Consider the following 144,179-nt stretch of genomic DNA (forward strand, 5'->3'; position numbering starts at 1 on the left):
AATGCAACTGTACTTAAACTATATTTAAGGACACTGCAGGTCTCAGGAAAGTGTCTTTCTAGTTTTCTAAGTAAGCATTGCACAATGTGGTAAATTGTGTTTAAAAGTCGATGAATCAGTGTTTTTCAAGACTCTGATGCAAGGCTCATGTTCCTTCTTCAAAGTTGCAAGTGTGCTGAATGGGCATGATGGATTTAGACTCTTTTGGAGAGGAACATGATTGAGTTATTTTCGCTGGAAGCCAAGTAACTGAACTCACACAGCAATTTTTAATACTGCCCAATAAGCATAACTTAATTTTTCCCAGAATTTTTTTTTGGCAAATTGAATTTGTCTTGCAAATGGACCACCTCTTTTCTACAAAATCTTCTGGAAGCAGTTTGACCACGGGCATGGTGTTTTGCCACATAGAAATGTGCTAAACTATTTACAAAGTGTAACAAGCAAACAGCATGTCATATGCAGATGTACTCAAAAGTACATCCACTCACTCCCAAATAAGTGAGCACCATACTGTTACAATCCTAAAACTGATTCCCACAATCGTCTAGGTGTCGTTTCTAGTCCATGGCCAGCCGAGCAAATGCCACTCATTATACATAGCTGATCTTTCAGGTATTGCTTTACTTCATTCATTCATTTATTACATTTCTATACTGCCCAAGAGTCAAAGCTCTTTGGCTAGTTTATACAAAGTTTAAAACCTTTAAGAATACAATATAGTAACTTAATATAAAAAAATGTATACAAAAATTATAAAAACTAATCACATGCTATCAAATGACTGGGAAGGACTTAACCTGGTGCTGAAAAGATTTCTATGTTGGTGCCGGCAGACCTCACTGGGGAGAGTGTTTCATAATTGGGGGTGAGGGCACCGCTGAGAAGGCGGTATCCCATGTTGCCATGTTCTGAACCTTTCTTGGAAGAGACACTTGGAGAAGGACCTGAGATGACAATTGTAGTGTATGGGTAGGTTCATACTGGGAGAGGTGATCCATCGGGTACAGCAGTTTCAAGCTGTGTAAGGCTTTATAGGCCAAAAACAACACCTTGAATTGGGCTCTGAAATGTACAGGAAGCCAGTGCAAGCGGGATGGAATATGCTCAGATCTTCAGGTCCCCACTATCAGTCTGGCCACTGCATTCTACACAATATCCTGCATTTTTTAGTACCGAATATGAGAAGAAAAGGATATGCGGTCACAAATACTAATGACATAAAGCCATATACCAGCCTTGTAAATCACTACAAGAATAAAATGTCATAATGGCAACACCCATATCTTCTGGCATTAGGCCTTGACTTAATTCTAGTGTGTATATTTGAAAATCTTGTAATGTAAATGGCAGGGATTGAAGGTGGTCTGAATGCAAAATCTGTGTGCTGAATAATGGCTGCTTCATGCATGGGCTTCATTCTTCCTGTCATGTACTAGCAGGGTCTGGAACTGGGGGATTCTAGCAGGGGAATATGCAGCCTTATCCTATGCAGTTAGGATGCAATCCTATGGATGTTTACCTAGAAAAGAAGTTCTAAACTTCTAGCATGCCCCAATGAGTATGGTTAGTTGGGGAATGCTGGGAGTTGTAGGGCTTTCCCCCCTGTCTAAACATGGATAAAATTGCGCCCTTAGGCACTCCTAAACCCATTGTAATCAATGGGCGTGCCTAACGGCATAGGATTGCGGCTTTACTCTCCGCAGGCAGCCAAGCGCCTGTTCAAGGCACAGCTACAGAGGTCCCCTGAAAAATTGGCACCCTTACAGACCTTTCCAGTTTCTGTCTCCAAGTTAGCGCCGCTCACATAGGGACACGGTTCATTTATTGCCATGCTTCGAAAGCGTCCAAGGAAAATATGCTGAGTAGAGTGGCCTTATTAATATTCTCAGCCTCCATCCATGTTATTTCCAACTGTGCGACATTTCCAGGACCAAAGTGGCAAGCGTTAGGATCTCTTCAGCTTTCGAGTCCCTCTTCCGCTGCCCGGGTTCCAATCCCGGTGGGTTCTTAAAAGAAAATTATTCAGGCACCACTAATTGCGCTTCCCCTCTTCTCCCTGTTTTCTGCCCACCCAGCATTACGGTGCATTGTGGGAGTTATAGTTCTCCACCCCGTCTCTACGCGTCGCGTTCAAAGGGCAAGGCGACGATAGGAAGACTACAGCCTCCGTGGTGCTTTGCGTGCGTAGTAGGGGTTGCTCCCTCCGGGTGCGGGCGGCGGCTGGGCCGGAGCGTGTCGCGGGGGCGTCACGTCGGCTGGTCGCCCGTGAATAAGAAGGCGAGAAGGTTGGGGGCTGGGCTGCTGTGTTGTGACGCCTGAGGGGACCTCCCAGCCGCCTCTCCCTTCCTCATCTCTCCCCCCGCACCACCCCCACCCCCGCCGCGTCTCCTTCTGTGGCACTTCGGCTCTGCCGTTCTCCGACTGGACAGGCGCGAGTGGGAGGGCGGGGGAAATGGCTGAGACCATCGCGGACACCAGGCGCCTGATCACCAAGCCGCAGAACCTCAACGACGCGTACGGCCCCCCGAGCAACTTCCTCGAGATCGACGTCAGCAACCCGCAGACGGTGGGGGTGGGCAGGGGTCGCTTCACCACCTACGACGTCAGGGTCAAGGTGAGAGATCCCAACGAGGTCGCCTGCTGGGCGGGGTGGAGCTTGTTCCGGCGAGGAAGCCCTGCTGGAGCCTGTGCACCGGTATTCTTTGATGTTGGGGCTGCCTTGCCTATGCAACTTCCTAATGGAAGGGCCTCTTCACTTCTGCTCTCCTCCATCATCACAAGTGCGTGTGCAGTGGCAGAGTCAGGGCGTCTTCTGAGGCTTCAGTTTACCTCCTTGTCTCTATTCTCCTCCTCCTTTTATCCCCACCCCAAGCTTAGGAGGAAATCCTCATGTGAAGGCCCACTGGCTCCCTGTCACACCTTTAGACAAGATGCTGCAGTTCCAGGCGCATAACTGCCCTTTCTCTAGCATTCTGATTCTGCCAGTCTAATTGAGGGTGATGACAGGGTCTTCCTGTGTAGTTGAGGGTGTGTAAATGCTTTAACATGTTCAAAGTGCTTCCTTTCAGCATCTCTTGTCTTGAACCCTTCATGAATGCCATTATCTCAATATTTGTACTATGGTACTGAAACCAAACCCACACACATGGTGAGGTTCTTAAACATAAATTATGTCACTTCCAGATGCTTGTGGTTGGAAGTATGTGTTTCGGTGTTCCTTATCTCTGAAGTTCAGATATGCAGAATGCTTTGGCTCTATGCTGCTCCATGCCGAACCCATGTGCTGAAGCTAGGTTGCATGTATAACTGGCTTCCTGTACCCATTGTGTGGGTGGGTCCACATGATATTTCTCTGCCTTACATCACTACAGGTGATGTAAATTTTGCATAAATGTTGAAGCCATGGAAAAAAACGTGTGTTCCAGTTTTTTCCTCCATTAAAAACAAACAGAAATGGAAAGATATGCAATATTTACTTATCAAACCCAAACTTATGTTAGTGCTTTAACAGCATAAAATGTATCTTGTAACTTGCCCTATTTGGCATATTTATGACATTTACAGAGCAATTTTGTGTGTATGTGGCCACTTTTTTTTTGGGGGGGGAACCCCTCTCCAGGTGACTTACACAAGACTCTGCATGTTTACCCAGAAGTAAGATCCACTCCCACTCCCAGTATAAATGCCTTTGTTTTCTAAAAGCAAAAGTGTAAATATAACAAATATTAGAGAGCTGCACCTTAGTTTTTGCAATCTTATAGTAGGAAAAATAAAAGTTGAAAATGGAAACCACATTTTATAGTAAAGAAAAGAAAGTATATTTAGATGAGTTAGTCTTATACAGTCACAATATTGAGGACTAATAGTGTATTTGGTACTGAGTTAAACTTAATATCGAGAACGTGTAACTCTTCAGTAGTGTGTTAACATATTTTAATGCAATTGATCCTGTTTCTTAAAAAAACTTTGTACTACACATTTTGAGTGAATAAAACTTTTCACACATTTCTCAAGAAAATATTTCATAACAGTTCTTTTTCACTTTTTCACCAAATTTCCAGTTTTTCTTTGGGAAAAACGTCCTTGGAAAAAATGGGAAAACCTTTCCCTTTTTCTCCCCTGGGCCTTCACATCTATATCCTGTACAGTAAGCATGGGCAGAAAGTAGATTTCCATATGTTTTGGATTTCAACTTCCAGAAGCTCCTCTTGGCATGGCCAATGTAAGGAGTGCTTGGAGTTTAAGTCCAAAAGATCTGAAGATCTGCTTTATGCCCATCCCTGCACTATAACACCAGTTTTATTGTAGAAAGACTCAATCTGGACAAGTCTTTGAACATAATGCTTGATGTCAAGAAATGAGTATAAATTTCCTTTCTGGGTGACCAAAGGAACCTGCGCTGTTAGGACTAGCAGTGACTGGTCAAATCCTCCTCGAAAGATTACAACTAGAGGAGAATAGTGGTGTGTCTGCTGTTTGCCTACTTGAAGGAAGCCTAAAGTGGTGTTACTCATTAAGGTTATGTATTGTCTGAATGACTCCTCTCCAGTGATGATTAGCTTTCCTTGTTGTTTGGTAGTGTTTCCTGCATTCTGTTGTGGAATACCTCACACTCATCATGTTGATTGTGGGACCATGATATTGAAGAGATAATCTCAAGGCTGATTCAGCTAATAAAAGTAAGTTAGTGTAAACTCACTCTTGGGGATGGGGGAAAGGTTGTTAGGCCTCTTTTAGATTGGGGGCCACCACTGCTTCACACTGGCTGCTCCTTCAGTGATTAGTTGTGCACTTTGGAACAGCTCAACAGGAAAGGTTAAGGATTTATTCTCTTTTTCCAACCCTCTCAATTTTCAGGTTATAGATTAGGAGTGACAAGCAGGGGTAGAATAAGAAATACTTTGATATTTCATCTTCTTGGTTTGCACAATTTTTGAACTTAACAGAAATAATACTTTGACTAAGAGTGTTTCCTCGACTTTTGCTTATAGTCTTGTTCTTGCCTTTATAATATTTTATTTTAAAAAAAACAACAACTACAAATGTCTTGGTGCAGGCCTGGTGTGAAACAAAAGATCTCTTTTTCCTGGCATTTACTCCTGATCTATTCCACACATACATTTCTAGGAAAGCTGGGAATGATCATGTGAGCTAGATTATTGGCCAATATGTTTATAGATTGCCTAGTTTCAGAAAAGTCTAGGATGATCTCTGGCCTATCTTATCTGCTTGTGTACATAAATGGGCCAGGATGGAGAATGTATGTGTTTCAGGCATGTGTTTTGGATAATTCAGAATGTGGAGCTGTAGCACATGTGCTGGTTTCAAAAGGTCCTGGGTTTAGTCCCTGGCATCTCTAATTAAGAGGACCTTGGGTAATTGGGTCTAAGCTGATAAAAGGTGCTCTGTGCCACTGAGTCAAGCTGTGCTTCAAGTGACAGTTCTGGATCCAAGAGCACCTGCGAACTATGAACCTGATCATTTAAGGGGAGTGCAGCCCCCTCCAGAACAGGTTGAACATTACTTAGCTAGGCAGAAGAAATCACCCACTAACAATACCTTCCTCTAGTCTGAATTGAATCTCAGTTTACTGGCCCTCATCCAGTCCATTCAGCATGCCCACTGAGTTTGATGAAAGAGAGCTGGATGTCATCTGCATATTGGTTACATCTCAGTCCATATCTCTCCATAACCTTCCCCAGCAGTTTCATGTAGATGTTAAACAGCATAGGGGATAAAATAAAGCCATGTGGCACCCTTTGCATAACTGCCTTGTAGGAGCGGAACCACTGCATTGCAGTACCTCCAATGCCCAGCCCAGATAGCTTATCCAGAAAGATACCATGGCCAATGGTGTAGAAAACTGCTGAGAGGCCCAAGAGAATGAACAGCTTCGCACTCTCCCCATCCGTCTCCTGCCACAGGGCGACCAAAGGAGTTTCCATTTCAAAACCAGGCAAGAAACCCGATTGAAATGGATCTAGATAAGCCATTTTATTCAAGTATGCCTGCAGTTGGCCAGCAACCACCTGCTCAAGCACCTTGCCCAGGAAGGGGATATTGCAGTTGGCCAGCAACCACCTGCTCAAGCACCTTGCCCAGGAAGGGGATATTGCAGTTGGCCAGCAACCACCTGCTCAAGCACCTTGCCCAGGAAGGGGATATTGCAGTTGGCCAGCAACCACCTGCTCAAGCACCTTGCCCAGGAAGGGGATATTAGCAATCGGCCTATAGTGTTAACATCTTCTGGGTCCAAGTTCCTTTCTTCAGGAATGGGCTAATAACTTCCTCCTTTAAAGTGGTCAGCATCACTCTTTCTCTCAAAGAGGAGTCAATAACCTCCTGTCCCCAGCTGGACATTTCTTCACTGTTAGATGTAATAAGCCATGATGGGCAAGGGTCAAACCCAGAAGCGGATGACTGGACTTAGCCAAGCAACTTCTCCTCATCCTTGAGCCTCAACAACTGAACCTCAATCAAGAAAACTGAACCAGATCATGTTCTGGTCACTTTTACTAATCAATCAAAGTGTGCCTGCTGTGTATGTCAAGGCATAACCCAGGCAGAAAGGCCAGTTGCTAATATCCCCTTCCAGTGCAAGGTGCTTGAGTGGGTAGTTGCTGGACATCTTGCATTGCCTTCAGAAAATGCTTCACTGTGAAGGTTGGAGGCACTGTGGTCTGCTGGTACTGCCTACATAGGGTACAAACTAAGCACTCCAAGAACAAATTGTGCCTAGAAACCCAGTACCTATCCCAGAGCACCTGCACAGTATGTCCCTCTGGATACTGCCCCATCACAAGGCTTGTCTCTGTTGTGGACGAGCTGCAGCTTTTAAGCAGAGCACTCCTCAAGGGCCGCTCCAGTAGGTTGCAGTAATATAGTGAAAACTCGGAAGGCGTGAATGGCAGTTGCAAAATCAAAATCGAAGACACTGCGACCTCTTCACCAGATGGGAACAGTAAAACGTACTCCTTGCTATTAACTTTCTTGTATTTCTGTAACCAAATTTTATGAATGAACATGCACTGGATGGTCTCCTAGATGATCTGTGGAGCTGAACCAGTATTTTAGCTGATGCTCATTCTGAGGATGTACTACCAAGTAAACCCAGATACAGTAACGGGGCATGAAACCGCAAGACTGTGATTCATGGGGAGCCATCAGATGCTGGCAGAACTTTGCTTTGACTTGCAAATAGATTGGTTTTGCCTGGACTTCATTTCATCAGCTTCTTTGCGACTAGACTGGCAATGATTATTGAGCATTATTAGACTTTTCTTATTGCCTTTATGTTCAGTTTTTTTCAGAGATGTGAGCCAGATGTATAGAAGGTTAGTCCATTTTCTGAACAGTCCTGTAGGGTAGGGTTGGGCCACTTGTGGTCCTCCAGATGTTTTGGCCAACAACTGCCATCAGTTCTAGGCAACATAGTCTATGGTGTGGGATGATGGGAGTTGTAGCCAAAACATTTGGAGAGCTACAAATTGCCCATTTCTGCTATAGTGCTTAGGTTAAGTAGAGTGCCACAACCATGAAAATATGCAAGTTTTATCACTTTCAGTTAATACGTATAGATTTGTTGTGATCTTATGCTGCATAACCTCCAAAGTGCTTTCCATAGGGGACAGGGAGGAAGTACTGGAAATGAGTATACAGAAAAGCACTAGTAAATATACCACGCCTTATCTATGTAGTTTACTTTCCCTCATTGGGACTCTTGTGAAGAGAACAATTCAGAAATATTCAGTTCTATTAAGAATGAACAATTTACTACTTGCTCTAATACTGAAAACAGTAAGACAATCTCAGAACGAGCATTGACTGAAATACTGCTTCAGACCCACAGAGCATCCTGCAGACCAACCAGGGCATGTTCAGTCATAAAATTTTGTTTTTAACTGCCAGTATAAAAAACAATCCTCAGATACCAGCTGCCAAGGACAACAATGGGAAAGGACTATTGTCTTTATGCGGTGCCTATGAGCTTCTTAGAGTCAGCTGGTTGGCCACGAGATGGATTTTTGGCCTGGTCAAGCAGTTTTAGCTGCCTTCTGAACGAACTGGGTTATTAATAAGGAACATGCTTGCTTATGAATTAGATCAGTACTCATGCCCCTCTGGAGGTATCTGTCCCTTACTTATTGGACAGCAGAATCAACAGTGGGGTAAGTCTTCAATGTCACCTGTGTTGTGCAGACAATGAGCTGGTTCATGTGTAATGACAACCCAGAATATGGGTTGAGTATGGTTTTTTGTTGAATTGTGGATTGTTCTGTGCAAGCCCTGCACTATGGCTTAATTGTGGGTTGTTAACCACAAAAAAAAACAACAGTTTTCACAACCCAACAACAAACCACGAGTTCTCTTCCTGGGTTGTTCATGGTTAACTGCCCATAGTTTGCAAGTAATGACAACTCAGGATTCAGCAACAACCCATATTCAACCCATACTCTGGTTTGTCATTACATGCAAGCCACACCAGTGTTGCAGGTCATAAGGTGCTTTTAAAATCTGTGATCTAAGATAACAGATGGCATCAACTTAAATCTGAGTCATGAGTACTTTTTTTTGTGGGTGGGGGCATTTACTTAGCAATTTTCTGGCTTATGCTGACATTTGAACACAGAGTAACAGGAAATAGTATTTCTGAAGCTGGATGACTAATTTTGCTGCTTTAAACTTTGCTTTGATAGACAAAATTTGTGGTTCCTAAACTTTACTTTTTTACAGGCTGTTGAATTTTCACCTTTGTTATCTTAAAAGCAAGAGTCAAAGTGTGCTCTAAGCTACTCCAGTAAACCAAGCCTAGGTAACCTTGAGTTTAGTTAGTCATCATGTTAAGTCAATAGTTTAAAAGATGGATCTTAGAATGTAAGCCTATGCGGCAGGGTTTTGCTATTTTATTGTTTTACTCTGTACAGCACCATGTACACTGATGGTGCTATATAAATAATAATAATAATAATAATAATAATAATAATAATGATAATAATAATAATAATCTGCCCTCTCATTAATCAGTAATTTGCCAGTTTAAGAAAAGCAGAATATGTATGCTTGGGTATGCCTGAAATTGTTGAAAACAGTTGACAGTTGATGTCTATGGTTCCTGATTTTCCACCATATAAATTGAACATATGGCTGGAACCTATTTTCAAAGCAGGTAAAGCCTGCATCCCTCCCCACTGTTGCAGCTATAAACCATTTAGACTGTTCAACTACAGTCTTAGCTACACTAAGATGCTTTAACATTCTTATAGATATAGAAAATGCAGTTGTCCAATTACAGTACGGAACTGTTTACCCAATGGAGTGACTGTCCAGTTGCCACTTCTGTTTGTATTAACTAATAGATCACAGTTCAGGCTAAAATAAGCCAAGGTATCAACAGAAGGTATAAACCCAGTTTTTTGGGGGGGGTCGAGGCAGATATTGTCTCCAAAGAGCTGGAACTAAAGGTTCCTATTCCCAATAAGATAGAAAACTCTTCTCCACTAAGCACAATATAACTGATTTGGAAGGAGTGGCGGGGGGAATCAAACGGAATTGTGTTGGCATACTTATGTCTCTATACCTGGAAACTGGCATAGTTGGTTAAAATGTCAGTTGGGACAGATATTTCTTTTGTAAAATATCTGATGAAAGTGCTGACCGAAACCAAGCAATAATTGAGACGAGTGGCTAAACAGTTGGCCTGGAATAGCTAAGCATCTGTAATATCAAATGCAGCTCTGAAACCTACAAAGAAAACAAAAATCCAACCGTTTCCTGTTCTATCATTTATCAACTGTACATGGGCAAAGATAAAGCAATTGAATATGGAGTTTCCAGATCCAGGCCTTGCCTGTGTGTCTACAAAATAAACAGCATAATTTTTCAGTTAACTAGATATTTACTGTGTATAATCTGTACAGCACCATGTACATTGATGGTGCTATATAAATAAATAATAATAATTAATAATAATATTTGTGTATATGATTGGTTAGCTAGCTGTCTGTAGTTTGTTTGTAGGCTGGCCTTTTTAATATATATATATTAGGGTAGCATGTTTGGATTCCATCCTATAGGAATAACTCTATTGGTGTTATATATATATAATTACATGCTACGTAATGTTTATGTAAAAGGAAAATACTCTGGTGAATTTATGTACCTTTGTTTTCAGAGTTCTGTAAAAGGGTGAGCATTTCTTTTAGGTAGATTGAGAGGTTTGAGGATCAGAGAGCACTAGCAAGAGGAAGAACCTTCTTCTTGCTAATTAAGAGATCCTGGCATCTCCTTCCTAGTCTGGAAGAAAGATAAACCAGACTGCCCAATGGGAGGAGAAACCTGCTTTGGGTCCTCATTCCTGGATGTCTTTGGCAATCTGGCTGTTGGCTGCAAATGGGTACCGACTTTTTTGCATCCCAGTGGAAACTATTGGGGGAAATATCTTGTGTGTGAATGAGGTTCTTTGTAGATGGATGGAAGTGAGGAGGATATGCCCTGTTCAAGTCCACTAGAGAGTTGTCACTGTATTTTGAAGGTGTGGGTGTCTTCCATCTTGGTTAGAAGTCCTGTCTGTTTGTAGGTTTTGTGACTTATTGTTCTGATGAAGGTTCTTTTTTAATGAAGGTAACAATTTTCTGATTCTGGAAATACTTAGAATAGACCCATTGAAATGAATGGTACTTAAGTTAGCCATGACTAACTTAATTCTCATTCATTTCATATTGGTTATTGCTCACTGTTGTAAGATGAGTAACTGCTCTAGTTAAATTGATCAGGTACATCCTAGATTTACTTGGACTGATAACTCTAGCTGAATTTCAGCACTTGCTGCTTTGTATTGCTGTGAGTGCTGTAGTAGTAGCATGCCTGCTAGATCACTCTCGCCTGCTTCTGAGCCACAAAAGGGATGGGATTTTTCTTGCTTTTTTATGCCACTTATGCATTTACGACAGGGAGCTCTTTAAGTGTCTCAGCATCCCAAGGCTAAAACTAATTTATCAACCACACTTGATTTTGAGAGTGCAGAAGGCTTTGTGGCAATGTATCGACTGCATGAATCTGCAGGTAACTTGAGTACATTGCTTTCACAAAAGACAAGGACAGATGCATTTCTTTTGCTTAAGTCAAAGTTACTATTGAGACTTCTAATGGAAACTCCTTTTTCCTAGCAAGCTTCAGATTAGATACTTAAAAGCTATTCTATATTACATTTACCACTTAACCTATATTAACTTTTAATACAAAGCAAATGGATGTAATCTTTCATGTTCAAATGTTTAAAAAAGTAATTGGTACCTTAAGTACTCTGGCCAAGAAAAGCTTCGTTGATAAGTTGTCTTAATGCTCAAACTAAACACGCATCTTATTCTTACCCTTTTGGCTTTCCATTATTAAGGAATCCAGGCACTGTGATGAAATGGAAGGTGAGCAAGGCATCAAACTCCACTTTAACCACACTTTAAAATGTCTTATTTATCTCAAATGGACAAGAGCTGTAAATGAAGATAAGCAGTGGGTGGGGCAGGCTTTTCAATTAAAGTGACACTTTGTATGCTGCCGTGGAGTTGTGTTGTAGTGCAACAGCTAATGTGTGCTTTCTTGTGGGGTTCGTCTCTTAAAATGCTGATGGCTTTCGATACTTGCTTGCATTAAAGCTATTTTTTTTAAAAAAAAATACTCCCCGGACTTCTATGAAGTTCAGTCCCAGTTCTTTGAATGGCTTGGGACAACTGATAGAAAATTGGATGCAAAGGCTTGCGTAAGTTTTTTTGAGTTAAATGCTGATTGTCTTATTAGTGGAGTGGTGAAATGTTAATGACTGCTGGTGGTAGGTATGGACTTTCATAATTGGGGGCAGGCTTTCATTTATTTTGTTACACTTGTATCTATCCTTCCTGTGAGGAACTCAAGGTGGCTTACATGTGAGGTTGAAATGGTGGAGAAACAACAACCCTGTGAGTTAGACTAGGCTGAGAGATAGTACCCCAGTCAGTTTCATGGCTAGAGTGGGAATTTGAATCATATTTCTCCAGGTCCATGGCTGTCACTGAAGCTCTCCTTGGACTACTGACTTCTTTTCTCTTTCACCATACCTAAAGACGAGATTTTTCTTGTCTCTTAAAAGCCATACTTCTGCTCAGAAGTGCATAGGATTGCAGTCCAGCACTGAAGTTTGTAAAAAGGATCAGATCTTGCGATATAAGTGTATGTTTAGCTTATAGTACGGTCACACTACTCCAGCTTCTTAATGATTCCACATTGGGTTAATGAGAGTGTTGGGGAGGTAATGATCTATTCAAATAATTGTGGTTCTGCTAAATCTGTTCCTTTGAATGAATAATCTTTTGTTTAATAAGTAAAAACTGAAGTCAGATATTTTTCATTGGCAGTCCTGAGTTAGAGGAAATGAACATGTAATCTGTTAAATGCTGAGCTCTGGCTATTGGGCAGTATAGAAATACAATAAATAAATCTGTAACGCAGCTGGCAACAACTTGCTGGCTTTCAAATCATGAAGCATACAATTGGTCAGTTTGAATCTAGTGAGCCGACATTAGGTCACTTGGTGCAATTCTATGTAAGTTTACACATAAAAAAAGGTTTATAACTTCAAGCATGCCTCAGCTAGCCATGCTGACTAGGGCATGCTGGGAGTTGCAGGGCTTTTTTCTGTCTAAACTTGCATAGAATTGTGCTCTTTTCACCTCGGTCATCAAGTAAAGTGACACCAGCCACCTTCAACCGGATGTCCTCCACTTGTGTTGGGACTACAACTCCCATCAGCCCAACTGACCTGGCTGTGGTAGTTGGGGAGGATAGGGGTTGTAGCCCCACACATCTGGAAGGAACCAGTTTGGGGAAGGCTGAGCAACACCAGTGTAAGGTAACCAAAATGCCATGGCTTAGCTATGATGATGTACTTTCACTGCTGTTGAAATTAGTGCTGTGCGGATCCCTGCTCCCTATTTCAAGAAATTCTTTCCTTCCTGCAAAAGAAGCGTTGCTTTTTCTGCCCCTTTCACAGGATGGGTGCAAATTTCAACAACATTTCTACTAGGAAGTGGGTTTTGTTTTATCTTTTTAATTTTACACAGGGGTTTCTTTCTATTAACTGCTAAAACACTGCTTGCTCACAGTGTCATGGGGCTTTCAACTTGCTGTTGTTCCTGGAATGCCCATTACATCCACATATGGTCTTGTTCCAGCTGAGCTTTTCCATATGGTTTAAGGACTTGTACATTATATCTCCCTCTTCCCCTTTTGGAGGGTTAACCTAGGGGTAGGCAGAAGATAGATGTAGATCTCAGATTTGTAGTAGATTGGCAAGGATTTCTGACTCCCAGTTGTTCAATAGTAACAACAAAATGACTGTTCCCCACCTTAAATGATACTGCTGAAATGAAGAAAACTTGAGCAGGGGGGAAGTAACCATGAGTGGATTTTTGTGTGGATGAACTATGACTTCACTTCAGTTCTGGTACTCAGAACTAATTCCTGGACTTGGAAATCTTTAATCCTAAGTGTATGTCTTTTGCACCAAGCTCCAGTTGGTGGGTCTCAAGGTTCTGGTCAAAAAACAAAAAACAAAGTAAATCTCACATGCCTGAAGTCTGCCCACCCCTAGGATAACTTTCAGTAGCTCCCTGTCAGTCTAGTAGATAAGATAACTTGAAACTGCTCTGACCTTTACAACATTATAGCAGAGGCTTAATATTCTCCTCTAATTGAATGTTATTGGTTAAGTTTCAATTACTGCCAACCAAGGGCATGGACAGGAAATGTGTTCTATTCATTCTACAACATATACAACCATGACCATATTGAAGAGCAAGGGAAACAGCTGCCTGTTTGCTGTGTATGAAATTGATGCATGGGAGAGGTTGATGATCCAGGTAGATCTAATTCAAAGTTCTGAATCTTCTCAAAGGATTAGCTACTCCCATAGATATCTCTTTGTTTGATGGGATCCAGTAATGAATCTCGATGGCGGAAACAGCCTGTTTAAGAGCCTGTGTAGTCCTTGGCAGTAATTAGACCATTATGTTGCTGCCCACACTTTGTGTGGGTTCGCACACCACTTTAAGCTATGGTGGTGTATAAGCTACTGACAGTAGCTTATTTTGAAAATAAGCTACTGTGGTCCCTCACACAATTGGGCAATTAAGCTATGCAGCATGGTTTATTCTCTCCTGGCCCTCCTCCCTCTATAGTCCTCCTGCTCAGGCAGGATGGTATCTCAGCTTCCTTTGCAGTAGATGCCATATCCTGCTGGCTCTTGCACTGAAGCTGGGTCACATTCCTCTCTCTGCTTGGTCGGCTTCATGCTTGGTGGCATATTTTTGTGTCCTCTGTCTCTGCCTTATTGCCACCAATCTCACCCTGACTTCGCTATTTCATGGAAAAGTGCTCCCTTCCCATCCCATTCCTATTTCATAGCCCCAATGTCCAAGCTTTTTCCCTCATTGCCAGCAGCCAACAAACAACACAGAATAAAAGGAAGGTTTATTGGCATACGAAGCAGCTTATTTGGCTTGCTTAAAACTGGGCTTTCTTAATACTGCTTTGAATCTACTAGGACACTTTGCACCCAAAAGGAGATGGTGGCTCTAAACCCTTGAAAGTTTGCAGACTGGAACCAAATTTCATACATAGGTGCCCCTTGTGGTGATGCACCTGATGCGTAGTGTAAACCCTGAGCTGCTATGCCTCTACACCCAAAAGGGGATGGCAACTCTAAACCCTTGAAAGTTTTCTGGACTGGGTCAAAATTTCAGGCATGCGTTACCATTGTGGGGAGGCACCCAGGATAGGACTAAAACCCAGCACAGCTGTGGCTCTCCATCAGAAACGTGTGGGCTTGTCACTTTGGAAGTTTGCTGAGAGAGGGTTGAGGGCAGAGATAGGGAGACAGCACAAGTCTGTGGCTAGGCAGATCTTGGAAACAGAGAACGCCCGAAAAGAGCAGAATGGCAGTAGTGGTTTTGCATGCTTTTGTCTGGCAACTCTATAGGTGATTTGCTTAACCATGCTAGAGCTCCAGGTGACACGATAAGCCACGATGGCTTAAATAAACTTCACTGCAGACAGGCTTACCGGGGTGGCTTATTTTGACTAAATAAACCACCATGGTTGGGGAAAAACAGCATGCAGATGACACAATAAGCCATCATGGTTAATTCAGAAAAATAAACCATAATGGCTTAATGTGTCATTTGAATTCAGTCACCATGGAATTCACTCTTGAGATTCGCCAGATCTGAGAATTGGCCCGCTTATATGGACTGAGATGTTAACCTCTCCAGTGTGATGCAGTTTGGTCTGCAGTTAAAATAAGGCTGCTGATTTAATTGGCATCTTTTCTTGGATGTTCCAGTGTGTGCAGTTCCTAATATCCTATCCTTTGAATGGCTTTTCAACCTGCAATGAATAATACATTAAATAGATTTTTTTCCAGATTATTTACTTCACCCACAACAGCAGGTAATCCATATGTGGCAGTTTTGAACATCCAGGGAAAGGTTACACTGATGAATATTGGCCTCTTTCTATTTCTGAGTCAGTACCTAGGGCATAGAGATCAGGGGTGCGGAATCTCTTTCGCCTGGAGGGCCCAATTCCATGTTGGAGAAGCTTTCCGTGGCCTCATTCCCGTGGTGGGTGGGGCCAAATGCAAAAGGGGCAGAAGTGCCAGCATAACTTAGCCTAAAACTTTTACTGCCAGGAAATAAGCCTTAGAAAAGTCATTTCAGCCTTTTAGAATGGGTGGGGGACTGCACAAAAGTTGGCAAACCACCAAGTGATTGATGTTTGGGGGAAAGGTGGAAACAGGAGAAGGGGGCATGGCCATCAGGAGGGATCCCAGGCCGGCAGGATTTGGCCTCCAGCCCTGAGGTTCCGTAGCCCTGATGCTTGGGATGAGCATTGAGCAGAATAAGAAAACAGGTGATCAGTCACACATCAGTCTAGCAGCTGGTAGCTCCCTTAAAAGCATGTTGCTGACTGCTGAGAGTACCTGAACTTTGTTCACACTCCATGACTTTTCATTAACAGAATAGCTCCTTGATGTCTAATGGCTCTTTCTAGACAGTGTCTCACTGGGCTTTTGTGTGTGCTTTATGAAAGTCCTAGCATGATGCTTAGTGATAAATGTGAGAGGGAAGAAATCTCTTTAGTAGACAATTGCAAAGGCATGAATTTGACCTTCATAAACTTGCTGAAATCTTTCTAGGTCTGCTTATACTCATTCTGTTGTAATCCTGCACCATGCTGAATAGTCTTGTCCTTGCAGACTTGATACTGAATGCTTCCATCAAATTCTGCCCTTCGTTGCAACACTTGCAAGCCTGTTCTATCTTTTTCAAAAACATTGCAGGTCCTTGTGGGTGTGTACTGAATTGTGCTACGCTATATCTCCAGAGCAAATTTGCAGGGTGCGTAGAGGGCAGGATGGGGTGGGGTGAGGGGAGAAACCCTTCTGCCAGCTGTTTCTGTTCTGCTGGTGAAAGGCACTGATGGAGCCAAAATGAAGACAGGTTCAACATGTGCAAATTTAACAACTGTTTCCTAGTTGTGGAAGTCTTAGGAAAAATCATGCGAGTCGACTTGAAGTCCTCTAGTAGAAAGAGCATTGTATAGGTTGTGCTAGGGATATTGCTCAAGTTGTTCATCACTCTGTGTGCTACACCAGATGTAGCACACAAGATATAGCAGCACTAATTCTGGAGAAGTAATCTTGAATTTTTATAACTATATACCAACGCTTGCTGTGTTCTGATGTGACATCTTTCTGCATAAAACTCTTTTAAGTTGCGGAAGATGACTGAACAGGCATAGTGAAGACTTCTGTTGTGCAGAACTGAAAACTCTTGAGGATGGGTGCTCTAATGATTCTACCATTTCTAGGTGAAGGAAAATACTACAGTTGACTGATGTAACTTGCTCCCTTACAGCTTGGACTGATGAATATTTACTCAAAACTTCTGAGTTCATTGGGGAATTTATTTATTTATTTATTTATTTAAGTATTTTTATGCCGCCATTCAGCCAAAAAAGGCTCTCATGGCGGCTTACAAAAGTATTTCTTGACAGTCCCTGCCCACAGGCTTACAATCTAAAAGAATTTCTTCTAAGTATGCATAGGACTGCAGTCTTGGTCAGAGCAAACTATACTCTATCTCAGGGATGCACAACCTTTTTGTATCCTCAGTAAGGGGCTATACGCACACCAGTGATCTTGATACAGATTGTTCTGTTCTTGCTGCTAGCAGCAGTGTGGAAAGAGCTATTTTTATGAGCATCGTGGGGGCAGGGAGTCAACACCTTTCTCACCTACCCACCCCAGGCATCCTGATACAGAAAGCCCTCCACTCACCTCCCCAGAGATCCCACTAAAGATTACTCATTCCTTGTAGAAATGAGCAGTCTGTTGTTGCCAACAATACATTTAGTGGGAAATGGGAGGGGGGATTGGCAGGGAGGTCAGGGCATATCCCCAGGGGGCACAGCTAAGGCCTTGGTGTCCTGGAGGTTGTGTACCCTGTTAGGGATGTAAAATTTCCGGAAATTTTGAAGCCATGTAAAAAAAACCATTTCCCCCCCTGTTGTTTTTTTTTTAAAAAAAAAAAAAATTCAGAAAAATTGAAATAATACAATATTAGCACTTTTTACAGATTGAAAGTCACTTTGTTACTTTAGGAACATAAAATGTAATTATGTCCAAGTTGGTTTGGCATAAAATTATTACATTTGGTATATTGAAAGTAGTGTATTCAAACAATTATTACAAATTTAATTTTCTTTTTAAACTTTTTTTTTGCTAACAAATGGAGCTACAAGCTCCTGAACTGTTAGGAACACCTGAACTGTAAGGAACCTCTTTGGTTCTGCCAGTTTATGAGGAGCAGGCAAAAAACAATTTTAAAAAACAACAACTGAAGAAACCACCAACATTAGTAACAAAGAAAATTATTTATGTCTCCGCTAGTCCTCCAGTGTCAAGACATAAAGCCCCCATTCCCATAAAAAGAACTGAGAAAAATGGGGTGGGGGGGACCAAGATTCAATGAATATGCATGAAATTTAATCAGACTCAATTTCTGACCTATAACTATCAGTATTAGTTTCCGTCTCTGCTTCCATGGCAGTGCCCCCTAGAGGCAGAAATGCATCTTCCTCTTGCATTTGAGAGTTGTAGTCTCAGTTTGCAACCTAGGACTTGCTTCTCCCTGGTGCACAGACATCGTAATAATCTGATACTGTACAGTTTTTAGAAATCATTTGGAGAAGTAAATATCTGAACACCTTGTCTTAAACATTTTATTCATCATGCTAAAATAAAACATCCCATAATCCGTTTTTTCTTCATTTTTTTCAATTTTTCGGAAGAAAAACAAAAAAGGCTTCGGAAAAAACAGGAAAAAAAGTTTCCCCCCGAATTTTTATGGTTTTCCGGGCCTTCACATCTCTAACCATGCTGTAGCAAAAAACACACAAAACCCTCCCTAAAATAGCCTTCCCCATCCTGGCACCCTCTTGATGTGTTGGACTACAAATTCCATCTTTCCCAGCCACTGACTTTGCTGGCTGGAGTTGATGGGAGCTATAGTCCAACACATCCTGAGGACACTAGGCTGGGGAAGGCTGCCTCAGAAGCACCTTTTTCTGAATATAAATTTTATGAGAGGTATTATTTCTGTTAGCCTCTCCTCAAGAGCATAAAGTCCAAAATTTAACACAGCACATGTATTTGGTAGAAGTAAAAATTGTGAGCTGGAATTTAGTGTTTCCCAGATGGTGGGAGTCTCTACTGTTAATGAGGCAAATGCTCAGAGAGACTAAAATTTTAAGGGGCTGTACTAGATTAGGAAGAGAACATTTTGCCTTAAGGCACATTTGAAGGTGACAAGGACAATTGCTGGGGGAAAAGTAGACATGGGAGTGATTAGCTGTGACCCATTGTGGTGGGATGGGCCAGGAAGTGCTGGGTTCAAATCTCTACTGTGCCATGGAGCATAGTAAGTAATGTTGCTATCTCTTAGACTAGTGTCCCTCACAGGATTGTTGGGGGTACAAAGGGAGAAGCACTGTTTACAGTACCGAGCTTCTTGGGGGAAGGGTGAGATTGGTGATAAACCCTCCTCTAGCTGCAGATTATCTCAGTTTTCCTCAGCAGTGTTTAATCTTCTCTCCCCGCTGAAGCCAGGCTCTGGGACCAGACCAGCTGATGGAGGCAGGAGGGTTAGGTGGAGGTATTCACCTCGCCCTTCCCCTCCAGTTAACTGACAAATGTCCCCTGACCTATAAAACCTATAAAAGAACTGCTTGTTGCTCTACATTTTAATGACTTTCCCACTTGCGCGCATCTTGTGACTTATGGGCAGTGCAGACACCAGCTCAGATTTGGGAGGAATTTATGAATGCACCCTTGTTTAAAATGGAATGCAAGAACTATCGTTGCTTCTTGAGAACAGGGTAGTTTAAATGACTCAACATGTCTAGATTTCCTCCCTCTTTATTCTTTACCACTCACCGTGTACTAAAACAAAGCTCTGTTTTGAGGCTGGTTTGACATGTCTAAAACACTCTTGCTTCTAAGCAGTTGAGGTCATGGTTGACTATTTCCCAGCATATATAAGGGCAGCTCATTTATTTATTTATTTATTTATTTATTTATTTATTTATTGCCTTTCTATACTCCCCAATAGCCAAAGCTCCCTGGGTGGTTCACAAAACAAAACTCTATAAAATGGAATAACATTTTTATTTCGTTTATTACATTTTTATACTGCCCCATAGCTGAAGCTCTCTGGGCAGTTTACAAAACATAAAAACCATTAAAAACACATTATACAAAACATAAAAACACATTATAAAAATATAATGTATAATAAAACATATATAAACACACTAGATAGTTTAAAACAGAATAAAACTAGAGTAAACAAATGCATGGACCACACAGAGCAAATAGGATTTCCCTATTATTTGGAGATTCCCTTTGTAGGAAAAGTCTGATGGCCCTAACGCAATCAAACAAATGCTTTCGCTGTGCTCTCAAATTCAAAACGGAGGGTGTTTTCAGAGCTTGATCTCTTTTCAAACTATTCTCATCAGTTTCAGCAGGTTGTCAGAAAGTTCATATTGCATCCAATTGAACTTTTCCAGTAGGAGGCAGTAGAAGAGCATTCCGTACACTTTGCCTGATTGCATAACTGTAAAGAGATGCTTGGCATTGGGTACCTCTTAGTAGCACACCATTCTGTTGGCAATTGAGGTGTATCAAGGCTACCATAACCTACTTGAAGAAACGGCATCAAAATTGGTGCTATGGTAACAGGCTGGCTTTGTCTAGAGAGACTTACTTCAGGAAATCTTTACTTGCAGGTGTGCTATAGATCTAAATAGAAATTGGTGGCCAAAATGAGAACAATTTTCCTTTAAAATATCTCAAGACTATTATAGAAATGGGGTAAGATGAGAAGTGTGTGCATAATGAAAGGTGGCATATCAAATTCCTTTTCTTTGGTAGCGCAACCGAAGTGCTATACAGATCTCTGTAATTCCCTTGACTGTGTCAATTCTTCCTCTGTGCTTCAGTAATCAGTAGTCTTAAATGACAGCATATTGATTGTGCTGGCTTGGTGATGTTTAGGGCTTCTTGGCAAAACATTGAGTTTGGGATGTTAAAGTGACTCCAAAAGCTAGTTATTCCAATGATGGACTTATGAACACCCTGTCCAGAGGCATCCAATATTAAAAGACAAGAGCTATAAGGAAGGAGAGGCAGATAATGAGAGGTCTAAGGCTTGAAAGAGATGTGTTGTGAGACTTTCAACGGTAGTTGTGCACAACTCCGTCTGCCTTCCATGAAATCAGTTTTAAAGGTTTAACTTTGGGACAGTGTGTGAGATGTTGCTTTACTAATGACAAACAAAATATGTGTATATCCCAGCCTTATATAACAACTTGCATAGTAGCCATAGGCGACCAGGAATTCCATGCAGGCAAGCGAGAAGTCTGGTAGAGAGACGGATTGCTCTATACTTTGCTTTTTTTTTTTGTATTAGCCATGGAGAAAGGGAAGCCCCCTTTTTCTGCAACCAGCATGGAAATACAGAGCTGGCAGAGGGTGGGGCATGGGTGGAGCACTCTATCCCTTCTCTACACTTGCTAGAAGACTTTTTCTTATTTTAACTAGCCTCCCAAGATGCTAGTAGCCTGTGTTCACATGTGGGCCACAAAGGATTACACTTCCTCTCTTCTGCAGCCTGCATGGAAACACAGGCTACTAACCTCATAGTAGGCTAGTCAATTTTTAAAATAGGATAATAAATTTTTGTGGGCTCCTTGCTGTGTGGTGGGAGAGAAACAGTCAAATATCTAGCAAGCCATTTAGCTCTTTAAACTGAATATCTCTATCTATAATGTGGAAAGTATGTGTGTGTCACATATGTTCCAAAATGTTTACCCACTTCCACATGAATCAGAAAAAATCTAAAAACATTAATTTTGGGGTTTTAAGTATTTTTAAATAATTTAATAAAAACCTAGGTTTACACCTACAACTCCCAGCATGCCTTGGGCGAGAGGCCAGATTTACTGGCCTTTGGCGGCCGTTGTGATTTCTAAGGTCAGTCAGCCTCAAGCAGTCAACCCAATTCTACATAAAAGGAAACAACCCACATAAATGGGCTGCATCCATTTGTGGTGCTTCCTCCCATATGTGGTTTTAAATTCATAACTAGATACAACAGCGTGTCTTTGAGAGGCTTAACTCTGGACATGCTCAAAGGCACCCTGTCCTGATATTGCACAGCCTTCACCCTTAAGAGGGAGGGAAGAAGGGGAGGCACTCTGCGCATGCCCAGAAACAGACCTGACAAAGGGGGGAAGTGCCCAGCCCTGTCCTGGCCCTTCAGTACAGGCTCCTGGTGGAGCAAGTGGTGGGTGAGAAGCGCAGGCGAGGCAGTCCTGGCAGGATTGGCCAGAGCTGGGCTCATCCACTGACAGCTGCTTACTTCCCCTCCTTGGTGACGCTACTCCTGGATGCTTTGTCAAGGAGAAGCGTCAGCCACGAGAGGAGGAAAGTGCCTCTCACAGGACATGGGCACTTGACAGCTGCCAAAGGCATGCAGGGAAGTGTAGCAGTTCTCCTTCTGACTGACTTTCCAACTGCCACTAACCTCACCCACCATTCCATTCTAGCCTCAGCTGTCAGTCATTCCTCCATTCTGTTTCAATAGTAAAGTTAGGCTTTTACATAAAAATCATAAACTTTATTCAGTAATTCTTACATCTGTCTTGGAATGTTGTGTTTTAGTTAAAACAGAAAAAAAGCAGCATAAAAAATCTTATCAAGTTAAAAGGCCTTGGAATTTATTTATTTATTTTAAAAATCACTTGGCACTTAAAAGCCATTAATGCAGTCACTAGGCAAACCCGCCTGGGAAAAAGAAATCCATAAGCAGAGTGCCACAACTAAGATGGCCTGCTCTCCATTTTTTCCTCACTACACCTCAGATGGTGTTCAAAGATTAACATGTTATTTAGGGACCTGGGCTTATGCCTACAACTCCCAGCATGCCTTGGGTGGAGCTTCCAAGAGTTTTCTTTTGCCACAAAACTATGACTCATGGTCATGACCTGTACAAATTGCTATTATTCCTTCAGGACATTCCATAAATAAAATTTCTTCAGCAGGAGATATTGAATATATGGTAAATTATACCAATAAAGTATTCTGTGTTCTGGTTGCTTTCCTTTTTTTCATTGTAATAGCTTCAGAGCACATGTGTACAATAGTTCTCTGCATCCACTGAGATCCGCTTCCTTACTATATGTTATTCAGATATCCGGGCAATGCTGGGTATATTTTGAAAACATATTCTTAGGTTTGCATCTTTTTTAGCTGGTAGAAAGGGTGTTGTGTCTCCTGATTGTTTTTGAAGATTAGACAGCTGCTCCAACCAAGGTATGATGGGAGGTGTAGGCATTTCAGGTTAAACAAGAAATGTGGTTTATCACGAAGCTCTAATTTAAAATACAGTTCTTATTAACACAGTTTTCCATTTATTCTAACAAAACAATTTACTAACTCAGCCAAACCAAAACAACAACAACAACCAACCTAAGATAAATAAGTTGCAGGGAAATTTATTATTTATCAAATAAATGTTATAAACATTATTCACGGACCCGAGCAATGCCGGGCATAAAGTTTTTGAAAAAGAAAACGGATCACATGGGGTAGACAACCTGGTGCCCTCCAGATATTTTGGACTACAGCTTCCATCAGCCCCAGCTCAGGTGGCCAGTGGAAAGGCATTATCAGAGTTGTAGTCCCAAACAGGTTGGACATTTTTGCTCTCTCTACATGATGAGCAGTTTTACCAGCTATATCCGTTTCTGTTAGCAGCACTGTGACATGACATGCAAGGAAATGATGATAGTTCAGTAGTTGGGCTGCTCCCTTTTTGGAGGTACTTGGGAAGTTTGGCTGGCTGGGTGTGTATATTCTTGTAATAGGTTGTTCTGGCCTCCTTCAAACTGGATCCGTATTGCTGAGAGTTGGAGCTCTTTCTCACTGTCTTTTTGAAAGACATTCTGCTTTGGTTTTCTGGTTGTTTAGAGGCATGCCCATTTTGTGTAACAGCCAAAAGACTGGACATTGTTGCACTCTACTTTCTATCACCTTGTCTAGTCCTCAATGCTAATATGGCAACAGTGAGATTTATTTATTTATTTATTTATTTATTTATTTATTTATTTATTTATTACATTTTTATACCACCCAATAGCCGAAGCTCTCTGGGCGGTTCACAAAAAGATGGTTTAGTAGTTAGCATGTCAGACTAGAAATGGGGAGACCTGAGTTCAGATCCTTTGCTCAGCTGTGAAGCTCACTGGATGACCTTGGGCCAGTCAATATCACTCAGCCTAACCTACCTCACAGGGTTGTGGCAAGGCTAAAGAGGGGCAGACCGTGTGCACAGATGTGGTAGGATACAAATGTGGTTGGTATGTTAAAAGGTTCTTTTAAAAAACACAACGGAATTGTAATTAAATAGGAGAAAGGGGCAACGCCAGTACTACAGCATTGGCCCTACATATTATAAGGGTCAAAAAGCATTTAACGCTTAGTCAATTGGATAAAGTATTTCTATGCTCCCTTTCAGCACTTGGATCCTTCACAGGTGAAAAACAGCTTTGCAGAAAAGTATAAGAAGTGATGTGTTTCCTGTTCTTGAAGTAGCTAGTTGTGTGCCACATGGTAGCCTTAGTAGCTGATCTGCTCTTTGGTCCCAGAGCAACGAATCAGCTTCAAGGTTAAAAGAGTGCCATTCATGTCAGTCGTCCATATCACATTGGTGTAGATCAGCCATTCCCCATCCTGGTGCCCTCCAGATGTTTTGGACTTCAGCCCCAGCTAGTATAGCCAGTGGTAAGGAATGCTTGGAATTGTCGTCCAAAACATCTAGAGGTCTGGGAAAATGTGATGCAGACCATCCATCTTGTCTTGAGAATGCCTGTTAGAATCCTGAGTATGCACAGACTGCTAGAGGTACACTTAAACTATTGGAAGGCAAACCCTTAGAGCTATAACAGAAGACCTAACCAGCACAGAGAATCTCACACTTTTGCGAATCTCTTTGTCAAGCCTGAGGTAGCTTGTAGCCCTTATTCAGTCGTTCTTAATCTATAGATGGTAAACACACAAGGACGGGAAGCATCCCTGCTCCCCCTCTGTCTTGCTTTCATTGCTCTCCTCAGGTGGAAGGGAACTTTGGGAAGAGAAGAGCCATGGAAAACCAGTGTTCTGCATTGCATGGAGAGTGCCCGTGGATACCAGGGGCTCTCTTCTTCACAGATTTACCCTTCATGTGTAAGAGGGAGTGGGGTTTGTGTGCTCCCCCTCCTTATGTGTTTACTATCCACAGATTAGGAATGCCTGAATCCAGTTTATATCTCACCAGGAATCTAAAAGAGTGGAACAGCCAAATGTGTTGGAGTATAATTGTGATTGTCAAAAGTTCAAAGGTGGGAAAAAATGGGAAGGGTACAAGTACTTGTTCAGTTCATTTAACACTGTACTTCTGAGCCTTATATGTTGCTTGGAGATTAACTTTTATAGGCTTCCGTACCAAGAAATAAGAATTTCTGAGGCACTCCTTTCAGCGCTTGGTCTTAACTTACTGAATAAAAGAGCAGTTAACAAGAAGGATTAAGTAACTTGAGAGAGTGGAATGTTAAAGGTAAAATCTCACCTGCAGAAAACACTAAAACTGTACGGGCTTTACACACTTACAATGACTTAATTTGGAAGGCTGAACTTTGCTAAGAAGCCAAAAGGTGAAATTAGAGAGCAATAATCTACTGTTTTTATTTCTGGGAATCTTTACTCTGAGCTCTGGGGGAACTGTATAGTGGTGTTCCCTAGCTGGGATAAAAAATACTTTCACAAAAGCCAGCACTTTTAAATACAAGCATGACTTCTAGCATAAAGGAATTTGTTAAGAGTCTATTTTTTTCTTTTCAGACATTAATACAATGAACTGTGTTGTGCTTACCTGGGAAAACGCAAGTGCCTTCCTAATTCTGCTTGGGTTAGGTTTCACACTGTATACATGTAGATGCTGCTGTATATGATGGAATACTGCAGACTTTACTACTAAAATGTGGGTTCTCAAGCTTTTCGATGGTAATCCTTCCCATCACCCACATATTTGATCAAGGGTTTGGGGAGGAGGAAAGAAGATCTTGGATTATTTTTAATAAGCCCCCATGGGCATACTCTGGATAGCAGATTCACACTGTCAGTATTACTATCAGTAGCAGTTGTAATGGATGAATCCTTAAACGGCTTCTCAAATAAGATTCTTTAAAACACTCAAAAGATACTGTTATTGGGAGCTGGAATTGGCTACAGCTCTCTGTGAACCTGGGTTTGCCAAATGTGTGAAATGCAAGAGAAGCTCAGAGATTCTGTACTTTTGGAACTGGTGCAAACACATCTCTGGCCATAGAATAAAAGGTGTGATGGGCCTGGGTATGTTTTGAGGAGAGGCTAGATGGCTGGCCTGGCTAGTGTGGCTAGAGAGGTTAGTCTGCCCAGAAGGGTTGAGGAAAGGCTAGATTCTGTGTGTATGGTAGTGGATGGGCTGTTGTATGGGAAAAGAGATCAGACACTTGAGCCAGCACATATCCTGACTACTTTGTCAACAACCATCTACATTTTGAAATGCTGCTAAACGCCAGTAAGGGTGCTACCATCTGATCTTTGATCCTAGATGGGCAAGCCAATCTGGTCTCTGAAGGAAATCTGCTTGAATGTGGAGGGTGGAGTTAATCTCTGCTGCCCAGCAGTCCTGCTGGCCAAGCTGTATCCTTTCTTAAACTACTCTTAAAGTGGAACCTGTTTGGCTGGGTCCTTGGCTTCTGCTTCTCCTGTTATGAATATGTATGGACTTCTTCTGCCCAGGTATGTGGATGCGATACTTGGAGATCAAAGCCCAGAGCTTCTTAATGCTTGCCCTTCCTGGCTAGTTATAGCAGTCAGAGTATGATTAACTGGTTGTGTGGTGGAATTGTGAATGCTTCCTTAAGAGGCTCCGATATAAACTGTGTTAAAGGAAGCTGTGGAAGAAACCCTCTTAGAACTTGCTATTTTGGATAACAAGCTGTGACAAATCTGCATTCATTCAAGATGGTGGCAATCCAACTCCAGACTTCCCTGAATAATACTGCTCATATTATTCATTTATTACATTTCTATTCTGCCCAATAGCCAAAGCTGTCTTGGTGGTTCTTGAACCCTTCCAATCTGGATTCTGGCCTAGTTTGGGGACACTCTTCTGTGATTGCTCTGGATGACCTAACTGGGTGGTGGGGTGCCCCTGTTCTTATGGATCCCTCAGTGGCTTTCACAACCATCAGTCATGGTCTCCTGCTGGACTACCTTGCCAGGATTGGCAGGGTGGGGGAACCTCTGAATTATACTTGTTTCAGAAGTACAGTATACAAGCTCCCTGAAAGAAAGCATGGCAGTCTAGACCAGCCTCCCTAATGTGATGCTGTCCAGAAGTTTTGGACTCCAACTCCCATTATCTTTAGCCAGCATGGCTGATGTTTATGGGATGATGGGAGTTGTGGTCCAAAACATCAGGAGTGCACCAGGATGGGGAAGACTGGTCTAGACTATTCCTGGAAAGTGTTCAGTCTTCATGCTGTTACTGTGATGCTGTAATTAGTTGTTACCATGAACAGCTCTATAATATCATTTAGTGTGGGCAGTGCTGCAATGCCACCAGCGGCTTGCTGCTACAGGATAGTGGCACTGTGAAAAGCCTCTATTGCATGATGTAAAGAAGGGTGGAGGTAGATTGGGTATGGGATTTTTAAGAGACTGCAACCAGTACCTGGGAATTTTTGAACAATGGACTGATCTGCCTACATACAGAAGCAATAGAACCATCTACGTATGTTTAAACCTGCAGTGGCAGGACAAATGGACAGCCCCATTTACTGCTAAAGCAGTAAAATCAACTTGAAATCTACCTAGCTGCATAAGGTTGGCACTTGTGGTGTGTTTGTATTAAATGAGTTAGTGTGTCTTGAGTGCAATGTCCGTAAGGAAAGGAGCGGAGTACTGAAGCCCCTGTATACCATTGCTTCCTTATTCGGTCAGATGGAACTGACAGAGGCGGAAACACCTTTCTTTCAGACAAACCTTCCCATCTTCAAATTGAAGGAGTCTTGTGTTAGGAGAAGATATAGTGACTTTGAATGGCTTCGAAGTGAACTAGAAAGAGAGAGTAAGGTAAGACAATGTTTCCTGGGGTGTTTAATGGCTCAGTATTGGGAGGATTGCCAACTTAATTCTAGAATTTATTATAATGGGAGAACATGCTGTACAAACCATTCTGCAGCCTCACAGCTGGATTAAGCTTGATACTCTTATGTGTTTTTTCCATGTTCGATCAGCAATGCCTCTTGAGTGCCATTTTCCTAAGGAAGAGTACAGTCCCAATATAGTCAAATCCATGTGCTTCTAAATATCTTTGACTTTTATACAGTGCCTAGAAAATTTTACGTTCTATATGTATAAGTAGGCACACTAATTTTCAATGTAATGGCGTTCATATATTACATCCTAACTGTCTTTCAGGTTGTTGTACCTCCTTTACCTGGAAAAGCTTTTCTCCGCCAATTGCCTTTTAGAGGAGATGATGGGATATTTGATGATTCTTTTATAGAGGAAAGGAAGCAGGGCCTTGAACAATTCATAAACAAGTAAGTGGGAAATTCTATTTCTTGTGTTGTCCACAAACTTCACTAATGAATTTCCAGAGGGGTAGCCATGTTAGTCTATTGCAGCAAAAACAACAGTCTTATAGCTCCTTCAAAAACTAATACATTTACTATGACATAAGCTTTTGTGGACTAGGCATGTGACATGAAAGCATGTGACATAATTTGTTAGTCTTTAAGGTGCCACAAGACTCTTTCTTTTCAATAACAAAATGCATGATGGTACATGTGAGTTCCTAGCAATGGTGTTAACATGCAACCAGATTGTACATGATGCATGCTGACACCTAACATTGCACTGTAAGCATTTTCAGGACCAGTGGAGCTTGTCCTAATGCAAAGCAAAGCTCAGCTTACATGGTGAAAGACTCCTGAACTACTTTTCAGTCCTGAGCTGTCTAAGCGCCATCAATATCCAAGCTGAACAGTGGACTACAAATGCTTAACATTTGCTGCAATGATTGAAGTATTTGTAGTGACCTGGGTTTTGTTTCTTAATTTATGCAAATTGCTAAAATTACAGCATGTAAAGACAGAATCATACAAATAAGGCTGGGGGGAGGGGGCGTACTTTTCATCAGCTGGAACAATTCGGTTATAATCTGACTACAAGCCTTTCAGGCTGTGTAATGTACTTGCATATTTAATTTTTATGTCAAAGTGGATTGCGGGAATGTCGCGTTTATCTTTACAGTCTGAAGTGCCGCTTTGGTGGCCGCCTCTACAAAATCAGAGTTGCTTATTTGCACACTTTGACCTCAGCATTCAGATTATGCCCTCGAGTCATGGAGGGCAGTGAAGGGCAGGGGAGCTAAGCCTTCCTAAAAGTTTCTGTTGGCCAGCCTTTCCCAAACTGGGGTCCAGATGTTTTGGACTCCAACTCCCATCAGTCCAAGCCAGTATGACAATGGTTCAGGAATGCTGGGAGTTGCAGTCCAAAGCATCTGGGAGGCAGCAGGTTGGGGAAAGGCTGCTACAGGCTTTCCAACCTAGGAAGGTGTGTGGAAATAGAGCAGGTAGTTGTGCTATGCATTTATTATTATTATTATTATTATTATTTATTTATATAGCACCATCGATGTACATGGTGCTGTACAGATAACACAGTAAATAGCAAGACCCTGCCGCATAGGCTTACAATCTAATAAAGTTGTAGTAAACAATAAGAAGGGAAAGAGCCCAAATATGACGCAAAACTGTGCCATGTTACCGAAGGAAGGCTATTCCTGCCCACTGCCCACTTCTCCTTGTGTGGTTGTTAGAGGGAGGATTGCTATTTTTGTGCCCCATCCCATTTAGCTCCATAGATGCAGGATCAGTGACACAAAAAAAAATATTATTCTGAGAGCCCTGCTTGAGTTCATACGAAGAGTGTTTGTGGCAGATGTTTTCCAGAGTAGCCATGTTAGTCTGTTGCAGCAGCCAAAACAATGCAAAGAATCTTGGGGAACCTTAAAGATAAAGAAACATTTTGGCAGAAACTTTTGTGATAGCAGTTTTCAGTTGACTAAAACAAACTTCTTGCAATTGTGCAGAGGCCATTCTGTAGACTGCATCATTTTATTATCTATGATAAAATTTAGATAATAGAAGTAGATCTGAGCTGCTTGTTGTCATTGTGGTATTTCCTCCTGGCAGTCCCCTTTGTTCTGTTGGAATGGTGCCTTAAGGTTATTCAAAATTGCTGTATAATGGCATCAAATGCATGCTTAAGATGTATGATGTCCTAGACTTGCTCTCTAGAGAATTTGGGTTGCAGCAGGACATAGGAAGGGTTGTCTGACTTGGCAGGACAGGGTCTGAAAGTAGTTGTCACTGCCAGACTAGACAGACACACGAGTTTCCATAATTCAGTTGCCATGTATCATCCAGGACCTCTAACGCCTAGATCAACTTTCCTCAACCTGGTGCCTTCCAGATATTTTGGACTATAATTCCCATCAGCCCTGACCATTGGCCATACTGGCTACTGCTTCTGGGAGCTGTAGTACAAAACATATAGAATGTAACATGTTGGGGAAGACTGACCTAGATTCCTGGATGCCTTCTACAACTGTCATTATCTGTTATGATACAATAGGTTTGACGATGAGCCACTGCATACAAGGTGTGCTAAAAATAGCTAACAAACTCCCTGTTATATTCTCCCTTGTGGTGGTGTGGAAGTACTTTAGAACTCTGCCACAAAATCCTTGATCAGGAATGAAATGTTGCTGCACCATCATTTCAGATCAGTCATACTGCCTCTTTAAGGTCTTTGCACTTTCCACATGCTCTGTTAAAGATGCTAATCCTGGCAACAGTTGGCATCTCTCTCTCTGCCATCTCTGGAAGCAAGAAGAAAAGTTCACTCTAGAAGTGAATAGCACCATGAGTGGACAACGGACTTGTTAAACACTACACATAACACTACTAGATACATTTGAACAATATGGAGAAGGAGAATCCTGAATTTTAGCTTTTTAAAAAATATATATATATTGGGTATTTAGAAGGATGTTGTTGGCAAAGTACTCTTTTATGTGGGTTGGGATTGCAGAACAGATTTTAAAATAGGAAGAGATTTAAAACTGCAAGATGATAACCTTTTCAATTTTTAATTTCTAGAGTCGCAGGCCACCCATTGGCACAGAATGAGCGCTGTCTTCATATGTTCTTGCAAGATGAAGTAATAGACAAAAGCTACACGCCATCCAAAATAAGACATGCTTGAACGCTGCACAACACTTTAACTGGCATAAATGTTAGTGCTTTACTTACTTGGTCTAAGAGTTGTAGTTTAAGGTTTTAGCATGCTGCAGACAAAAGGGCACGAGAAGCCTTCGGTATACTAATGGCACTGCTTGGTCTTTGCATTCATTTTATGGCATTAAAGAAGTTTAGGTAAATCTGCTGTCAGACTATTGATTTAAATGGCTTTTAAAAATCTAAATAATTTGAAACTCTTTTCTTCCTTTGCAATGACCTTGTGATGATTACTGACTTGGCCTTACTTGAACTTGCACTGTTCTGGTGTTGCACGTTCACTTTTATTTGATTAAAACACTAGAATGTTTCTGTAAAATAACTAGTATTCAACCTGCAGATTTGGTGATTAACATGGTGCATTGTTTTCAATACCCCCCCCTTGTGTAAAATAAGCACTTCTGTAGTTGTATCCTTAAGCTTGGGGGGAAAACAAAAAACCTTTGTACTGAAGCAATGAGGGAACTATCTTTATATTGTGTAAAAAGAAATCAGATTTGTATACTAAGATCATTTGTCTAAAGTTGTTTTGAAATAAAAAGTAAAATGCACGTAACGTCTTTTACTGCAATGGTGGGATAAACATAATGTTGGATTTCTTTCTAGACAGATATTCTACTGCAATGTATTGCAGGCTGGATGTACCTTCTGCTCACTAACAGAAATGGCTCTGAAAAGATTTGCCTTCATTCAACTTAAAATACTAAAGCTCTTTCCTATATAGGCTATAATCCTATACATTCTTGCTTGTGTGCAAGTCTCCTTAAACTAATGGGTCACCTGAGTAAACATGTATAGGATTGGGCTATTGGTTGGTTCTAGCTGGGATATTGATACTTGTTGACACAAAACCTTTTGGTTTTGGCCTAGGTTTCCTTCCATAAGATTTCTAAAGACATCAACACCAATGGATCTGCAATTATCTTATGAACTTGCTCACCGTAAGATAAAATTGTCTTGCTAGGACTCTGAAAATTCTGTCATGGGACCCGTAGTTCTTGCTATAGCTCCAATGCTCAATCCTAGTACTGTGAGTATATTCTACTTGGTGTGGCCTATCAGGTGCTGAATCTGGACAGTCTTACTTGATCTTTGTCTTTATCTTTATTTTGGAGATGTCAGTGGAGTGGCTCAGCTTGTCTCAACTCCGCCTACTGCTTGTCTATTTCGTCTGCCTCTTGTGTTTTCCTTTCCAAATGTCTCTACACTTAACTTCCATGTTGCAAGAAAACATACAGGTACAATCTAGCGCCAGTGCCAAAGCATGTGGCCCTCTTTTTAAAGCACAGATCCAGTTAGGAGACTTCAGCAAATCTTGAATTGGGATAAATTATCTTGTTGGTTCTATTCTGACATTACCAACTAAATGGTCTGAAAATCCCCTAGACTGGGATTATTTGAGAAAGGCTTGGAATACTCAGCCTAAGGCCTGGTATGGGACTCCCATAGATCTATGTTAGCATAACAGCCCCAACGACTAGCCTGCCAAATCTGATGCTGCTTTTCCTCTTATTTCATAGCATCAATTTCAGCCTACCACTCCTATTTTAAATGTGCTTGGTCAACAACTGCTGTCAACTTCTTTGCCGTCTCTTCAAGGGTAGTTCACAGCACCCCCCCAAACCATAAAATGTAGGTCATGAAAGAGCATAGGAAGCATCCTTACACTCAGTCAGAGCATTGGTCCATCCACCTCTGTATTGGAGACACTGACTTGCAGTGGTTCTCCAGGGTTTCGGACAGGAGTCTTTCCCAGTCCTACCTAGAAATCGAACCTGGGAGCTTCTATATGCAAATCACATGCTCTACTACTGAGCTATGACCCTTGTTCATAAAGAGTTTGGGAAAGTGGCAAATTGAGTTCTCTTCTTTAGCTTAGGCTCCAAAGCCCCTTGCATGTGCTTAATGCAGGGCTGCTAATTTCCCCTTGCTCTAGCACTGTATCAAATACGACTCAAGTGTCCCCTGACTCTCAGGAATAATTTTTAGGAGAGGCCTTAAAATCCTTGTTTTCAAATGCAGAATGCAAGATGTGGCATTCTTGTGAGCAGTTGGTTCTAAAAAGTTGCCTTGCAAGCAGTTGGTTCCAAAAAGTGGATTCTGAAAAATGGCTTACTACAAGTAGAAAGCCCTCATGTCTACAAGTGGGAGAGGATGAAACTGGTAATCTTGGAAATATTAGAAAGTCAACCAGTTTAAGCACTGAGTGGCATAAAATTCTCACTCTGCTGGATTCTGGCAGAACTTCAGAAAGCATAATCTAGAGCCAATTTTTATGCTTCGTTTTTATTAGTTGATTAGCTAATTGCCCACCAGTTTGAGAGGAAAGAATTAGTTCTCATTTGATTCCAAATGAGACATTTCCTTGGTTTGAAAAAACATAGTTGGAAATCACTGTAGTTACAGGATCCTATTTCCAAAAATTAGTACAAATCTTAGTATGCTTTTAAAGAAAACAAATTGTAGTTTAGTAGTAGTAGTCACTTTGATGTTTCTTGCTCAGTGGAATTACACTGCAGCATCAGTGGGGAGCAATATTTAATCAAAGACCATACCATTTTAAACTTAATATATTTTTTATTCTTTGTAAATACAATGAGTACAACCTTAACTTCACAAATCAGTTAATCCACTTTTGTACAAGAGAAGTTTTACTCATTCTATGATACTTCAAGTGCTGATTCTCCTTCCTCAGTGCTATTTCCTAAAACAAATAAAAACTTGAAAAGTACAGTGGTTATCTTTATTTTTTTCCTACATTTTCCATAAGTATAGTCTCATCAAATTAAGCAGCTCATAATATATGTTTTTCTGGGGATAAGAAGGTGTATGAGAGATAAAGGCTTTTATTGGGATCTGGAGTTTTTTGAAAAGCCACTAGACAGTCTCAAAGACTTTAGATTGCATTGATCAACCATCCATTTCCATTAAAGTTGTTTCAAACAGTTCATTGTAAGTTAGGTACCTTCTTGTACATCTCATTGACAAAGAGTTTGGCCACCATTGCCTTTGGTTTCAGCACTATGTCAGTGGGACAGCGATCAGTTCACTGTATCAATCCTCTCCATTTTCTTTTATTTGGTTTTGCTGTTTAGTCTTCGCTTAACATGCATTTTTTTTAAAAAAAACTTGTTTTAAAGCTCTTCTGTCTGAGATGTTAAACTGAACTGAAATGTTGGCAAGACTTAGGCATGAAGTCCACCAATTTATTTTTTAACCAGAGGCCTGGCCTATTGAATCCAAAAGATAATTGCCAGAATATGCTACTTAAAAATTCATTACAAAGGCCACTTTTATTATATGTTACAACTGAAGTAAATTTTTGAGAACCTGCTGTTCAGTGTTGCCTCTCATATAAAAAGGATTTACCAATAAGCTACTTTTTAAAAAAGACATTTGTGAAGGCCACCTCATGACACGTTACAACAGAACAATGTTTGGTTACCCAATTTTTCAAAATATGAAAACAAACAAATGCTAAAGTATCTTATTCTTTACCCTGTCAAATCTTCCAGCTAAATGACAGACTAGCACAGCTTTTGTTAACTATGTATGACAATTGAATTGGCTCCACCAAATTGCTACAGGAGAAGAAGCAGCCAAGTTCAATCCACAGCCATTTTTATGTGGAGCACAGTATTTTTCCAAGGACTTGAGTTGCTCTGTTCAAGGCCGCAGAATTGTATCTCTATTGGGTTTATTTTGTCAATAGATTAGCTGTATCTGGGCTTCCACTTCTTGTAGAGTGTGTGAGCTGAGGCTTTGTTCTCCATGGATTCAAAAGTTCTTCAGAAATTGTCACCCTGATCATTTTTGCCTCCCCCCAGGTCAGTCTATATGTCACTAGATTTGTACATATCTGAAAGCAGTCTTGTAATTGGCACATTCCCAATGGTTTTTTTGAAAAATACTTCTTCTATCGTAGATGGGCTAATTGAACGTAAAGCTGGCAAAAGCAACAAGAGTTTCCCAAAACGGCAAGGTTGTGTGGGGTACCTGGAAAGCAAACATGAAAGTTAATGCTATATATAAAGAAATAGTGCTATTGATCAATAATGCCATTGATCACTTGCCTTGATAACATGTCAGCTAAATAGCATACTTGGGCTATTAAAAATGTGAATCTGAATCTTTAATCTAGACACAGAGGTGAGCAATTTATGGACCTCTAGATGTTTTGGCCTACAACTCCCATCATCCCTCACCATTGCCTATGCTAGCTAGGGATGATGGGAGGTGCAGGGCGAACTATCCGGAGAGCCACAAATTGCTCACCCCGATCTAGACTCATTCTGATGTGCTGCAGGGTTTGACAGACTTCAGGCTTGTAGGAACTTTTTTGTCTTTTTACTAGAACCCCAACAAGAGCCAAGTGCAAAGTAGTAAATCAGGAAGTAGACATTCACTTAGAATTAAGGAACAGATGCCATGGAGCACATGCTCGTTCCAAGTATTTTATTTCAGTTGCAGAACTGAGCCCATAGTCCTTTCACCCCAAAGTGTACTCCTGGTTCCCCCTTATCACCTAACCTGTATTTTTCTTGTGCTGTTGTTAGACTGATGGGATTCAGAAACCCTTGAAAATCTTCTCCAGATCCCCAGTAGATCCCAATCTACTTTCTGCCCATCCCTAGTTGCCTGATTTGCACAATCATTGAGGCTTAAACAAGCTACAGTGGCTTGTTTAAGCTGCTGTGGTGTGTACTGGGTGCTGTTTGCCTAATTACCTGCCTGTTTGTATTGTCTAAAATGGGTGGTGTGGCTTGTTGAAGGGGGAAACAATCCTCAAATAACTCAACAGTAGGCCATGGGTTATTTGGGGGATTGTTTCCCTCTCGAACAAGCCGTGCGGCCTGGGTTCAGATGACACAACAAGTTATGCCCCTTGGGTAATTAGGCAAATGGCGTGTGGCAGCCGCTGTGGTTTAAACAAGCCACCATGCCTTGTTTAAGCTGTGGTGATGGTGTGAACTGGGTCAATGAGTGCTGGACTGGTTCTTCAGACATGAAACAAGACTTATAGATCCCATTGATTTGAACTGGGAGGCCTAAGTGCTTAACTGTTTGATGACATATCCCCCATATGCCCCCCTCATCAATTTAAATCAGCTTCCCACAATGGATGAGCTGGCTGGAGAACCCCTGAAATCTTTCCAAAGCCCAACTAGATTAAAACCCCAAGGTAAAGCAACGGTTCTTTAACCCAGCAGATTAAAAACCAGGCCAAAGGAAAAACAGCATGTTTTAAGAGTGCCAATCACCTTCTGATCTGTATAAATACATAAATAATTTCTGATTAGGTATTCACTTTAAAAACGTTGCCCTTTCTGTTTAACCCTTTCATCTGCATAGACTCCTTCTAAACTTCTTTGGCTGGGATTAATAAATTTATTGCAGGTATAGCAAATTCAGAGCTTGAAAACAAAGGTCTAAATCTAGTGTCCTCACCTAGTATGAATGTAGCTGTTCAGGGTGAGCTGAGCTTCATCTTGAAGAGCTGCAATGGCGGCAGCATTTCTAAAACTTCTGAGTTCAGAACCGCTATGCGGAGGCACTGCAAAGCAGATAGGCCACTCTTCACTTACGCATCAAAACAGTCCAGTCAGCATTTACTACATCACTGTGTTACACTTGGTTACCTAACAACTTCATAGTAGCACCTGTAAGCCTAAAGCATCTGAGTGGTTCAAGGAGGGCCGGCGTCAAGGGTAGGTATGGTTGGTCACCTGCCAGGGGCCCACACTCCAAGCAGGGGCCCACGGTCAAGAGTCCCCTGGATGTGGCCCTGCACTCCAGCATTACAACCTGTTCGTTCACCTGCCTCTTGCTCTGGACTAGGCAACCATGGTAGTGAGAAGGAGGAGCAGTAGATGTCACTGCCTACTTGTTCATCGGCTCTCTGCCTGTCAAGCAAGCAAGTGGCAGCAATGATGAGAACAAGGATGAGGAGCAAGAGCTGCTAAGTGACAACAGCGATGAGAAAGTAGACGCACTGAGGGAGGGGGCCCATTGAGAGTGTCTTGCCCAAGGCAAGGGCCCTCCAAACCTGGAGTTGGCAGTGGGTCCAAATTACCTGCTTATGGTATTCTATGCTTTGGGTTTGTTGCCAGGTCATCCCATCCTGAAAGTGCCCAGTGGATAACCATTTTAAGAAACATCAACTTTAAGGGAACAAATGAAAACTAAACTGCCACATAATTAACCTCGGTATTCAAAGGCCTGCCAAAATAGAAAGATCATGGACTGCTTCCTACAAGATACTCAAACATGGACATTGATGGAAAATACAGGGGTGGGTGTGAATTCCAATATCTGTGTGGCTTCCCCTTTGAAAGGATCCTTTGCATGCTGACAACTTCCAGATAAGTTGTGCTGATAGTAGCATGAAGATTAAAATGGGCAGTCTTGGGCAGTGACAGAGTTCGCAACAGGATATAAAGGAAAAAACGTCTCTTCAGTACGTTGGGTCTAGACGGTGTAGGGTTGTATAAGTCAAATTCTTCATGGTCTCTATGCATTGCACACACGGGCTCTGTGCCTGTGTGGTGCCTCAATTTAGGAAGCTTCTATAGCTGAGGAATTTTTGCGGGAATGCTTTCCCCACCGTTCCAGTGCACGTATCCCTAGTGGATTCCTGCCTATTCCCTCAGTTCCTTGGAACCAACATTGTGGCCTCATAACCAAGAGGGAGGAAAAACACCTTCGGTACCCAACATTGAACTCGACTATGATACTGGAGAGGGGACAATGAGTGACAATTTGAAGAACTACAGTTACAGGTAGAAAAAGCAGTCCATGTCCTTGAATAGGAATGTTGCATAGGCAGTTTACAGGCAGCCTCGAGGATCCTTTGGATCGCTGCCAGGACCAAGGTATTATTATTATTATTATTTATTTATATAGCACCATCAATGTACATGGTGCTGTACAGATAACACAGTAAATAGCAAGACCCTGCCACATAGGCTTACAATCTAATCTAGGTACCATCCATTCTACAGGGTTGTATAACTCAAAACACAACACAACATAACACTGCTTATACTGGGCATGGTATCAATATACTAAATTCTGCAACAAATGGGAACACAGTAATTGCTTTCCTGAAGAAAGCAGCTTGAATCCCATGGAATATTTAAAAAGCCCAATCGCAGGAACAAGGATAGGAACACTTTTCACACTAGGATTTTCTTCCATTTAAGAAGAGGATATCCTCTGCAACAACCGACATAGTATTATAATCAATTCAACGCAATTTGCTATTGGTATCTAGCAAGTCGTCGGTTTTTATATTCCCCTTACCAGCTTTAAAAGTGACGATGCATTTGAGGCAGGCAAATTCTGTAGCATCTAACCGAAGCTGTCTAAATCTAGCCACAACCTCCTGTAACGCCTGTATTTCTGAGATAATTTTATTCAGCTTTTGCGAATCTGTGTTGTCTCCATTCATGCCTAGAACACAAACGTGTGAAATAAATACACAAATAAGTCATATACTATATTTGATTGATTTCTGCAAAAAAAAATCAAAAATCACATGTATCAATAGCTATTCCATAATCACTTTCCAAGATCTGCTTCAACACAAAACTGACTATATTGTAGGAAAGTTAGCATGAAATCTTCTCTTGGATGATAACAAACACAGTAATTTGCATTTAAATGACAATGCAAGCAGTCGTGAATGCAACAAAACAACATTATTTGCATTTAAATATAGATTTATAAATGACAGGTATACTCTATTGTTTGGAAGGGATTTGTTATTCTTTACATGTTGTCCTTTTTTCAATAATGTATTTTTATGGTAATTTCTATAACAAAGTCATTAAATTGTGCAATTCTTACCCGATACAGCCAGTAGAGTGTTAGCATCAACTGGAATGGCCCATTGTGCTATTCCTAGAACAAACAGTTCCCTCCAAGCATCTTCCAAAAGCATCAGCTGTCATACAATAGAGGTACAATATAACATGGTGTATAATTTATAGATTGATAAACAATTCCAATATGTAAATGTCTGTTGTTTCAAAAATGGCTTTAAAATGCCTGTACTGTTTCTCCATCCCATCCTGCTTGGAATATTTTAGTTATCCCTTTCTCATTTTGATCAAGGGCCTGTGAGCATCAATAGATAAGATATTACAGGAACACTATAGTGTGTGTGTGTGTGTGTGTGTGTGTGTGTGTGTGTGTGTGAGAGAGAGAGAGAGAGAGAGAGAGAGAGAGAGAGAGAGAGAGAGAGAGAGAGAACGAGAACGCGCATGTGCATTGAAATACTGTTCTAAAGTCCTGGCTTCATTTGTAGGGTACTGTACAAAAACAACAAAACATAAAAATCTTGCACTCATAAATATGAAACCTGCAGGAAGCTCCACACTTTCTCAAAAGTGAACATCACCTATCCAGGAACTTCCCTGTTGTTGTTGTTGTTGTTGTTGTTATTTATTGCATTTATATCCTGCCTTTTTTCCTCCAAGCAACCCCAAGGTGGCATACATAACGCTCCTCCTCTCCACTTTATCCTCACAACAACAACCTTGTGAGGTAGGTTGGGTGAGAGTGTGTGACTGGCCCAAAGTCACCCAGTGGGTTTCCCTGGCTGAGTGGGAACTAGAACATGAATCTCCTGACTCCCAATCCAACAGTACGACAATGGAATCAGTTACCTAGGGAGGTTGTGGGCTCTCCCACACTAGAGGCATTCAAGAGACAGCTGGACAGCCATCTGTCAGGGATGCTTTAGTGTGGATTCCTGCATTGAGCAGGGGGTTGGACTCGATGGCCTTGTAGGCCCCTTCCAACTCTGCTATTCTATGATTCTATGAACACTTTAGCCACTACACCACATGGCTAAATTAGAGCTAAATGCAGTACAGCAAAAATTGTATTGTTCAAATTGAGTTGATTTCAGTTAAACATTCTCCTTCTGAAAACCCCATAAACCAGCTTTCTTACGGCCCAATGAAATTGCTCAGGTAAGGTAAGCAAACAACTGCCATGCAAGTTGGATCAGGACTTGTATAGAACTTTTTTCTCTTTGGGTTTGTTCTAGTAGTGGCATCCTTCACAAGATGAACAAGTGGATCCAAGTACCTTTTTCTCTCAGCCCATTTGTGGCAAGCCATTGGTGTGGTCTGCTCAGGCAATTCTGGTTCTACACTGGTGCTTTGTCAGCTGTGTCCATCAGCAAGATGAGCCCAGTCTGAAGCACATTGGATATAGGGGTCTGTCAAATCCACTGACCCCTCTCTCTACAGGAGGCAGGGGACTAGAAACAGCACTGATTGTTAACCAGGCCAAAATGGTTTTCCTGACAACCATTTGTATGGCTAATTGCTTCATTTAGCTACCAGGTGGTGGTAATGCTGGATAAGCTGTAAAAAAGAAAAAAGAAAAAAAGAAAAGACTTTCCATTGAAGATGATGGTTGCTCAGTCTTTGGAGGGATGCTAGAGAGGTCACTGATATTATTTAGGAGTGCCTTCCTTTTGAACTGCCACTGTGGTGTTAACGTCCTTCCTATTCTGGCTTTGAGACTCTAGCAACCCAGAGACCTCATACTCAAAACTTGTCAGTCTTCAGATATTGATGAACTTGATCTCCTTCACCAGTACTTCAGGGAATTATGGGGAGAAGCCACTCTGCTTTCCCTTTTCTGTCCCTCTGCCGAACATGGCCAGAACAGGACAGGGTTCTTTGGCTGAGTTCTGATGACACGCTAATCAACTGGGGGGTGGGGGGGATAGGAACAGAATGGGAAACAACCGTTGATTAGCATGTCGTCTGAACTCAGCCTTTGAATTGATTCAGTCAAGAGAGCAGAGCATCAAAGGTGGAGCTGGAAACACCTGTCTCATAGTCTTGCCAGTGACCTCTGACATTGTCAGTTGACATTGTCTGAATGTGGCCTTTGGGTGACTTGGCAGACTGGTTTTTGCGTATGTATTTAGCATCTAATATACTGCCATATTTGTGGTCAGGAAGGAACGGTGTAATCCCTGTTCCTTAAGGCCTTGCAATGCTAGCTGTGAAAAGTGGTAGGGGCATGGAATGGAGAGGGAAGAAAGTGGGGTGTAAATTTATTTAGGAGAAAAGATGGCAGGAGCTGAGCAAGTAGAAGACAGAAGGGCAACAACGGCTGAAGGAGAAGCAGAAACGACCGAGGAGGAAAGAAGAGCAGTTGAGGACAAAGACAAGAGAAGGCAGCAGAGTGAAGCAAAGTCATAGAGGAGAAAGGTAAGGGGATGCAGTGGAGTGGTGAAGATGAGGAGAAATGGAACAGAGAGAGCAGCTCTCAGTCTGTGAGAAAAGGTGATACTTAATAGCAGTCTGAGGCACCGTGAAAGCCACTGTCCTACTGTAATTAATTGTGGTTTAGGCTTAGAAGTATTTGTACTTGGTCTATATTGTTGAACTTGCTATTTAGTTAATGTTGTACTTACTGAACATCTCGTTAGATATATTTATTTGACTCCTAAACAATTGCCAGTCTTCCTTTCTTCATTCTCATACTAAAACCTGGAGATATTACAGTTGTGTATGTCCCACTCTTACTCAGATGATCTAGTAGACACCTGGAAAGGATTCTCCTTCTGCTGCCATTATGGCACATACTGGTAATTCTAAGATTATGGCTGCAGTCCTAAAAACCATTGTTTTGCATGAAGTCCTATTAAACTCAGTGGCACTTACATCTGAGTAAAGGTGCCTGGGATTGGGTTGCAAATAGCACAAGAATGCCAGTATAAAGAGCAGCTTCATCTCTCTTTCTGTCTCTCTCATTATTGACTATGATTGTTGAAACAAGAATTTGCATTTCATAGAAGCAGGAGAACAATAGAAGGAAAATGTCCACAATTCTTCATTTGGGGTAAACTGAAACTTTACAACTCACAGTCTTGGACTCTAAAACCCAGAGAGGATAATGGTGCAGTTAATGAAATCCTCAGGCTTTAAAAGGAGGATTAATTTCCTGGAACAATTCATGAAACTTGCCTTTAATTTTGAACGTTAGCTATGCAGCCTGTTCATTTAAAATGACAGGATAATCTGATTCCTGACATGAATAATAGGCCTATTTTACAGAGATCAGTGATAACTTAATCTGCACTAAACCATTCCAAGTATATTGATGGGACTCTCGTTTCTCTGAAAGTCCCCCCCCCCACACACACACTTCACACTTCTCTAACTTCTGAGACCCATTTGCTCAACTGGAATGTCTTTTTGGAGAAACGAAGTCTTGCCTTACATAGAAGTCATCTGTGCTATTGGCAGTGCAGCAACTGTGGAAGGGGAGATGTGGTGTAGCTGCAGGATTACTTCTAATGTAATCGGGTATCAGAGTTGTACCCTTCACAGTAAGCAGAGCAGAGGTAGAGAGAGTGGGCCTGTTCAGGCAACACACTTGCTTATTCCTACCCGGGCCTGAGGTTCAACACTTATGTTTTAAAGCATGTCAGTTTAAGGGGAGGAGGGATAAAGATAAAAATAATAATTTCACTCAAGTTTCATACAAATCTGAATTAATTTAACTGAAGCATATCAACCTGATCCAGGGAAGTCTGGTCTTTTCTACATCCTGCCGAAATCCATGGCAGAAGGGAGGCATTACTAACTTGACCTCAATAGGACTGAAGTGTGGCTCCACCTCAGTTCAGGTGCAGAATGGACTCAGCGCTAGTTAGCTGGGGAGGGCACAGGGCTGCTGCTGAGGTCTTGACTCAACAGAGATCACACGAGGGTGTGTCTCGTATGAAATGGCACCTTCACATGGAGGTGCTCATGCTGCTCCCATGGCCTGTGCAATTGCAGCAACCCGTTTGGGAGTCGCCACCAGGGTCAGATCTCAGCAGCCATGCATATAGGCCCTCTATAGGGGTCCCAGTTCATACAAAAGATACCTCTATGGAATGTGTGTTGAGTTAGCCTGCTAGTGAGCACGTGGGACCCATTCTGGCTTGCTGCTGAGAAAAATGTGTGGATGCAAATAGGTTGCAAATCAATCTGCTTGATTAATCATATTTATGACTTCATTGCTGATTATAATTTGTTTTAATTACTTTGTTTGTTGCATTTCTATACTGCCCAATAGCCAAAGCTCTGTGGGCGATTCACAAAAATTTAAATCATAAAGTACAACTTTAAAAGCAATGCCTTTGATTACTTGGAACTGGACTTGTTTTCTGAACCGAAAGGTACTGCTGGGGTTGAACCCCTTTGCCTGCTACCTGGAAGGCCTCCCTCCTAAAGTCAGGCATGGAGGGGCCACTTCTGGTTACTCCACAATGACCAATGGGCACTCTTAAGGATTCTTTCACATAGACTAGTACCTTGAGATTTTCACAGAAGATTCTGCTTCAAATGCCAACTATTTCTCTGATTAAATCAGCTGTAAGGGTGGAGGGGCAAAAGGGACACTGAGATCAACAGGTACATTTCTGGGTGATTCACCGTAGATCAGCAAGGGCTTTTGATTCCCACTTTTTAAACTACAGCCTCCCTGGCAAATTAGGCTGCTGAAATGAAGATAGCTTGGGAGGAAAACCAGGAGGGGATTTTTGTGTGAAAAGATAATAAGCTCAGTTCTACTTCTGAAATTGCTAGGCTATGAGCACGTGCTCAGTAGTACCATGTTCCCTTAATTCTGAAAGTCTGCACCGAGTTCTGGTTAGTGGACTTTGGAGTCCAAATAAAAAAAGAAGTTGGTCCCATAAACCTGTGTAACGTGCGCATCCCAGACCTAAGATATGAAGCAGGGCCTTTTCTTCAGTAGCCCCATCATTGTGGCTCTCCTCCCTCTCTCTCTATGGAGGCCTGTCAGGATTTGCCCTTAAAACATTTAGGCTTGGATCCAGCTTCTTTTCTGCCGGTAGAGGTTGAGCAAAGCTGATATGGGGGGGTGGGGGTGGCAGGGAGGTGATCTTTGCAGCTTCCTCCTCCCTTTTCAGCTTACAGTGCCATTTCCCCCACTGATGCAGAGGGTCCCCCCAACCCTCTAAAGCAGGGTTTTTTATGGGGGGGGGGGGCTAGGCACTGCAGAAAGAAGAATGAATCAATCAAGATCACCTCTTCCCCATTCCATTGGTACATATCCTCTGCTGCACTGGGGAAAGGAGCCCTTCCATTCATAGAATGACAACTGTGGATCCAACCTATTAAAAGGATCTTGTGTACGGTCGACTTTGTGGTTTTATTCATGGTACGTTATTGGTATTTTTTAAATTGTTCTGAATATTGTGACCTGCCTATAATTGTTAGAATAAAACCAGTCCAGTTCCCCACTGCAAAGCAGGACTATTTGCCATCAGCTCCATCCAATCATGCCGAGCTACCTTCTGCTCTGCAGAAGTACTTTTGCTGTGCAATCAGCTCCAGATGACTCAAGCAAGCAAACCAAGGAACACACTATGGAAGAAGGCAACTGGACTAAGGGAAAACAAATTTGTGCACAGTCTTTAATATTGCATGACCAAAACCCATTTACAAGGCAAATTGTCCTAGAGCAGAATTCTACACCATCTGCCATGTGGTCTCTGTTGCTGATGCCCTTCTGAATATGCAGTGGTACATTTCAATTGATTTGGCTGATGCACCATGGCTGATCGCATGGGCTGAACCTGTCTTGAATCAGCAGAAGAACAAGGGTATCCCCCCCCCCCCGTTCGACAGAATGCTTACCTGATCTTGTAACGATAGAGTGGAAAAAGCTGGGACGCTCTTAGCCCATTTGATGCTCATGAAGAGAAGCCTTGCTGCAGACTCGCAGACCGATTCCGTAGCCACTTCGTAGAGATACATGGGCGTACCGCTGACTTCGTGGGGATACTAAGAATAAAATGAATTACTTGGCTATTTATTTTGTTTCTTAAAAAGAGAGGTATCATTAAAATGAACTGTGGGGTGGAAAGGAAAATGGGAGATGGCAAGACCAAGGGTGCAATCCTATGCATGCTTAGACAGAAAAAGGTCCTACGACTCCCAACATTCTCTAGCCAGCATCGCTGGGCGGGGGGTGGGGTGGGTGGGATATGCTGGGAGTTGTAGGGCTTTTTCCTGTCTAAACATGCATAGGATTGCACCCTTATGGAATCAGTGCTTACATAACTATCTTAAGGTCTTCCCACAGAGAAAGTTATTATTTATTAATACTAATATTATTTAAATATTTAATGCCAATTAAATAATTGGCATTATTTAAAAGCAAATTTGCATTTTGCTTGGGTGGTAACAAGGCACTAAATAATATAAGTCAAATGGAAGAATTTCATATTTAAGACTAATCCAATGAACTACTGTGCAAATAAACAATTGCTTCTCTTCCCAAAACCTTCTCTGGACAGTTGGGGGGCCCTCTAGGTGAGGTGGTGCTGGTGGCTGCAGAGGGTTGCTTCCCTCCCACCGCAATTTTCTATTGGCGGTTCTGAACTCTGCTCAGGAAACACTCCTGCCAGTGGAAAAGAGGCTGGATCCAGTCACCAGGTTCTCAACAGCTCACTGTGGCTTAATTTACCCATGGGTAAACAAACTATAGGTTATTTCAAATAATAACCCTCAAATAATCCCTGTCACCTGGATTCACACGGTGGGTTGCCGTGTCGTGTGAACACTCTGCATGGATAGTCAACAAGTGGTTTGTGTATTAGCAAGGCTGATATTCAGACTAAATCTACACATGGCACAGAATGAAGCAGTTAGAATGCTGGTGGAGAGTAACTTTTTGTTATTGCTCATCTACTTAATGCTTCCCTTGCAAGAAGAAAACTAGAATACCAAAGAAAGGGATGGGTCAGGAACTTTGTCTCTGATGTGATAGGTGTCTTTTTGCAGGAAGGATGTGTGTTTTAATATGGGAAAGCATTCAAAAATTGTATCTTCTCTCTTGTTCTGCAATATATGTAGACCAGGCTTTAGAAATGAAACAAGGCAGGAATGGATAGTTATGGGTTACTAGAAGGACATTACAACTTTCTAAAAAAAAAAAAAAAAGTCGTACCCATATTTATCACCAAATTCAGTCTATAACTACTATGGGACTTCTGCCATCCTGTGAGATTCACTTTCATAATCCTACTGTCTCAAATCAGACAGAAGAAAATATGGACTTTTGATGTATGTATAATGCTCATTTTCTCTGAGCACCATCCTCTCATTTCTACACACTGCAATAGCCTGTCCTGCACTGGCTCATGAAGCCAAGGGCTATAAAAGGTTTTGGTGGTGGTGTTTTTAAATAAATAAAGAACATTTCATTTCACAGTAGATCTGCTTGTATGGCAAGTCAAACACATTGTCTAATGCTACCAGGGTGGGTGGTTATGGGGAGGGGCATGGAATAGAAGCTATTGAACTCACATGTGCCTGTGCACATGCAGACAATATTTTTAAATGCACAAAAATCCTCACTATAAGGGCAAAATACAGGGATGGAGATTTACCAGGGACAAGTACCAGAAAATAGGGACAGTCCCTGAAAGTAGGAGGATATGCATCTCTTCCTGCTAAGGTTCAGCCGGTCCGGTTACAGCCCTACTTCAGAAAGGTGCATGACTCCAAAAATATGGTAGCATAGGAGCTCATGATGATAGCACCCATAGCCATACCCACACCCACAGGCAACTGGGTTGATCCATTATACAGTATATATATCTGTACCTGCACGAATGAACACACACACACACACACACACACACACACACACACACACACACACACACACACACACACACGATAGGCCTGTTCAGACAACATGCTAAGCCGTGGTTAGGCCACTAATCCTTTTGTAGCAAATGGTTAGTGAGTGTCTTTAAATGATGGTTATGTAGCCACCATGGTTAGGAATGGTTCACACAACATGCTGAGTCTTGGATCACGTAACAAACTAAGCCATCATGTTTAGCTCAAAATGCTTAACCAATGTGGCTTAGTGTTTCATCTGAACAGGATCTCTCTCTCTCGTGTGTGTGTGTGTGTGTATGTGTATGTGTATGTGTATGTGTATGTGTATGTGTATGTGTATATATATATATGCACACACACACCTCCTTCCAAGCAGCAGTACCTAGGCTAATACTAGACTTACTAAGGAATAACCACCACAGAGCATAGTGGTACTTATTTCTGAATAAACATGCATAGGTGAGCACTATTAATCTGCCAAAGATAATTGACCCTACTGTATTATGCAAAGGTCTTATTGCCACAAATAAGGATCTTTTTCTTTAATTTATTCAAGTGAATAATTGCAGCATGGTCCATCTGAGTGAAAAAAAGGTGTGGGTGACAGATCCCATTTCGGAAGGCCCTCATTCTCTGTCGGGATTGCAAAGCCTGGCTGCTCTTTCTGATGTCTGCCAGGAGACTGTGGCCTCCCACTTGAACCAATAGGAAAAAGGAGGCTGACCTTTGGAGTTGGTTGCGCCAAGCCCACCAAGCTTTGCCTTTCAGATGTCGTAGAAACGGCAGCCAGTTCTAGGTTATGAGGTTCCAGCTGCGTAACAGCAGTGAAGAAAGCTGGGGCAGGTAGAGCTGCAGAGGGGAAGTGTGGTGTGGCTCCATTATCTTCCTTGTGTCCTCTGAAATACAGAGCTACTTGTTTTCTTATTGTAGATGTCCTCGGTCCCCTTTCATGTTGAACAGCTGGGAATAAAAACCCTGTGTTAGCGTGCTACATGGAGCCTGAAGGAAATACCCTTCTGAAGTACAGAAGCATTTCATTGGATTAATTAGCTGTGCAATAATACATCTCTAATCATATCTATATAAAAACAAGCTAAAATGGCTGTTGTCTATCATTTACAAGCACCAACACGTTACCATTTGTTGACCTACTGTGATGTCAGGAAATGTCCAATTCTTCAGAGTGAAGGCATCATCGATAGACTTTTTAATACATGGTGCAAGTGAAACATTAATTTATTTGGGGCAAGGTGAGAATCTCACATATGAACAGGGAAGTGTCTGTGCAGATGGGGGAGCGGGAGGGACAGGCAGGGGAACTTTAAAGATTGAGAGATGTGGGTGGGAAGTCAAGGGACCAGTAAGGACAACAAATATGTTTTGGGTTAGAGTGAGAGCTGAATTCCACATGTTAATGTGAACAGGCCAAATCACAAGCTTCAATCTCCAATGATATATAACTGTATATGTCTGGGGACTGATCAGTGGGGCGGGATGCAGGAAGAGATCAACAACACTTCCTGCTTGGAAGATTTGATAATTGGCTAATTAAGGAGTGTCACCAGCCTTCAAGAAAATATGTTATTTAAATACAGTAAATAAATGAAATCATAAGATGGGACAGATTTTCAGCTGGTTATTATTTGAATAGATTTTGTTTATTATATGAGAATCAGGCAATCCCTTATTTCTGTACCCCCAGTTCAAATTAGTTGCCTGGCATATGGAAGAATAAAACATACTGTCTCTAATGTGAAAGTCCTTGTGTAATATGGTGTTGGTTGTGACCTCTAACAAGTGAGAAAAGCAGTGTTCAGTTACTAGGATCACTTTTTGCGGATGACACTAATGCATCAATAATGGGGAACACATTGGATGATGCTCCTCTGCAAGCATATGTGCATCATGTACAGGGCTTAAATATGCACTTTCATGCACACTGTTTGTTGCCACTTGACTTCTTGGGTCACCACTTTGTTACCATTACGTGAGTGGTAATTGGTTTCTTGGGAGAGGATAGCAGTCTCCCAGCTATGGGAAATGTAGTTAGCTGGATCTGATTCTGCAGCTTGCAATATATACTTTGCATAACCTTGGGCCCCATGAGCTGTGGCCCAGTCAAAATAGACCAAAGGTCAGCTCCCTTAGAGATCATGACTTGGCCAACCTGGAATGGATAGAAGTCGTGTATGTAGGCACAAGCAAGTGAATGCTGAAACATGGTGCAATGAGCTACTTCCACCACTAGGTGACTGCTGCTTCTGGACTCTTTCTGATCTGCCTTTTCCCTTCCATTTCTGCGACTCAGTCTCCTCTACAGAAAGATTGTTGGATGCCTGTTCACCAGAGCCTAGCAAAAATTGCAAACAGCCCAAAGGCAAACAACAAACTTCATGGGGTGGGGGACAAAATGAGAGAGAGAGAGAGAGAGACAGACAGACAGACAGACAGACAGAGAGATGGGGATCAAGCTGACTGAAGCAATGAGGAAGAACAACACAAGAAAAGACAGGAAGTACAGAGGGAGGAAAAGGAGAAAAATGCTGGGTTGTTTTAAATATAGGTACTAATTATATCCAGTCAAAGGGGGCAGCAGTAATTGGTTCGTTTGGACTTACCCTGGAGGGAGAGACAATGGTAAGAGTGGTGAGAGACAGTGAGGTGTGATGGTTAAGAGTTTTAGTCTGGGACAGAGCAGACTTGGGCCGTTTCTACACCTGCCTTTTTTCCTGGGATCATCCCAGGATCATCCCTGTGCATCCAAATGACACACAGGGGATCCTGGGAGCAGGCAGGGACGATCCCTCCATTTTCCTGGGATAACTCTTAGGTGTAGAAAGGGCCTTGGATTCAAGTCCCTACTCAGCCATGAAGTTCACTGGTGACTTCGGGCCAGTTGCTGACTCTCAGCCTAAACTACCTCACAGGAGGATAAAATGAGGAGGAGGATCTTGTATCAGCCCTGGGCTCCTTGGAGGGTAAGCCAGGATACAAATGTAACAAACAAACAAATAATATAGGCTCGCCTTTCTTGAAAGCAAGCCGTGATCCTGTCCCTGCGAATTTGCACCCTGTGTCCCTCCATGTATATGTTGGCTTCTCTATGTGCAGTGGCACCCCACAGAAATATATGCAGAAGGCAGATCTTTGGATTCCCCTCCCCCCCGCCGCCCACTTGCCCCTTGGGAAGTATCAGTATCCAGTGCTAGCCTGTGCTTGTACGCACACACACACACACCACATCCAGTGTGTGGCAATTGCTTGCTCGATAGGGCAGCTGTATTTACAGAATCAGCTGGTGTTTTGAAAGCCTGCTGAGAGCCACAAAGAAATCAAACTGTTTTTACGGATGCAGATGGATAAGTTGAATTTCTGCCCTGATGACTGTTTAGGATTTGGGGGACCTGTCAGAGTTGACATCTGAGGGCTTTTGTTTAGTGGGTGAAACTGATCTCTGGTAGATAGTATTGAGTTAATGGCAATGGTCAAATCAGGGAGCTCCTTTTCTCCATCTCCTGATACATCTTCCTACCTTGAAGCTCTTCAGTGGTCCTTGTACAGTCTTATGCATGCCTACACAGAAGGAAATCCCACCTAGTTCAATGTACACTGACTTCATTCCCACTGTACACTGGATTTCAGCCTGAATATGCCAGCAGAGAATGCCATTTTCCTAGGGTTGGATATAACTTGGTCATGACTAATTTAAATCCCATTGATTTCAATGGGTCTACTCCAACCCATTATCAATACTCCTGGCCCAAGTGTGAATTATTGTGGAAAGCTACTTGTAAAGCTGGAAGTCTGAAATATATTTAGATTAAGAAGTTTACCTTTGTAAAGTGAAAGTACTGATGCCTTGAAAGGGCTGTGGGAAGAGATGTAGGGGAAGCTCTAATTCAGTGGTTCCCAAAGTGGGCGGTACCACCCCCTTGGGGGTGGTGGGATTGCATAGGGAGGTGCTAAGAGGCAAAGGGGCAGCAGGGGGGCACTTGAGGTGGTCTTTTCCGAGAAGCGCCTCTCCAGAAGGTCTTAAAACCCAGGGACATTTTTATGGGAGAAGGTAGTTTGGTCCCAAACCATATGGGGGAAGAATCCACACATGTATTAATACCGTTTAAGAAGAGTCCTTTTAAAGGTGAATTGAAATGTTTCAAAAGCACCAAAATGCTAATGAAGAGACATTCCTTGCTTGGTGTGCCCTGCCACGCTGGCTGCAAAACAGGCGTTCGCTCTCTTTTCCCTCTCTCGGCAAGCCTGTGGTGGGTGCTTCCCATTTAAAGGGTCTGCGCGCAGGGGGCACTGGGCTTGCGTTTGTGGAACCAAGGGGGTGGTTACCAGAAAAAGTTTGGGAACCACTGCTCTAATTGTTGATAGGAATCCTAAGGGTAGAGCCATTTTCTGAGCAAGGTGGTACGTGTTTGCTGACCATTTGTCTCCTGGGGCTGGAGGGAAAGGGAGGAAGGATGCACAAGTTGAAGGATGCACAAGTACCGTCTTTATTCATGTTGACTTCCAAGCATTTCTTCAGCCGACATGCCCTGCATTGGTTCCTATGTGTCTTGTCCACTGGGCAGCCACCCTATAAAACAGAGAGATATTCTTGTCATGAAATGGGGGATAAAACCATCTTTCTCTCACCAAGGACATTCTGGAACAGGAGGGTGCCTGATTCCCTTCTCCCCTCTGGAGTAATTCCCAGTTTCAGTTTATACTGAACCTATTCTGGATCTCTCCCAGCAAAAAGAGAAAGATCCCCTCCACTTCTACCAACATTGATCAAGGAAGAGAACAAGGAACCACACCCAGCAGGTTGTTCTAGAGTTGTCTTCCCCAACCTGGGGCCTTCCAGATGCTTTGGACCATGACTCTCAGCATTCCTGACTGGCCATTCCGTTTGGGGCTGATGGAAGTTGAAGTTCTAAGGCATCTAAAGGTCACCAGGTTGGAGGAAGCTGTTCTTGATAAACTCTAAATCATCTTCAGCACCCTAGACAGTTACTTACTCCACAGAGGCAGAAAGGCAGGCAGGGTTTGGATACCCGGAGAGAGCGTGAATGGAGAGTCCTTCTGCGGCAGCCTTAGGGCCAGTGGAGGCTGGTGGCTCCTATGTCAATGGGGCAGTAAATCTGCTCTGGGTTTCAGTAAAACCTATCAGAACTCTAAAGGAGCTACCCAGAGTGCTGAACCCTATTCCCAAAATGGGTCTAGTACCTTCGCCCCACAAACATAGGAGCCACCAGTCTCCACTCCTTACAACACCCCTTCTGCCTATATGGCCTGCACTAGAAAGTTCTCCTCTTGTCCCACCCTGTCCTTGGTCTCTTCCAGGTTTCATGAATCGTGTGAATCAGCTTGCTCACGCAGAGCCATTATTATTATTATTATTATTATTATTATTATTATTATTATTATTTTGGGTCTGCAAAAGGCCGTTGATGTCGTCATGGTCTCAATGACCTGCCACCTGTCCATATTTAGCTACTCAGCGGGCAGGAGCCGACCAAGACCAAGGAGGAACAAAACAAGATGAACCCAGTCCCTATCGCATCTGCAGGAGCCACGCCTTTCTACGCTAGACGGAGATTCCCATTTGTCAGTAGGGCTAGACGGTGCAGTACAAAGGAAGAGGTCGCCCGCAGGAGATCTAGGTCTGACTCCCAAGTCGCTCTGGTTTAAACCCGGATGTGGTGAACCAGGGGGCTTGTGTTAATCCTCCTGGGTGGGTGGGGGTTTAAGATTAAGTTTAAAAGCAGAAATAGACAAAATCATTTGCAAGGACTTGGAAAATTGACCGCAGCTTTTCGCAAGCAGGTGCCCGCCGGATGTCTTGGGTTACAACTCCCAGGGCCCCCCGTTGGCCATGCTGGCTGGGGATGATGGAAGTTGTAGTTCAGCACCTCTGGAGAAGGCTGGGTTACGGGATGGTAAATTTAACCTAGCTCAAACACTTGGGTTCTCCGCTCCCAACATGCTATCCTCAGAACGGCTCTGTGAGGTAGGATAGCCTGAGAGAGCGAGAGCGACTGGCTCAAGGGAGCCCCATTAGTTTCATGGCCGATTTAAACCTGGGCCTCCCCAATGCTTTAACAAATGCTACACCATGAAAAGGACTGGGTGGCGCATAATAATAATAATAATAATAATAATAATAATAATAATAATAATAATAATAATAATAATAATAATAATAAAATATTTCTTACACACCTCTCCGTTTTGATCGAGGTGGGAACAACAATAAACAATAAAAATCATAAAACTGAATTAAAACATAATATACATCGTTAAAAACATCCTAAAAACATTTTTACAACATCTTAAAATTCCACTGGATAGGCCTGCTCCCTTGTACATGTGCGTTTCTGCCCTTCCCAGTTGAAACGTGAGCGATCGTGTTTCATCTATAGCGCAATCCTTTGCATGTTTATTCAGAAGTAAGTCCATTGACCTCAGTGAGACTTACTCAAGGTAAGTGTGTACAGAATTGCTTTAATATCTGTCTCAAACTGTTTTCTTTCTGTAACAGCGAAGAGTTGCTGGCATGGTTTTAAATTAATTTTAATTTAATTTTATGCTGCAACATCCCAGTTATCTCAAATCTGCATAGGAAACCTAAAAAACAAACGAACACCCATTAGCACTATCCTAATTTTATTTACTTGGTGGCAACTCATATTCATTTCAGCCAGGGTTGAAAGTCCAATGCAGACTTATATGGGAGTAACCCCCCATTGAAATCAGCTCTTCTGGGCAAACATGTTTAGTATTATTACACTTAATATCTGACCAGTAAATAAGGCCCTATGGCTGCAATCCCATGCCCACTTACCTAGTGTGGAAACTCAAAGAGGCTTACTTCTGAGTAGATTGAGCTGTAATGTATTAAGTTGCTTTTTGCTCCGTAAAGTCAGCACATAGGCCTCTGAGACGAGGGAGAAGGCATCTACTTCAGACAACGTCATTTCCCGAAAAACAGGACCGCTGGAACCTCTCTTTCTAGAAATTCCTCTGGAGTGGGGCGGGAAGTGTGGGCCTCCAGATGTGGTTGGATAGTAACTTCCATCATCCGGCTGAGACTGATGGGGGTTGCATTCCAACAACATCTCTGGAGGGCCCCATACTCTCCAGCCCTACCTTAGAGCTCTGGGCACAGGCTAAGTGGTCTAAATTGACTAAAAGGATTTAACAGACTGAGGCTGCAAACCTTCGGCAAGGATAAGCTCCACTGAACTCAGTGGGACTTACTTCAATGAAGACATTTTATTTTATTAAATTTATAACCCGCCTTCCCACTAAATTTATTTATTTATTTATTTATTTATTACATTTCTATACCGCCCAATAGCCAGAGCTCTCTGGGCGGTTCACAAACAGGATTGCATTGTAACTGTGTTTAAGATTTGGTTTAGAATATATAATTGGTTGATTTTGCAATCTGGGGGTTTAATCCTGAGGAATCTGAACCATAGTTGGGGCAAGTTCCAGCCAAATTAGACGCTGCTAAATCCCATTTCAGTGAGAGAAATGGAGGCTGCAATCCTATACTCCTTTATCCTGGAATACAGCCTATTGATTTTGAGTAGACATGTATAGGATTGTTCTGCTAGGTGCGTGCTTAACACTCCTGCATACATCAGTGGTACTTAATTTTGACTGGACTGTCTTGCTGGATTTCGTAGCCTTGAATTCTTTTCATAAATTCATCAAAGTGCCATCAAGACCAGAAAGGTGAAGCTGTCTGGCTTCTTCTTTCAGTGTTAAACTGCAAGATTGATGCTGTTAATATATTAGTCCAGGGACATTAATCCATTCCCAGTGCAAGGTTATTTAATCAAAACCGTCCGTCTTCCTTAAGGCTATTAAGTGCAAACAATTTAGTGCCTCTCCCGGTTTACTCAAGCAGTACCATTAAGGCAATTCCTCCAAAACACCCATCAAAAGAAAGCAAGTCTATGCATATTTCACTCAGGAGTAAGTCCCAATGAGTTAAATTGGATTTTCTTCCGGTATGTCTAGGATTGTAGCCTAAATGCCCGCCTCCAAAATATCACTTACCCCCGAGATGCTTTATTTCAATCGCTTAATCATTGGACTACTTGGCTCAAAATAAGGCGGTGAAACCTGCACCTATGCATGTTACTCAGAAGTAAGTCCCATTGAGTTCAATGACACTTTCCCCCTGTTGTCCCACTGAGTTTAATGGGTTTTCCTGCCAGGGTTCCTGAGCCTGCAATAGATGTAGGCCAAGCAGAAATTCAGAGGCAGAAGCCTTCGCATCACCCCATCCCATGCTGAGGAAAAGCTTTACCAGCTTAACAGCGCAATGCTATACGTGTCTATGCAGAAGTAAGCCCCACTGAGTTCCATCGGATTTACACCCAACATATAGGATCGCAGCATAAATTTCTGCTTGACCCACATCTGTTAAAGGCACGGGAGACCTATAAAGAGTGTTTGTGTGAGAGAAAAGGAATCGCCAGCCTTATTTTGAACCAGGCCTGTAGCCGGGGGTGGGGGTGCCCCCCTAAATTTTCTCTGCTTTTTAATTTTATTTTTTATAAACAAGTAAAAAAAAAAACAGTTTACAAGTTTGTCTTTAAAAAACCTGCAAGCCAGACGAACTGCCCCCAGGTTTTTGGCGCCCCCCCCCCCCGCGGACTTTAAGGCTAGCTAGGGGCCTGCTTTGAACTTCCACTCAAAGCAATACGACCTGCAGCCCAAACCTATGCATGTTTACTCGGAAGTAAATCTTACTATGCTCAAACAGCCGAGGGAGACAAAGAGGAAAGAAAACGTGTTTTATGGTGCAAGCACATGCAAGTCTACTTGAAGTATATTGACCTTAATGGGATTTACTCAGCAGCGAAGTGTTTCTAGCAGCCTTCCAACCTGGTGCTCTCCTGAAGTTTTGGACTACAACTCCCATCAGCCCTAGCCAATAGGACCTACTATGTGGGGCTGGTGGGAGTTGAAGTCTAAAACATCTGGAGGGCGCCCCAAGTTGGGAAGGGCTCCTTACGGTGGAAAACCTATGCCAGTTTACTCGGAAGTAATGCCCAGTTTCCCCCCAATACCCTGGAATTTTATAGGAACGCTGCATTAATCGGTTTGCAGTCTCTGATTTCCCCCACCCGACCCCACCCCACCCCCATTGATTCAAATGATCGCTAGCCTCGGAGCAATGAAAAACAACAACACCGATTTACAGTGTAATCCTATGCTTTTCTACTCACAAGTAAGTCCCATTGAGTTCATTGGGGCTCAGACCCAGGTCAGTGAATATAGATTGGCAGCCTTAAAGTAACTTCTCTTGCCGTACGTTTTGGGTTGTTTGGAGCCCCCTGACCTGCCCCCAGTTCTAATCCTTCCATTGAATTCGTAAGAATCCTTCTCCTTTGTACAAGGGCTATTTAACTTTCCTGGGGAGGAAAAGAGGAATAGTTCAAAATCGGGAGGGATCTTTCTTTTCGGTGTGTGTATTGGGAGGGGGGAGGTAGAGATTAAAACAACAACGACACTGCAGTAATGTTTTAAATGTGCATTTAGATTGGGGGGGGGGGGGCTGTATGATTTTTTTGTAAAGAAAAGGGTGTAAGTATAAATTTGGTTCAGAGTGAGATTGCCAATCCCAATCCCAATCCATCCCTAAACATGAAGGAAATCCCATTGATGTCCATAGGTCTTTCAATGATTGGAGGACTATGCAGCAGTATGGGGGAGGAGGGAATTAAATACGGCTTAAGGGGAGAGAAAAGGTGCTCAGGACTGATCTGCACTAACTTACTCCTAAGGTAGCAGAGTGTCCTATTCCACTTCAGATTGCAGGCCAGGATGGTGTATGTCCCCCTCCTTGTAATATTCCACTGTTTTGTTTTTAAATCCCTGCCAGTAAAAGTCAGGGAGAAAGGCTCTAGCCCCCCCCCCCCCACTCGCTGCTATAGCAGGCTTCTACTTTGCAGGGTGTGTGTGTTACGGGAGAGTTCCAGAAATGTGATCCCTCACCTGCAGTCTGAAGTGGTACCCAGGGGAGTTGCGAGGATCTAAAAGATTATGTGCAAGACCCTGTAGGGCCACTCTGAGAATAAAATATTAGATTGTAAGCCTATGCGGCAGGGTCTTGCGATTTACTGTTTTACTCTGTACAGCACCATGTACATTGATGGTGCTATATAAATAATAATAATAATAATAATAATAATAATAATAATAATAATAATAATTAGGTATGCCAACATTTTGCAGAAGGTTTGAAGACTGAAGAACCTTAAGATGGTGATTTATGTGATTACTAGAATTTATGTAAATTTTACAAAAGGCAAACCAAGTAATTTTCAATCCAAATCAGCACAAAAACAAACAAACAAAAATCAATTAATTTTCACCCCACCCCTTGATCATCCCAAATCAATAGTTTTTCTTCAGTTAGTTTACCCCAATTCAGTTCCCCCAGATGTTTCTCTAAATCAAATTACCCTTTGACTATTTCCCCCCATTCATCAAAATCCCCCCTCCACCATTACCTCTAAATTTAAGCTGGAGAAAAGTAATGACATACTTTGGATGGGGGTCAGAGACATTAAATAACCCTGCAAAGCTTTGTTTAAAAGGGGGGGATGTGTATGTGAAAAATCTACTGTGGGCAACGGGATGGGGTGGGGCAGAATGTTAAAAGGAATTTAGCTCTAGGGGTAGCTACCAGGAAGGGTGACTACATGGCAAGGAAAAGAGGGCTCCTATACTTTAAACAGACAGGTACAAGAGGGAATTGCTGCAGATGCTTCTCAACATGATGGGTGGTGAGAAAAGCTGCATCTTCCAGAATTCCCTCCTGCACACCACTATTAAAAAGAACAGGAGCCCTGTAACTGTCTTTGCAGGCTGGCTGGGATAACGAAACAGTATGTGTACACAAAATGAAAAGGGAAAGGCAGAAGTTATAGGATAATGGTGTAAGGGGTATGCCTGGAGAAAAAGCATGAAAAGAGGATTATATACGTGTTTTCCCCCAGAAGCCAGATGTGTGTGGGAATCTAGCAAGCAGGGAATGAAGGTGACAGTTCTCCTCCTCCATCCTGCTCGCACCCCACAGGTAATTGGTGTAGAGGTATGCTGCTTTCGGAAATGGAGGTTCTATTATCATAAGAGATAAAAATGAAGGAGAGAGGACTAATGTACAGGTTTTTGAGCAGGCCTGAGAAATTGGTCATGGAGATACAAAGGGGGGGAGGGAGGAGGACTTATTGGTACTACAGGAAGTTAGGGACCCTGGAAAGGAATTGAGAGAGAGAAATGACTGGTGTGGGAGCCAAGGATGATCTTCTGTTACCTTTCACCACCCCAGCATTGTACCCTGCCTGAGAAGCCATGGTAGCAACCACCCCCTTCTCCATTGGCAGCTGGTTGGCTCAACTCTGCTACCTATTGAAGGAGAAGTTAGAACCTGCAGGCATCACTGAGATCCTCCACCCAGGACTGCATGGCCTAGATCAAGAGTGGGAAACCTGAGGCCTGCAGGGAGAGCAAATTGGGCTCTAAATTGGATCCACCTCAGGTTCCCCAGATGACCATGCCCCCTTCCCCAGGCACAGTCCCTTGTCCTTCAACAACCAATTGTTTGGTGGTTCCCCAGCTTTTGTGCTGCTTCCTCGCCCCCTTCTAAAGCTTAGTTACTGGCTTTAAGACCTTTAAGCTAAAATATGCTGGCATTTGTTGTACATTTGGCTGTGTCCCTTTGTCTTTGGCAACACCCAGCATTGGAATGTGGTCCCGAGAGCATCTCCAAAATTGAACCTGGCCCTCCAGCTTAAAGAGGTCACTCACCCATGGCCAAGATATGAGCAAAAGAGAACAGGAGGGCACAAGGCCTGTGGGTGCAGAAAAAGAACAGCAATCCTCCAGGAACTGCACCTGCTCCTTGTAGGGCTGGGATGACACAGACACGCAGTGCACACAAGAGCACCAAAGCAGGGGGGCTGTTGTATGTGCTGTATGCTTTTACTTGAGTAGCTTGCCTGGCCTCACCATGCCTCCCCACCTCTGGGAAAGAAACCGGAGGGGGATGATAACATCCATACATGCGGAGGCTGGGTGAGATTCAAGGCACTTGGAAAAAAAGTGTTGGGCATAAGCCCCCTTTGCCCATGGCTACAACATCCATGAGAAGTATAATCCATTACTGCAATCTACCACATCATTCCTTCATTTATTCCTTCATTCGGAAGGCCTTCCCTCCATCAATATCTTTTCTAAATGGAAAATGGTTTCCTTCCTTGTTGACATCCGGACTTTCCAAGTCTCCTTGAAAATAACTCCCATGTTGCAATTTCTTGCCAGTTATCCACCCACGGACATTTAAGGGGTAACTACTTCCATCGAAATCACTGGGACTCCCATCTTCATGCTATCTGACTACAAACAAATATGGAGCCCACTGAGTGCCACAAGTCATTAGTAAGTCCATCACAACCCTCAGGTTCCTGGCACTTCAATGTGATACTAAACTGATGAGCGGGATCCAGCAAAAGTTAAATACTTTTAAATTCCATTGATTTCAATGGGAGAGTGGCACATGGACTGAAACCTCTCCAATTGGTCTTGATGAATTAATGAATGCAGGGCTTTTGCTCAGAAGTAAGGCCAGTAGTAGTTTACTCCCTAATGTGTTCCAGATTACAATCGTGCAGCTCAGTCTTTGCCACATTTATTCAAGAGTGCAGCTGACATCCTGTGCATGCTTATTTAGGAGGAAGCCCCATTGGACTAAGTCAGACTTACTTCTGAATCAAGATGCATAGAACTGGGCTGCAAGTCCCACTGATTGCAATGGGGCTTACTTCTAAGTAACTGTGCCTAGGATTGCAGCCTTAAAGAGGCCAGGGTTGGCTGGACCAGATGAGAAGGCTTCAGAGGAATCTGGCCTGACTCCTTTTCCTCCATGCAATGAAAATCCCTCCTGACCTCCACAGTTTATCTTGGATGAATCATGAGGTCCTTCTGAGTATCCTGATTCTGCCTGCCTGTTTTGAAATCTTTGAGTTTTGAAACCAAGAAGCCGACTTCACTGTAAACATATTACGGTGAAGTATGTATCCTAGCATACTGAATAATGTGCGCAACACTGTGCCTGTAGTTGTGAACCCATCCGATGGCTCACATGCACAGCGTCCAGACAACCATTCCAAAGGATAAATAAGAGACGAGGTGTAAAAGTGTCATGAACTTGCCCTAGGATTTAGAAATAGTTTGGCCCAAAGAGGAGGGGGAATTGAATAGGATGATCCAAGACAGTGCTGTTGCAACTGGTACCTGGTTTCCAGATTTGCAGACGTAAGTCCTATTCCTTCTGATGCTTCGTTTGAAAAACCCTGAGCATCCATCACAGGCGTAAACCCCGTAGTGCTTGCCGGAGCTGCGGTCACCACACACTTTACACGGGATGTCTAAAATCCGGCCTGAAAGTCAAAATGGGAGAGAGAAGAGGGTAAGCAATCTGGACTCTAGAAAGTGATGGGCACCAGAACCGGGCTGCTGCTGCTAACAGAATCCTAGAGTCAGAAAAGTCCATGCTCTTGCTGGATCGGGGCTACCCACTTCTGCTACATATTCCAGGACATACTATCCAGCAAGAAGCTCATTGCAGGGGCTGTTGGCTTTGATCAAGCCAAGACAGCCCAGATGTTGAAGGTGTAACAGCAGATGTTCCTGCTGCAGGAGGAGAACAGAAGTGACTATTTCTGTGGGGTTGCTGTCCGACCCAGTACATGCTTGTTCAGAAGTAATTGCTAGTGATTTCGCTGGGACCGGTTCCCAAGTAAGTGTGTGAAGGACTTCAAACTGACTAGGAAGTGGTCCCATTTAACTCAGAGGATGTATTTCTGAATAAACATGCATTGATTTAGCATATTGGTTACATTTATATTCCAGCTTTATTTCCAGGAGTTCAAGGGAGTATACTGTTCATGGATCACCCCCTTCCCCATTATCCTCTCAGCAACCCTGTGATGTAGGCTATGTGGAATGATAATAACTGGCCCAAAGTCTCTCACTCACTTCTGAGTAAGCTTGCTTAGGTGTGCAACTTCAAGCTTTCAGCCCGAGTTGGAAGTAATTTCAACCAACTTTAGTGGGATATAACTTCAATTAAGGCTAATAAGTTAAATATGTTTACAGTGCAATCTTCTGTAAGAAGTAACACCTGTTGTATTCAATAGGATCACTTCCAGGTAAGTGTGTATAGGATTGCAACCTTAAACTGCAATTCTGAACACAGCAGGGGTTTACTTAAGGAGCGAACATGTAAAGGACTGAGCTGCTAGTAGGGTAAGCCCAATTGAATGTTGTGCTTTACTTCTGAGCAATCACAAAACCATAGAATGTGAAAGTGAAGGATCTTGGAGGTCTTCCAGGCCCAGACCCCTGCTCAGTGCAGGAACTACAATGCAAGATGCAACTAACAGCATCCCTGGCAGATGGCATCCAGCCTCTGCTGAAATATCTCCAGGCTCCATCAGGCAGAGTGAGGCAGCAGATTTGGGCCATGTTCAGAAGACACCTTAAACCACCATGGTTAAGGCTTTTCTCTTAACAAAACAACCTTAACCACCGTGGTTTAAAGTGTCTTCTGAACAGGGCCTTTGAGTGTCCTGAAAGGACAGCAAATAATTAGTTATTTCGGTTATTATTGTATCTTTCCTACCAGTGAATGGATGAGGCGCTTGTCACATTTTCTGCCCCAGGTGCCAAAACAAAATGGTCAGCCTTGGGTGCTGTGCATCTTAACCTGGTGGGGTGCTATTTGCTGCTCCACCTCAGGTATCTAAATTTCTTGGGCTATTTTCCAACAGCTCTTACAGTTAGGAAGTTTCTCCTGATGGAGATCTAAAATTTGCTACCCTGCCATCTCCATGTAGTGCTTCACAGGTGTTAAAGCAATGCTTTGGTGACCCTTTCAAATCGAAGGAGGGTCTTGCTTTTAGCTTCTATGGGTTGATGGGCTTAATCTTCTGTGTGGGACCCCACACACACACAAATCCCAAGTGAAAGTCCCCCCCCCCACACACACACACCCCTGACTGCTGGAGAGGTTGATGGATGCCAACCTAAGCAGCTCTTCGCCTAGCCAAATTAAAAGGAAATAGGAGCATCCCAAAGCCTGGATGATCCTGTTAGTGGTAGGCCTGTGGCCAGCCTAAAAGTTCGAAGTAGGAGCTGGTAGTTCTTCTGGTCTGCAGGCCTTTTGAAGATAAAACTGTAAACGGTCGTTTACGTGTTTGTTAAAAAAAAAGGGGGGGAGCAGCAGAGAGAATGGCAGGGGAGGCAAGCTCCCGCCTTAGCCCGCCCCCGGCTACAGGGCTGCTTAGCAGTCAGCCTGCAGGGCTTGCAAGCCAGTTTCCTCAGCAGTTCCGTTGTTGCCACGGGAGTTTGCCGGCCAATCAAGGACTTTCGGATTGAGGCATTATTTGGAAGGAAATCCCGTTGAAAGAAACGTGTTTTCGGAATCTGGCAATAAGTTGTATTTCCCCACAACTGTAGAAATTGACTTCTTCTTTTGAAAGCTGCTCTTAAGACAGACATTCAAATACCGCCGAGATTTCCCTGTTCTGTTTCTCCCCGCTATTCTCTCTCTCCCGCTCGCTCTCTCCCTCTTCCCTTCCCACAAACTAATGCTAAAACTTGCTTTGACTTGAATGTGCCCCCCTCCAGATGTTTTGGACTTCGACTCCCATCAGCTCCAGCCAGCATGGCTAATGCTCAGGAATTCTGGGAGGTGTAGTCCAAAACATCCGGAGGGTGCCCGGTTGGGGAAATCTGCTTTAAAGGTTCTGATTTCCTTAGGTCTGGTAAGACTGACCCTAAGCAATCGAGAATTAGCCTGGGTGCTTTAGCTTTCTTCTTGGACACCGCCCTGTGCATTCAGTGAGGGCTGGTGGCTCCGATTTCGGCGGGGCTGTGATTCCATTCTGGGTTTCAGTCAGAACCAGCCAGAACTCTAAATGAGCTATCCAAGGTGCTGAACCCATTTGGGGGATAGGGTTCGGCACCTTGCACAGCTCCTTTAGAGTTCTGGTTGGTTCTGACTAAAACCCCGAATGGGATCACAGCCCCACCCAAATCGGAGCCACCAGCCTCCGCTACTATACGTATTTACTCGGAAGCAAGCCACTTTGATTTCATTGGCACTTACTTCTAAGTAAATGTGTTTAGGGACCCGGGCAGCAGCCTCTCATCCGTATCCTAAGTAACTGAGGCGTTTGCAAAACCTACGGATTTCGACGGGATTTGAGTCCCATCGAAATCGCAGTCCTGTGCTAGCACAATGACTTGGAAATGCTTACTGTCGAAATCGTTTTGAGTAAATAGGTACAAGGCACGGATAGAAGCTGGTGTGAGCCACAACTCCTGTACTCCTGGGCAGGCTTATTTGGGAAGGAGCCCAACTGAACACAGCGGGGCTTACTTTCGCGTTGACATCCTTGGGAATGGACAGCACTTAACCCAAACCGGCTCTGGGCCAAGTGAGTGGAGGACGGAGGCGTTAAGGCGATTAGGACCGGAGCTTACAGCCCGATCGGATGCATGCTTGCTCCATAGAGAGTGCGCATGGGACTGCAGCTTAATAGAGCCCGATCCTGTGCGTTTGTACCCAGAGGTATGGCCCACTGTGTTCAGTGTGGTTTACTCTCAGGAGCCTTTCGTTACAGAGACTTTTAACCAACGGTAGTCTAGCTTAAGTCCCATTCATTTATATGGGTCTATTCTAAGTAGGACTAACATTGGATACAACCCAGAACAACTATACCCGTGTTTGCTCGGAAGTTAAGTCCCAGCGTGGTCAGGGGTACTTACTCCCGGGTAAGTGTGTGTACGGCTGCAGCCTTGAAGCTGTGCGCCCAATCCGAATGACTAGGAAGTAAATTTCATTGTAATCAAAAGGGCTTGAAGCTGACGGTGTTAGATGCTCCCTACATCTTATTTATTTATTTACACTGAGAAATTCAAGAAGAGGAACGCTCCGAAAAGAAAACTCCTCCCCAATAGACCTTTGGCCCAGGACAAAGAGAAGGCTTGGAGGAGCGTGTGTGTGTGGACCCTCATGGGGTTTTGGGGGGTGGGATTGAATTCCGATCAGATTCTTCCGCTCTCTGGAGAAAGGAGGGAAGCAGAGAGAGGTGGGGTGGAGAAGATGCTTTCAGACCTGGTTTCTTCGAGGGGAGGGGGGAATGGCCTCTAAAACAATGCCTCCCCTGCAGACAATAGGGCCATTAGATAAAGTGTTAACTTAATGATCCCCCCCCCCCTCGAAAACTCGTTCGCCTTCCAATCAGCGCAAGCTGCCGGCAGCCGGCTCCTCTGCTAAATGAAACTCGACAGCTGCTGCAGGCAGCCCCGACGGGAGGACTGAGGATTAGGTCCGGGCGCTGGGGAGGGAGCGGGGAAGGAAATCAGGAACAACAGGCCCAGCTAAGGGACAACGTCGGGGGGCTCTGCACCCCACCCGCGGGCCGAGAAGGAAAGTTGGCCTGGGCTGTGTGTGTGTCTGTCGGGGGGTGGCTGGAAGGTAGGCGATCTCCCGGAAAGCGAGTCGGCCGAGCCAGGCTTGGCTTCTCGAGCTCTGTAATTACACGCCCTCTTTGCCACCTGCCTATTGGGTCACCAGTGACCCGTCAAAAAGAGTAGCATGGGAATTCGGATTGCACACAATGGCCCCAGGGGAGAGCACTCGACTCCCCCCGAGACACACACACACACACACACACACACACCCCCAGGCCCCGCCCGCCCGCTTCTCGCCGGCCGCCGCTCCCGGCCCTCCAGCAGCCACCGCGAGACTTTCCGCACTCGACGGGGGAAAAGGGCCAGGAACGTGGAGATGCCGCGGTGCCGTCCCCTGGGGCTGGATGTCATCGGGCGAAAGGCACAGCTCCCCGCACGCACTCCCTAGCCTCGCCTTTTCGGCCTGGGCTACTTGAGAGCCACCCTCTCTTCCTCCACCCCACCACCCATAAGGAAAGCCACCCCACCCACCCCTACCTTCGCTTTTCAACTTCCTGCCCCAAACTGACCCCACCCCCCACCCCCCACCCCGCGCTATGATTCTCACTGGAAATCGAAGCGAGTCCCCTGCCGCCCCTGCGCAGCCAAGGCTGCTGCGGCCCCCTGCGTGCCTCCTCGGGAGTCGGGGTCCTGGAGGACTTCCGAATTCGAAAGGGGGAGTCGAGGATTGAATTTCACGGCTCAACACTTCTCTAGAGCCGAGGAGGTCCGTTTCAAAGCTCCATCCCCGAACGGATCCAACTCCACGCCGAGATTCTGGCTGAAGCCGTTTAAGGCTCCGGTTCGGGGGTTGAACTAGTCTAACCGGGCCTACTGGAGAGTTCGGTCCCATTGAAAACTCCAGGGTTGACTCCTGAGTAAGCGTAGGGTTGAGCTGCAAATATATTTACTGGGAAGGAAATAAATGAGCTTCTTTCCAGGTATTTGTAAAGATGCCTCTCCCCCCACCCCTAAAATCGTTACACTTAGTTATCAGTGGGTCGCGAGAGCAAATGAATTAATGTACCTGTTGTTTTAAAAGTCATTTAGAAAAAAACCCCAAGGGGCAAACCCTGTGAGCCATAAACATGTTTTAAAATTTGAAAGAGCTCTTCCATGATTACCTGATATATAATCTCTCGAGCCCAACCGGGATAAGAACAGATAAAATATATAAACATATTTTTTAAAACACGTGTAACTTTGGTCCACAAGCCATTTAACTTCGGAGAAGCTTCATTTACTTTAAGAGGCTTATAGTGCAATCCTGTACATGTCTACTCCGAAGTAAGACTCATAGTTTTCAATGGAGCTTGATCCGAGTTAAGTATGTATGTGTAGGATTGCAGACTTTATCCAGGAACAAGTGCAAGCGCACAGGTAGCCGGATCCTCATCAGTTATTTCCTCTGAAGTAAGTCCCACTAAGTTCCCAAGTGCTTGCACATAAATATATTTAGGATTCTGGTTGTAAAACTATGGATGTTTACTTTGGAGCCAGTCCCGTTGATCTCCTGCGTCCAAGTAAACATGCATAGTAGGAATATTGGAAATGACAAAATATTCTAGCAGTAAATAATATAACATCACGAAATGACACATTTGTGACACTTCATCAGTTATTAGTGCACAGTAGAGCGTCAAATCCAATGCAGTTTAGCTTTAACTTCGATGGCACCCCACATATTAAGTCATGATACACATTACTCCTTGTATTACTTTTGTTAAAGTAATTGAATCTTTTGCACTTGTTTCATTAATGCTCGCTGGGAGTCTCTCAGACACCTCCGGAACTGCTTATACTATATAGAACCTGATCGACTGGATCCCACTCACACCTGTTGATCTGCTCTACCTGATCCCCAACAGGCCTATATTTCATTCCGCTCCATTTTAAAATATACAACACAATCCTATACATGTCTGCTCAAAACTAAATCCTGTCGAGTCCCTCACTCCCAGGCAAATGGGAATAAGATCGCAGCCACAATACTATAGCGAATGCCTGTTGAATATGCCTGCTTATTTACCCCGACGTAGACGCCCACCCACGAATTGTTGTACATATTGACATTATATTCAACTCCGCAGACTTTCCTTCTCAGCCTTCTCTACAAGCGTAAATATTAGGCATCGAAAAACACAATTTAATAACCCACTTCCAGCCGAAGTTGAGCGCTTTCAAAACCCATCGATGCCAAGGGGTGAACCGAGAGCTCGATTAACGCCCCCTGAAATGGGTCTCAACTTCCGCAGGATTCATTGCTCTTGTAGAGCGAGGTCCCTTCCCGCGGCCCCGCCCTCAGGCAGTCGCCTTCTGCTCCAAACTTTGGCCCATTTCCCTGGCTTTCGCCCCCTCCCCTTTCCTGCAAGTCGTGCTGGCATTTGGGGGGGGGGAGGGCCCAGTCTCCCAGCCCATTAGGGCCGCCCCAGCAGCCGGGGCTGTTGCACTGAGAAACATTCCGGGGCCGGCCGAGGGATGCCAGCCAGCCAGCCAGCCCAGGCGAGCGAAGGACCCCGTTAACTTGACACGAGGTCACCAGCGCGCTGATTAACCCCTGTTTAAAGGCCCCAGAAGTCTTAGGCGAAAGGCCCGCGGGGCTCGGGCGGCGCTGGGAAACCGTTTGCCGCATCCCTCGACGGGGCGTCCCGGGGGGCTCCTCCCCCCCTTTTTTTTTGTGCGCGCCTCGTAATTGCTTAAAGATATCTGGCAGCTTCGATTACTGTAATTACCATCAGAGGCTGTTGAAAGAAGTGAGGCTGCTTTGCGAGGGCTCCTCGGCGGGGTCTTATTACCACCCAAGCAGAGCCATCACATCTGACATCACTCCAGCCTGGCGGAAGGGAACGCCGAGGCAGCCCCGGGGCCCAGCAGAGAGAGGAGCCGCCTGCCAGCGCCCGGCTCCTGGAGCCAGACTTTCCCAAGCGCCCGGCCCGCGGCTCCCTTTCTCCCCTCGACAAATCACCCCGCTAGTCCTCAAGACGCGGCAGCGACCCAGCTAGCAGGCTGGAAGTCAAGGAATCCGCGACAGGGCCTTCAAAGTCAAGGGGGTGGGATTCAGAGGGCCCCCCGCCCCGCGCCAGGGGCGAGGAAGGGGGGATGTTTAGGAAGTCAGACAGATCTTCCATCTCAGGCTTGGTCGATGCTTCCCTGCGCGAATGCCTGCTCTTAGTTAGAACCCCAAATGGGACACGATCCGGCCACCGTTTGGCACTTGATTTGGCAACCCTAAGCATGTCTACTCAGAAGTAAGGCCCACTGAATTTAAATTGGGCTTGCTCCCAGGCAAGTGGGGAGAGGATCGGAGCCTGGAAGTCGCCTTGATATCAACGAGAGACGGCGGAAGCGTGTTTATTCTGAAGAAAGTTGCCTCCAATTTCAGGGCAAGTGATTTCCTAGTTCTGTAGCCTAATATTGCAGCCTTGAGCACGTGCTTCCATTGAAATCAACGGGGCTTTAATAATAATAATAATAATAATAATAATAATAATATAATAATATAATAATAATAATAATAATAATAATAATATTTTTTGGAGGGGGTCTGGGAAATTTATTTCAGCTATTTGAGTTCCAAGAACGGCCGCTTAGACACAGTACTCAAATGGCTAAAACCGAGGCCTTAATGGCCGAGAGCAAACGCAGTCAGCAGCCATTAAAGTCAACGGGGGGCTGGGGGCTTTCATGTTGATTGATGGGATGTAAGAAAGTCCGCAATAACTAACCCCCGTGCGGAAGGTTTCGAAGGAGAAATTGCCAGGCGCGTATAATTGACCGAGATCCTTTCCCGAGCCTGGCTGCTGAAAGCCAGATCAACCGCAAGTTAAGATCCACGTTACCCCCACGTAGACGGGGCTTAGATTACGAAACTGTCCGGATTTCTTCCCAGCCAGGCGAATCTCCCATTTTTCCTGGCCTGGGAAGTCTCGCTCCTTCCGAGAGCACGCGTCTCTTTGGAACACCCGGGCTGCTGCAGCCTCGGTTCCGGAGAACACGCGGAAGTGAGCCTCCTTAGGGCTGACTCGCCAGTAACACCTCGATCACACCATATGCATGGACGGTACTTCCACGCCGGCAAATCCATCGGAGTCTTTCGGATCAGGGTTGAAGGCTCCCTTTAGGGCACAAGCGTCCCTGGCCGTTCAGATCTCACTGGGTTGCATCCAACGTTCGTCTAACCTTCCTTTCAATGGGTCTACTCTAAACAGGACCAACAGCACATACTAACCACGCAGAAGCAACCTGTTGTAAAAACGGCTTCCCTCCAGATCACTGCTCAGTGGACGCCAAATACAGTGTGGATTTCTCCTTAGGGCCAAGATCTCAGAACCGACCCGTGGTGGCAATTCGCTTTGGGAAGACCCCTCGATTCTGGGTACTAGCGGAGCTGCGAGGCCAGGCACAGCTAGAGGAAGGCTGGAACCCCATGCCCAGCACCCTGAGGACAAGCGAGCCCCATGGGGCATAGCGGAACCTACTTTGGCACAATCACCCAAATATTCTGTCTTCATTAGCTGGCCCACAAAAGAGGTTGGCCAGATAGCGAGAGTTTTCTGGGTTTCTTTCCTTTCCCTGAGAATCCATAAACTCGTTCGGCTCAAATTTCCCCAACGCCATTTTATATCGATTTTTATTTTCCCCCTCTCCCCCAAGAACTGTGATAAAACAGAGTGGAAATATTCGCCAAATCTTCCACCAACCCAAAAGGTTTTGCTATCAGATCCATCTTGTTAAGCTCCTAACGCCCGACTCATTCAAACTATTTTTCTTTAGTTTAAAGCAAGCTTTTTTTGGGTGGGGGCTTTAGTTAAGTTTAAACCAGGTTTACTGTGTGTGTGTGTGTGTGTGTGTGTAAAATTACTTGTCATCCACTCTACTACACAAGCAAAGAATGTCGATTTCAGATTTATTTATTTATCTTGCCTTTGGGGAGAAAGGTTCGAATGCGGGACAATATCAAGCGATGCCAGGAGAACAGCGCACGAAATAAAGTTAATGAGTAACTACAGCAAAACACGCACACAGGAGAAGACGGCGAAAAAGCAGCAGCGGAGTGTGGGAGAGAGATAAAGCGAGAGGAACCGCGAGTTCGCATATAGCTGTTTTTCAGCAGACCAATCTATTCTACACGCACGTGTTTTTCGGCTCCTTTTTATTTTCTTTCCCCACAAGCCATTTTTGTAATTATGGCACCGTGATCTCGCTCTAAAATGGCCTAAGCCATCACTTGTCATACACCAAATTGGATTGTGCATGTTACTGACCCCATCACTCATATTAGGACAAACTCAGAAAGTCCCTTCTTGGATTTCTAGCGTTTGAAGCCAGCTCCTAGCCAGAGCAGTCAATCAGACTTTAAAAAAAATAGAGAAAAAAAAAACACCCAGTTATGAGGTGTACCCGGATTTAGGATTAAGGGAAATGTGACTTTTAAGTTGTTTCTGCTTCCCTCTTTTGCAGGATTATGCGGTAAAGCTGGAGATGGTGTGCAAAGTATTCCCGTTAAATCCTCTTTCAACAGAGCCCTCCCCCCATTTCCCTTGCGAGTCTGTAGCATTCAATTATCTGGAAGTTTCAGGGTTTTTAAAAGTGTTAATGGCAGAAGAAAAAAGTTGTATAGGTCGTTAAATATAATCTTTCGGCTTTGCATTTGCCCAAACATTCCCTGCTCCGAGGCAAAGAGATCTGTGTCCCACAAACGCCTGACTGAAATCAAGAAACGTATACACAAAACTTTTCCTTTCCTCCCGCCCCTTCACGTAGAGAAAGTGACTCCGAAGTTCGGTCCAGGCCCGCGCGCGCTGCACCAGAGCCACCATCTGGGAAAGATCCCGGTTTGGAAAGCCCCCCCTTCTCCCGACCCCCAAATCCCAAAACCAAGCGCCTTGATCCTCCACAGGGTTACTTGGAAGTAAGCCCGGTGGATTTACTCCGAAGTAAGCATGGGTCGGAGCCGGAGTCGTCCAGTCGGCTCGGAACGGGTCTCAGGTCAGTGACCCGCCTGTGAAATTGACGAGCCTCGGCCCAAAGCTCCCGCCTCGGGCGACACCATTCTCGCGCGGGCCGCCACCGCCAAGCATTACCCACTTGTTGATCCGGCCGGCTTGCTCATTCTGGAGTCCCTCGGGACCGCGGCGGCGGCGGCGGCGGCGGCTGTTTCTTCCGGAGGAGGCGGCGGCGATCTCCCGCTGCTTTGAGACCGGGAGTCGCCCTCGGCTTGTTTGGAGTCGTTTCCGTCCGCTGCTCCGGCTGCACTTCGGATGGCGTGACAGGTGCCTCAGAATCGCGCCCGCCCGGCGAAGCGACGCATCCTCCTCCCCCTCCCTCCCTCCCTCCCTCCCTCCTCTTCCCCAAGAATCGCTTCGGCACTTTCTTAGAGAGGGCGATTCTGAAAGGAGGAACTTCTGCTGGCTGCCTTGGTCGTTCGGTTCTTCTCGCAAGGGGTGGGGGGGTGGAGAGAGAGAGAGAGAGGGGTGCTGGGGTGGGGGGTGGGGGGGCAAGCAAGCAGAAAGAAAAGCACCAAGGACCAGTTCTTTCCCGGGGGCGAAGAAGTTGATTTTCCCTCGTTTGAGGAAAGGACGGTGGTGGTCTCGGTGGCGGCGGGGTGGGTGGGGGTGCGATAAGATGTGGCGGTGGGGAATCTACAGCACCACGATCAGAGCAGCAGCAGCAGCAGCAGGATTGGTGAGCTCGGTTGAGCAGCTCCGAGCTCCTAGGCGGAGATCAGAGGCTGAAAAATAATAAAAAGGAGGAGAAGGAGGGACAGGGGCTTAGAGGAGGCAGGGTCTGGTTCTCAGAAAGTGAATGGCACCAACCAAACAAAAAACAAAACAAAACAAAAAAACCGTGAAAGGTTTCCAGAAGTTCATCACACTGGCTGACTTTGTGCTTTGAGCCTCCAGGCTGAAGCGCCTATAATATCCCCCGGGAGCTCTGACAGGCAGCCAGCGGGGAGGGGAAGGGACGCTCCTCGCGGCTGCCCCCTCCCCCTCCCCCTCCGCCACAGCAATCCGCTTCTTGGCGATCTCTGTGACGTCAGCTCGGGGCTGGAAAGGGGCGTGTGTGGGAAACGCTCGTGACGGGAGCGGACCTCCAGGCGGCTTCTGCCCGGGACTCGGGAGGGCGGGCTTGGGAGCCTTTGCCTTCCTGAACAGGAGCGAAAGCCACTTTGCGAAGGCATTTTGTGCGTGTGGTGCTGATCGCCTTAGCGCGCTCGGGGGCGTTTGCTCTGGTTAATGGCGAGTTTTCATGGCTCTCCCTCGGGACTTCTTCTTCTTCTTCTTCTTCTTCTTCTTCTTCTTCTTCTTCTTCTTCTTCTTCTTCTTCTTCTTCTTCTTCTTCCTCTTCCTCTTCCTCTTCTTCTTCTTCCTCTTCCTCTTCCTCTTCCTCTTCCTCTTCCTCTTCTTCTTCTTCTTCTCGAGAAACGGTCGCTCCGGGCCATGCGGGGCGTGTTTCCAAGTTGGCGCTGGCCAAGGTGAACAGAGAGGCGCCCTTTGGCGAGGCTCCGTCATCCCGGCCCAGGTTGCTGGAGCGAGGGAGGGGGCTTCTTCTTCCTCCCCCCCCCTCCGGCTCCCACATCGCTCCCGATCCGACTGGGAGACTGCCCTCATTGCGCGAAGTAGGACGCTCTGCTGCCGCAACATGTTCGGGATCCGGCTAAAGCCTGGGTGCTCAGGGGGATGGGCGGCTGTTCCTACGGGCAAGGGTTGGTAACCACGGGAGTGGGCGGTGCTGTAGTCCCCAGCAGTGCACATTTCATGTCGCCCAGGACGTGTGGCTCAAGGCCATGCCAGCCACGGTTCTCTTGACACCTGCAGTGCTGTTAGGCTATTAGGTATGTGGGTGATGATGATGATGATGATAATGATAATGATAATACCAGTCGACCTGTTAGGGCTGTTGTGAGGATTATTGTGACAGGAACACTTCAACAGGCGGTTCTCATTATGATTGCTATTGGATCATTAACCAGCGTCCAAAATGCTGCAGCGCAGTTGTGCTACACAGAACCAGCGGAGGAGCCATCGGCCTCCTCTGTGAAGAGTTCAAAGCAACACAAAAAATGTGTGTGTGTGTGTGTGTGTGTGTGTGAAAGAGAAAGAGAGACTTGGATATAATTTATGCATACATATTTGAATCCCCATACTGATTATGGGGACAAACACGATTATGTGGACATCTTATTATGTGGGCATTTCTAGCAACCCCAACTCTGATTTTGTTTGCCTAGATTGCTAGGGACATTATATCTGGTATGGCCTTCTCCAACCTCATGCCCTCCAGAAGTGTTTTGGGCTACAACTCCCATCATCCCTAACTATTGGCCATTCTAGCTGGACATGATGGGAGTCGTTATGCATCACATTTGGAGGGCGCCAGGTTGGAGAAGGCAGAACTAGTCCACATATCCCACTGCCCCCTTGGAGGAAATCTCAAGGTTACATCCATACTACAGCCAAGGCCTCCCTCTATCTTACAGGTTCTGGTAGTTTGACACAGTCAGACTGCAGCAAATAATGCTCCCCCCTCCCAGAAAAGTCTATTCTCTTCAAGTGATAGACTCAACGAAGAGTGAGCTAAGCTTATCAGGCCCTGTCCACCCCCCATCCCCAAAGTCCATGTCTCCTGATACTTCATCTCTAGTTGGAGCAATTTTGGACATCCAGAGGAAACAACCTCAACGAGCAACAGCCAACAGATCTCCGGAATCCAGCGGGCCACAACTGAACTTTCAAAGCAGGCTTGCCTAAACTGGTGCCCTCCGGATGGTTTGGACTCCAACTCCCATCAGCCCCAACCAGTATGACCAATGCTCAGGAATGATGGGAGTTGCAGTCCAAAACATCTGGAGGGCGCCAGGTTAGGAAAGGCTGTTTTGAAGGATGGCCTTTATGATTTATTTTATTAGAATTTATTTTATTTCAGCATGTACAGACCTGCTTTCCATTTTTGCTCCCTGGCGGGGCGGTTCACAAAACAAAATCGCCCGATCGGCCATAAAATACGAGAGAAGTTGGCCTCGTGTTTCAGACCACCACCTTCTACCAGAATACATCCCACCCAAATTCAGAAAATTCTTCGTGAAACGAACCCTAAGGGCATTCCAAAGGAAGCCCCGGATCGTTTTCGACTCCACCGTCGGGCAAAAACCTACAAGATGCTCTCAGCCAGTGAATGGCAGGAGTGGTACCCATTTGGGAGCGAGAATCCCCTCCTCACTTTCAGAGGGAGCCGCATTAGGCCCTTCTGCGCAGACGGGGATGGGCTGCTACTCAAAGCTGCAGCTCAGTGCCCCCCCCGCCCCAAATCACAGGGTGCTAACTACCTCGTTGTAAGTTGTCGCCCATCCTCTCAGCCCCCAACGGATAAAAAGGACCTAGTTAAAGAGAGCCATTATCCGAGCCCCTGATCTTTAAGAGATTACCCAACTCGAACTTTAAACCCAATCAGAGGCTCTGTCAGTAGAACAAGAGCTTATTAACCTCTCCCAGGGAAGGGGGCTTGTTTGGGGCTTTACATCGCTCCGAAGGGAGGGGCGGGTACGTGGATGGGAGGAAGGGGGGAGAGCCGGGAGGGGGGGAAGGCAGAAGACGCTTCCGTTCAATCCCATCGGCTGGGGAGGATGGAAAGAGCTGGAAACATTGTTTTGAGTGCATGTCAAGGGGGTGTCCCCCGCCCCACTCCACCAGGCGCCGTAGATCTTGCTGCGGATCAGCCGTCTGCACGTTTAATTAAATCGGCTACAGTTCCCTAACGACATAACGAGGAGGGGAGATCCCCTTGGCTCTGCGCCTCCATCGCCGAGCTGGTCATGGTGCATTTATTGCTTCGGGATTTGCAGCGAATAATCCCTTTGGTTTAAAAGAGGAAATGCTTTTGGGGGGACGGGAGGGGAGATAAACTTCATAGGTGATAGGTCAGGTGTGTGTGTGTGTCCGTGTCCCCGTCCTGCTCTTCTGGCAGAAAGCTCTCAGAATCACGGGTCAGGCTTGCAGTCCTCACTTATGCACGAAACGAGCCCCCCCCCCCCGCACCTACCCCGGGCAATGGGAGTGGTGTACAGGGCATCGGGGGCGGAATTTGCACAGGAGAAGCTGCCGATGGATCGTGCTCACGGTGTAGAAAACATTTTGGAACCCAGGACCGGGGCCCCAACAAGCCCACCGCCGAGTCGGTGGGGCTGTGCATCCATTCTGGGTTTCAGTCAGGATCAGCCAGAACTCTAAAGGAGCTGTCCAAAGTGCTGAACCCTATACCGAAAATAGGTTCAGCACCTTAGATAGCTCTCTTAGCGTTCTGGCTGGTTCTGGTTGAAACCCAGAAAGGATTCACAGCCCCACCGAAATCGGAGCCACCAGCATCCACTGGGTAGACGAATACCGCTGCTTGAGTTGGATCTGGGCGTATCCAGGCAGAGGCAGAAATCGAGCTGCTGCCAGCTAGCTAGGAAATCCCTCTGTCCCGTTTGGAGCTGACACGGACCTGCCGCATGACGTTTATTATTAGGAAGCAAGTCCCAGTGAGTTCAGTGGGAAGCATAAGGCTGCTCCCAGTTCTATGATCCTTACTCACTAACCCCAGAGTAAGTCCCACTGAACTCAATGGGGCTTACTTCTGAGTAAGCTTGCATAGTTAAGAAATCTTACAGAGCAATCCTCCTATGCATGTTTGCTTGGAAGCAGGTTCCACTGTGTCAAATGGAACTTACTCCCAGGTACATGTGCATATTGCAGTGCAATCTCAGGCACGTTTATTCAGAAGTAAGACCCACTTAGTTCAATAAGTCTCACTTTCAGGTAAGTGTGTATGGCACTGTAGCCTGCATTTATCAATTGTATGAGTTTGAATCTATTAATCTATTAATTGATTAAATCTGTATACTTCACTATCCCTGCTCTATGTAATTCCCACCTAGGAGATATAGAGCTGGCCCCATCTGTCATTGTTTTAAATAGGGCTTTAGGAACTTCTTTGTTTTCTCTGAACAACAGAAGGCTGCTCTTTATGTTGTACTGTTAAGTGTTTTTATTTGGGTTTAAATTGGATGCTACTGTAACTGGCTTATTTTAAATTTGTTGTTTAAAATTGATTTTAAGATTTTTTTTTTACCTTAGAAAGGCAGCTAAGAAATATATTAAATAAATGCAATGTTGGTGTTCTCCCGCAATGCTTGCTTCATCATTTCGATTAATACATTCTAACACTTTTAACCAACTAAAATGCTGGGTCCAGAAGCACCCCCAGCTGCAAACCTGGTCCTTCAGAGGGAGTGCAACCCATCCAGAATAGACTAAATCTCCAATCCCAGATTAGCTTGTCTACTGATCAAAAGTACCTCTGCCTTGTCAGACTGAGCCTCAATTTGTTAACCCACATCCAATGCTTTATAGCATCCAGACAATGGTTCAAGACTTAACAGCCTCCTTGGCACCAATTGAAAAAGTGGGATATAGCTGGGGATATCATCAGCATCAGACAACCACAACACTCTGGATGACTTCCCCCAATGACCTCATGTAGATGTTAAAATTATAGGGGACAAAATAGAGCCTTGAAATCCCCTATAGGCAATAGCCAAAGGGTTGAGAAATAATCCCCCAACATCACCTTCCGGAAGTGCTCAGGCAGATAGGACCAGAACCACTACAAACAGTGCCCCCAAGTCACTGGCCAAATGTTGCAAATGTTGATGTTAACGAATGCTGATGAGAGGTCCAACAGGGACACACACCCCATGTTTGGTTCAGCCAGTCTGGGTCAACCATGTAGGCTATTTCTGTCCGCAAACTGAGCCTGAACCCAGATTGGAAGGCATCCAAATAATCAGCTTCATCCAAGAAAGCCTGGAGTTGCAAATCATCACTTGATGTTCTAGTCAGCAAGTAATAAATATGCAAGTGTGAATTGGCTCCCAGTGACTGGCAGCTGAATGTTTGAATTCTTTGTATGGAAATCCTGTTCTGTTAGAAGCTACATGCAAGTTCTGTCTGTGGTGTTTCACATATATGCATAACCGCTTGACGATGCAGTCACACTATGAATATGCATATGAGAACCAAGCATAAATGTCTGCAATTTCAAATAATGACTTGAATACTTGAATGGCCACAGTAGATTTAGAAACCCAAATCTCACAACAAACAAAAGGCTATATGGAGAGGAGTCAGAGGGCCATACCCAGTGTTTAGACCCATTCATTTCAATGGGTCTACTCTAAGTAGGACTAACATTGGATACATAGAATCATAGAATCATAGAATAGCAGAGTTGGAAGGGGCCTACAAGGCCATCTAGTCCAACCCCCTGCTCAATGCAGGAATCCACCCTAAATCATCCCTGACAGATGGTTGTCCAGCTGCCTCTTGAATGCCTCTAGTGTGGGAGAGCCCACAACCTCCCAGGCAGTTCATATACTTATATGAACTGGGTTGCCCACAACCAAGGCAGTTCATATAATTACCTTTCAGAATGGTTGCCAACTGATCAATTGCCCACCCCTTTTCTTAATGTATGTCTGCCACTGAAAATGGCAGTAACATCTACAGAACTTGTCTGTGTCCTGATTTCATGATATTCCACGTTTCCGTGCCTCCCTCCTGTAGCAGCCAATAATGTGGAATAGGAAATAGCAGTGGAAAAATGCAGAATTTCCTGATGGCAGAACACATGGCAAGTCCTGATGGGAAGTTCTTTAAGATATTATGAAGGGAGCGAGGACAAGCCAGACATGTGTCTACCATTCTGTGGTGTCGGCCCATGCATTTTAGAGCAACTTCTAGTTTGTACCAATACAGAGTCCTTTATCAAATGCAATGCTAATAGTTTGGCTCCAGTGTGAATCTCAATATTTTGATTGACCTAATAGTAGGATATCACAAAAGATCTCCTTCCACTGCTTGGTTGTAGACATCCAGGATTCTAACTCACAGTCTGTTTGGATGTACTATTTACAGGAATATTCTATTACAAGTGATTGTTGTATGATATAACATTACAATTGGTATCCTTATCATTTGTATTTAGCTACTGGGTCGCAGGATTTAATCCCAGTTGTATTTCGTCTTCATGGTTCTTTCTACGTCCCTGTTCAGATGACATGCTAAGTCATGGTGGTTAAATATTTTGAACTAAACATTATAGCTTAGCATGTCATGTGAACCATGACTTAGCATGTTGTGTGAACCATTCCTAAGCATGGTGGCTACATAACCACAATTTAAATATGCTCACTAATCATTTGCTGCAAAAGGGTTGGCAGCCTAACCACGGCTTAGCTCTTTGTCTAAACAAGCATTCTGGTTGTATATTTTACTGCACATTAGGATACTCGGGTGGTTTCCTTGGGTTTGATCCAATGCTGGCCATCCACTAGTGGAATGGAAACCACTAGTGGAACAGATTTTCCCTTCCCCTGCAGCCCCCCATAACTGCTCTGGATAGTTGGGGGACTCTCTGGCGCAGATTTGGGGCATGGACGGGGTTGCTGCAGAGAGGAGGAGGAGACAGGGAATACCCATTGTACCATCAGACCTTTACTAACATGATTGTTGGATGCAACCCTCCTGTCTGGTATTTCTGTGCTGCAACAAGGTTTTGGTTTCTCTGTTGTTCCTGAGCAGTAGAAGCAAGTAGCAAAATCAGAGGTAACCAAGGAGTTGGCAGGCTCACCCTTGCCTTTAATGCCATTGCTTTTAATGCAAGTTGCCATGATGCCCATCTACATGAAACCACTGGGAGAGATCATCAGGAGGCATGGGGTGGGATGCTATCAATATGCCGATGACATCTAAATATATTTCTCTAGGCCTTCAACAGCTACAGCTAAGGATAGTGTGTCTCCTCTGAATGAATGCTTGGAGGTGGTAATGGGCTGGATGAGGGGGGAAAAATGAAGCTGAATCCAGACAAGATGGAGGTGCTTACTGTCAAAAAAAACCAACCTGGGTTTGGAGGTGTGTCAACCAGTTCTGGATGGGGTTACACTTCCCCTGAAAGACTATGTTCATAGCTTGGGGGATGCTCCTGGATCTGTTGCTCCAAATGACAGCCCAGATATATGTGACTATCAGCTTCAGCTGATACGCCAGCTGCACCCCTTCCTAGAGTTGGAAGACCTAAAGACAGTACGCGCTGGTAACTTTGAGGCTCGACATCTGCAATGCACTGTACATAGGGCTACCTTTGTGCCTAGTCTGGAAACTTCAACTAGTTCAAATTATGGCAGCCAGATTGGCCACTGGTACACTTAAGGGTGACCATATTACACCAACTTTAAAATCACTTTACTGGCTGCCAATTTGTTCCCAAGTGAAGTATAAAGTGTTGGTTATTACCTTATTTTGTAAACTGCCCAGAGAGCTTTGGCTATGGGGCAGTATATAAATTTAATAAATAAATAAATAAAGCCCTACATGGTTTGGGTGCAGGTTACCTGCGGGATTGCCTTCTCCCATACAATCCACCCCGCACACTCAGGTCCTCTGGGAAGAATTTATTTCAGTCAGTTAAAACATTACCCAGAGGACCTTCTCTTCTGCCACTCCCAGATGGTGGAATGGCCTGCCGGGAGAGATTCACCAACTTAACAGTCTTTCTGAATTTTAAAAAAAGCTATAAAGATGGATCTCTTCCAGCAGGCCTACCCAGTCAAATTTTAAGATGTTTGGCTGTTATTTTAATAATGTATTCATTTTATATGTTTTTAATCAATTTTATTTATTTTTCTTTTCAATGTTGTTCCCCGCCTCAATCCAGGAGAGCCAGATAAGAAATAAATTTCTTCTTCTTCTTCTTCTTCTTCTTCTTCTTCTTCTTCTTCTTCTTCTTCTTCTTATTATTATTATTATTATTATTATTATTATTATTATTATTGATATTAGGCTAGTGCATAGAGAATGGGACTGCCAATGGCCATATGCCTCTGAATGGCTATATGCATATAATAGTAATAAGCCTCAGAAAACTAGTTGTGGGAGAGGGCTAATGTCTTTAAGCCCTGCTTGTGTTTTTCTCAGAGGCATGTGGCTGACTATTGTGGGAAGCATGATGATAGACAAGATGGATCTTTGGTCTGATCCAACAGGGCACTTCTTATGTTCTCATGGCAGATGTTGACCCTTGGAGATTAGACAATTGTACCAGGTCAGATGACAAAACACAGTGCAGATACTAGTTGCACCATGTTGAGCTACAGATTTGGGTGCAGCAAGTCTCTTCTTCTTCTTCTTCTTCTTCTTCTTCTTCTTCTTCTTCTTCTTCTTCTTCTTCTTCTTCTTCTTGGTGTATCTTCCTTCTCTAGATAGATGGTGCAAAATGGCTGGCTGGACCAAGGATGTGCAACAGGAGTTTGGTATACCCCTGCAGGACTAATATCTGGGACAAATGTAATGCTTGTCCAGTGGATTGGCAGCCTGTCTATGATATTCAGACAATGTAGCCAAAGAACTTTTGAATATAGAAGCAAAGAATTCATGAAGTCCATGGTCTGCATCTTCTTTTTTCTAATACGATCTGAAAGTAGTATTAGTAAACATGTTTATCATTCCCGTATCTACCTAAATAGAGATGAGAGCCTACTGGGGGAAATGATCAAAAATGGAGGAGAGGCTACTGTGGGGGAAATTGGCCAAGGGCTTTATACCCCTTCCTCTAATCCTCCCTTGCAAATGGCCACCTGCTGCTTCGTCCCCATTGTCTTAGCAAACACCGGGGTAGGGACCACATATTTAACAATATAACATCTAGTTTTGTCCAGAGGAGGAGGAGGAAGAGGAGAGAGCAGATGTATCTAGGAACAAATAATATATTTTTTAGTAAGACAACTCTATCAGAATTCAGACAAAGCCCCAATCAACAAACCTGTTTGAAGTTTTGAACATATTTGCAATAATGTTTCCCTGGCTCTCGTGTCATTGGACAGAGTAAAGGTAGTTAAAGTTTTTCATGTTAGAATTAATTGAATTTAGATCTTAAATACTTTCACAGTGATCCATCCATGACTACATATTTGTGTCATAAATTGTGAGTGGAATTAGACAAAATGGGAAAATATGTAGTACATAAGATTAGTATTCCTTCAAGTTGGCCGAGATCCCCTTTTTTCTTGTTTCCTGGGAGGAAAACAGTGTACATCAGGGGTGTTGAACCTCCTTCAGCTAGAGGGCCAAATTCAATTTCTGATAAACTGGTGGGGGTGGGGGGATGCATTCCAGTGGTGGGCGGGGCCAAAGGGGCATGGCAAAAATAAAGCTCTTACTGGCAATAACTAAGCATTATGGAAGAGGGCATTCAGCCTCTCAGAATGGGGGGGGGGGGAACAAGCACAAAAGCTGGGAAATGATTGGTTTTTGAAGGAAAGGGGCGGGGCCAGGGGAAGTGGGTGTTGCTAGGAGGAGTTGTGACAGGCCATCTGGGGAACTTCAGGTGGGCCAGATTTGGGACCCCAGGGGGGCAGATTTAGCTTGTGGGCCTACAGTTAAACATCCCTGGTGTACGTGGATCAGGGGACAGGAGCTAAGTCTACGTAGGTTCAGGACTAAGACAATTTATGGAGCAAACAGGGACAGGCAAACAGACTGGACTGGGCAAGGAATTAACACAAGTGTCAGGACAAGAGAAAGGGAAACAACAAAGGGATCAAATTGAGAGCATGAGTGATACTGGCTTTCAACTGATTGACCTTCCTTGCAGAAGAGAATCCCAGGAGAGCTGAACTGCAAGCCAGCAGAGCAAGCCTAAAAAATGGATCATTGACACTCCCTCCCTAATGTATCTTCTGTGAGCAGCCAGGGGAGCAATAACACCACAGCCCAGACTGGTTGCACTAACAAAAGCTATCAGTCACCAGGCATTCTCCTGGTCCCTTCATTCAGAGGTGAAGCAATGCAGGCAATTCAGCCGCAGTTCACTTGCAGCAATGAAACGCCCCATTAATCACATCTGCCTTCAGAAAGGGAGATGCCAGTCCCCGCCTGCCTTGTGTGTCTCTGCTGGCATTTGACCATTGGGAGACAAATTCCTTCACAAAGCTGTTCTAACTAGCAGGCCTCTGGATTGACTTGTTAATTAACTTCTCAGAGAAATAAAATTATTGATCTAGTTGTTAACACCAGCCAAGGTTACTCTAAGAGGAAATGGGTCTAACCTCAAAGGGTTAGCTGAATAAGGGGCAGTGGGGCTTCACTTAGGTTGCTATCACTTCCCCTCACCCTCTGCAAGTGGCCTTGGCTCCCATGACAATAGCCTGAAACATCGATAGGAAGCAGGGGAGGCTTTTTTCTGGGCCAGATCTACTCCAAGCAGGATATAACACTTTTAAAATGTTTGAAAACTGTATATGGAGTGTGTCTTGGGCTCCCACAGCTGTCACTACAGTTATAAACCATTTTAAAGCAGTAGTGTAGATTCTGCCCTGGTGTTGAACACAAGTGATGGGGAAAATCTCATATTTGCATGGCAGGCTGTTAAAGGTATAGGAGCAGCCTGCAATCCTGGCTTCACTACAGAAGCAGTGTTCCTTAACCTTCAGAAAGGGCTTCCCCCCAGCCTATACATGCATAGGATTGCACCCTTAACCTTTGGAGGTAGTCCCCTGGCAACCCAACTACAACCAGTTGCTTCATCAGTGACTTAGTGGAGATCCATACAGAGAGGAATAGACAGGACACACATCTCTGACTGTCAAGACAATCCAAGTTCAAAGAAATGTCATTAGATTATTTGAGCTTAGAAATGTCAAATTATGTCCAATGTCATACTGCTCTTATACAAATCTATAGTGCAAGTGCACTTGGAATACTGTGGGTAGTTCTGGTCACTAGTCCTCAAAAAGGATATTGTAGAGTTGGAAAAGGTGCAGAAAAGGGCAAACAAAATGATCAAGGGGCTGGGGCAACTTCCTTATGAGGAAAGGTTACAACATCTGGCATTCTTTAGTTTAGAAAAATGGCATGTAAGGGGGAAAAGATAGAGATGTACAAATTATGCATGGTGCAGAGAAAGTAGATAGGGAGACATTTCCACCCTCTCTCATAATACTAGAACCTGGGGGGTCATCGAATGGAGCTGAGTGGTGGGAGATTCAGGCAGATAAAAGGAAGTACTTCTTCACCTGGTGTACAGTTAAACTATGGAATTTGCTAACACAAAATGTCATGATAGCCACCAACTTGGATGGATTTAAAAGATTAGATAAATTCATGGTGGCTGAGGCTATCAATGACTATTAGTCCTGCTACCTCCAGTACCAAAGATCCCTATCTACACCAGTTGCTGGGGAACTTGGGCAGGCAAGTGCTGTTGCACTCATATCCTGCTTGTGGGTTTCCTGTGGGCAGCTGGATGGTCCTGGTATGAATGGAATACTGGACTGGATGGATCTTTGCGCTGATCCAGAATGGGTCTTCTTATGTTCTTCATAAGGCTTACACCAAAACGCACTAAAGACAATGACCTAATCTACACCAAGCAGGATATTGCACATGAAAATGGTATGAAAGTGGTATATAAAAGGCAGGAGCCACACCAAGCAGGTCATAGTGGTATGAAGGTGGTATATGGAATGTGTCAAAGGGGCCCAACAGTTGTCAGTGCACTTCAATAATGCTATAAATCAGTAGTGTGACTCCGGCCTTTTATGTACCGCTTTCATACTGCTTTCATAGTGGAATATCCTGCTTGGTGTAGATTAGGCCAGTAAGAGAGGAAAGGTGACTGGAAAGCAATGGATTGACATTCTCAGAAGTGCCTTGATTGAAAGATGTTATGTGCTGCACAGGCTGGGGCTCTGTTGCATATATCAAGTTCCATATAAACAGGGACGCTTATGTATGTGTGCACATCAGAGCTTCACAGAGTTTTAGAGCTCGATAAAGATACTTGTGATATGAATGTTAGGGTATGGGGGGTAGATAAACCTATTAATGCTATTCCCACAGTGCAGCCCCCGCCCCCAAACTACCATATTGACCAAAGGATTGTGAACAGATTGAAAGCTGTTTAATTAATCAATTTCCAGCTGACTTGCTTTTAGCCAATTAATTGCATACAGTATTACAACATATCCTTACATACCAGGTTCTGAAGCTATCTAGTCAATGCCATTTTAAATTGCTTCTGTTTGGCACAATAATGTTTTGCACTGCATATAATTTATCAGGCCGTTGCAACTTCCTGTAAACTATGCCCATCCTCTCTTCATTATTAGTACCACAATACTTAAAACCACCGCTTAATATAACAATCAATAATCAGTTAAAGTCCAGCTAGCAGATAAAGAACAGTAAACTCAGTAAACATATTCATAGCTGGGAAATATTGTCATGTTTTACCCAGAACTGGCATCAAGGGTAGGCGTGGTCTGGCACTTGTTTAGGGACTTCACCCCAGCAGGGGTCCACTGACAACAAGTCTCTGCGTCTCCTCTTCATCACTGCAGCCTCCTTGTTGACCTGCCTCTTGCTCTGGCCCGGACAATAGTGGTGGTGAGAAGGAGAAGCAGGAGATTCCACTGCCAACTTGCCCACTGGCTCTCTGCCTGTCAAGCAAGCACGTGGTAGCAATGATGAGAGAGTGATGAGCAATAGCAGCTGACAGTGGTGGTGAGGAGATAGACTCCCCAAGAGAGGGGGCGTATTAAGGGTGTCTTGCCTAAGGGACCTCAGAAATCTGGAGCCGCACTGTTTGCACCAAAGGGCCAGTGAAATAGCAGCTCTGGTCCTTATGATGCAACAGCCAATAGGGGAGGTACTGTAGATCATCTGCTTTGCAGAAGGTCCCAAGTTTCAGGTAGGGCTAGGAAAGAAACCTGCTTGAAACCCTGGAGAACGCTGCCAGTCAGTGTTCCCAGTACTGGGCTAGATAAGGCAGCTGCCTGTGTCCCAAATGTTGTACTAAACACTCTCTAAATACTAAGCATAATCTGAAATTGCACAAGGGTCTCATGTGCTTAGCGAGCTTTCTTTGCCTTTTGTGGGGCTCCTGTATTTGTGATAGGATACACAAAGCTCTGTAAGCACTGGGCCTCCACAGTTTTGTGAATTAGCAAATTCTCTGCGTGCGCGATGAAATGTGCATTTTTCATCGAAAAAGAGATGTCCCCTGCATATGCAGGCCATCATATATGCATTACCACATATGTACAGAGCACCATATATGCATTCCATATGCACCTGTGTGCTGAACTGTGACAAATACGAAGAAGATCCATTTAAAGAGAGGTTTGGTTATTGTGTGTTATAGAAATGCAGTAAATAAAAAATATTTATATGTTTTTATTTATTGCATTTATATCCTGCTTTTTTCCTTCTTAAGGAACCCAAGGCAGTGTACATAATCCTCCTTCTATCCATTTAATTCTCACAACACCCACCCTGAGGTGGGTGTTGTGAGACTTTGGGCTGAAAGTCTGTGACTGGCTCAAAGTCAACCAGTGAGCTTCTATGGCTGAGTGGGGACTAGAACCCAGATCTCCCGACTCCCAGTCCATCACTATCGTCACTACACCACACTGGCATACATTAAATCCATAAAATATATGCAGGATAGGAGAAGGAAGTGTACAAAAGTTCTTATTCTTTTATCAACTGAAGAGAATGAGATGGGGGGGAGGGGGAGAGAGAGAGAGAGAGAGAAAGAGAGAGAGAACACATAAATTCAGATTATAATCTATTTATTATTATAAATGGCGTGTCTATGGTAATTTCTTTGGTGGTATGAACAAATGTCACTATGTGCTATGATAATTGATTATCACATAATTTGGTGTGACTAACACGTGGGGGAAAGCATGCATGTGATCTTAATTTATTTGTATTTATCATTCCATTAATGAATCAGAATGGTGGCAACATGCATTACACTTGTCGACCCATGGTAAGGAGACACAGCAAAGACCTGTGTGTTGCCATAAACACCTTTAGTTCTTCTAGGTGTAATGCTTTGTTGGCAAAAGATTAGCATCCTGCACTGAAGCAACATTTTGAAAGCAAAAAGCGATGACTGCAAATGCACCTAGCCGATTAGTGTGCAATTGCACTGCACTAGTATTTAACCACTCTCCTGCCCTCACTAGTGGCTGTTTAAATATTGTTGATACTTTGCATATAAGGCCATTGACAGTAAGTGGTTCGAACTAGTGAGTACTTGTCAAAGACCTCCTGGGGTTTCGCTCTGTATGAGACTGAAGTATCCAATCACCTCAGGGATAAACAACAGGTCCTTGTCATTCAGTTTTCTCTTCTCTGCACAGGAGAAAGTGACTCAGAAATATGCTCAACAGTAAGTAAACAAGGTGCGTAAGTGTTCACTAAAAAGAGAAAATGAGCTGGGCTGACATATTCAGCCCCAAGGACTTCAATAGAAAATGTATCATGAGCACAAGCACCACAGTTGATTTTATTTATGCAAAATTATTACCATAAAATCCACACGTTGTAAACTTCTTTCCCCACCCTCTCAGCAAACTGCTGCCCATACCTTGGAATTGAACTATTAACAGAATCTTAGAGAAGGAAATATTATGATTTTACAATCAAATCAATGAGAGTTTTAGGGATTTTCTCATGCATATGCAGGCAAAACCATAAGTTACAATGAACAGGATGTCACATCAAAGCCTGAATCCGTAAACGTGTGCATATGTATGAAAGCATGTGTCTCCTTGCAATTCACACTTCACATGTTTGGAGGGGGGGAAAATAGCATGAATAAATAATATTAAAGGATTGGAATAACAACAACAACAACAACAACAACAAATGTGAAGGGTTTCATAAATAGAAGTTCCTTTGAAATCTGATATGCAGTTATATCATTTCTAATGTAATTAACAAAATAAAATTATTTGGACATGTATAGAACCACCACAGTGTGAACTTGTCCAAACTGAGTTACCCATGGAGTATTAGTAATCCACCCTCTTTCTTCACTGTTGCTATTTTTACATAGCTCAATTCAGTCTCACATCAACCTGGGTTTCAGTAAGTCCCTTATTCATTTCATACTGAGGCCCTGTTCAGATGTGCATGGAGGGTGGGTGCGTGGGGGAACCATGAGCGCGTGGGGGAACCACAACAATTGGGTCTGCCACACAAAAGGGAACCAGGACTTTCCATAGTTAGGTCATTTACCTTTGCATGGTTTAACCGTGCATCCCGCCATCATCTGCATGATGAACACGTGGCTGGCAGCCACTCTATTTGGAAAATGGGGGCGGGGGAAGAGAAAGCAGCCTGTGCAGACCATAGAAAAGAGGTGGTTGTTCTTGGCACCATTTTTGTTGTTTTCCTGCTGGAACAATACTGAAAACCCATGGGGATCCTGTTATATGACACAGGAACCCCTGTGGATGCCCGCTAACTATCTTGCAGAAGATGGTTAGTGGGTGTGGGTTGTCAGCCTACTGTGGGGAGGGAATTATCCCTCCTACAACATGTTAACCCTCTGTGGATCATGCTTTTGAGTGATCCACGGTGGCTTAGCATGTTGTCTGAACAGGCTCAGAGTGTATTTTCCAAGCACCACCATTTGGTAATCATGTGTTAAAATGGTGACTGAGCCCCAGTTCACTCATAATCTGGGCCATTGTCCCCCTCCCCACATAAAATACGAGGGGTCATCATCCAAACATTATATAGCATACGAGATCAATCTGTGTCATTTCTCACCCTCACCCCAAAAGGGGAGAGATAAAATACTTGAACAGGGCTTTGGCATGATTAGGCATATGTGTGGAGGCCCCAGCTGATATGATATGTCATCTGCATGTTGGAGGGGAGGGGACACACAGCTTCTCCTCTACACAAATGCCCCTGGGAATATATAAACCAAGTCTGACTAGTATACGTGCAAGAAGTTTCTATAAAATAAAAATATCTCTTCCGCCTGTTCTTCCACATTTACTGACACATCACCACCCTGAATTAAAACTGGAGGTGTCAGGGGCAGGGAAGAGCTGATTTCAGAATTCAGTATTTCTCTTTATAGAACACAAGATTTTCCCAGCAAAAAACCAAACAAAAACACATTCCCAAGAGCATATTCAACTATTCTGATAGCCTGGCCTTCCAAAAACAGGTTGATAATATAGTCAACCTTTGCATGTTGTTGTTGTTTATTCGTTCAGTCGCTTCCGACTCTTCGTGACTTCATGGACCAGCCCACGCCAGAACTTTCTGTCGGCCGTCGCCACCCCCAGCTCCCCCAAGGTCAAGTCTGTCACCTCCAGAATATCATCCATCCATCTTGCCCTTGGTTGGCCCCTCTTCCTTTTGCCTTCCACTTTCCCTAGCATCAGCCTCTTCTCCAGGGTATCCTGTCTTCTCATTATGTGGCCAAAGTACTTCATTTTTGCCTTTAATACCATTCCCTCAAGTGAGCAGTCTGGCTTTATTTCCTGGAGTATGGACTGGTTTGATCTTCTTGCAGTCCACGGCACTCTCAGAATTTTCCTCCAACACCACAGTTCAAAAGCATCTATCTTCCTTCGCTCAGCCTTCCTTATGGTCCAGCTCTCGCAGCCATAGGTTACTACGGGGAATACCATTGCTTTAACTATGCAGACCTTTGTTGTCAGTGTGGTGTCTCTGCTCTTAACTATTTTATCAAGATTTGTCATTGCTCTCCTCCCAAGAAGTAAACGTCTTCTGATTTCCTGGCTGCAGTCAGCGTCTGCAGTAATCTTTGTGCCCAGAAATACAAAGTCTGTCACTGCCTCCACGTTTTCTCCCTCTATTTGCCAGTTATCAATCAAGCTGGTTGCCATAATCTTGGTTTTTTTGAGGTTTAACTGCAACCCAGCTTTTGCACTTTCTTCTTTCACCTTCGTCATAAGGCTCCTCAGCTCCTCCTCGCTTTCAGCCATCAAAGTGGTGTCATCTGCATATCTGAGATTGTTAATGTTTCTTCCTGCAATTTTAACTCCAGCCTTGGATTCGTCAAGCCCAGCACGTCGCATGATGTGTTCTGCATACAACTTGAATAGGTAAGGTGAGAGTATACAACCCTGCTGTACTCCTTTCCCAATCTTAAACCAGTCCGTTGTTCCGTGGTCTGTTCTTACCATTGCTTCTTGTTTGTTATACAGATTCCTCAGGAGGCAGACAAGAAGACTTGGTATCCCCATACCACCAAGAACTTGCCACAGTTTGTTATGATCCACACAGTTAAAGGCTTTAGAATAGTCAATAAAACAGAAATTATCCAGCGGATATTGGCAATTTGGTCTCTAGTTCCTCTGCCTTTTCTAAACCCAGCTTGTACATCTGGCAATTCTCGCTCCATGAATTGCTGGAGTCTACCTTGCAGGATCTTGAGCATTACCTTGCTGGCATGTGAAATAAGTGCCACTGTCCGATAGTTTGAACATTCTTTAGTGTTTCCCTTTTTTGGTATGGGGATATAAGTTGATTTTTTCCAGTCTGATGGCCATTCTTGTGTTTTCCAAATTTGCTGGCATATGGCATGCATCACCTTGACAGTATCATCTTGCAATATTTTAAACAGTTCAGCTGGGATGCCGTTGTCTCCTGCTGCCTTGTTATTAGAAATGCTTCTTAAGGCCCATTCAACCTCACTCTTCAGGATGTCTGGCTCTAACTCACTGACCACACCGTCTGGCCTATCCCCAATATTATTATCCTTCCTATACAGATCTTCCGTATATTCTTGCCACCTTTTCTTGATCTCTTCTGTTTCTGTTAGGTCCTTGTCATCTTTGTTTTTGATCATACCCATTTTTGCCTGGAATTTACCTCCGATGTTTCTAATTTTCTGGAAGAGGTCTCTTGTCCTTCCTATTCTATTGTCTTCTTCCACTTCCGCGCATTGCTTGTTTAAAAATAATTCCTTATCTCTTCTGGCTAACCTCTGGAATTTTGCATTTAATTGGGCATATCTCCCCCTATCACTGTTGCCTTTTGCTTTCCTTCTTTCTTGGGCTACTTCCAGTGTCTCAGCAGACAGCCATCTTGCCTTCTTGGTTTTCTTTTTCTTTGGGACGTTTTTTGTTGCCACCTCTTGGACAATGTTGCGAACTTCTGTCCATAGTTCTTCTGGGACCCTATCTACTAAATCTAGTCCCTTAAATCTATTCTTCACTTCCACTGCATATTCATTAGGAATATTAGTGAGCTCATATCTAACTGATCTGTTAGTTCTCTTCCCTATTCTCTTTAGTTTGATTCTAAATTGTGCAATAAGAAGTTCATGATCTGAACTACAGTCAGCTCCAGGTCTTGTTTTTACTGTCTGTATAGATGTCCGCCACCTTTGGCTGCAAAAGATGTAGTCAATCTGATAAACCTCCTTTTATTGTTCCAACACTGAAGACCATCAGAAGTTTGAGAGTTACTGGGTTTATTATCTTGAACTGTTCATTGATCAGTCAATTAAATTTCAGAAGCTGTAAATTCTGAAAGACTATTTTCCAAATGATTGATTTTTTGTGACAAGTTTGCAATTATGTTTTTTTAATGGGATGGATCCAGATTTAAGTGCATGCGTCTGGGCTGCCCAGGGCTTAGGAAATGTCAGAGTACTCCAAATAAATGCTGACTGGATTCAGATGACACACTGTGACTTGTAGTGGGTTATTTAACTCATGAAGAACTATGGCACCCACAGCCGCCATTTTGAATATGCAACCCCCACCCCCCATTCGGGGATTGTTCAGTCATGTGAAACCAGCAAGCATGGGCTGTATGACGGTTTTCTATCCCAGCAAGGCAGAAGGGAGGGAAGGTTGTTATTAAGTGCTCCATTTCCCACCCTTTGTGAGCATTTAGACCAGCACTCAGACTGGTCTGTATGTTCTGCTGTGTTGGGGAGCGGTGGAGGGCTGGGCAGGCTTGGGATCCTGAGTTCAATCAGTCGGTGCAATTTAAGAGTAATTGTTGTGATTACTTCACAATAACCAGAGATATAGGTGTGAAAATAATCACATGTGTCCTTAGAGCACAGGGAGAGTGATACCCTTGGAAAGTGTCAGGAAGCCATTTGAAACAATGGATCCTTTCCATAGATCATTTAAAACCTTACTCATCTCTGGCCAGATCTACATCTTGTGTCAAATAACTATGAATGTGGAATAAAAAGCAGGATTTATAACACTATGAAAGTGGTATATGGAATGTGGAATGTGCCCCAACAGTTATCAGTGCACTTCAATACCACTATAAAGCAGTAGTGCAGATCTAGCCCCTGTCTGGCTTTGGAGACTGCCTTAAGCTGCTCCTTTTACATGTGAAAGCTGGGAATTTGCTTTAAAAGTTATGAAAGCTAAGAAGCTCAGGAGACTAAATTCTGTGCCATATCTTTCACTTGTATGATGGGTCTCTTGATGCGCATGAAGTATGGGTATCCCTACTGTAATTTCTCCTTTTTAGGTGTGGATGAGGAGGAGAATTTTTTAAAGATCTTTACAACCTGCAGTTCTGAAAAGAAAAGTTTAGAATTCAATCCTCAGAGCCGGTGCTACCATAGAGGCCACTCAGGTGGCCACCTAGAGCGCCAAGCTAAGAGGGGTGCCGGGTGCAGTGCAGCACTCACGTGTGTTGGCTGTAAGCTGGCCCGGCCTGAGGATTCAGCTGAGCCTGGGTGGGCGAGATGGCGCTCCACACCCGCCCAGCCAAAGCGAAGCCAGGGACGCTGGGGTGGGGGTGGGGCAGCTCCATGTTCGGACTTCTGGAACGCGCCCGGAAGAGAGAGAGAGAGAATGTATGGGTGAAGGGGGTGCATGGAGTCTTGGAGTGAATGCATCTGTTCATGCGTGTGTTTGTTTGGAGTGAGTGATGCTGAGTGTGTGTGCACGCATGTGTGTGAGTTGGGGGGGATAATTTGGAGGTGATATTCCTATTAAATAATGCATTTAAGACCCACAGACATTCCTTTCCAATTTGTTTGCTATAATTGGCATGACGTATTTCTTGCACTTTAAAATAAATTTAGCAGTTTCAAGTTTTGTGCTTCTTATTTTTTCCAGGAAACATATGTTCTTAAAAATCAAAGTTGGGTTATCCCCAAGCGTAGCACTGTTGTCAATAGATGATGGGGTGAACTGCATACAACCTATTAAGGATTTGATTACGAACTTATTAACAGCAGCAAGATTAATAATAGCTAGGAAATGGAAGATACAAAGTGAGTATCAGATTGAGGAATGGTATAAAGAATTATGGGACATAGCTGTCAATGGTAAATTAACATGCAATATTAAAATAGAAAAAGGAAGGTGCAATTATAATGAATTTGAGATTATATGGAAACCATTTTTGGAATTTGTTTTGTTAAGAGGGAAAGGATGTACACCTGTACAAGAAATATTACAATTTTGGAAAAAGGGATGAAGGCGTAGTTGGTCCTGGTGATGGGTGCACTGTTGTTTTATTTAATGTAATGTAACTAATAATAATAATTAAAATGTTAAAAAAATCAAAGTTGGAATTTTATGTGTGTGTGTGTGAAAGTATCTCACCTTGCCTAGGGTGCAAAATAGTCTGGCACCAGCCCTGTCAATCCTAAAGAATTGTTCTGGAACCGTGACTTATTCTCACAGCATCGAACCTGTGTACCACTCCAGATTGTAAGTAGAAATTAACATGATTAAATGCCCTTCTATACAAAAAAAAGTTCCTTGCACATAGAAAACTACCAGGTCAGGGAAAAGCCAAGGCTAAAACCTTCTTCCTGAAATCTAGTGTTCTGTATGAAGGGATTTATTTATTTTTACTTTTCTATGGAGCAGCAGTAAAAACATGGCCTGTACTACACACTTTATTGATTTTGCCTCACATTTTCAATTTACTCTTATGTCTCTTGACATGTCTGTGTTTGTGCACGCACGTGTGTGAGCAGTTTTGTTAATACAGGCTATGAAGCAGAGGTGGCCAAGACGTGGGCCATATGTGCTCCTGGCATCATCCCCATGCTGATGAAATTTGCCCATTGGCAGGGGGGAAAAATCAGCAGTTTGGCACAGAATTTTGGTGGCAAGATACACTGGAGGCTTAAAGGGGACAAATTTAGTTAAAACAAACTAAATTTGTCCCTTTTATGCCTCTGTTGTGGTTTCCTGCCAAAAGTTGGCAGCAAACTGTTGTTATGGTGTGTGTGTGTGTGTGTGTGTGTGTGTGTGTGTGCGCGTGTGTGTGTGTTTAGCCAATGCTATCATGCCAGGAATGCAGGGCTGGTGGAGTCCATGGAGTGGAAAGTGCCCCCCAAATTTGCCCACCCCTGCTATAAAGCTCACCCAATGGGTGTTCTTACTTTCATTCTACTGTAGCTCTTTATACAATTTACACGTATGGCTCAGTTGCTCCTGCTGAGAGTACATAGATTACTCTATCCAGTGATGGGTAGTAAAGCAATCAGGTTTCTAGAAAGCAGTGAAGGCCTCCTTTCCCCTATTGTCTTGCACTGGACAGACTTACCCAACTGCATCAAGTTATACAAAATGCCATCCTCACATCCATCTTTGAAAAGGTATTTGGATCTTTCCTGCTGATCTCTTAGTGAGGTATTTGGAGGCTGCCAAACCTGCCTAGCCCGAATGCAATGCTGTGTCGTAATCATGACAATGATATGTAAAAGACTCTCACCCCCAGCCCCCAGCTTTAAGAAGTCAAAGCAGCTGTACAAAGACGCTTGCCTGCTACATCTGTCTCGAGATGAACAGAGCCGCCTCATCTACCCCATGTATCCCCTTCTTTGCCTCTACCTCAGACTGTGTGTTCTTAGCCACTGCACCTGCCCAAGCTAGGCGTACAAGGAGATAATAATAATAATAATAATAATAATAATAATAATAATAATAATAATTCTGTGGCATTTCTGTTTTTTAAAGATTGCTGCTGACAAATCTATCTATTTGGGGCAAATTGTCAGTGAGAAACTTCCGCTCGAACTCATTGGGACAAAACTGCCTCTTTGAAAGGATAAATCCCATTGCATGAAGGCCCGAACAATGGGCAAATGTGTTGCTGTTGCCTTTGCTGCTGCTGCTGCGGCTGGGCCTGGGCCTCTGACAAAGGGCGGATTAATTGGTGCCGTGGCTGACTGGTTCGAGATGGCTCCACTCAGAGTGCACTGCGGGGAGCCCCATTGACTGGGCCCCGAGTCCCACTTTTCACAAACTCCAAACAAAAGTCAATTTCTTTCTTATATGGCTGGGGAGAAAGAGAGAGAGAGAAAGAGAGAGAAATCGCTTGGTGTTTGAGCTAGGGAAGGTGACTTGTTGGATTAGAAGACGTCATGCTCTCCCTGGCTGTCTCTCTCATGCTTTAAAGTTATGTCCCTAAGAACACAAAAGTTAAGAGAGAGAGAGAGAGAGAGAGAGAGAGAGAGAGAGAGAGAGAGAATGTAAAAGAAAGCCATCTACATGGATGTGCATGTCTCTTTCTCTCTGGTGTAAGTTAAACTTGGCATCCTATCTGGAGACTAAGGTGAGTATAACGGCATGAAGGTAGATAGGTGGGTGCTTACATTAACAATACAATTCTTTACTCAGAAGTAAGTCCCATTGAGTTCAATGGGGCATACTCCCTCCCGACTAAGTGTGGATAGGATTGTCCCATAAGGGTTGTAATGCCAACTATTTATTTATTGTGTGAGATCTTTCCTTCAGGTTTTCTACAGTGCTTTGATGGGCACTGAATGCTTCCTTTATTTTAACAAGGCCTTGAGAGAGGCCCTGCTGCCCAATAATGCTTATGGGATTACCAGAGATTTCTTTCATTTTAAAGGCTGTTCTCTTAGAGTTGTTATTCCAGAACATCACAGTCACAGAAAACATAATAGACATCTTCTACCTCAGAATGCAGCAACTCTATCAGAAGTCCATGGAACAGACATCACCAATCCTCTTGCAATGGCCATTACTTGTAAAATCTAGAACACTTTTTTTTTTAAAAAAATTTTTTTTCAAGCTTCTTCTCCTTGTAAAATGGGAAACAGATGTCAGCCAGTATATAGAAGTGAATTTAAAATTTCCACATTGTTTTGACACATCAATGTGATGATGGGCACAGAGAAGACATTTAGAGATAAAACCAACCAACACATAAGCACCACATTTCATCATCATCATCATCATCATCATCAGCAGCAGCAGCAACAACATTTTAAACCTTATCTTCAGCTGAAAATGACTCCCAGAACAGCCCACAAGTCAGAAGAAACATATGATTTAAACCAAAGGAGTCAAATGGAAAGAAAGGAGAAATCAAATGTGCCCAGCTCCCTGTGGATTTTGGTTTCCTGCAGTTTTTCAAGAGGCAGAGTTTAGAATAGATTTTTTGTGTACTACTTAATTACTTCAGTCATTATGATGATTGCATAATAGTTTATTCCTTATTTCATCATCATATTCAGATTTATTTTTCTTTAAAAAATGTGATTCTTAAAACATCACATAAGGGGAAAAGACAAAAACATACCCCGTGCCTGCTGGATCCCTCATTTCATTAGTGTCATATAATAGATGTGTTCCACCTCCTTAGGATATGAGACAATCAAACATTGCTGGTGTTACCCAGGGCTCACTTTCTTGGTGGTATTTTTAAAAGAGGAAATAACATTTCCCCTCTATCCCTTCCCCTGACTCCTACAGTAGATATTTTGACATAGTTTTTGTTGTTGTTTTATTTTAGTTTTCCAACTATTTTAGGTGACATATATGACAACATATATTAATATGGTTCTACTTCACTTGGGTCCTTAAAATATTGCTTATATGTAAAGTATCTGGGATTTAAACTGGGTTTTTTTATTGGGTTTTTTTTTTAAGAGAAAGCAGCTGAATCTACATACTAATTAAGCTGGAGTTCTTTGGTAATCATCTCTCCCTTTAACAGCAAACTCAGTGCAGTCTGCTGAGAAACAAGCAGGAGGGAAGAGCATGTATAAGGGAAACCCAAATTTTGCAGATGTACAATCTTAAAAAACCCCACGAATGGAACCAGTTACCTAGGGAGGTTGTGGGCTCTCCCACACTAGAGGCATTCAAGAGGCAGCTGGACAACCATCTGTCAGGGATGCTTTAGGGTGGATTCCTGCATTGAGCTTCTCCTTGTAATGGCCTTATAGGCCCCTTCCAACTCTACTATTCTATGATTCCATGATTCTAAAGGGGCAACTCCCCCCTCAAAAAGCCCAGTAAGAATAGGGCATATTCATTAGATATAGAATATTGAGGGTTAGCTGGAAAAGAGAACTGGAAAGGGTAGGAAAGACCAGAGGTATCCTAAAGGAGGACATGGCTGGCTCCCTCAACAGGAGCATTCTTGTAAGGAACTGAAGAAACACTGCAACATTTTGTTGCAGATTCCACTGGTTTATAGTAATTTTATTTATGTATGTATGTATGTATGTATGTATGTATGTATTTATTTATTGCATTTATATCCTGCCCTTTAGCCAGAAAAGGCTCTCAAGGCAGCTTACAAAAATAATTCTTAAGACAGTCCCTGCACACAGGCTTATAATCTAAAAATCATGACACAAAAGGAAAAGGAATTGGGAAGGAGGAGGAAAAAAAGAGAGCAAATTTAGGCAGTAGATTCTTAGTTGGAAAGTTCAGAAGGTCATGGACTCAGTGGAAGGGCTGCCACTTCCTCTTTCCTCCCACTAATAGCCTCATCCAGATCCAGGCATGCTAGAGGGATGCCTGGCTACTGCTTCCTTTCCTTCTGATGGCCACAGCAGTGACAGTTGGGAGCAGGAGGGAGGGGGTTTCTCAGCTGGAGCCAGGCACGATGGAGCTTACCTAATCACTGCGAGGTGGCTAAGGATGCTATGTGTGTGTTTTCTTTCTATTAACTGCTCTTCATTGGTCTGTAGCCTCGCAGGCTTCCTATGCTTCCTAATCTGAAAAAGCCATACCGGAAGAATTACTTCATGATGTCTTCCCCTGGGCTTTAATTGAAGTGAGGCAACAAGCTGTCAGAGATATGATTGTACAATGAAAGACAGGCACTCGTACACACTCCTTGGCCACCTCATGAATAGGGTAAACACAAGAACCCATGAGAATTTTCCTGAAATTCTCTTCTCCTTTGAATTTCTTTTAAAAAGCAATTTCTTCCCTATCAAATTGAATAAGATTTTTTTAAAAAAATCAGCGCAGAGCTAATATTTTTCATTCTGTATTGTTTTAATTTATTAGGGCTAAAATAGCCTTGCAAACAAAGACTATTTATTTATTTATTACATTTCTATACCCTATCTATAATTTCTAGCTCTCTCATTAAAATTAATCCTTAATGGTTAAAATTATTACTCCATCAATTAATCAACTAAAGCAGAAGCTGATTAACGTGCCAATTAAACTGATGGAAGGGTGAGGCCCTCTGTATTTCCATTAAAACTTTACTGTCCAACAAGTCATCCATGTAGTTTGCTCAGAGCAAATCTAATAAGAGCAACAATTCAGAGATAGCTTTAGCTTACAGGAGCATTTGCTAATAAGCTGTATGGAAAAACGATTTCAGTGAAATTGGGGTACATTCATGCATACCTAGGAGCTCCCACAGAAATGGCTTATACATGAGGTTAGAACAATAGAGCATTTTAATTAATTAGTTACATTTATATCTCAACGTTTTTCCACTTGCAAGGGTCCCAAGGTGGCTTCCATGGTCTTCCTCCTCTCCATTTTATCTTCACAACAACCCTGTGAGGTAGGTTAGGCTGAGAGTCAGTGATTGGCCCAAAGTCAGCCAGTGAATTTCATGACTGAGTGGGGGACTAGAACCTAGATCTCCTGAGACCCAGTCCAACATTGTAACCCACTACACCACACTGAGTGCTAGATAATTAACAGACAAAGCAATGAAGGTAGGAAAAATCCTGTTTGTGTGAAGTGAAGATACTTTCTAAACTCCAGATAAGATTTCTAGGCAGGAACCCAGAGATCCTGCCTGTTTCTTTAATAACTCCATAAAATAAGCCACAGTTGCACATGTTTTCTTCTTCTTCCTGATTTGTCCTGTGTGTCAACAATCCAGCTTATGAGAAGGTGAAGGGGTAGAGGTGGAGGAAGCAGGAAGGAAAGATGGTCTCTAACCAGCAATAGTAGAACTCCCACAAGTTCCCTCCTTTTGCTAGAGCTAGATGGTTGCCCACAAGCTAAAGTCTTGTCTAACATTCTGCTCACCAGTTTAAGCCCAGATATCCTGTCCTTCCATTGGTCCTTTTGCCCTTCCTGATTTCCTACCTGACTAAGCAGTACTATTGTCATGCCTCATAGCAGGGAAGAAGGCCCTGAAGGGGTATGAGAAAAGAATGTAAGGTTGAAAGAATCTATGGCTGCATCCCATTTTGCATCTGTGGAGCAGTTAAAGGCACAGGCAGTATATTGAGGTTGCACAGTATAGCAAGACAGCCCCCCTGAAAGCTTCCCTGTCCTTGGAGGGGAGACATGATAGCACTCTTTAAATACTTAAAAGGTTGTTACACAGAGGAGGGCCAGGATATCTTCTCGATCCTCCCAGAGTGCAGGACACGGAATAACGGGCTCAATTTAAAGGAAGCCAGATTCCAGCTGGACATCAGGAAAAACTTCCTGACTGTTAGAGCAGTACAACAATGGAATCCGTTGCCTGGTGAGGTTGTGGGCTCTCCCACACTAGAGGCCTTCAAGAGGTAGCTGGACAACCATCTGCCAGGGATGCTTTAGGGTGGATTCCTGCATTGAGCAGGGGGTTGGACTCCCTGGCCTTGTAGGCCCCTTCCAACTCTGCTATTCTATGATTCTATGACTGCTGGTTGGAATTTTGTTTCTCTATATCAGGGATGCAGGACTTTCAGCACACAGAGGTTCTGCTTCCAGTCCACTGAACTCTTTAGGTTCTTCCAAGAGAGGATGCTTTGCCTCCAAGGCTGGATCTACACTACTGCTTTATAGTGGTATTGAAGCCCTCTGATAACTGTTGGGACACTTGACACATTCCATATACCGCTTTCATAGTATTATTTATTGCTTTTTATTCCACATTATCCAAAATACTACAACAAATGCCATTGTGTGTTCCCTGAGGTATAAATGCGCAAGAGGGATATAGTGTTACCATGATGGGATCGTAATTATTTGATACAAAGTGTAGATCTGGCCCAAGTCCCCGTCCCCTGGAGAAATCCCTGCTGTTATCTCCAGTGTCATAACCATGGGGCTGCAGGGGACTTGGGTGTTTTTCCTAGCACTGTCTGAGTCTTCCGTTGCAGGTCTCTTACTACCTCTGATGGGCACAGTGAGAGGTGTGTAGAAGACAAGAGCTCAACCAGTGAGGAGAAAGAGTGAAAGGCAGAGACATCTGCAAAATGTAAATGTGGGAGAGGATGCCTTCCTAGGCTATGGAAATCAATGACACTTCCTGACTTGTATGCATGATTGGAGCCTTAGAGGACACTACAATGATTAATATTATTGACTCCATCCCAACACTATTATGATTATGATTATCATTCTTCAATCACCATCATCTGTTGCTGAAGATGCCCTTTGTAAAAGGAGAGCACCAAGCAGCCAAAGGCCACTCCCAGAACAGGACTTATCATTTGTATCAAAGGTGGGGGAAAGATCAAGGAGAAAGAGGCTGGAGAAGGAGCCATTTCATCTGCCTGAAAGAAGGTCATTAGTGAGAGCATCTCCATTGGAGTGAAGTGTCTGAAACCAAACTGGAGAGCATCAGAGAGGAATAGAAATGAGTTCAAGAGACTGGGAGTGAATTCATCATGGGAAGACAAAAATGGCAAACAGGAAGAGGTGAATGTAATGGCCTTGAGAGAGATAGGAAAGGCTCAGAGGGTAAGACAAAGTGACACAGGTACAAGAATGATGTGGAGTAGGAAAAAATGTTAAAGGAAAGCAGGACTTCGAAAATGTTTCAGATTCCTAGGTGCCAGTATCATACTTGTGTCAGCTTGGATAAAAAATATCAATATTCATAGGCACCACTACTACCTTGTTAGATCGCCAATGTATTTTTTTTCCAGGCAGGAAGATACACACAAAGAAAATATATATATATATAAGGGCATCAGCAGGAACAATCTCTCACTGGCTTTTCAAAATGTTGAGATTCCTACTCTACTTTTGTCTAAAAAAAAACGTTCGAAGTTAAAAACTAAGGACCTTTGAATGTTGGAAGGTGTGTGAAGCTTTGCAGGGGTGCCCTGATGCTCCAGTGGTCAGAATGGGACCATTGTGATTTGATTCTGCACTTTGAAAATGATGGATACTGGATTTAAAACTGTGAGATTTTCACATGCAGTAAATATTGAATAATCTTGCTCTGACTCCCTTCACCTATATGTGGTGGGTGGGTGCTTTGGCCATTGGCACAGGGGAGAGGTGGGGTAGGGTTTAGCTTAGTAGATGTAGCTAGGAGGTGCCAAGATTAGCAGTGTTAAGCCAGGTGTCAAAGCTTGACTGCCTGGAGTGAGCTGGGAGTCTATACCAAAGAGCAATCAGGAATAGAGGACAAACCAAGAATCAGGCTTAGGGAACAAGCTATTTATTTATTTATTTATTTAATTTATTTATTACATTTCTATACCGCCCAATAGCCGAAGCTCTCTGGGAGGTTCACAAAAAAGCTAGGATTCGGGACCAAAGGAAACACAGAAGCACATAGAGTTCAGAGGCACGTTGCTGGTCATGCAAAGTCCCACTGAGACAGGAAGCACTCTTATACTCCTTCCTGCCCAGAAAGAGCCAATGGTCAGCCTGGGTGGAATCAGTCCATAAGATTCATCACTGAGATACATATGGTTTGTCACTGAGAAGCTACAGTGATGTAGCTCACCATACAGGACAGCAGTTAGTAATTCCTGACACCAGTATTGCCCTAAATCGGGGTGGGCAGTGCCCTGCAGATGTTTTGGACTACAACTACCACCACCCTTCACCATTGGCTATGCTGACTATGGCTGATGGGAGCAATAGGCCAAAACATCTGGAAGGCCACAAGTTGGCCAGGCCTGCCAACTCCTAAATATTGAGCTCCGTCTGGCTGTAAAATGGTGCATGCCACCCTAGACATGGGATGTAATATTAAGTAAGGTTAGTTAACTGTTGCAGATCCTGATGATAAGATAATAAAGTGTGCAAATGGCCTCTCAAAATCACCTAACTGACTAATGTAGCACTGTGGATGAGGCAGCTAGTGGGGGGGGGGAAGGTTGGGGGTGCTGCTGAAGCAGCAGCAGACCGTGGATACAGTGGTGAGGAAAAGTTTGTGAACCCCTTAAAGGTGTCACACATTTCCAACCTAAAATGTCATTAGATCTTACTCTAACCACATAATCCTAGATAAAGGGCAATAGATAACCTGATTAAATAAATGACACATAAACATGATGCTTTTTGAACATTTATTTATCCACAACTGAGTCAACATTCAATATCCATGTGTGAAAAACTATGTGACCCTTTAGATTCAGTACCTAGTGGCATCACTTTGAACAGCAAAGACTTCAAGTAAGCATTTCCTGTATCTGCTGATCAGTATCTCACATCAGTTTTGAGGAATTTTAGCCCATTCCTCCTTACAGAATGCTTCAACTCAGGCCATAGCTAGACGGGGCTTTAACCTGGGGTGATTCCTGGGATCATCCCTGTGCGTCCACATGACACACAGGGGATCCTGGGATCAGGGAGGGATGATCCCTCCCTTGCCCTGGGATCTCACCCTCCCCTTTGTCCCTGTTTTTTCTGTGGTCCCAGGCTGAGCCCAAGACTGCAGAACATGTGGCTGGGTGCAGCGGGTTGACCTGGCTCTGCACGATTACTCACGAGGAGCTGGGAGCTGCGCATGGGGCGCAGCATTCCTCAGGAGTGCTGTGCCCATTGGGGGTAGGGTGGGGGGGAGCAGAGAAAGTACTTTAAATTTTAAAAAACACACTTACCTTTAGCGCACGAGCGTTCATGCGCTGTTGCCCCTTTAATTTTTTTTTTAATGGTGGGCGCGACACCTCTCCTTCTGAGGTTGTTGTGCATTGCCTGTAAGCAGAGGAGGGATCTCATGATAAACACATCACGGGATCGTCCCTCCTCTGTTGTGGGCTAAACGGTAGGTCTAGCTAAGGCCTCAGTGACATTTGAGGGTTCTCTTCCATGAACAGCTCGCTTCATGGCACAACATTTCGATGGGGTTTAGGTCCAGACTTTGATTAGGCCATTCTAAAACACAGAATTTCTTGTTTGGCAGCCATTCTTTTGTAGATCTGCTTATACGTTTAGGATCATTGTCTTTTTTCATGACCCACTTTCGGCTCAGCTTCAGCTCATGGGCTGATGGCTAGATATTCTCCTCTAGTATCTTCTGATACACTGCAGAATTCATGGTTCTGTCAATGATAACACACTGTCCAGGTCTTGAGGCAGCAAAGCAGACCCAAACCATCACATTCTCATCTCCAAACTTCATGTTTGCGATGAGGTTCTTCTGTTTGAACTCAGTGTATTTTTTGCCATATGTAATTTTATTTATTTATTTATTTATTTATTTATTACATTTCTATACCGCCCAATAGCCGGAGCTCTCTGGGCGGTTCACAAAAATTAAAACCATTCAAAGTATAAAACCATAATATAAAATACAATATAAAAGCTCAACCAGATAAAAACAGCAGCAATGCAAAATTACAAATTTTAAATACCATGTTAAAATGTATTTATAGATTGTTAAAATGTTGGGAGAATAAAAAGGTCTTCACCTGGCGTCTAAAAGCATATAATGTAGGTGCCAAGCGAACCTCCTTAGGGAGCTCATTCCACAGCCGGGGTGCCACAGCAGAGAAGTTTCTCATTGAGGCCAAAAAGTTATACCTTTGACTCTTCTCTCCAGAGAACATTGTTCCCGAAGTCTTGAGGATTATATTATCTTTAGCAAATTTCAGATGGGCAGCAATGATCTTTTTAGAGCGCAATGGTTTCCTTCTAGCTATCCTCCCATGAACACCATTCTTATTCAGTATTTTTCTGATCATTGAGTCATGAACACTCACATTAGCCAAGGTGAGAGTGGCCTGCAGATTCTTGCATGTTACAGTGGGGTTCTTTCTGTCTTCCTGGGTGATGCACCAGTTTGTTCTTTTTGAGGTTTTGGTAGGACGACCATTCCTGGGTAGAGTGACTGTGCTCTTGAACCTTCTCCATTTGTAGACTATCTGTCTGACAGTGGATTGGTGTAGTCCCAAATCCTTAGAGTTGATTTTGTAATGCTTTCTAGATTGATGTCCTCAGAAATGCCTTTTGATTGTGGCATGACATGTTCCCTCAAAACTGTATGGTGAAGACCAAACTCACAAAGTTTCTGATCCTTTCACATGGTGGGGCCTCCCAAACTCATCCTTGAAGATCTACCTAATTACTTAAACACCTCATTCTAATTATTGCCTTTAATTGAGCTGATGCAGCCAGGAGTTCACTTACTTTTGCACATTCTCTGACTCTTAAGTAATTGTTTGGCTAATTTATACATAATTTTCGTTCATAAAACACAGAATTGGTTAATATAAACTCTATTGGATGTTTAAAAAAGGATTGGTTTTGACTCACAAGGGCTATCATGATAAAACTATGGATTTTCCATAATTATTATTAGGGTTCACAAACTTTTCTCACCACAAGACCTGAGGAGTGGCACCAGACCCAAGGAGGTGGAGGTGAATATTCAAAGAATATAAATGGGTTGGGTTTTTTTTTTTGTAGGGATATCATGAGAATTCAAATTGGTGTCTTGCATAGGTAAGCACCACTGTTTGAATTCTGGTGAGCAAAATCAATTTAGCTTGAATCCCCCCTCTGTTGTCTCCCCTTGTCTGAAGGGCCCAAGAACTTACTTGGGGCAGACAGAAGTGGTGGGGGCTCTGGCAGCAGCATGCAATTGCAGTACTCAGTGGGCAGCTTTTCCACTGGAGAGTGATACTCAAATGGAACCTGGGGAGCAAGGGGACCCCAAGGAGAAAATGATGCATCTTGGGACACAATGCTGGGCTTCCTCCAAGTCTCTTCAGCTAGTCCCCATGATAGGCTCAGGACTGAAGAGTCAAGGTCAGTTTGCTCCTTCTTTTCAGCCTGAAGGCTATCATTTAATTGTCTTGAGCTCAGGTGATGCCTGTAGAAAACTAACTTCAAAGAGTATTAGCACTGTAATAGCAGAGACTGACTGGCCTGTTTTGGATGACATATTAGACAACTGAGGGGAGAAGAGACAACTGTTCATTATTTTTCCGGTACTCCCCATGCGACATGTTGCCTCTCCCCCTATCATGTGGCTGAAAGTCCCGGCATCCTTGTGGGCTGCTGGTGCTCCTGCCTCCTTCTCCCTCAGTCCTCCCGGCTCTATCCCTTCATGCATTGAAAGTTCTGCTGGCTGTACAGGAGCAACTGGGGTGCTTTCGGCTGCTCCTACCAGAGAACTCTATGACCTGCTGGAATAGTGCACTCAACGGGGTTGTGCATATGTTGTGCATATGTTGTGTCCCCCCCACCACAACACAATAATCAACACAATGGATGGTTGCCTCTTTTTGTCCCCCATTGATTATTGTGTTGTCTGAACTAGGCCACTGAATGGGACCATTGTGGAGAATAGGAGTGAGCAAGTATATCATGGGTTCATTTGTAGAGCACATTGAAGCTACCAAACACCAAGCCCTGCAGAACAGAAGTAGCAGAGGGCAATATGCATGCACAATTGGAATTTGTGGGGTTTTGTAGAGGAGGGGAGACCATTCTGACCTCTGTTATCTTTTGTAGAATCTCTATCTGGGATTGGATTCCTCAAAAGGAAGTGAGGCAGGTGGCTACTAGGAGGAGGGCTTTCTCCGCTGTGGCACCCCGGTTGTGGAATGAGCTCCCCAGAGAGGTCCGCCTGGCGCCTACACTGTACTCCTTTCGTCGCCAGCTGAAGACCTTTTTATTCACTCAGTATTTTAACACTTAATTTTAACTTAAATTTAAATTTTACTGTTTTAACTCTGTATTTTAATCTTATATCAACTTTGCTGTGTGGTTTTATCCTGGTTGCGCTTTTTATACTGTATTTCGTAATTGTGTTTTAACCTGTTGGGTGTTTTACTGTGGTTTTAATTTTTGTGAACCGCCCAGAGAGCTTCGGCTATTGGGCGGTATAAAAATGTAATAAATAAATAAATAAATAAATAAAAGCCCTGATGAAACCCTCTGTTATTCTCCTTTCCAGACATTTGGAAATGGGCTTGCAAATAGACAAATTATAAAAACTATATACAATACTTCCCTATACTGATACTCCCTTTAATGGAAATTATTTATTACTTAATATTATTTTATTTTATTTATTACATTTTTAACCACTTAATAACTGATGTTCTATGAGGGGATATACATATTATAACTAGGGATGTGCTCCGCTTCTAATCGGAACGGCGAATTAGAAGCGGAGCGGGGGGCTTCGCCTGCCGTTAAGGTGGAGGCGAAGAGGATTGGGGGGCCGGCAGAGCGTGGCGAAGAGGATCGAGGTGAAGGCGGATCCTTTGCCTCGATCCGGAGCTCCGCCGGAAAGGTAAGTGGGGTTTACCGGGCCCTGCCGCTGTCGCTGTCGCCCATGCGGCGACAGCGGCAGGGCCCGGTACCCCCCCCGCCCTCCTCTCCCTTACCTGCCTCCGTCCGCGGTCCGTCGGCGTCTTCAATTGAGCCTGCGGTTCAACCAGGAAGTCTGGGCCGCCTGCTTCCTGGTTGAACCGCGGGCTCAATTGAAGACGCCGACGGACCGCGGACGGAGGCAGGTAAGGCCCCCCTCCCCCTTGGTCCCTTACCGGGCTCTGCCGCCGTCGCCGCATGGGCGGAGTGGGGGGTGGGGGGTCCGTGCACACCCCTAATTAAAACCATAAAATATGAAGTAGCAATAAAACAAATGAGAGTAAAGTAAGATGAAACCAGCAGTTAGTCCTGATTAACTATATAGAATATATATCAGTAAACAGTATAACCATATTATGTAGTAGAGAATGTACAATCCATCTAAAAGCTGCATATGTTATTATTGGTTAATAATAATAATAATAATAATAATAATAATAATAATAATAATAATTTGTTTTATCCCAATTTTCCTCCAAGGAGCCTTGGTTGGCATACAAGTTTCTCCTCCACCTACACACACTCATTTTATTCTCACAACAATCCTGTAAGGTACGTTAGGATGTTAGGCTGAGAGAGACTGACTGGCCCAAGGCCACCCAGAAAGTTCCCTGGCGGAGTAGGGATCTGAATTAATCCAATATTCAAATCACTCTACCATATTGGTTCCCTTTCTCTTGGAGTCTCCACCATGGTGCCCATGGGCACCAATCTGCCCACAGACACCTCTCTTGGCACCTGCCAGTTTACCCACCCCTCCCAATTTACATTTTATTTCTTATAATCTTTTTGAAGTAACTGGGAGGCATGCATGCTGCAAAGTGAAGTGCTGCCCTCCAGTGTCATCTTCACTTGAGAAAGAGTAGTTTTGTGCTTTAGTGCTCAGATACCACCTCTGCCTTATATATATATAGGTTTTTGAGCATGATACTTTTCTTTTAGCCTCACAAGTTTGCCTCCTGGGAAATGAGTGTTTTGTGACCATTCATTCATTTATTCAGTTTATGAGTTGCCCTATAGCCAAAGCTCTCAGTATGTATATTTATTATACATAATAAAAGCAAATACAATAAAACCAATGACATGCCCATCATGGTAGCCAGTTTGTGAATGGACAACCCCCTCCCCATGGCAGCCATTTTGTGAAAGCACCTGTGACACTCTCTCTAAATTCCAAATGTTTCCACTGACCCAAAAAGATTGGAGACCCTTTCCTTACTCCATTAACTGATCAGGGTGATTTCAGACAGAGGGCTTTTAGAGCTACCAGTCGGAAGGCATTGCACAGCAATTTTATCTTTTCTTCCTTAACAGACTTTCTGCAGTATGAAAACTGATGTAAGAAGTGATGGGAAAACATGAAAGAGTAAGAAGTAGAAGGCAATGACATTCCTGCATTGAGCAGGGGGTTGGACTCGATGGCCTTGTAGGCCCCTTCCAACTCTGCTATTCTATGATTCTATGATCCCCCCCCCGAAAATTCCATGAATGATGCAGGGCAATGGCACAATAAAAGCCTTGGCTAGAAACACCCTTAGACAGTAGTAAAATGCAATACCATTATCTGACACAACAAGCACCTGTACTATTCTGGCTTAACTGGGTCATCAATTATACACTTGAAAAGTCCTTTAATGTTATGACAGATCTAATAGCAATGAAACAAATTATTCAATTATTTATATGTTCAATCAAGATTCAGGAGGTGACATAAGTAAAATGCAGTAAATACATTTCATATGAAGAAATGTATCATGTAGCTTAATATGATTCTACTTTTGCATTTCAGTTGGATCATGATTTTTGAAGAAATAAGATTTGCCATTTCTGTTTCCTCTTAAAAACAGGATCAATTGATATTCCATCAAAGTCAATGGGCCAAATTCAATTTTCTGGCGCAATTCCACTGTGAACTTCCATAAACATTAAAAATTGTATCCATATTGTGTGATTGAGTATGTAGTGTGTGTGTTTAACATTCAAACGCTATAACTGTTATACAACTGATAGCTGCTGCAGTAGCAATTTGTTCCCCAAGCTGAAACCCTTTCATTGAGTAACTGAAGTTCACATTCTCCCAGAGTAATTGGAAAATGCATCTGGATTTAGATGAACTTTGCTAATTTGTTTTATTATGCATGAAAATATTGGTATAAAAAGGTGTTTCAATTATTTTCTAAGGCAGGAACCTATTTATTCTCTGTACTCACAAAGACTTTAAATGGAGTTATTTTTCCCTGGCAGTAATCATCCCCCCACATACACACACTTTTAAGTATCCAGGCAGAAAAAAGTAAGTTTACTGCTCCTAGCACAATGGCCCTCTTCACTTTTAGGTTTGGGAGACCTGGGTGACCTACGAAAGTTAATTAGAAGGCTAACAAAGACTAAGGCAGAGTAGAATACATCGCCTCTCCTCTAGCCAAAGATGTCATCCATTAATTAGGGAAATCGTTAAGGTGGCCTTCATTGAATCCATTGAAAATCGGCAGTTGGCGGTCGACAGTTTTGATCAGATTTTCTTCTTCCCAATAAAGCTGCCCTTAATGGTACGAAAAGTAGAGAGGCTGAGTGTGGTGAACTAGTAAGGAGCGGGGAAGCACTGGGGGCAACACAGAATAGGGTCTGGAAGTATGTGTTTCAGTGACATTACAGTTAAACAGCCACCAATTGTGATGGCTTTGATTCTCAGGCTACATGGCATAGTTTCTCCATGATGTAATCTTTATTGAACCTGGAATTTGAGGGGAAAGCTAGCTGTTGCTGATCTCTTGGACTTAGGGAGCTCTGGATGTTTATTGCACAGTTGCCATAAGTAAAACTCACTTGTTTTTTCCTGTTCTTAACCCCCTTTTCTTAATATTGAGCTTGCTGCTGACTAGTAAAGCATCCATCTACTGTATAAATATCTACACATATGCACACTGAAAATACCTCATTCAAGGGTCACTTGTTTTCAGAAATGGCCTTTATGAGCATGCTGGTTTGTTTTTTTTTAAAATTCTCACTCGTTTGTTATTTTGTTTTGTTGTTTTTCTTTCCTCTTTTTAAATACTTTTCAAGCATCTTGTGGCTGCAGACTGAGAATATCAGATAACACAATATAACCCCCTTCCTATAATATTCATATCTTAATTTTAACTTGCTTTTATTTGATGTTTAAGATAAGGTTTTCACATGGGATAACTGTGTGGGACTTTTAAAATGTTTCTGTTTATAATTTTATGTTCTTCATGAACCTTCTTGCCTGTTAAACAAGCTGTATCTCTTACAGCAATTCATGCACTTGAGAATCTGATGTCTCTTCTTGAAATGTAGTAGACAAGGACCCGCTGCATCACTATCTGTCCATCTGTACAGGCCTCTTGTATCTAAGCAACTTTTCATCTGGGGAGAAGGAAAAAGAGAGGTGTCACATTGCAGAGAGGGTAACACAGATACTCTAGAGTTGCATGTTTGCCTTTTAAGAATTGCGGCCCTAATCCTGTATTCATTGTACCTATCGAGTGAGAGCTTTAAGTACTTAAAGAATGACAAATCATGCTCCATTTGAGCATTTGGAATTGGATAAGTGTAAACCTTCATTCTTCAAAATGGTGCAAAAATGTTTTAGAAATTTCATTTCATTTTTTTTAAAGTAAAGCAAAGATAATCAACAACACTTTATTTAACTTGCTTTATCTGCATTAAGGCTGTAATCCTATACACACCTACCTGGAAGTAAGTCCCATTGAATTCAATAGGGCTCATTTAGGATTGCACTGAACACTGTTGTCCTATACAAATCTGAGAAAGCTCAAATTCTGTACCCCAAATAAACTATGCAAATCCATAAATTTTGTTTTATATAACCAGTTGTGCAAATCTTCCATTCTTGCATAAGCATGTTCAATTTGCATGTGTTAGGTTGAACCTATGGCTTGACATTTGATAGAATCTGTGATTTGGGGATGGGGGGCAGCACACACAAGCTCTACCTCTAGACTATGAACCTTTTACAGATACTTGCTGTTTTCTCCAAAATGTATTTTCACAACCATGAGGGCTAAAAACCTTGGCTGAGTACACTGCAGAGGAAAGTGTCATCCTCTAGTCATCTACCATCTTAATTCCTTAAGAATGTCTTCCGTCCAGAAACATTTATGGTAAATTAAGATGGCAGTGGCTAGAGGCCCTCACTTGGCTTTGAAATAATCCCACCTGCTGGTAAGACTTTTTAAAACAATATTTTAAAATTAGAATTGGGAGGAGTAGCATGTTTTGGTGGATATCTAGGAAGATGCTTATGGATACATTGGTACCCGTGGGCACAACATTGCTTATTTCCAGCTTACATCAAATCAATTTACATTGACTCAACTTCTCACAATCCCTGCCTCTTTTCGTTCTTTTGTATGATAATGATTGGTGCATGTCACCTAGGGGTAAGCCATTCTTTCCTATTTAAAAGTGGAATTACTTTCCTGTTAGATTCAGTTGATGATTTATCTCAGATTCATATGATTCCGATTTTAGTTTGAGCTCCTTTTGAGGAGAACCTGAAATCCTGGAGTAAAATTCTTGTTTTTGGGGGGTGGGTTGGAAAGTGTCTTGTTTTGTTTTGTTCATTTCTAGTTAAAATGTGCTTGAGAAACATGGCAGTTGCCTGGCTCCTAAGTCCTGAAAGTTGGCTTTATAAAGTGAATGTTTTAAACTTTGCATCCTACTCCTGTAGGGAAAAGAGCTTTTTAGAAATAAATTTCACTTTTTTAAGTGATCTGATCAAATATGAAAACAATTGTTTTTATTAATTGCATTCATGGTTTTATGAAATTGAGGCTCTATGCCTGGCCTATGTACTCAACCAGTGTGTTTATTTTATTTATTTACAATAGGTTTATCCTGCCTCCCCCCTGCATTTGCTGTGCTGATAGCCATTTACAACTTTTAAATATATATATAAAATCCTACAAAAATCAAACAAAAATAAACAGTACCAAGAGAGGTGCAGCAGCAATCTAGAAACCAGAGTGGCAACCACAGATGAATTCTCAGCCCAGTAGGACAAACACTTGCTGGAATAGGAAAGTATTATCCAAGTGGTAAAAAGCAAGGAGAAAGGGAGTCAAATAGACCTCCTGTGGTAGAGAGTTCTACAAACTAGGCATAACCACAAAGAAGCTGTGCTTCTGTGTTGGTCTATGCACAACTGCTATTGGTAATCTGATATTCTGCTTTATATGAGGAATTGATGGATTCTCTCCTCCTTCTCCCACCTGCCCCTTAATGACTAGAGGTCTAGAAAGAAAGGGGCAAGGCCCATTTGAGGTAGTGGCAAGTGAATTTTTAACAAATGCTTTAAATAAATAATAAATAAACAGGAAAATGGCTGAGGGTTCAAAGTTAGAAGGTTGATTTAAATTCTTACTGAGCTTCAGGTTTCCCACAGTGTTACTCCTCTCTAAGGGATATACATACCTTGAACCATTCATCGCATTGTGAACTGAGTTCTTTAGCTAGTAAAACTAAAATGTGTGCAAAAATGTGTGACGCCAATCATTGGAGTTAACATCATACATATCCACCATGGTTGCCATGTATTAATGGAGCCAGTATCTCCTTATGTACTTCATTTGCTTTCCCTCAGCTGCCTTTGCTCATTTCATCAAAGGGTTCATATAACAAACAAGGTTGTTTTTCACCTTGTTTTTGGTTTTTCTGGTTTGTTCTTTACAATAGCACATTTCTCTGTGAGATTTTTCTAATAGTTTTGTTGAATGTTCCATGAGAAATTAAAAGGCTGAATAGTGAGTGTCGTAAGCAAGCAATGCTTTAAAAGAAGCAGAAGCAAGTTAACTCTGGAGAGAACATTTTAGCTAGCTATGGTACGTGAAGTAATTTTAGACTTTGGGCTTAATATTATTATGGGGAGCCCCCTCTTTGTATTGTAATGTGTATTACTTCAGGTACTTCAAAATGTGGTAAGCTGGTCCTGCTGGATTTGAGGTCCCTACTTCTCATTCTGCTGAATGGTGGCCCTGGACATCTGCACCAAAGTCCTGTCCTGATAGCACTACTGTTAGCAAGTGTTAGCCCACTCCTGCAAAACTGAAAGTTTGTTTGTAATCTCACCTCATCCGTAATAGCAATCCTGTAATTATTTAACAGTGACTTAGATATAAAGGGGTAATCCCCTGAAGAGATCAGGAGAGGGTTCCGGGGGTTCCAAAATCTACTGTTACCGGAGTCAGAGGAGGAACAATCTTAATACTTCCCTAAAGGACTCCAAACACTCTGCCCTGCACCCAAGATCAGTTATTCCAATAGCGAAGGCCCTGAGCCCCACCTACATGAAAGTCATCAGTTACCCAGGACCTCTTATTCCTCAATGAAAGCCAATCTGAGGTGGCAGAAAGGACATCAGGGAGCTATTTAGAATGGCTAGAATATATCAAGATTCTGTTTCTAGACATTTACTTCGTCTCACCACTGGAAGCAAGGCTAGAACTGAAGCAAAGAAAAATGGGTGCAGTGATCTGAATGTCAGACTAGGATTGAGGAGATCCAAGTTCAAATCTCCACTCAACTATGAAGCTCCCTGAGTAACCTTGGACCTGTTACTATATTTCTTAGCATAACCCAACTCACAGTGTTGTGATGAGGATAAGATATGGTATGTGGAAACCATGTACATCATCTTGAGGTACTTGGAGCAAAAGTGGGATATAAATGTAATAATTACATGCAGTAGCACTTAAGGGCTCATTTATTTAATAATTGTACATCCTGCAGTTTAGTAATATAGATTTCCAGGATAGCTTAAAGAATAAAATAAAAACACACACAAATAAAAGCAACAATTGCATACTCCAGAGATGCCCAGCTGTGTTTTAATAGGCACAAATTGCTCAGGAGTAGCATAATTTGAGTTCTAGCCTCTGCTGGAGCAATGTATGAGTTACTTAAACGCTGTCCTAGGTCCTGCAGAATATGCCTTTGGCTATTTGTTATCTCCAGCATCATTGCTCATGCAGGTAAACTTTAAAAAACCTAGCTAGATCTCCAGACTACATAACTCAAATTCCAAACAGAACTCCAGCTCTGAATAGAACAGGTTCAATGCTGGTGCAAGTTTGAGCAGATGTAATGTATAGAGATTTCCTATTCCAGTGTCTCATTTATGGAAATAATACAAGAAAAGTGATTCTTCAAATGACCAGAGATCATAGCCCCACCCTACCCTAGCTGGATGAGGAAATTCTACCAGATCCTGGAAATAAAAGAGAGTTCAATGGTAAATTTGACAAATCCACCTGCCACAAACAAGACTGGACAGTGACAAATCAAGAATACAAAGACATTTATCCCTAGAACATGATGGATGCCTTCTCGTTGAGTAATATCTTCAACAATTCTCTACTGTCTGGTAGGTACAGATTATTTCTCTAGACTTTGCCAACACTTTAATATCTTGCCATGCCAGTAATCTACTTTGAATCCTTCCAGATGATCTCTAGACTAGCTTTCCTATTAAGTTCAGATATTGCTACTATTCCTTGGAGGTCCATCTCCACACCTCCTCCTTTCCTTTGCACAAAAGAACATATACATAGATTTCTAATTAAAGGCCATCAGTAGCACTTAAACAATACAGATCTAGAAACTATATGTGAAACCTAAAAGTATATTAGGTAAGTTTATTCCATGAAAGATTTACAAATTAACATGTTTCCAAAAATGTCCTTTTAAAAAGCTTAGTGGTGGCTTTATGGAGTAGTTTTTGGCTTTTCTCCACTCTGAGTCTCCTACTCTGCCAGTGCTTGTCAACCACCCCAATAACCCACCCTTTTGCAAGTTAAAAAGAAGCTACTGTGCCCCCCCCATGCCCTGAGAATTCAAAATGGCAGCCATTCCTGCAATGAGAAAATATGTGGTGGCTTCTTCTTACATGCAAACCAGCCCTGTGTGTTGGAAAGAATGTCATCTCTTCAACCAGTCATTTCCCATATTGTTTCTACATTCAATCTGCACATTTAGTTTTCAATGATTTACTGTCTCCATCCCGTCCTGTCCCCCGACCACAATTGCTATGGGATGCTGCTCTCAAATGTTCCAAAGTTTATGTTTCCATATCTGATTTCATATCACTGTGTCTATGTGCTCATGATAAAGAAAAGTACAGGTGAGTTGAGGGCACATCTGGCAGCCAATCATCCCCTCCCTAGTGTTTGTAATTAGGAATTAATCAGAGCCAGTGATGAAAATGAATGAAATGTTTTGCTGATACTGCATACTTATCCAATCCTGCTCACTTTTGCCACGGCTCAGAGTACCACTGCTCAGTAATGTTAGTCTATGTAAAACTGCCTCTTTATTTTCACATTTTGTTCTTCTAGTCTTGTTTTTATCTTTTTTATTCTTATTTTTGCTTTGACCAAATATCATAGCATAAACAACAAATTAACAAAATGGCTGCTCCTTTTATTGGACAGTAACATGTGTTCTCTTTTTCAAGGTAATGAAAAACAATGGCATATAAGTGAAAAGCAATTCATTTATGCTAGAAAAAGAAAGTTACTTCCCACCAAGGATTCCATTATAATACAGGAGCTTGAAGTAAAAAATAATAAAATAAAATAAAAGGATGAGTTCAATAATTAAGTCTTTTTACTTGCATTTTATTTATTTATTTTATATTCTGAGCTTTGAGGAAATAAATTATATAGAAACTGGACATGCATTTGTCCACTGTGAAATAAGATCAGAATAATGTAATTTCTCTTTTAGCTGACTTGCCTTTTTTGATAAGGCCCAACAGAGTCTGAAAGATGTCTTAGGTACAAAAAATATAGCAAAACAAGAGCTGGAAAAATGTACTGTTTTACAACAGAAATGCTACTGAACTTCTGTCCAGTCATGTGGATTGCACAAAACAAAAAGGACTTTTAACTGCATATTTATTATACAAAAAACAGATTTCCTGGAAAGATCATGAAGATGGGGTGTTTGGTATAATAAAGTGTTTTTAGCTGACAATTTTTCAAACTAACTGAGAAGTCAGGGCTATCCATACTTCCAGATCTGCCCATGACATTTTGCTGCCTGAGGCAGGATAGCAAATGGTGTTTTCTCTCCACTGCTTAAAATGCATAGTATCCAACGCTGGCCAAGTTATTTGGTCACCTGGGATGGAAATCCAATTTCTCTTCTACACCTTTCCAGCTCCTTCCTTTCTATATATGTTGCCTGTTTCTCTCCCTCTGGTTAAAGGGGGGCAGGGGGAGAAGACGATGGGGAAGGAGGAGGGGTGCGTGGGGGGGGGAGAGAGATTTTCTTTCACACGAGCCCTCAGAATTACAGTTCATGAACTATTCAGTAAACTGACCGGCCTGAACCTCCCCTTCAACGGCCTAATCTAAGGGGTGGATCTATGTGTTTTGTTGCTTGTCAAAAACAATCACTCCTCGGCCCATTACATTTACAGCACGTCGTCCTTTAATTGGTGTAACACACTGAGGGCTGAAAGGAAGAAAGTCCTACAAAAGAGCCCGAGTGAATGAACCCTGACTCACACAAAAATACTCTTCAGAAGTTCAGAGCCGGGCACTAACAAGGAGGTAGAGAGTTAGCTAGAAAAGAGGTTAAGTTCAGAAATGTGCCACCTTGAAGATCCTCCCATCAAAGCCATGATAACATTGACAAGATGAAGGGGGGGAAAAGTTAATCATTCCTGGGCTTGGGAGGCTTTAGCAAAATAGGAGATCGAGAGGATTCCTTTGCCCCCCCTCTCTTCCTCCCCCGTAAATCTATTCATTTTGAAGGCTATTTTTTTTTTAAAAAAAAAGGATCTCAGTGTTTGTGTGTCTCTTTTCCTACCATCTCTCTCTCTATAGCCTCTCTTCTAATTCTTCGGCATTCTTCTAATTAATCACATTAGGTTTGTTTTCGTTTATTTAAAATTAAAAGCATGTTTTAAAACGACGTTGTATTTAGAGAGGTGGGAAGAGAAGAATCGAGCGGTCCTAAGAACAAGGGAGAGCAAGAGAGGAGGACTTAAAGATTCGGACTCTATAATGATGGAAGAGAAAGGAGGAGAAGGAGGAGGGAGAAAACCGCTAAACTTGACGTGAACGGAGAATAGATAGGAGGTGGGGTGGGGTGGCGTGGATAGGCGGGGGGTGGGGGAAGGAAAGAGAGGGGGGAATCGAGTCCTTTCTCTGACAACTTTGATTACTGTGATCTGCATGGAATAATTACAACATATCTTCTGTGTCACAAAGTTCCAGGGACTTTTCTTTCTCTGAACTCCCAGCCATTTCTTTGCTTAGTAGCTGTCAGGGAATTGGTGAAAAGGAGATGGGGGCGGGGAAGGACTTGCTTTTTCCCTCTTTTTTTTTTTTTTTTTAAGCGTCAGTTCAGCGGAGCCGAAAAAGTCAGATTCCTGCGTTCCCTTCAGTTGTTGCTAATGTTCAAGGATAGACGCTGTTCCTGAAATTCCCTGTAAAATAAAATTGCTTTGGTTTTGGGTTGTTGTTGTTGTTTTAAAGAAGGGGGGGGGGACAGATTTCAATGTTTGCGATATAAGGGAACTACGCCTGAAGGCCTTGGGGTGCGTTTTAGGGGAAGAGATTTATTTTTACCACTTACTATTTTTAATCATTATATTATATTGCGTTTTGTTTTATATAAGTTAAGAGGAGCTCGTGGCCAAAGTTCAGTGAATTGAGTCACATTTCACGTGAAATCCATGAAAGATCAGGCCCACACTGTGTTTGTATGTGAAGGACAATAATATGATCGAAGAGGGAACTTTCTATTAAGGGCAGATCAATGTCTGAAACTGTGCTCTTACTGGGGATAAAGTCAGGTTTCTCTCCCCACCCCCGCACTAATTCCCAGCTTTAATGAACTTTGTCCAGCACTTCATTCCCTGCCCAGATCTCTCTCTCTCTCTCTCTCTCACTCTGTGTGTGTGTGTGTCTTTCTCTTTCTCTATTTCTTCTTCTTACTATTTTGATGTAAATCCCATCTTTTGGGTGGGTGCCTCGAGTAGGGAGTTAATGATCCCTTGGACTGTTCTTCCACTCCCCCCCCCCCCGATTTGCACCATGTTAATAAATTAATGCACCTTTCATTACTCCTACATGCATCAAAACCTCAGCTTTGTGTTTTGCTAACTGACCCCTCGTCCTTTTACTTTTGTGGGTGAGTTGCCCCCATGCTAAAGCCGGGGGCACTTTTTTAAAAAAAAATCCAGTTCCCCATAGTCCTACCCAGGTTTGTAATCCGTCAAAAAGCCGTTGATTGCTGCAAGCGTTACTTTTCATTAGGAAAACTTCGAAGCAATTTGAGAGAACCCGGCTCAATGAATACATTTACCCCCAAATGCTCCCCCCTTCCCTTCTTTCTTCGCCTGTACTTGATGAGTTTCTCTGGCACAAATCAGTCCTTACAGGCACAGAATGGGCAATCCCTTGATCCCCATCAATTGTCATCCAGAGTTTGGGCCACTTTGACCGCCAATAGTGGGGAAGTCAGAGCTAATCCTTAGAAGGAATCACGGGAAAAGAAAGGCAACAATAACCAAGTCAAGCGTAAAAAATGAAAGAGAAATCTCTATTATCACCCACTACATTTCCCAGCGATGTACTGAAAAAATCAGCTCGTTTGTCATTCGAGTCAGACACCCGGAGAAGAATATGGGGTCGTGGTGGGTTGGTAGACTCACACGACGTAAGGAGCAATATTTGAGAGCAAAAGGCCTCTTCATTTGCCAAATCCTCCTCACATCCGCCATAACCATTAAATACAGACTGACTTTATTCTGTATGGGAAGGACAAGGAGGGGGAAAGGAGCCCTCCGCCACATATCTAGACAAAAGTCCAAAGAGCTAGGCATAGGCAGGCGAGGCGGAAGAAATGGCAAAGCTCTCAGCCTTCTCCTCCTCGTTTATAATTGAATAAATGGCTCTGGATGGGTGTGAGAGAGACCGTGGTGGACGGGCTGCATGTGTTGGTGTGACAGGACACGTATGGCTGATATTCTGCTTCAGGGAGAGAGGCAGAGCGTCTCCTCGGGATGTCTGTGCTTGTGTGACAGGGAAGAAAATTAGGACAGAAAGCGCGGGAAATTAATTGCGCGCGCGCGTGTGAGTGTGTGTGTGAGAGAGAAAGAGCGAGCGAGCGAGCGGGGTGGGGGGCGTATGATGGTGTGACACAGGACATGTGTTACCGACGTTATGAAAGGGAAACCAAGTGTCACCTCAGAATCATGTCTTGTGCGAAGGAGAACGCTGGAAAGAAAAGCGCGGGAAACTGATGTGCGTGCTGATTATTAACTTGAGCGAGAGAAAATATCTTCAGATTGTGCGAGAGAATGTTTTTTTTTTAATCAGAACGAGTGTTTGCTGAAAGAATGTGGGGTTGGTGTTTGTTTGTTTTTACAAATGAGGCCAAGGTGTACAGTGGGAGAGAGAGAAAAGAGAATAGATACAGTGTGTTTGTGCGGCAAGAAGATATGAAATGAAATGTGTCTATGTGTTACACAATTTAACAGTGCAATCCTATGGATGCTTAGTCAGATGTAAGTCCTATTAAGTTCAGTGGAAGTTATTCTCGGGTAATTGTGTATAGGATTGCAGTGTAATTGTTTGAAACTTAGAAAAGTGGTGTGGGTGGTGGGTGCAGGAGAGAGAGAGAGAGAGACCCGAAGGCATCTGGTGTACTTTCACAGAAAATGTTGATGACTATATAGTGTGTATGGAAGTATGACAGAGGACGAAGTCTGAAGTATGTTTATCCTAGAGGAAACACTGTCCCAAGTGTGTGAATTCAGAATAGATAGTATGTGTATTACTTCTCTTAAAAATGTGTTAAGCTTGCCCTGCTCTGTGTGTGTGTGTGTGTGTGTGTGGGCTTCTGCTTATTCTGTTGCATGGCGCCTTGGACTTCTACCCCAAAGTCCTGCCCTGATGGCTCCACTGAGTGTGGAAGTGTGATAGGGAGAGAGACCAAGTGTTTTTCGTCAAAAATATGGTAGTGTGTTGTGTGTATGCAGAGGTATGTTGAAGTGACAGGACATGTTTGGTAGATATGCCGCTTCTCAGTTGGAAGTTGAGTGTCTCCTCAAAAGTGTGTCCATGTGCAGGGAGAAGGAAAAATGGCAAGTGTGAGGGAGGGACTGATCTCAGGCACACGTTTCCATCCACGGCAGTTTGTGGATTTTCTGCCTAAAATACATCACATGTCTGTGAGCAGCGTGTGTGAGGAGAGTTTGTGCTCTCTCTCTCTCTCTCTCTCTCTCTCTCTCTCTCTCTCTCTCTCTCTCTCTCTTTCTCACACACAAACACACACACGGAGAGATTATATGAAAAGAGGGCCTTTTGTGATGCTGGGAGGAGGAGCATATGCATTTGCGAGAGGAAAGCAAAAGAGTGGACTCTGGATGTTCATCAGGCAGCAAAATGCCTTTTTACATGGTGTGCAACTTCAGCTGAAGTCCTACACACATTTACTAGGGAGTAAGTGCCACTGAACCCAGTGGGACTTTCTTCCGACTGTGTAGACAGTCGGAAGACTATGTACACAGTTGCCTGCTGACGAGTGGGCGCTCAGGACTTCAACCAGCCTGCCATTTCAGTTGGTCTCATCAGCCTGGTCCTGTATGAGATGGGGAGAAGAGGGCTGGAGTTGTGGGGAGGGAGAGTGGGGAGAGAAATGGAGGCAGAGCTGATAAAGAGAGGGAGGGAGCTATTGAGAAGAAGAGGCATGGAGACTTTAGAGAGACGACAAACACTGCCACTTTCCACGCTGACACCTACAATTAACCAATCTAAGGGCGTGATTCCTTTACTCTGCAGCCAAGCAAGGGGCGAAGTTAGCACTAAATAGCCGACTGCCAAGCACTGGTGTGAATGATTGAGGGTTTGGTTGAGACTAGTAAACAACTTTATAGATGGGAGAAAACCACCGACTGCTTATTGCCCCTAAATTATCTCAAGAGGAGGCGGGTTGGCTCATGGTCTCCATAAAATCCAGGGATTTTGCTTCTTTTGAGCCATTTCAAATCGATTGCATTTTGGGAAAGTCGGGGAATAGTGTCCTCTGACAAGAAATTACTAATTTCTTTGACCTGATTTGATGCCGGGAAATGTTATTATCCAAAGACCTTAGATGCCTTTACTGTAAATGAACTTGTTTGTTAAACTGCAGGGCACATTCATTTGGGTTATCAGAAACTCTTGTTTCATTTAATGTTAATCCATTAAACACACACACACACACACACTGTTTTATCTTTCCTTTATAAAATAAATAAATTGAGCCACCTGCATATGAGCACTGATTTGGTATGAAAGGGAAGGAATTTGTTTTAGTGTGTGTATGTGTTTAAAATAATCATGGAGACTTCTCCTAGGTTTGCTTTTAAAGACGCTAGATTAGAAAAACAACAACACATGTACTATCTGAAAAAAACATCGAAACATTCCATCTGAAACATATTTATTTAGAATTAAGCTCCACAAATTTAAAATAAATCTACTTCTCAGGCTAAAGGCCAAAGCCTATCAAGTTTGGCCCACCTCATCAATTCCAACTCATCTTCTGGGTTAGTGGTTACCACTGTACTCTCTGTGCCTTATTACACACAAAGTTTTGGACTTCTGAATGGAAAATGGCTGAGATACAGACACTAACTTGATGGCCTAGAGCCTTGCTGAATTTCTTTTCTTTTCTGTAAAGAAGATAAAGACAATATGACACAGACAACTACTGTGTTCAAAGATAATATGAGATGCAACGTAAATGCTGTCTTTGATCTAATAAATTAGCTGAGGGTTGTAACTTAGATTTGGCCTGATGAAGAGTCTGGTACTCTAAATATGTATAGAAACGTGTTTACAGTCTCTAATCCCTGTTTGCAGGTGGTGTGTGTGTTTGTGTCTCTGTGTGTATGTGTGTACCATGTAACCATTCTTACTTACACATTCTTTACTGAGATTGACGAGTGATAGAGAAAGAGAGCTTTACAATATACATTGGTTTGAAATCTATGCCTGGTGTTTTTGCTATTAAGTTTGCTTCCTGAAGACTATCAAAAATGAATTACTCGGACCTCTTCCCGGGGTAGTCCAACTACCGTCAAAGTCTTTGAAGTAAGTAGTTGGGATTATTATGGCCTGGATGTAAATGACTCTTTTGAAAGTCCCTCCTTCTGGCTGCGGGATTTCGCTAAACCGGGCGCTCTGCTGTTTTATCCGTAGTGTGCGTAATAGCAACTACTTTGTAAGTGACACTTCTTCTTTTTTTAAGTGTGAGAGGATGGCTGGGATCCAGATTTCAAAACAAGGTAGACAATTGGGCATCGCGGGAGTCATTTTTTAGCAGCAAGGCGAGGAAGGTGGAGCTGTTTCCCTCAGCCTTTTGGAAGGCAAGATCCTCAGCCACTCACGCGGGGTAGGTGTCCTCGTTGCGACGAGGTTGCATCTTGGGGCTGTCTCTCTTCCTTGTTAGACTGAATCGCTGCTTATAGGCAACCTTTCGACTGCGGTGTCCTGGCCCGGATTTACATAAAAGTGCGATCTTTGCATCGTCGCAGCTCTCCGAAGGGTGCTTGACGAGCGCGGGAGGCACTCTGCAATCCCTAATTAGTGATTTTTGTCCTCTTGTTACTGGGCTCAGCATCTCATGCAAATGAACTCTTCAGCGCAGGCACCATCACCCTCTCCTTGCTCCAGAATTAACTGACTCTTATCTTTAATGATATGCTACTGAACTTCGCCGAGCCCGGCTAGCTTTTTATCTTGATTACTCTAATCAATAAGAAATGATAGAGTAGAATTATAAACTCTATTGGCTTTTTAAATGTTGCCGACAAGCCCTCTAGATAGAGGCGCTTCCCTTTCATTGTTATTTATTAACATGATCTTCAGCTAACTGGGGATGCAAATAGGAAAATGAACAAGGGGGAATTATTACACGCGAGAGGGCCTGGCTGACTCCCCCCCCCACCTTCTTTCATGCACACGTTAGAAAACCCAGCTAGTTGATTAGTGTCAGGCTGGGTGGGAGCGAGATAAAACAACTTGGGGGTGGGGGGAGGTGCGGCAAGTAGGAACGACAACAGATTATGAGCCCTTATCTTCTCCCCTATCATCCTGTCTTCATCTGTCCTACGTCCACCGATACTATTTCTCTCGCTTTTGCTCGCAGACGATGCACATAATTCAATTTAAAACAGCAACAAAAACAACAACAAGCAGCCCGATTCCTTTACAACTTTGAAGTGTTATAACAGGACCCGGACCCATTTTAGGACTGAGATCAATTAAAAGCTCAAACTAAACGAGCGAATTTAGCTAGGCAACAGCCAGAAAATGGGTTACCCAGAGAGCATCAGGGTGGCTGGATTCACATTGATCCATCAATGTCAGAAACTAAAGTTATTGGCTAGTCCTACTTAGAGTAGACTATTGAAGTGAATGGGAACTGTCAGACAAACATGAAATACGACTTCTTGATACAAGTTTCGGGAGTTTTCCTAAGATAGGTCAGCTGGCAAAGCTCTATTTTCTCCTCGCTGGATATATGATAATTATATCAGAGAATTTCCAAACCCCTGGCGTGTGTAACAGCATTTGAAACAATCGCGAGATCCGTTTATTAGTCCTGTGTCAAAATCAGCTTGTGGTCAAAAGAGTGGAGTGGAGAGCTGTTTCCAAATGGCACGTGGACCGCCAATTAAAAGCGGCAATCGGTTAAAACACAAAAATGGGAACATCCACTTCATATTATACAGAACCGTGGCTCTCCCATATTCCTCCGGTAAATTCATAAAAAAAACCAACCGGATGGCTTAGAGACCTGTTTAGGAATATAAACGACTAAATGTTAAATTTAGGAATATAAACGACTAACTGTTAAAATGCTACAAATGAGCGGAATAATGATATTACTTATTTGTTTTATAACAAAACGTCGAGTTAAAAACATCTCACCCACAGTCAAATGAGTGTAGCACAGGAACCATCTTGACAGGCTGTGATCTTCCCTGTGCTAATCAACTCTTAGCATTTTGTTTTCTTATGGATGAACATCGCTCAGAGCAATACACATCTCCCGGTGAGTGTTGTAATTGACATAAAAACAAGAGAATCCTTATCATGAAGCACTAGAGCCGCAATCCTATGCAGACTTACTTGGGAGAACCTGCTGAATACAGAGTGATTTACTTCTGAGTAAACATGTCTTATAGGATCAGGCTGCATCAGATGTATTGTGCTGTAAACTTTCGTTGGCTTATTTATTATATGCATCTCATAAAATAGGCTTCTGCAGTCGCCATTGGACTCTGCTATTTTGCTGCCACAAACTAAGACGGCGACTTTTCGGCAAATGATATAGTACAGCTCAGCTTGGCTGGTTAACAATATGCAGAAAGTTGTGTACTTGAGCGAGGCACTCTTCGATGTGGGGGGAGGAGGGGCAGGAAGGGCTTAATGTAGCCAAATCATGTAGAAATCTCTCATCCTAGCAACATCCTCGTTATTAGGAATGATGACTAAACTGCCAGGATTATTCTGGACTGTAAGTTATCAAGAGCCCACTAATTTCGCATTAAAACCCATTGACTGCAACAGCGTGATTGAAGGGTTTTTAACAATTAACATAATCAGAAAATGAGCGGAGATAATTTTTATTCAACTCATTACTTTTTAATCATGTATTTCTTTTAATTAATATCGTCTCGGTGAAAATAACCAAAAATGTATATTAAAAAAAATAAAAATAAATCTCCATTGCTGGCGAAAGTGAAATTGACGAATAAACATTTCAGCCAAATCCCAAGGCAGAAGACCATAAACAGTGAGAGTTGGGGAAAGTAAGGGGCGGGAAACAGGCAGACCTTGTCACCAAAGTCACACTCATCAATCTCACCACCTAAGCAGCCTTACTCGTAAGTAAGTCCTCCTGCGTTCCATGAGCCTGACTCACTATCTTTAGGAAATGAGTTTAACATGCCAGACTATCATTCCTAAATCCCGTGGATAAAAGGCGGATATTTCTCCCCTAGTGCAATTAGGTGGATCTCAGAAAGAAAACCATCAGCTGGTACTTAATGAAAAGTATTTTGCTAAACAGGTGTCGGGATTGTATCTACACTATTCACAGCCATCGAGAGGAAAAGTTTGGGACCAGGCGTCACACTAATGGCCTGACCTCATGGTCAACAACCTATGCATGTCTACTTGGAAGTAAGTCCAATTGAGTTTAATGGGGCCTATTCTCAATGTGTAAAGGATTGCAGCCTCAAGAATTTTCAAGGTCGAAGTTGGGCTTGCTGCAAAACTGGCAAAAAAATTACCTTTGGTGGGTGGCGGGTGGCGGGTGGGGGGGGATCTCCTTGAGACAGCTTTAAAATACTCGCTAATGTTTTAGATTGTTCTTTGGGTCACGGATTTAGGGACAGCGAAGCAAGCGGATTTTCTGTTTTTCTCCTCTTCTGACACTAATTTCTGGAGGTTTTCGAATGCTCACAGGCCTTTGAGGAATCATCTGTCCAAAGGGGACAGTTTTGAACAATAAGAGTCCTTCAATTTTAAACCAATTTGCGATCAGATCAGATTTTTACCATCCCAATCTCCGCTAGCCTCTCCCACGCAGCGTTTTTCACGTATAATTTTTGCATTCATTTAAAAAGTGAATGTAATCAAGATTTAAAATGTAGCTAATTAGATTCTTCTCTTCTTTCCTCTCCATGAATATCGAGTCCTCACTGAGACCTGTAGCGACTCCTTGGAAGTTTTACTTGTAGTTGGGGTTCAGACAGAGCAAAAAGAAGACCGAAAAGCCTTAGATCCTAACTTTATGAGGGTTGTGTTCTAGTGATTAGGGCTGAAGCTAGACTGGTTTCAGTAACTTAGATACCAGGTCAGTTTTGTATTGTTTTGAAAGTGTGGGAAGAAGACAGTGGGTGCGGAATGAACACATCTACTAAACGGGTTTATCAAAATGAATAAAGATCTCGGAACCTCATTGGGGAAAATAAGAATCAAAGTCGACCCCTGGTGGAAGATACTGGAAAGGGCGCTTTTATTATCTTTACCGGACGTGTGCATTCCTTCATGAATTTGGAAGAGAGAACCGAAGAAGAGAGAAAAAGTAAACCTTTTGTTACTGAAAGGCTGACACAAGAGGACGAAAAGGAAACGAAGGCCCTTTCTACACCTAAGGACTATCTGAACGCCACCCTGAGATCTTTATGATATAGGGCGGGATACAAATGTTTAAAATAAAATAAATAAATTATCCCAGGAAAATGGAGGGATCGTCCCTGCCTTCACCCGGGATCCCCTGTGTGTCATTTGCATGCACAGGGATGATCCCTGGAAAAACGGCTGTTGTAGAAAGCTCCGAAGACCTTCTGGGGATGGAGATATCGTCTTACGTAGGCTGCAATCCTATACACTTATAATATCTGGGAGTATGTGTCATTGAGTTCAGTGGGACTTACTCCCTAGTAGACAGACATGTCTAAGATTGTGTTGTTAGGGTGAACCAAAATAGATTACTGGGTATGTCTCTCCTTGCAACTGGCATGTGCTTTTCCCAAAAGCAATTTCTGCGTGGATTTGAGTTAATATCTTCTCCTGTGGCATAACCATACCACAGACTAAATCACAGATAAAAACTGATATACAATTTGTAGACTTAAGGTTCCCTTTGCCCAGCAGATCCTGGGAACTTTTTTTTAAAGAGTTTATGGTAGGGAGATCTAACAGAGTCTCAATACCATCACTAAATTGTAATTCTAAAGGTATGGGAAGGGGTGGAGAGAGGAAGCCATGGCTGTTAAGTTGCATTCATTTGATATACATTTGAAGCATAGGTAGACTTTGATTATATTTAGAATGTTACAGTTGTTATCATAGCTCATAGGTGTGTGTGTGTGTGTGTGTGTGTATTTAAGATTGCATTTTTAGGATTGTATTTTTTATTCTGAAATATCTTTGTATATTAATGCGTCCATTGTAAAGGCAATCATTTATCTATTATTTTGTCTTTTAAAGTTGTACTTTGGTAAGTTATGTTGAGTGGGCTGGATGATGGCCAATAAACTGAAGCAGAATCCTGAGAAGGTAGAGGTGCCATTTTGTGGATGGTTCCCATGTAGAAGGAGTTGTTGTTCTGTCAGTTCTGCAAGGATCTGCACTCTCCCTAAAAGACCCACAGTTTGAGGGTTCTCCTGGATCCAGCTTCCCCCCCCCCCCAGAGGCCAGCTGTGACTACTCCTGGGCACAGATAATCTGGCCATGGCCATCCATGCCCTTGCAACCTCCCAGCTAGATTACAGCAATGCACATAGGTCTTTGAAAATGGCCCAGAAGCTTCAATTAGTTCAGAAAGCATCCACCAGAATTCCAATAGTTACAGTTCATTTGGATCACATCTCACCAGTTTCAAAAGAACCACACTGGCTGACTGTTCATTTCCAAGCCCAATTCAAAGTACTGTACTAATCCTAAATGGATTTGGTCTCAGGTACCTGAATAAGTATTGTGATAGATCAGGAGCAAGGGATGAGACTTTCTCTACTGGCCCAACTTTTTGTGTATAAGGGTTTCAACTCCCCGCAAAATGATTATGATAGGGTGCTACGAACCAGGCTAAACTTCCTGCCACACCATGGGCTGTTCAGCCGCTTAGAGCATTTCTAGACTCTAAAGCCAAGAATGTCCTCCCTTAAACTCAGCTCTAGAAATATTAAACAGTAAGGAGCATTGAATTTACTTCCCCAAACCCCAGAGAACCAAATCTAGTGAAGTACCCTAAGAAGACAAGGCATAGTTCACCACCCTTGTGATCTTAGCACGTGGGGAGATATTTTTTTGTGAGAAATTCTAGAGAAATGCCCTTTTAAAATAATGCAAATGTCAATTATAAAAAGGTTATTTGGGAAAAGGGAGGTTAGAAAAAGATAAAGGAAGGAATCAAATCACACACAGACTTACAGTTTTCATATTTTCATGTTTTTATTGTTGTTTTATTGTACATCATCTTGGTGACTCTGGCAAAAAGGTAGTATAAAATATTACAAATAAAATCAATACATAAGCTAGCTAATTATATTTTACCTCCCTGAGCAGAGTCTTGGGATTCAGACCACATGCAGGTATCTCTGCAAAGAAGATGGGCTGAGGAAGAACATCTTTAGATTCCTCATTAGATAGTTGCAAAAGATAAAATACTGTAGTGATATGTCACTATTTATGGAAATTTGAGACCAGTAAAGATGGACTATTAATGGAAGTGGTTTTGTCCAATGGAAAAAGCAGCTCCACCTTTGATATAAATGGGCCAAGTAGAAATGTATTTAGAGCAGTGGTGCAGAACCTCAGTCCCAGGGCCCAAATCCAATATTCTTTGGAGTTCCAGTCTGGCCTTCCAGGGTTTCGCAGATGCCTCACCCCTTTTCCCCAAACACCAATAATTTGGTGGTCTCCTAAACCTTAGTTACTAGCAGTGGAAGATTACAAAATTCCTGCGGTTACTAGCCAATCAGGACTCAGAAGTCATGCACCTATTTAGCTCTTTCTGTGTCAGGCATTATATGTTTGAATCAGGAGATCTTTGGATCACACACTGGCTCCCTGTTCCACTGACTGGAGGAGAGAACTACAGGCTATTCCAGGCAGGAGATTACGACAGCAGTCCATGATCCTCCTGTCCTGGGAAGTCAAGTGAATTGCCATTTCTGTTCAGAAATCCATAATAAACCACTTGTGTATATATAAAGTATTTATGTGTTTCTTGTGAACAATCTCTAATGCTTATAGAATAATATGGAATGTGATAAAAAGTGTCACATTCATATACTACTAGAAACATTCAACCAGAATAATCCAGACTTCAATGTGCTACAAGCATATAAATAGTTCACCATACTAAAATGCCTGCTAAGCAAATAGCTTCAATCCAGTTGTCATGTGCTATTTGCTTCGCATGCATCTTAGCATTTTTGGGCTGGCCATGGCGTGTATAGATAGCTAATCAGTTCCTTCCCTGTGGTCTATCCTTCCTTTTAGGAATAAACTCTACTATAATCCAGATTCCTTCCCTGCCCCTGACTCCCTATGATCTGGGTCAGAGCATAGGGAGATATAATTAGGTTCCTGGTCAAAATTCTGTCAGGAGCTCCTCTAGCTAGCACTTCAGTCAGGGAGCCTGATTTGCTCCATCTGGGCAGAAGCTAGGAGGCAGGGAGCAGTAGCAATGAGTTGGACCATGTGTGGTCCATGTGGCTTACCTTGCAACACCCAAGCTATCCTGCTTCCCTCAGTGCAGCGGAGAACATAGCAGTGTTGAAGTAAATTCAAATGCCAGGCCGACAAGCTTCTGGACATGGAATGAGGGGAGGGCACCATCTTTCCTTTATCTCAGACAGCAAGATGCCTTGGGCTGTCCCTGCACATTAGGACATATCCTGAGACTCTGGTCTATCTACTTCAAGTGAGACCCTTGAGTAACTGAGTATTTTTTTAAAAAATATTTTGCTAGAAATGTGGATGTGTTCTTTTTAATTCTTCCCTTCCTTTATCCACTATTCCATCAACTGCAAATACCTGTTCTTTCCATTTTTTAATTTCATTCTTTGCTTTTATCTTCATTGGATCAATATAATTATTGGTTGTTGGATTGCCTTTATCTCTTCTTAAGCTTCCCCCCCCCCCCCGCCCCGTGTTTCATTCTTCAGGTCAACTTATTTTTTCTTCTTCTTCATCACTAAAACTGATGATGTTATTCCTTTGCTGCTTTCTCTTCATTACTTACACTATGCCATATTCAATTCAATATATTTTTAGCTTTTAAGTGCACCTATTCCAAGGCTCCCCATCTCCCATCATTCTTCTTTATTAGTGCAAAGTCCATGTTGCCATGGGTGCTAGGAGTTCTGCTCCTTTCCTGCTTCCACCCCCCTCAGTCCCCTCACTAAGGGCTTGTGAATATGTGACTCATACAGAGTGAATCCCCCCTCCCAAATGTGCATGTAGTGTGGCCCCTCCCTCTCTCACATGTACCCCGATTGGCCTCCTCTGTCCTCTTCCCACTGGCAGAGACAGCTTAATAATGTGGTTGCACCTGGGGCCTGCCTTCATGCCACATTATTGGCCAAGCAGAGCTATCTGTCATCCTGCTGGCGGAGGGGCTGTCCTGCTGTTGGGCATGAAGAAAATTAATTGCTATTAAAGCTCAAGCTTTGAACTTTTTCAATTTTTAAAAAATTTCTGCATGCCTACCCTGTTAGAGCTTCAGTTTGAAACAATACTGAGCTAAATCAGTCTGGTAGATCTTGACAAATAGGGCTTACACTACCATATTCTTATATAAGATTGTTACTATAAGGCTGCAATGGGGAACTCTTTCAGCGTAAGGACTGAATTCAATTTTGGAGAAACTCTCATAGGCTGCATGCCAATGGTGAGCAGGGCCAATGACAAAGTATGTAGGACCAAAAATACTGACATATTCTAGCTGAAAGTTCTTGCTACCAGAAACTAAGCCTTAGGAGATGCATTTCAACCTTTTAGAATAGTGGGGGAAAACTGCTGGGAAACCACCAAAATATTGGTAGTTGGGTGAAAGGTCCCATGGCCTGGATAGTCCCAGAGGGCCAGATTGGGACTCCAGGAGAGGCTGAGGTCTCCCAGAATTTGTCCACTTACCAATACACAGCCTTCTTTCAAGGATTAACTTCAGGGGAAACCTGGGATTTAATCCAATGTTAGTCTTACATAGAGTAGATCCACTGAAATGAATGGGACATCAGTTAGTCAAGATTAACGCATGCCATTCATCTCAATAGATCTACTCTTCATAAGACTAACATTAGATTTAATGTCTGTTCTCTTAGTTTGGAGTGAAAACTAAATATACACAACACTGATTTCCTAGCCCTTGTATCAATAGAAAGGCAACTTTGACAGCTACAATCTTATACCCAGTTATCTGGGAATAAGCTCCGTTGAACTCAGTGGGATTTACTTCTCAGTAATAAATATGGTTAGGATTACAGCATTTGTGACTTTTATGCAAATTGATGAGAGAACAAAATGTTTGTTCTTTTTAAAGCCTGAAATCCTATTTTGTATTCATAACCTCCTCTGAAAATCCTGAGCTCTTGGTTTGGAAATCCCAATGCTAGGACACCAAACTGTTGAGAATCTGGCTACCAATCCTTCTTCAGACTAATTTATGAATTCAATTTAATTCCTTATCTCTTAAATTCCACTGCCACCAACCCTCTCCTCAAAACTTCTCCTTAGTGCACCATCAATATTACAGTAGTAGGGTATTAGGCATATGATGAACATGCATGAAAAATGGTTTAGAAGATAAAACAATTACCTTTTATTAACACCTTTTAATGTATATTATTACCATATAAGATTAGATATCAACAAATTGCAATCATTTTACATTAAATGTGTACTGTCACCTTAAAGAAACTATTATATCTTTTCCATCTCTCTAAATAAAACTCATATAAGAATTACCCTTTCTCTAACTCCACCCTAGTTAGCTCCTTATAATGACACAGAAGAAAAGGCTTGAAGTTCTTCCTCTGGTCCTGGACTTGTTGAAAGGATACAGAATTAAGTAGAATCTATCATCTATCACTCACAATGGACCATCAGCTTCTTGAGAGCAATGCTCTTTCTCTTGCTGGCTTACTGCAGTTTCCCCTAAAGTCTTGTTTTTGACCTGGGACTTGAGGACCAGGACACAGCCAAGGTCTCACAGCTGCCTCCTCCAAAAACTCCCTGCTTCCCGAGATCAACTGCTTTCTAGATTCTGGCCAGAAGCTATCCTGGAGAACTGCCTCTGTGTCTTCTTTTCCTGCTAGCTCTTGCAGCTTTTGCTTTCAGTGATCTCAGCTTGTCTCCTGTCACTTCTGAGGATGTTGCTCTTCTTCTTCCATCTCCACTGTCAAGCATCTCCATCCTGGTGACTTGCCCTTTTATAACATTTCAGGCAGGACCCTTTGACCAATGACCTACTATTAGCTCATCATGTGCCAACTCATTGGCCTATAACTATCAGTCAATCCAGTCCAACAGAATGTTAGTAAATGACCTATCAAAACTTGACACTTTTGATCCTCTATCTAATACTAATATTCTATGGGGGGCATATGTTATTTCAGATGCCTGGATCCAAGGTTGGAGTCAGCAGTCCTTGGACCCAGGAGTCTAAGCTCCCTGCCTCCTCCCCCTCCCCTTGCAGTGGACAAGGAGAGAACCACAGTGGCTGCCTCTATGAGGTCCCAAACAGGTGCCAATGGGTGGGGTGGGGCGGGGAGGAGACTGGGGAGGAGACTGGGGAGGCTGCCTTAGGCCATCCCAGCCTCCTTTCTTCCCCCTCCCAGATGCCACAGCTAGAAGGGTGAAAACACCTGTCTAGATAAAATTCTGCTCCCACTATGCATAGGATACCTGTCATTCTCCAAGTTCAGAGGCTGACCTTGGCCAGATCCACACCTTGTGTCAAATCATTATGATCCCATCATGGTAATGCTACATCCCTCTTGTGCATTTATACCTCTTGGGACCACAATGACATTGTGGTATTCTGCATAATGCGGAATAAAAAGCAGGAAATAACACCATGAAAGCAGTAGATAGAATGTATAATATGCCCCAACAGTTATAAGAGCACTTCAATACCATTACAAACCAGTAGTGTAGATCTAGCCATGAATCACAATAGGATAGTGCCCTTAGAATACAAAGAAGCAATTAAGCTTCAGTTAGAGCTGACCTCTTCATCTCTCACTATTACTGTTGTTTATAAGTAAGTATTAGCTTTCAAAATACATTATTTCTTTTTTTAAATTAACAACAAATTTTAATAATATTTTACCTCAGACTTCAATTCTGTGCACACCCTAATGTCTGCTTCTATGTGTTTAATATTTGGTAGGCTCCATGCCTTCAGAAGGTGTTATTATACCACAAATTTCATTCAATTCTGCCAGATTCTCCCCACCCCCCCAGTTATTGGCATTTGTTGATATTCTCATTACAGTCAGTGGGGAACTCATTCAAGGCTTTGAAAAATGAGCCAAGGGAGGCAAAGCACATTGGCCTGGTTCAGACACCACACTAAACCATGTTGTCTGAACCAGGCCACTGTCTATCTGAACCACTGAGGCAGCCTTTGAAGTTATTTTTTTTCTTCTGCACATAGGCCTACTATAGGATGTGTTCTTGTGACCAGTATCTTGTTTAATGAGGAGCAAGTAATTCTATTGAGTTGCATATTACTGCAAAACATTCCTTTCTGTGACTGCACTTATGACTACAAAAAGATGGTGGTTGAGCCAGTACAAACTGATTTTCAAAAAGAGTTCAGAAGTTTTGGAGCATACATTATCGTTTAAAATTGTGTTCCTTGAACTGACATCAATCAAAAATTGGTATTCCTTTTTTTGCTTTCAAGAGTCACTCTCATATGCTTCCATTCCTTTTTTCAACTCTGTTTTGTTCTTTTTAGAAGGATCATCCTGTTCCCTTGTCACAAAAGATACCCAGTATTTCTTTCATTTTACAAGGAATGGCACAATTATGGTTTAATTAGAAGCATATGAGTAAAGCAACTAGGAGCTTGTCAAAATCCTTAGAAATGACATACCACTAAATTGCTCAAATGTAGAATTTTCTTCCTATAAATTTGTGTAAACTTATTTCAAGAGGAATCTTTTTCAAAATAGTATGATTGCTTATTAAAACTGAACTCTTTCCTTGTTATGGTTTCACCAACAGAAAACCCTTATTTTTTCCTTTAAAAAAATAGAAAGCCAACAGGTGCATTAAAATAGCATTTTCATTGTGTTCAGTTTACAAAGAACATTCTATGTAAATATTTCAATGCAAGAAACAGCTTCTACAGGTGCCTTTCCCATTAGAAATTGTAAAAAACAAAACAAAAAACACAAAACAAATCCCCCTTTCCCAAACTATAATTTTGGTAAAATATGACAATTCTTTAACTTATGGATCCTTCTTCAAAAATATCTGTCACATCAAACTCTGCCATTTATTTGAAAAATACACCACACATTAATACTGGAACAGAAAAGTAAATCATATTTACCCCTAAAAGTTATGGTATTATGTTTTTTGCATTCTTCTGATATCTGCATATTTGTGATACTATACTCATTCACATTAAAATAAGCCCAGTTTGTGGGATACTTTAACTGCTGTTGAATAATCTCAGAAATCCAATGGTATCAGCTGACACCTAGAGAGGAATTCACATGTATGTTGGCAACATCTTTTCACAGCTTTGCTGTGGCCAATGGCTATCCAGGCCCCAAATTCAGCTAACAATAGTTGCATCTAAGATTGCACATGTATCTGGGAAACCCCACTGAACTGAGGTTTATTATAAACTTTATAACCTTCCCTAGTATGCAATGCAAACACAAGTTGCAAAAACACACACATAACATTTGACTGGAAATCTCATCTGAACTATTAAAATGAGATGATTGCAACTACTGGGGCTTACTTACTGAGTAAACATGCTGTTAGTTATAATTAGCTTTAGCTGGATGAGGACCTACACTTCTGCTTACTTACCACAGTTTTAAGAATTCAAAATAAAGTGGCCAGGCAAAACTATTAAAGATGCAAGAGCCCTGTTATCTCTTTCACCACCCTATGTCAACCCAGGAAATGTTGTGAGCTCGAGTATGGTATTAATAGTTTATGCAGCTTTAAGACTACAACAAAACCTTTTTCTGCAGGAAAGCATTCAGAAAAGCATCTGGATCCTTTAAGTAAAAGTGAGCAATTGACAATACTGAATGAATTAAAAGCAAACTACAGATGGATTTGCATGGAAATCTGCTTCTTGGCATGAGGATAAGAACATAGCAGCTATACTAGATCAGACTAAGGGTCCATCTAGTCCAGCATTCTGTTCACCCAGTGGCCAATCAGTTGCCCATAAGCTGGATGTGAGTGCAACTGCACCCTTCTGCCCAGGTTCCCCAACAACTAGAGTACATGGGGATACTGCCTCAGATACTAGACGTAGGATATAGCCATCAAGGCTAGTAGCCATTGATAGCCTTCTCTTTCATGAATTTGTCCAATCCCCTTTTAAGGCCATCCAAAGTGTTAGTCCTCACTATATCTTGTGGAAGCAAATTCTAAAGTTTAGCTGTGTTTCTTTTATCAGTCCTGAATCTCCCACCAATCAGCTTCATAGGATGACCCTGGGTTTCAGTATTATGAGAGAGGGAGAAAAATGTCTCCATACCCACTTTTTCCACACAATACACAATTTTGTTCACCTCTATCATGTCTCCCCTTACTTGCCTTTTGTCTAAGCTAAACAATCCCAGCTGTTGTAACCTTTCCTCATTTTAGTTGCTCCTTTCTGCTCTTTTTCAAAGTCTACAATGTCCTTTTTAGCTGTAGTGACTAGAACTGTACACAGTATTTTAAGTGTGGTTGCATCATAGATTTGTGCAAGGGGAGTATGATCTTGGCAGTTTTATTTTCAAATCCTTTTCTAATTATGCCTAACATGGCATTTTCCATTTTCACAGCAGTCACACACTGGTTTGACATCATCAATGAGCTGTCCACGACAACCTCAAGATCTCTTTGTTGATTAATATTTAAAATGAAAAATATTTAATGCATTTCTACAGTCTTCCCAAGACAGTTTACAATCATGGAAAGCAATCCAATCTTTTAGCATTCTGATTATGAGTGTAAGGCTGCAAGTATGCATCTCGGAGTAAGTCCCATTTAACACAATGGGATTTACTTCCAAGTAGGTATATAGGACTGAGCAATGAGTGGGTGAATGGCTAATTATGGAGTAAGTAACCCTTGCAATGATCGAAGCCTACGGAATTTTTTGACCAGAGCTAAGTAAGAATTTTAGTGGTGAGTGCGGAAACTTACATCCTTGTAAGCTACTTTTTTTAAAAAAAACATTTCCTAGCAGCATGATGTTGCTACCGTCCTGAGCCCTTGTGGATAAGATAGTCCTGTTACATAAAACTAATTCTGGCAAAATATATAGATAAAAAGGTAAGTTGCCTATCTTACTCGTTCCACAGGTGAATTCTGCTAAATGAAATACCCAGTTTGGCCCCGCCCCTCAAAGAATGTCGAATCCCCAACAGCCAATGACACGCCGCGTCGGGTCAAGTTCCCGAATGTTGACAACATTTCTCCTCGCTGCACGTGACCGTGTCTCGCTTCTGGTAACCGCCGTGCTCGGAAGAAGCCGCCGCTTTCCTTTCTTCTTGGGCATCGTCCTTCTTTTCCTCTTCGGGCGCAGCGAGCAGCAGCAGCGGCCATGAACTGGGCCTCGCTCCTCTTGCTACCCGGCGTTCTGCTGGGCCTCTGCGCCGGGGAGAATCTCCTTCCTAACCGAAGCTTCTTGCTGCAAAGCGGCTGGGAAGGAACGGCTTTGGGAGGCCGCGCCCCTGCTCTGTCCTTGGAAGTGCTGGAGGCGGCGGCGGGGGACCTCTCTTCGCTGGGCTCGGGACTCGCGGGGGACCTGCTGGAGCCGGACTGCAGGGAACTCTTGGCGGGCTTCGCCAACAGCAGCGTCAGGCTGACCGATTGCTTAGTGCGGAGCGCCCGGCCTGTGACGCTCTGCCAGAACTGCTACCGCCAGTACCGGGACCTCACGGAGCGGTTCGACAACATCACCGGCGCCGTGGGGGTGCGTGGGCTTCTTCCTTTGCATGTGGAACCTAGCCAGACTTCCCTTGCGCTGGAGAGGAAAAAGGGACTCAGGCAGGCAGGGTAGCCAGATCCAAGCTTCGCTCCTTTCCTAGTTTAGCTTGCATTTCTGATAAAACAACGACAGAGTCTTGCAGTACGTGACTATTCTGGCGCAGTCCACGGTCATCAAAATGCACCGGATGGAGTGGACGCTTCTACTCCGCGAATGCTTACGCCATAATAAGTTTGCTAGCCTCCTTAGGGTGCCGCAAGACGTCTTGTTTTTGCTGTTGAAAGCTTAACATGGCTGCCCCTCTGGAAATTGTATTTCTGATATGTTGAAAGGAGGGATGCCTGTTGCATTGGGTTAAGCAATCCGTGACTAGGTTATGACTCTGGCCTGTTTAGAAACAAGTTCCCAGAACAAAACTTGTCAGAAGCTGTAGTAATTAGGAACTATTCCTAGAGTGCAATCCTATGCATGTATAGGCCGGAAAAAGCCCTACAATTCCCAGCATTCCCTAGCCAGCATGATGGGAGCTGTAGGGCATTTTCTGTCTAAACATGCACTCAGTGCCCTCCCTGGCAGGTTTGGGACAGCACTAGAGGCCTGCTTTCTACAAGTAGGGGGAAAACCTGTTGGTTGTTTTATTGTGGTTTTAATTTTTGTGAACTGCCCAGAGAGCTTCGGCTATTGGGCGTTATAAAAATGTAATAAATAAATAAATAAAAGGTGAGAAAGGAACTGGTGGATAAACCAGGTGAGGGCCGCAGCGGCCATGTACTCTTCTACGCACAGTCAACCTGCAATTAGTAGTTCGGTTAACTGTGGGATGTTTAACCAATAGGGTCTGGGTTTGGACTTCATGGAGCCAGTCTTTGAAGGCTGAGTAATCAAAGAGTCTGCGGAATGTGCCTGGCATGCGCTGCGGCAAATCACAGGTTAAGTAACTAATGATTTGCCGCTGTTACATGCAAGCCTGGTCTCTGAGTAGACCTGTCATTTCATCGGATCAGCAGGAACTTAAAATAGAGATGTCTTGTTGTGGCTGGAAAATAAGTATGTTTCTGACTAATTTCATCACTCTGTTCAGTTAGTCACATGTGCCTTAAAATCAGTTCACAGGTTATAGAAATGCATGGAAAATGTTACTGTAGAATGGGATACTCTTATGTTTGCAGTCTGTATCTTCTGCTGTCAGACACAAAGGGTTTGCCCTCTTCAGTGGAAGGCAAGTCTTGGTGAATCAGACTTAAAATGGGGTATAGCCCTTCATTTGTGGATGAGGTAAGGCCTACTGTAAGGCTATATTTGTACAATATTATAAAGAACCTGCAGAAAGAAAAGGCATGTAGTATGCGCCTGGGAAGACTGTATCACTGAAAGATATTTTATTTTGTGTTATTTAATGTATACCCTGCTCCTTCAACTACAAGAGTTCCTAGGGCAGTCAACAAATACATAATAAAACAGAGGTGGGAACAAGGTAGCTCTGAATCTACTGGTAGAACTCTGTGTGATAAGCAATAGATCAGAAAGGATTTTTTATTCTCAATTGTTTAGCAATAGCACCAACAAAATGAAACATTTCCTGCCCTGTTGGTAACCAGGAGTGGATTTTTGTGCAGGATTGTGAGGTCCATTAAGTTCTGATACTCAAAACAAAGTCCTGGGTCCAGAATTCTTTAATCCAAAGGTTGGTGGATTTTGGCAGATGTTTGTTTAGGAAAAAGTGAAGTAAATCCAGCCCACCCCTCTCATAACTATAAAACCTAAAGTTTTCAATAAAAAGTAACAAAAATGCACCCCAAAAATGGGCAACAGTAAAAGATATAATAGCCATAAAATCTTACTTAAAGGCTTAAAGATTGTTTTTAAACTCGTTAAATGCCTGAAAAAATAGAAATGTTACATGGCACTAAATGAGAGCAACATGCCAGGTGAAGTTTCCTGGGGAGGACATTTCAAATAGTCAGGGAGCCACCACTGAATAGCCTCTTGTATCTCTCAGAGGGACACCCCAGTTAGAGGAGTGGGTGGGTGGGTGGAGGAAACGTGGTGTGGAGTGGCACACTAACCCCTGCCAGGGCCCCTGCCACAGGATCGCAGAAACATGCTGTGCCCTGTGGTTCTACTACCCAACCTTCCGTGGTTAGAATACTTACTGTCACTTAGTTTAACCGTGCATCCTGCCATCCTCTACATGCCGCTAAACGGGTGGGTGGCAGCTGCTCTATTTGGGAAATGGAAAAAAATGGCCACGGACCATAGAGACAGTCCATGGCAGCAAGAGTGTTGCTGGAAGTAGTGGCTGCTTTTACCTCTGGACTCCATGGTTGCTGTGGGGTTCCCATCAGATGACAGGGAAAGCACCATGGACGCCTGCTAAGCATCTTGCAGGAAAAGATTAGCAAGCGTGGGTCGTCTGCCCACCATGGGAATGAAGTTCTCCCACCACATGACATGCTAACCCACCATGAATTGTGTTTTTGTCATCAGAATATGCCCATAGAAGTGAGGCTCAGATAATGGTGATCAGGTGAACTGGTACAGGAGAAGGTGTTTCAACTAATTCAAGTAGAGGTGGATGGGAGGGCCAAATCAAGAACTCTTTGTAGAAATACAGCATTCCAGGTAGAGCCTCCCTTCTGGAAAGTTCTGTTTATATCTTCCTAAAGTCACTTCTACTTGAACCATGAAACTTTTTGTTTACAGGATTTATACCCTATTTTTTTGTCAAGTGTCTTCAATGTGAATAACATAAATTAAAAACATGAATAAAACTCCAAAAGTTAGAATGACAAATGAGCACCAAGATTAAAACAAAAAACCCAGCCCCTGTAATTCCCCCCCCCCCTTAAATACCACTAAAAGCTTTTGAGGACAGTGCAGATTTTGCCTAGAAATGGAGAAGTAGTTGTTTCACTCCTGTGTGCATAGCTGATTCCAGAAGCTGGTATTAGGAATTTATTTATCTGACATCATAGAATAGTTCTTGATTCCTCCTTTCTGTTTGAGGCCTGCCATGGTCTGAATGATGTGAGTTGATTTTTAGGGGACTGTTGCATAAAGAATCCAGCCTTTGCTAGATTAGCATTGGAATTCCAAGTTTTGGTTTCCTGAGTTGTATCCAGCCCTATGATGCTGTGTTTTTTAGAGATTTTCTTCTGTGTTCTGTGGAAGTCTTGGAGCTACACAATCTGTTCAAAGGCAGCCACATATCTCCTGCTGGGTGGAAAAATAAATAAATCTGATAATCTGGCCTTGACCTCTATGTACTGGTGAAGCTAAAGAAATTGTTGTTATCTGTATGTATAACAATTTATTACTTTTCTCCCCCTTTTCAGAACACTACTGAGAGTAACAATTGTGCCCAAAGCCTCTTGATGTCGGATAGGCTCCAGATAGTTGTGATCCTGTCTAGATTTTTTACTGACACGTGGACGAAAGCAAACTGCGCAAGTAAGTACTTGGCCAACTGTCTTGCCTGCTTTCTACATACTACCTATTTGTGTTGGAAATAAGCAGATCCTTAACATGTTTCCTCATTGAAAATTGAGTATAGGAGTTGATGGGTTCTAGGAATAATTAAAGTCCCCCTCGCCCCGTGTGCCTTTACCTTATACAAATACTGCCTTAGTTGAGTGCAAGTGCCGATTCTGACCTTTAAAGCCAGGATCTGGATTTGGATACCTGGAGGATTGCCTACTCCCAGATGAGCAGCTGAGATCCTTATTGGAAGCCCTTTTCTAAATACCCTTGCTATTATTTTTATTTATTTATTTATATAGCACCATCAATGTACATGGTGCTGTACAGAGAAGTGAGGCTCAGATACATTGCCTGAGAGGTCAGGTAGATAGTGGTTACAGAGAGGGCTTTTGTGTGTTGTACCCTGACTGTGGAACTTCTTCCGAAGGGGGAACTTCCTGGCCCTTCACTGTTTTAGTTAACCTACAAAGGACGTATTTGCACGTAACAGTAAACCCAAAATGCTGGCTTATTAAAACAATATGAACATAGCACATTTACTTCTCCCTTTGCACGAGTGGGTAAACCCAGCATGGATAGCTTAGCAGGTCATCTGAATCCAGAATTATCATCTCTGGCACCCAAAGAAGACAGGTTTTGTAAATCAACAAAAAACCTTGGTTTAAAGCTGCCTTACAAACCTGGCTTGTTTGGATGCAATAAGCCACAATCCTGAGTTCAGGCATTGCACTAAGCTATCGGTGCCTGGTTTGTTTACCTTTTTGTATGAAGGGAGAGTTGAAGCAGGAGTAAACAGGCTGCATACACTAGCATGTTATTTGCTCACATTGTGGCTTAATAAGCCAGAATTCATAGTTCATTGTTGTGTCCAAAAGTTACCAAGATCTATTCTGTTCATCCAGGTTTTTGATGGACAATTTCAAATGATGATGATGATCAGAGAAGTGCTTTTTTTTAAAAAAAAAAAAGTTAATATACAGTATTATAATATAGTATTGAGCTATTTGATAATTAATAATGTGCTTCTGCTTCTATTTGAAGGGACTGGGAACTATTTACATTTGCATTAAAATCTTTGAAGGGGGTTTAATGATTTTAATGATTTGCTATGTTTTTATTTGATTATGGATTTTATTTTCTGAACTTTTTGCAAATTGCTTTGCCTGTCTTCAGAAAGCTGTAATAGAAATACAATAAATGCAATGTAACTTATTGCTTGTGGGTTTCTTCTTTGTTTCTATTGCTGTTTTTTTTAACTGCTACCTTAGCTTTTTGTGTTTGTTTTTGATGTTCCTGTTATTGTGCTTAATAGTAACTTGTTTGGCTTTTTTAATGGCTGTTTTTATGATGTTAACTATATTAGATCCAATTTTATGGGAGAAAGGTGATATACACATTTTTTTTTATTTTAGTTATTCCTTAGGCTTTCCTTTCTGCCATCTCTTTTGCTGTTCTCTGGGGAAACTGGTCAAACCTAACCAACCTCAGCTCTGTTGTGGCTTGTTGTGGTACTCAACTTGGTCCCTTCTAAGGCAAGAGAGCTGTGTACAATCAATATGTCTGGATTTGGTTTGAATGCTTCCACAGTTCTTTTTTAACACATGCAGTTTTTAGTTAATTTTATTCCTGGCTGGAACAGAATAACTTTGGTCTTTGCCCATTTTACTACTAAGGTGACTAAAACTGATTTAACTTGTGTTTTTTTCTAAAATGATGTCAAAAAGCTCTCCCCTAATAATGAGACCAACTGATAGGTGTCAAATTAATTCTAATCATATGCAATACCTATACTTCTGCATCAGTGAAACAGATCCAGACAGTTCAATAGGATCGGAACGAGCTCTTGGGTTGGATGTGAATGCACAAGCCTGTTTCTGATCCTGCAGGATGCAGAAGCCTATTTCATGATCATTTCAGAAAAGGTACTGGAGAGCAAGGCTTAGGCAAAAACAGCAATGTAGGGAGGAGAAAGGAATAGGATGGCTCAAAAATTTAAAAGCAGCCTCCATGATTAGCCTCTGTGTAAATATTTGTACAAGTCTTGCACAAGAGGTGTGCAAGTCTTGAACTTGCACAAATATTCAGTGATAGCTTATTTTCCTCTAGTGCGGGAGTGGGCAATCTGTGGCCCTTCCAATGTGGCTTGGCTCCAGCTCACATCACCCATGACAGTAGGCCATGCTGGATGATAGTGATACTGGATGGGGCTGCTGGGAATTCAAGTCCAATAACATCTGGAGGGCTGCAAATCATCTATGTATTTTATTACATTTATATCCTGCCTTTTTATTTATTTATTAAATTTATTTATTAAATTTATATACCTCCCCATAGCCGAAGCTCTCTGGGCGGTTTACAAAAGTTAAAAACAGTGAACGTTAAAAAGTATACAAAATTTTAAACCATCAAAAATATAAAAACAACAGTATAAAACAACAGAGTTCCTGCAAGGAACCCAAGGTGGCTTACATGATCCTCCTCTTCTCCATTTTATCCTCTCAACAACCCTGTGAGGTAGGTTAGGCTGAGAGTCAGTGACAAGCCCAAAGTCACCCTATAAATTTCATAGCCAAGTGGGGACTAGAACCCAGATCTCCTGAGTCCCAGTCCAACACACTAATCACTACACTACACTGACTCTTAATGAGAGGAATGAAACAGATGTACAACATCCAGCCTATGGGCAGCATTATGGCCCGTGGAAGCCTAAAGCCCAATTATCCCAGGAACCCCAATTTGGGGGTGAAAGGGGCTGTTCTTGTGCCTTTTTAAAAGTTTCTGGTTTAAAATTTTGTATATTGATTTTTAATGTTAAATGTTTTTAATCTTTGTAAACCGCCCAGAGAGCTTCAGCTATGGGGTGGTATATATATGTAATAAATAACAACAATAATAATATGGGTGCAAATATTGCTGCTACTAAGAGGTGCTTGGTGGAGAGAGATTACCATTAAGGGGCTGAGCATTTCCACCTCTTCCCCCACCCCCGCCCCACCACCATAGAGCCTGATAGAGGGTCGTATCTAGTGTTAGTCCTGTGTAAAGTGGACCCACTGACATGATTGGAACTTAAGTTCTATTCAGTCTACTTTGCATAGAAGATAGAACTAACACTGGATACTACCCAAAGGGCCTGTTCAGGCAACATGCTAAACCATGGTTAAGCGGTTAACCCTTTTGCAGCAAATGGTTACTGAGTGTGTTTAAACCATAATGTAGCCGCCGTGGTTAGGAATGGTTCACATGACACACTAAGCCATAATGTTTAACTCAAAATGCTTAACTGCTGTGGCTTAGTGTGTCATCTGAGCAGGGTCATGGTCTGCTCCCAAAGACTGCTGGAAGAGGTGCTTGGTTGAGGAAGACCAAGTAATATCAAAACTCTTTAGTGTATGCGGTGCTTGAAGGAGGACGAGCCATCTTTACCTCCGCAGGTGAATGATAGGGACAGAGAGAAGGGACCCAGGTGAGGGCTGTGAAGAAAACTGCCATGAATGAGAGGCTGCCAACGGATGTTTGTAGGTTAATTGTAAAGGATCTCGTCTTGCCTTTGAGGGAATGGAGAGCACTTTGGCCTCATTGTAGCAGTTTTTTATTGCTGTGTCAGGCTTTATTCTCTCTCCTATTGAGTTCCGAGCTGTTGGATTAGGTCAGTTCATTCCTGTTGTTGTATTCCATGCTGTACTGAGTGAGATTTATTCTTATTATGTATTTACTGAGTGACACTATGGTTATTTGTATTTGTTTTTCTTTTGTTTTTTGAATTGTTATATTGTCATTAAAAAAAAATCAATTTTTTGAAATGTTATATTGTTGCGAGCCGCTTTCCAAATCTTGTGGGAAAGTGACATACATATAAACATGATTATTTATAAAATGCGTAGAAAGGTACTAAGTTCTGTACAAGGTTTTTAAAAAGACTGTCCCTACCCCCACAAGCTTACGATATAAAAGACACTAGACACATCATAAAAGGAAAAAGAGACAGGGAGGGGAGAGGAAAAAAAGCAAGCTCTGGCACCAATTCTTAAAAGTTACACAGAAGATCTTATAATGACCAGGCTGAATGGAAACAGTTCAGGGAGGGACGGGCCCCCCAATGGTAGCTGGTCTTACAGCCTAGCCAATGGAGTGGGCCTTGTTGTCCCAATGTCCCATCTCTCTCTGTCTCTTGTCCAGCTAAGTTTGAAAGGTGATGGTAGAAAATTCTAAAAGGTTCCAAACTGCATTTACCAGACTGAACTTTCAACATACCAGAGTTCCGTTTTAGAATAGGAATAACACAGAAGCACAACTTATTCAATAGCTGTTGTTTGGTCCCTTACCTGATATGCAGTTGTGTGAAATGTAAATATTCAAGTGAGCTGCATTCCTTTGGCACTAATGTATTGATGATGTATGTCTCAATGTGTGCGCCCTTACTTTAAAATTGGGGTGGCGGAGAGGAGGATGACAGTGCTATATGTTGTGTGACTTGATGTACATACATAGCTAGACTAGCTGTGTGAGAGCTGCCAAATGCTGACTGTTCTGAAATGTTTTACTCCATGAATCCTTTGGTTGTGGGGGTGGGGCAGGGATAGGTTTCCCCCCCGCCTTTTTTTTTTGCTTCTTGGGAGACTGACTGTACTCCAGTATATTTTAAAAATATAAGTAAATTGTTTAGATATACACTGAAGATGTTTCAAATGTGTATCTAAAATGTAAAGTGTATGTGTGTGTATTGCAGGGTACACTTGTCAGGAGTCATGATTGGCTGTAGCTTCCTTTTGAGTGTACACACAGTGGCTCTCGCAATTTTTGCTCTCGCAAACATTAGTTGGTTTCTTCTCTTGTGCATAGCTTGAAACCTAGTTTCTGCCAGTGCAACATGGTTTGCGCTAGCAGAATGACACTGTTGAATACTGCCCTAAGTGTATATGCTGTTTTTTAAAGGTAAATTAAGGCTTAAAAATTGACCTTGTTTGAATGCAACACCAAACCACAGTTTAGCGTCATGCGGTATGAGCTAAAGTGAGGTTTGTGCTCAGTTATGCTCCCCCTCCTCCAGTGTAGGTGCAAGGAGGAGATCAGAAGTTTTTGCTTCGCTTTTAGAGTAATTGCCATATCTCGATGTCTGAAATGGGACAAACTGTGCTTGATCTTAACTATGATTTGAAGCTGGCTTGTTTCAACAAACCATAATTGACCACAGTTTGAGGACTGGATGTAACACTGAACTGCTGTTCATGTAAAACAGAAGTGAAGGCTTCTGATCTCCGTATGACTGTGCTGGAGAAAGAGGGGAGGGGGGAGCCCACAAGCTCAAGGCTCTCTGCCACTGATCGTTGAACGTAGCATTACGAATGCAGCCATTTTGTGGGAGCTTATGCTTGGCGAACTATATGACATAATTTTATTCTTACCTTTCCTATAGCAAAATGACACCAGTGGAGGCTGGTGGCTCTGATGTCAGTTTGCCAGTGAATCCGCTCCGGGTTTCAGCCAGAATTACTCAGAACTCTAAAGGAGCCTTCCAACATGCTCTGCATTTTGGATAGCTCCTTCAGAATTCTGACTGAAACCCAGAGTGTTCAGGATTTACTGCCCCACTGACACTGTAGCCACCAGCCTGCACTGAATGACATTAAAAACATGTCAAAGATCTCTTTTAGGAGATACTTTAGGATAATTATAGGAGGTAGCCTCGGAATATCTTGAAACAATGTACAGAGCAGGCAATTCCCCCCCCTTATAATTTGGACATAATTTTGAAATATGTAGTTCATCTCTCTCTCTCTCCCTTAATTTTCTTTCAGTTTACATTTTTCACAAAGTTTTTTTCATAATCTATTATTATTATTATTATTTATTTATATAGCACCATCAATCTAGGGTGAAGCATCTGTTGTGTTGCGTAGAAACTCATAGGCAAACACTCTTAGTTACAAACTCATTTTCTTCATATCATCAAGGCCAGTTAATTCAAACACTAATTATATAATCTCATGGGTTTCAGTATCATCTCTATGCTGTTGGCACCCACTTTTACCTCTTGCTATTTACTGTTTTACTCTGTACAGCAC

General features: G+C 42.9%; 3 protein-coding genes across 4 annotated transcripts in view; 2 read left to right on the forward strand and 1 right to left on the reverse strand.

Annotated features, from left to right (window-relative positions):
- The first annotated feature begins 2,207 nt into the window (after positions 1-2,207).
- On the forward strand, positions 2,208-33,781 carry SNX3 (sorting nexin 3). Its single transcript, XM_063124812.1, has 4 exons — positions 2,208-2,617; positions 27,719-27,814; positions 28,163-28,287; positions 30,913-33,781. Exons 1-4 carry the CDS (start codon positions 2,456-2,458, stop codon positions 31,016-31,018), a joined length of 489 nt encoding a protein of 162 aa, XP_062980882.1. The 5' UTR covers positions 2,208-2,455; the 3' UTR covers positions 31,019-33,781.
- Positions 33,782-34,883: 1,102 nt separating this feature from the next.
- On the reverse strand, positions 34,884-68,882 carry NR2E1 (nuclear receptor subfamily 2 group E member 1). Its single transcript, XM_063125457.1, has 11 exons — positions 68,758-68,882; positions 68,105-68,300; positions 66,258-66,375; positions 60,039-60,184; positions 51,225-51,312; positions 47,455-47,690; positions 44,733-44,879; positions 38,899-38,995; positions 38,353-38,502; positions 36,499-36,604; positions 34,884-35,046 (listed from the first exon to the last, which is right to left on the reverse strand). Exons 1-11 carry the CDS (start codon positions 68,880-68,882, stop codon positions 34,884-34,886), a joined length of 1,572 nt encoding a protein of 523 aa, XP_062981527.1.
- A 65,246-nt stretch (positions 68,883-134,128) lies between these two features.
- OSTM1 (osteoclastogenesis associated transmembrane protein 1) overlaps positions 134,129-144,179 on the forward strand; it is a 21,246-nt gene continuing 11,195 nt past the window's right edge. The window contains exons 1-2 of one of the 2 annotated variants that reach the window (XM_063124822.1): positions 134,129-134,613; positions 137,970-138,084. In XM_063124822.1, coding sequence (XP_062980892.1) covers positions 134,248-134,613; positions 137,970-138,084 — 481 coding nt within the window. In that variant the 5' untranslated portion in view covers positions 134,129-134,247. Of the gene's footprint in view, positions 134,620-137,969; positions 138,085-144,179 lie in introns of both variants that reach the window. The other variant, XM_063124821.1, reaches the window with a different exon arrangement.

The sequence above is a fragment of the Elgaria multicarinata genome, chromosome 4 (assembly GCF_023053635.1).
Source record: "Elgaria multicarinata webbii isolate HBS135686 ecotype San Diego chromosome 4, rElgMul1.1.pri, whole genome shotgun sequence".
NCBI lineage: Eukaryota > Metazoa > Chordata > Lepidosauria > Squamata > Anguidae > Elgaria > Elgaria multicarinata.

Bases quoted from the DNA above. Each gene is read 5' to 3' on its own strand.
- SNX3 (XM_063124812.1), top strand. From the start codon at position 2,456: ATGGCTGAGACCATCGCGGACACCAGGCGCCTGATCACCAAGCCGCAG. The intron at 2,618-27,718 runs GTGAGAGATCCC...CCTTTCTTTCAG, and splicing joins CCTACGACGTCAGGGTCAAG to ACAAACCTTCCCATCTTCAA. The intron at 28,288-30,912 runs GTAAGTGGGAAA...TTTAATTTCTAG, and splicing joins CTTGAACAATTCATAAACAA to AGTCGCAGGCCACCCATTGG.
- NR2E1 (XM_063125457.1), bottom strand. From the start codon at position 68,882: ATGGCGTTGGGGAAATTTGAGCCGAACGAGTTTATGGATTCTCAGGGA. The intron at 51,313-60,038 runs GTACCAGTTGCA...TCTGTTTTATAG, and splicing joins TCTGCAAATCTGGAAACCAG to GGTGGCTGCCCAGTGGACAA. The intron at 36,605-38,352 runs GTAAGGGGAATA...TCTGCTTTGCAG, and splicing joins CATCGTCACTTTTAAAGCTG to TGCCTCCGCATAGCGGTTCT.